Genomic DNA, 107,589 nt, shown 5'->3' on the forward strand with positions numbered 1-107,589 from the left:
TAGTAATCTGTATATCAGAAAGTTTAGATATTCACACATGCAATTAAATTTTCTGTTCCAGATTTATCCTTTTTCTTCCTTGTGTCTTCATTTGTTTTGCTCCTTTGGAGCAACATAGGTACAGTGCTTTTCCTGAATGGATAGTATCTTTATGTTTTTGTATATGGAGGACAAAAGGGAGCAGGATAAGGGTTTCAAATTACACAGTTATTTGCAAATTGTGACAATAGGAATTGTTTGTTTGTTTGTTTTTCCAGAATTGTTGATCTGTTCCTATGGTTTAGAAATTACTCCCTCACAGGACAATACTATTACCTGCTTAATCATAAGGTACTTTACTACTAATATTCTTACAGCTCTAATGTTCAAATCTTAATAATAAGCTTATAAAAAGCTGAGTTCTGTTCTTCCCATGGGAATCTACTTCTGTCATGAGTTACATAGCTGAAGCCAGCCTAAGTTGTGCAATTACATTCTCAAGTGCTTGTAAATTGTTTGCCAAAATTTTTAAATTGTTGACATAATTTCAAGGAATTATGTTGCTGGTATTTTACAGATTTTCTTCAACGTTCACATTCTCAGTATTGTAAATGCTTCTGAATGGCTGTGTCAAATGCACATCTTATTTGTGTTGTTTTGTGGACCTCAGCAACAAAGTTGAACTAATTTCTGAGCACTGTGCCTCAAGAACTGAAAATAGGAAATGCAACACTGGAGCACATTCATTATCCAGCTGCTTGGCTTTTCATCCAAAATGGTTACAGCCAGATGTTTCTGACAGAAGAGCGAAGACTCTCATGTTGCCTAATAAAGAGCAATTTTGTTCAGTACTAAAGAATAGAATAAAAATTTTTATGTAATTTATCCGTGTTTGACTTTCTGAATACTATATTATTGTTCCCTGTGTCACTACCTATGACAGTGAATGCCACAGTTTAATTTGTGGGGGAAGATATTTTGGTTTATGGCTTGGGGTTTGATAGTGTCAAGTGCCATCTTATTCCACACCTTCAATGAATTTTTCCACATCTCTCTGAGTCCTTAATTACCCTGCAGAGTTTTTTGAGATGGCTACATTAGTACTGCATGCAGTACTCAAATAAGGCAACAGCAGTGATTTGCCCTGACATACAGTGTTGTATTCTCCCTATTATCCTGCACATGTGGTAGCATTGTTTGTTCTTTCCTGTTGCTGCATGTTGAGATGAGTATCTTTCTGAGTTGTTCACAACGATGTCAAGTTGACTTTCTTTACTGCTAATGTTAAACTTTGTGAGCATTTCTTTCTTATGTATAGTATTTTGCATTTCTGGACCCTCAACTTCACTAGTCAGCCTGTCCCACTTGCTTAGTTACCTAATTTCTTCTGAAATTTTACACTTCCATTTTCATTTATAATTTCAGGTAATTGTGGATCTTTCTGGTCTGAAATCCCACTGGTTATTCCATTAACTTTTTAGAAAAATAGATACAATATTTGTTACTTCTAGTTCTTTTGCACATAAATGGTTTCTAATGAAGGACTATGTATTGTTAGCAGATCAGCCTGTTTATTCTGAACCTCTTTCAGCATTTTTGGATGCTCACCATCTGGGCAGGTTGACAACTTGTTAACATACTGCTGTCACTATCCAGGCCTTCGAACAGGAAGTGAGAATGGGTCAGAAAGTCCTTTTTCAATTGAAATAATTCAGTAGGAAGAATAAAGTAAGGCTGAGTTGAAAACAACTTTTGAGAATCCAGACATTGATTTGATGAATGGGAGATTTGGAACAGTAACATAATTATTGCCATCATCCACTTCAGTTTATTTGGAGTATAAATAAACAATTCTATGAATATAAATATGCATATTTAGGGTCAAATTGCTTTCTGCTGTAACAAATTTGAAGACAGAAGTATTACACTACCATAACTAATTGGAGCGATTCAAAGTCTCAAAGCACAAATACAACACCACTTCTGTATTGCACACTGGAGGTCTTTGTAGTTGCAGTTCACTTCAGGAAAATTCCTGAATAGAAATAGGGTTAGGTTTGCCTCTGAGCACTTTGTTTAAGTGAACTATAAACAGAGACATGCCTGTAACACCAGCCATTAGAATTCAGAGTCATCAGTAAGGAAGAAAAGTTGCCATTAGCAGTAAGTCAGGCAGTGTACCGCAGATCGGTCTGGAGGAATTGAACTCCCCAAGACCTCGACATTTATCGGTGAGTTCCCAGCCACAAAAACACATTCAGCCTTCTAATCAATAGGAGTCTAAATCACAGCTTTAATACAACGCTTAGGTCTCAGATCAGCAAGAATGAGAGGCTTGCAGGCGTATGAAAGGTGGTGGGAACCGTTGGCAATATGTATAACAAATCAGAGAGCAAACCTGCTAGGCAGTGGGGGAGGCATTAACAGCTGAGTGAATTGAGTGCTTGGGTTTGCATTTTCCATCTGCTGAACCTGGCTTAACTCCTGTCTGGCCTTGGCAGGGCCCTGGCCCTTTTGGTGGGCAGCAGCATGCTCACCACTCCCTTTTTTGCCACCACAGCTGAGACTCATGTAGCAGAGAGGTGTCAAAAGGAAAAAAATCCACATATTAGGATCATGAATATAGTGCGTTAAGTTTGTAAGCCTTTTACTGCATTTTGCAAGAACTAGGTGATTGTCTGGATTTTCAGGGGTCCCCACTGAGGAGAAACACATTATGTGTTTCACGGAAAGGAAAATACTTCCTTGAAAGAGAAAACTTCCACTCCCTTGAAACTTGCTGTGGGCTTGTATTCTGTTCCTAGTTGTAACATTTTGGTTATGCTGACTTCTCTGTTTTCTCTTGGTGCTACTGTCAGTCTGAGGACTTTTTGTTACTTCTATAGTTTAAATATTCTTTATTATCCATTGAATGCTAACACAATATATTTTAGTGCTTATATACATAAATACAGCTGTTAGTGAGCTTCTCACTAGAACATATCAAAGCATATCACACGTTATTAACTATGCTAATAATTGTTTCCCATCCTCAAGTGTACTTTGAGTGGCTGTTACAACCCATTCAAATAAAGTTAAAAAAATTAAAATCATTAGGAGAAGTTATAATTAAAATGAAATTCAAACCAATAATACATTTCTGTTTGTTTTGTTACCTTACACAACAAAATATTTCCTTACTGAATTTCTTTCTTCCTAGGAAGAGTGCTTTTTGGAATATTTTTTCAATGGAAAATAAGTAGAAACAAAACACCTGCAAGTTCTGGGCATTGCAATAGACAAAATAAAAAAAGTAACACATGGTATAGTATCAGGTATTCTGAATGTGTTTTATATATCTCTTCCCAAGTAGAGAGGTGCATATGCTTTTATATTTGTGCTCTATTAAAAATATAATCAAGTAGTTGTAGGAATACAATACTATTCCATTAGTGCTCTTTTTATCTTAGACATTAACATGACTAAGCAGCATCAAGGATCAGCAGTACCCATTAAAAACCTTCAATACTGTCTTTTATAATACATTTAATACCTTACATATTCTGTCAGTCATAAACAAAACAATTAGGGAGTTCAGAAAATCCATTATAACTACAGAAGACAACCAGTCAGCCACAAGTAACATAGACTTTGTTGAAAGGAATAGGTTTTTTAAAACATAATTTTAAAAAAGTATCAATGTATATATGACAAAAGGTTCTATTCTAGTTTTTTTCTGATTCTTCCACTGATATCAAGAGTACTGAGCAGAGACCCAGGATGGAATATGGCCTTAGCTTTATGCTCAGATGAGCTGTTAAAATGCCCAGTCTGAAATCAGGAAGAAACAGCACAGGGAGCCATCTAATGAGCCTTTACACTCTTCTATGTTCAGGATTATGAGTTCTGTTCTAAAAATACCCCAGTTCCTTATGTGGTACAAAGAAATTCTATACTCCCACAATAAGGAACTGGCTGTTGTCCCTGTGAGTCTCCACCTGACATAAACAGACCAGAAAAAGGGATTTTCAAAAGAGAGCAGGTTTTGATTCAGCATTTTGTAGTAATTAGTTGAATGACATGGGCATTAAGAACTTCCCTAATCACTTGACACAGGAAAAAATTTTCTGAAGGAACAACCAAACTGATACTGCAGTTGCATTCTCCAGCACATTGATCCCTTGCTACCCTCCACTGTACCATGGCTAGTTTTATATGTCTGGTGAACGTAAAATTCTAGTGACTCACACCCTTGCAGGCATTTAAATTCCTCCTTTAAACCCAGGAGTAACAGTGAATTCCCATAAGTCTGTCACATTATTTCAGAATTAGGTAACTCAGGAGAACAATCATAGCACTACGATAGCATATGCCTTACCCAGCATAGCTGGCTGGCTCTGAAATACATTTCCATGAAATGTAACTTTTTCAAGGTACACTGTGAGACAATATGCTTGTAAATAAATGTTGGTAGCAGATTAGCAAGTTTCTCCAACTCCACTTAAATTTGGCCACATGTTTATAATATGCTTATAACAAGAAGGATGCACAGCCATTATCTTTATAATTTGATAGAGAGTGCATGTAGGCAAGTATAATGGGAAAAACAGATCAAAACCAGTGGACATAATTCAATAGGACCTTAAGTAAAAGACTACAACAGAAGACAAGAAGAAATAGAAAACACTTAATGGTTTGCTGGTAGATTGGAGATGGGTTCATGACTTTGTCATGCAAAGGGCACTGAAGAAGAAATGGACAAACTGAGATGGCAATCACAGATATGCAGCCAACATTGAGAAATAATAAAAAATACTATTTGGATTCATCTGGGGTTTAAAATCATGCTCATTTAGCATCTAAAACTATATAAAAGAAATATGGTTTGACATAAAAAGGAAACTGCCAAATGAGATTATTTATTAAGATGATTTTTGGAAATGTATTTATTAAGAAAAAAATTGGGATGTTTCAGCTGTGAGACATAGTTTAAAATCTTTCTACTCACATTGTAAATACTTATGGAGTAGGTAGTTATTAAGCCAAATGCTTAGCAGAGCATATGCAGCTATGGATAAAAAGGCATCAGAAAGATTAACTTATTAGAGTAGTATTGTTCAGGTGAGATATTTTTCTTTTCAAAAAACATTAAATATTAAAAAAAAAATCTCCATTATTTATTACAGAAGCATATTGTTTAGGGCTGGCTTCCATAATATACATTAATCAGTTCATGTGATTAGCTGACATGCACTGTATGATTAGTTTTATTCACTCATCAACATCTGTGAAAGGTAGAAATGTCTAGAAATGAACACAGTATTCATGTCTATATTTTAAAGATGGCAGTGAAGCATAATGCTTGATGACTTAAAGTGAATATAAAGGTGCCTAAAATAAACTTGAGCTTTTTTCCTGAGCTGCACCAAATCATCTTCAGCATCAGTGTAGGTTTCTCTCACACGGTGCACTAGATGTATGTAAACAAAAGACTATTTTAACTTTGAGCTTGTAATAGATTTTTATGCCACATTCAGATTTGGCACAGATATAGTTAGCTTCCCTGGAGTTGCATACACTACACAAACTGACTTTATCCTGCCACATTCAAAGTTCCCTGAATTTCAGAAGTACCTGGTAGATTCATTGCAGGGTAGCGGAAAAAAGTTACTTCCCATGCGCTAGCTTCATTCAGAATAAGGAATAAATTCATTGAAGACTAAATAATTGCAATTATAGGGGAAAGACTTGACAAGGACACAATTCATGCAAGTGATGTGTGACAGTTCAGCTATAGAAATAACACTAGCTGAAAAATAAGCTTTGCTTCTAGCTTTTAGCACAGTAACAGCCCCAGTGCTGTACAAGAGATTTGTTTTATGCTCTTTCAGCATCAGGTGAAGAAACACAGACCTTTACCTTGTCTTTCATTCTGCCAAGTTCTTTGTGAATTTTTAGAAAATCACATCCAGCTATACACAGTACAAAGGCCTATCCCACAATTAGATGTGTAAAACTGAACCCTTCATCCTACAAGCACATCTAGATAACTAAATTCTTTTTTCTGGTTAGAGTTCTGCTTAAGTCAGTGAAGCTTTACATAAGTGCAAGGATTGTCCAGGTGATAACTTATAGGCTTGTGTTTTAATGCAGTATTGTTATCAAGAACTCCTTGTTATTAGTAAAATCCACCTGATCTTCAACATTGTGCATCTTCTATGCAGTACAACACTGCAGTGGGCAATATGCCTTCTTGGCTTTATTTTATATGTGTATAATATATACACAAATGAAAAGTATCACCTGCAAATAATATTTGGAATGTGAAAGACACAAAATGTAAACATTTTATTTGGCAGTTGTTTCAAACAGGTGAATAAATAAATGGAAAAGTACATCTTAATATTCTTTATAGCAACAGATGCAGTTGCACATGTATTTACATATTGTGGATGCAAAGAACAGTTAATTTAATTTCTTTTTGTTAAAAAATGCAACTTCCAACACCACTAGACTTGACAATTAAAGATGAAGATACTAGTAATACTTTGTTCTAGCAATCTCAACTTTTAAAGGCATTCATTTGGAAGTAAGATAAGAGAGTCATCATGCATTTAGTTCATTTTGTCCACTTACGGTAGAAAGTCTGATGTAATCTCAGAATTATGAGTGTCATGCGCTTAAGTCAACTATGACATGTTTATAAATCAATGTAGTTCCCTTAAAACTTGAAGCAAAGAGAAAATCTCGTTTATCGATGGAGACATGTATGAAAGATCTTGGTGCCTGTACGTTTAATTCTTGAAACTTCACAAATTTTGCCTTTTCCGCATCCCAATAATAGACTTGAGTGAAAGAATAATCACTTCCAAGAATGGCATATTGATAATTATTTATCTGAAGTGGTTGGAATACCATTGACCCTCGGGATGGCATCCTTTGTAAATCCAGAAATGCTGAACCACCCCATTTCATTACTTTAGAGTCCCCAATAAATCTTGTTAAGCAAATGTATACATCCTCTTTCACTTTGAAATGCTTCACTGCATATGCATCTTCCATATCTTGAATATCAAACCGCTTAACAAATTCATTCGTTCCTTTGTTCCATTGATATATTACAGGTCTTTGCGAACTACTTGACAAAATTAAATGTGGTTTGCCAGATATTTCAAGATACTCCACATCAGTATCTCTGTACCAGGCGTGCAGAGACTGATGGGAATAAAATCCATTCCCATTCCACTTGTAAACCGTGGTGAAACCGGCCTTTGAACTGTCTGCAACAACAAAATACCAGTCTTCAGCAATCCTGAAAGTTTCAATGTCATTGGGTTTTCGGATTTTAAGGATTTCAATATCTTGAATTTTTATAAACTTATTAGCAAAAATATCTCTTTTATATATGTGGGAGCCTCCAAACAGCTGTGCGACAATGACATACAGCTGACTTTCAATAACTATAGGTTTACACACAACAGTTGAAGTACCTATAAAAAGAAAAGTAAAAGACAGGGTTAGTACCACTTTTTGGATAATTTGTTGTAATGATATTTGTCAAGCAGCATTCATACCTGTAATGTTGTCGTAATTCCTGAACATCACTTCCACATGGTCCCATTCAAGAAAGATGCATTTTCCAGTAAAAGGCTGAGCAATAACCACGTGTTCATCATTCATGTATGAGAAAGTATCTACTGACAGAGACTGGTATGGCAGGGACTGATAAACTTCAAATTCTGCAAAAGTGCACACAACAGATGATAATCACAGAGATACTTTCCATCATGTACTGAAAAAAACGTATGATTATCAGATACCAATTTATTACAAATTACTAGTGATTTCATCACTAGTTCAATTTTTCTGTTGATAAAGGAGCACTGCAATTTGTTTTGCAATCTTTCTCAATAAAAAGAGGTACTGTTATATGTCCCAGTTTTCCAAATCATTATGTAACATATTAAAGTTTGAGTAGATACTGAAATATAGGACCCTGCTCCCAAAAGAATCCCATGTCAGACTTAAACCAGTGGAGTTCATACTGATTTTAGTAGAATTTCCATCCAGAATGTAGCATTCATGCAAAAATGGGCTCTAGAATGAAAAACTATAGCTTTGACTTTAAAAAGATTAAATAATTTGGGGCACATTACCTGTAATAATGCAATCAAACTCTTTTGGAGAGAGGCTATTGATTTTGCGCTTCTTATATTCTGGTGGGCTTTCACAGTAAATATCTTCAACGGTTGCATTGGTGCTGCCCAGCCACTCCACTAACCACTTCAGTTTGCAGTCACAGTTAAATGCATTGCCTCTAAGATCTCTACAACAAATAAATCATGCATTGAAAATAAGTAGTCAGTTAAATTTATTTCTCCTTGAGAACAACAAACCAGGCTTTTGTTAAATATGTACCCTCTTGCTTATTCTCAGTTGAGGCCTTCCTGGATTATTAGTCCTGACCCATAGTTAAATCTGCATACCAGAACCCACACAGATTTAATTATATTAAGGTAATCAAGGAGACCTTAACTTGGTGAATAGTCAGAAATTTTCATTGATTTCCCCATAAGGGAAAATAAATTTTTACAGGTATGCAAAAGCCTCCCAAACTAATGACCCCTGTTTCCTTTGGATTACCCTTTCTCAGTAAGAGCATTCTAGATAACAAAATAAGAATTAATGTAACCTGATGGTCAGCCAGTCAGTATTCACTATTTCCTTTAGATACACTCACTTAGGGCTTCAGGAGACACAAGCAAAGGAGTTTTGTTCAAGACTTTTACAGCTGTCTTCAGTCAGATTTCCGATGGTATGTACAGGAACAGGCAAGCGCCAGGACCAGGCTGTGTAACCACCTGGCCACGATCAGTCGTGCCAAGTAATGCTCCAGATACACTGGCCATGGCCACATCTCACTGCTGCAGCTCTGCTCAAGGGATTCAGCCTACCTTGTTCATACTGGGAGCAGGCAAAGGATTTTCTGAGCTTATTATCCCAGATCAGATGGAACAGGATTTGGTATATTGTAAACAGGATCTATTTCTCTAAAAAAATTTTAAGATTTATCTGTTTATCTATATTTTGTATTTTTACTGGTATTTTATATATACACACACATATATATATATATATGTATACACAGACATCTATTTAAACAAGCTGATGTTTTGATCTGGTTACAATTAGATTTAGTATGGGATACTTACTTATACACATGCTCTATTGATAAAAGATAGCTTTCCCAGGATTTGCTTGCACATTAAAATGTTACTTCATTAAATATCTTCCACCTTCCCTGCATGCCTTGCTCTCTCATGCATCCCTAAGCATCCTCCCTTCTTATTCACGAAATATTAACATGCAGCTTTATTACATAACTACTAACAATATTACTTATCTTCATAACTGGTGGAATATTCAAAAATATCACAAATTCTCAACAACAACAGACAAAAAAAACCAAGCCTACCCATACTGTGTAGTCTCTACCCAGTAATAAGATCCATAACTGGCTACTAGTTTGAATGGTTACTCAGAATGTCCTCTAAAGTAATCTCTTTATACTTGTGGTATAATTAAAATATTAATTAATTGCTTTCTTACACATTTGTTAAAGAATCCAAGCCTTTAAATATGTCTTTTGGAAGTGACTGGAGATTATTATTTGCGAGACTCCTGTAAAAGAAAACACTTCAGTATTAGTGCTAGTTGTTCATGAAACTACACATTTTTGCAAGTTGTGATATACTGTGTGGGGATTTTTACTTACAGAAAACAACACTGGTATTCTCCAGTACTTACTCTAAAAGATTGCTATTAAGAATAGCTTATTTACTTTGTGACTTTTCCTTCCACTAAAATGCCATGCCTCCTGCTTTCTCCCTCTTCAGCAGCCCAGTAGCATTTACAATACTTCACTTAGCAGAGTAAAAAGTGCTATCACCTTTGGTGTTTTGCCAATACCATTTAACATTTGAAAACAATTAGTCATGATTGGATCTACTGATGTTTTCCCTATGAGATCCCAATATATGGTGCTCACATCACTGCAATTTCCCCACTTTCTTGTACCTCTTCTGGAAGGAAAATCTTACTAATATGGGCTGATGGACTTAGGTTTAGCTCATAGTTTAGTTTCTGAAAACATGCAGTAATAGGCAACAAATTGTTGATCGGTGTGAATTGCTTTCCTGGCCTGTGCATGTGTGTGTGAGTGTATTAGACCACTAAAAAAATGTTATTAATTCCCAGTTTTCAATGTTGGGAAAACTTGTTTAAATTCAGTGAGTATTCCAGCTAGTAAAAGTGACAAGGAAATGTGAGCAGGCGTTGAAAAAACAGTATATTACATTTCAGTCAGACTGTCTCTGTGAGTCTGCCAAAGACCTCAGATGTCACGGAGGGCATGACAGAAAAAGAATAATGTATAGTCTATGCCTCTTCCAATTAACAGAATTATTTATTACTTATGAGAAGAAACAAAAAATGGAGAGAAATAATTTTAGATTAAGATCCCAGTTAGAATCTGTAGCTAGTAAGACTTAGAACCTCTTCTGTTGTAACTCGTAAACATAAATGTTATTTATTAACCATGACTTCTCTAGCCAAGCAAAGACATTTAGGCACACACTTAACTACAAGAACAAGCCCAGATGTCCTAGGTCTGCTGCCTCATTTAAAAATAAGTGTCTGATCAGTAATAGTAAATACGGGATGCTTCCATTAGTCCATTCTGACCACACTACTTTCAAGGTACATCTGATTGTAACACTATATGTGAATGTATCATGTGCTTCACCTATGTGCAATTTTATGCTCCAGAGCAATTCTTTAAAAGTCAGGTAACTCACATGGAGAAAGCTGTGTGGACTTGCAAGCTGAGACAATTTTAATGCCCTATTTTGCTTTTATATGTTATCATATAGCAAACTAAAAGGGAGAGTGTACTTGGAAGTAGGAGTGGTTCACTGCTGCCATGGGTACATGACTGACAGAAAAATTTAAGCAAGGTTTATGCATTTGCCAATTTTTGAATGAAAATTATGGATTTTATAGTCCACTGTTAAAAAGCATACAAATGAGAAAACACTGTCTTGTTTAGATCGTGCTGTATGTGGTATTTGGACTATAAGATGAGAGTAAATGTTGACTCAAACATGCAATGGTGACAGTTCTGAGAGATATGCAATCAAAATTAAAAATATTGTGCATAGAAATTACTGTCCAATGCTAACTGTAAGATTTTGACATTAAATTAGTAAATTAGTAACAAAAGGCAATATTTTTAAAATGTTTCTGTTCTTAAATGTACTCTGACTAGAAAATAAATCCTGTTGCACAATAATAAATTCTAGATGGCTCTCTTTTAAATAAGAACAAACTGTAATTATTGAAGTTAATTGCATTATAAAAGTAAAAATGTTAGCTTGTTGCATTCCAAAATTTATGTTGGAAAAAGGAAGTAAATAGAATAAATAGAACAAAGTTCATCTTCTCTAACCTCATAGGACTTATTTGCATGCTCATATACTATGATTCTTTTTAATATATTTTATGTACACAAGTACTGTCTTGTTTCTTAAATGAAAAGTGCCTCAGGCCACCAAATGATCATTCTTAAAGTGTATGTGCAATTTTCCCCAAAAGATGAGGAGTGGTTCTTCAAGCAGATTAAACTAGTGGTGCCTCTGTACCACTACAGAAAATCACATTTGTGATTTTCCACAAATTTCTCATTGTCTTTGTGAATAGTACTCCATGGACAATAGCAGCATGATGCACAAATCTATGTCCCAAAAATGTGCATGCAGATGGAAGTTTCTCCTCAAATGTAGTTCTGTCTTTTGCATGTGTTTTCTCTTGTGAAAGTCCTGGAGCATACCCAGAAATCAATGTAACAGACAAGAAAGATGTTAGCCTTGGACTATATGCTCTGTGGCGAAGAAACTGTGCCTTCCTCTGTTTTAGAAAAGCAATTTGTTCACTGGCAGCAGTAGCTACTAAATAAGTAAATGAATACGATAAATAATGTACTGGGCCCATTTGTGAATATAAAGCTATTCATGTGCGTAAATATTTTGAAGATAGGGTCCCAGTTACCAGCCTTATCCAGTTATCATTTTTCTAACAACAGTATAATTCTGCCTGTACCTCTAATATGGATTGCTATGGGATGCGCACAGCCTTTTTATGTACCTCTTTCCCTCTCCTCTCTCTTTCCTCTTCCTCAGACCTAGAGCTATTCCATATTTAACTTTATCTACACAAGTAGTCACAGTAGGCTTGCTTTCATCCAGCTGTAAATCTTGCCCTGACCAAAAGGGAAAGCATAAAATGTTTTACGGTACATTTACTAGGTGGTGAAGATGTGGTGAATTGCAATTCTACTATTATATTTATGCATTAACTGCTTAAAATGGAACTTCGCTTTCTCTGCTCTGTCAAAATACATGAAAGAAAAAGTTAAACGACCCTGTTTCAAAACCTTCTTGGAGGTTATCATGTTAAGGCCAAAAGGTCAAAATCTACTCCCTTGTCTATGATATACATGACATGCTTCAGAATGCAGATGCTCAGAACTGGGTATAAACCCATGTCAGGAAGACTACAGATGTTTTAGCCTCATTTTTTAATTTTTCTCCTTTTTTAATTTTTTTCTGTTTTCTTATAGTGTGTGTTTTGCTTTTAAAAATTTTATTCCTCATTAAATTAAATTATTGCTATCTTTAAAAAGATAAACTTGTTGTAAGATAAGAGACAAAAGCCTGTATAAAAATGTCTCCCTAGCTCAGAGAAAAGGAAGCTACTCATGTTTGCAGTGAAATGTTGCAGCTATTTGTTGCCAATGTGTGTCTCACCTGCTGAGCACAGTGTGAGAAATGCTCCTACTGGTGAGGGCATGGGGAGCGTTGCTCCTACAGCATATTGGCATCCAGAGTGCCTTGGACTAATTTCCCCTCCTAGCTAATGCAAGGGGCTGCAGCAGGTCAGAGGGCAACAGCTGGCTGTATTTCCAAGATAGCCAAAGGGCTGAGCAGCACACAAGGAATGGTAAGCAGATCCCAGTGTCAATGTGTGGCAGATCCTGACTGTGGGAAGCTCCTGCTCACATGCAGGAGAGGACAGGGTGCAGAGTAGGGTAGGTGCAGAATGGAAGAAGTAGATCAGTAAGCCATAACAAATACATCTTGTTGCAAGTCTTCTATTTTAAATTGCTCTGTGTGGAAATTTCAAGTTTGACTTAGTAAAATTCTTCTGTATACTATTATTGTCTTAAGTGGACATGGGCACAGACAGTGATAGCCTGTCCCAAGAATGGCTGTAATATTCTCCTGGATCCATCCCATCAGACTGGGGTACCTGGGAAGAGGTGTGGGTTCATCCCTCAGCCTCTCACATTCCTGACACAGCTCCCACCTCCCTCCCTCCATTCTAAGTCCCAAACTGGGACTCATTTCATCAATGCCAAGATTCCCAATTCATACTCCTCCCTGCTCCTACATGCTCAGCTGGAAATCGTCTGTGCTCCAAGCAGAGAAAGTCAGGGAACCACTGCCAGTCATGTACTGCTTGGAAGCTGTTTGTGTCTTTGCCTTCTACACATACCACAGTTCGGAAGTCTTTGGTGGAAACACAAAGATTAACATTCTAAATAAATTACAATTAATAACACTTAGATTACTAGGAACAATTATATATGAAAATGAGAAATTAAACAACACAGTGGTTCGGTTACTAAATTAAATATACCAACTAATATATTCAATCACTTTACTTACAGGTGAATTAAAGATTTCAGTCCTCTGAAAGTATTTCTTGAAATTGACTTAATGTTGTTGTTCTCTATGAACCTGTAATGGGTCGTAAAGTGATTCTGGTCAAAGCAATGCCTGGAACTTGGAAGCCCACCCACTCTCTTCAATAATGCCAGGAAATATACTTTTTTTCCACTCACAAATATTCTAGATGAGGAAGGCCCATGAAAGCATCATCGCTAATAACATCAAAAGTGTTGGACGTAAACAACCTGCATAAAGAGATGCAAAACAAAAGACCATTAGGTTATCAGCAGCTCTAGAAAATGGTTCATCAAGCCATGATAGGCCAAATTTCCACTGCCTGGTTTCATGTTTTTACTGTGCAAGCACTTTAGGACTGTAAGGCTCATGTATTGCACCATAATGGGGTGCAAAGGAAGGATCCAACAATCGTCTACTGGGGCCATCTGATAAAATTCCTTTGACTTCTGTGGGATGTAAACGTGGGTTTATCATGCCAGTAAAACAATGGGATTATACAAGTGCCTCTGGAGATACACTAGGACAATAATGAAATCTTCAAGTACTACCGAGATTTAAATTGTCTTAGTTTCAATTGCTGGTTAGCCAGACATCAGGTTGAATTCGCAATACTGACAGGAACGAAAATCCTTTAACTTTTAAGTTAAATTTCTGAGTGTATTTAACCCAATGGTACTGAAGGTTACTGGGAAAAAAAAAAAAAAAAAAAAGAAAAATCTCTTCAATTCAGACAGTGCTTGAGTCAGAATTATTTTTAAGACCTCATTATACCTCTTGGAGATACTCTTAGGTTATGCATCTAACAGTAAAAATACCAGCAACATATTTAATTTGATGTAATTTTGTAAGCATTAAAAGTAGACTAGCATTGATTTTTCCAGCTTTATTTATGCTTATCAGCCATGTTTGCATTTGTCCATTATAATCTAGACCTGGTCTGCTGCACTTTTAATGTGGTGAGACATCATAAAGTACAATGAACTTTACCCCAGTGGAATACTACGTGCACATCTATATTTTAATCAATTGACCTGACGGATAAATAGATTCGTACTATGGCATTCTTAGACATTCAGGAATGCAGGATTTCCAAGTATTAATTAATCCACTTAATGAACTAATCTCTTTTTCTGACATTTACATTCAGAATAAATTACAGGTAATGTATTTTTCAGTTGGCTGTTGCAGACTGTGCTTTTTCCACTTCCAGTATGTTCCTATATGAAGTGTATGAAAAAAATACAAGCAGGAGATTCTTCCTTTTTGTCAAAATAAAAAATACTTCAATTTTAGAGAAAACAAGTATTTTTATAGAATTATAGAACCAGAAGACAAATTTAATAAATCCTGCAACTAATTTTACTTTTCTGATGTGATTTTATTGGATATTTTCCTTTTCTGCACTCTATAATTTAGAGAGCAGAGTGGTATCTCTTTAAATAGTATTGCTATTTTAGAGATTGCCAGGCTTACAGCATAGGTCTTGCAGTTGGTGAGTTCATTTGCCTTCCAACTCATACAATGGCTATATCAGATGCATGTGATGCACAAAGAGTTTTTTTATTCCCCAATTTGTCCTTGAACTCCATAGTTTCTGCTTCTGGGGGTAGAGGCTGAAGGTACAGCGCTGTAGCTAGGGACTGTATTACCTGACAGGAACAGAACAGTGCAGGTACAAATCCTGATGCCGTGATTACCTCCCTTCTTTCTGCAGGCTTTCATATCATCAGTTTATAAGGGCACTCTCAGCACGTTGCTGATACACAGAGATAAAAGTGCTGAAGATGAGAGCTGGGAGATTTTCTCTACATTTAGGGAACACTCTTGCTGGAACTTCACCGTAGCTGTGTAGGTTCCTTGTATTTTTGTTGTCACATGAAGAGCACGGAGCATACCATCCATACTACACAAGAAGAAAAGCTCTTCTGGACTGAGAGTTCCGAGTAGTGTTTAGCTCAAGACTGCGATTTTTCCAGAGACCATTGGTGCTACTACATTAAAAATAGTAGTAAATAATAATAGCGACAGAATTATACCATATTTAGAAATCTGTGACTGGTGTGTTGGAGATATCAAATTAGATTTGAACTTCAAAAACATAATGCTGGAGACTATTTCTATATGTATTTCTATTATTATAGAAATACATATAAGCGGCTAAATGTTGCTGTTGGCTAAATTAAACCTTCCAATACAGCTATAATTGTGCAAAGCTAAAATTTCCTGTAATGTTTAATTAATGTAAGTTTTCCATATTCTTATTTCCCTTACTATCTTCAGCCAAAGATGAAAATTTTTCTTTCCCACGTACAAATTGGAGTGTTGTCCCCACAGATACAATCCTGCTCCTATGGCCTGTGTTTAAGGAGTCATTTGCCTTAGATCAGCAGCCTGACATTCCAAGGATGGCAAGCAGTTCAACTATCATGTTAAAAATATATTTGGAAAACAGATCACTCATCAAAGCCCACAGTGGAACAAACTCTGCTTTTCTGAGGTCATAGTTTTTGCTGCAACATTTATGAACAGCAGTGTAGAATGTGCATTTCATTATACAGTAGAAATGGAAATTATTATAATTACCAAAATGCCGTAAGACGTTGCCCAAGCCCACTGTGCCAAGCACTATAATAACTCAAAATAAGATGACTGTGCCTGTCCTACTCTACCATGCCCAATTCTGCCTGCTTTGCAGTGGGATTACTGAGTGTAGGTGGTGTATCGTAGCCAAGAGAGATGATGTCCTACTCACTCTCTTCAGATACAAGCCCCACCAGTGCTGCTGCTTATTTTTTTTCCTCTCTTTTGAAATGCCCATTGCAGAAATTATGTGAAATGTGTCCCTTTTGTGATCTATGACCACCTGAAAAAAGCTTCTCTGGAATAAAGCACCATGGAAAAGCATTTAGGTTTCCATAGTAACTGCATTTACCTATTTACCCTGTATCCAAAATTGTACAGTATGTCTGCACCTCCTTATCAGCTCCACTTGAGGTAGCAGAGTACAGCCAGGGTCAGGGCTTCAGCTATTGGTACATCACTGGTTTAATTTAACAGCCAGAGAGCTCCAGTACATCAACATTACACCTCTGACCACATCCAGAGTGCACGGGAAGTCGGGTTGGGACAGACATCCGATTCTGGTTTTGATCACACTGGGGAGTCTGCCTTGCCGGATTTCTGAGACAAATCTGGGTGTGTGTCAGGCTGGCAGCACATCCACTATAAACAGTTCAGGTTACACCCCCTCTACCTCTGTATAGCTCACAATTATATAATCGTATGCCCACATTTCTAGGAAAGCCTGCAAGCCTGTAAAAATCCTATGTTGAAATGCAGCTAATAGTTAAATATCCCAAAATATTCTCTTTCCATGTATACCTCATCACAGTATTTCACTTTGAAATAACTACTTCAGTTTTTAATTGGAAGAAAATCGTCAGTACTTTTAAGACTGTGAAATAACAAACAGGGTCAAATCCAGGTACTATGAAGGCAAAACTCCCACTGAAGTGACTAAACTTCCACAGAAGTCAATGGCAATTTTACACGGAAAAGGACTTCAGGACCTGTCCCACTGCAATGATGGGCCTGATCTGAGGGTCTGTGAGCTCACAGTCAATGGGAGTTGCAAATGGACAGCTTTATACTGGGATCAGGTCCCAGGAATGCAGAAAATAAACAAGAATAGTTGTTGCAATACTTAAGTCCTTACTGTAATGTTAATTAAAGTATAATGAAGATAGCATGCATTCTGTCACCAAAAGCTTCAGCATGTAAGCATCCAAAGTAGTACTGACAACAGACAGCCTTGCAAAATCCTAAGTAAAAATAAAACATGCACTATCTTTCAAATTGCTAAAAAGTCTTGTATTTTATGATCTAATAAATCATCTGCTGCTGTTTCTTATAAAATTAATACTAAGACCCTTTCTGAAATATTTATGAATACATATACATTTCATAACATAATCGTATCATATAAAAATTTCTCACAGAAGCTGCAGAGATGGTGTGAGCAAAAAACTCCCTTCTGGGATTTTAGTAAAAGCAGATCTCACAAAGGATCTGTAAAGAAGAAAAAAACAACCATACATTAATGTAGCTGCATATATCCATGGTTATAATACTGATCTGGTCATCACAGAGAAATTTATTTATATAAGTAAAAAAAATATATCTTCCCCCTCCCCAAAATAATGTGACAGGTTTCATGTACTATACAAGAAGGTATAAAATGTGTACACATACACAGACAGACAGACAGATGAAAAAGATATAAAAATCAGGATTCAAGGATGCAGCACAATTTTAACACATTAGCTGATGATTCTGAATGCTGGAGGTACTCCCTGCAGCAAGCATCCTTCTGTATGCACTGAAAACACCACACATCCTAGTTAATTTTAAATCATAAATTAAATAACCAAATGCTTACAGCCCTTACAGTGAGATAACATCAGGCGGAACGCTGCGAGGAATAGATCTGGCATTTTCACATAAAGCATTATCTTTGGTACAAGTACACCAGGCAGGACATTTTGGCTTCACTGGTTTCTTCCCTTCAGTCAGCAAAAGCACAGATAAAAGGCATAAGAAATAAGCAATTCTTCTAAAGGGTCTGCTGGCATTTCCCATTCTTTTGATCCGCTCTCGTTCCAGCCAGTTGAAAGAATATCCCAAAACATGAACAGGGTTCTTTATTCAGCCATTGGATGTCTTTCTCTAAGTCCAGGTCAATATTTGTCTCTGCTTTCCCAACCCTTTTCTTTCTCTTTCACTCTGTTTTTGTAGATAGAAACCTGCAGCTGATCTGTATGTTTCCACTCACTCAGGCAACGTACTGCTCAGAGAAGAGACCTGCGAGGTGCTGTAAGATGGGGAAAATCCAACCGGCTGAAGGAAAAAAAAAAAAAAAAAAAAAAGGAAAGAAAAAAAAAGAGACTTGCATCACCACAAAAACACTGAGCACAACACAGCATTAGATTGCAAAGTGATGTAACTGAGAAATACACTGCTTTCTGTTTTCACAGGGAGGCCCTTTCCCTGTTTCCAAAAATAGTACAGCATTATGTTTTGCTGGTGGGTGGGTGAGTGGGTGTGGGGTGGAGTGTATGTGTGTGGGGGGAGAAATCAGTCATCTCTTACTGGATCCTACAACCTCATGAACCTTTCAGAATTATGCTTCACATATTGCAAGCAGCAGAACTAATGGCAGTATCCACAGGAAAATGAAATCGAATGAAACCATCAAAAGCATTGCTGCAAAAACTGTTAGATTAATTTTTATCCTCGGCCTTTATTGCACATATTTGTACCACTGAAAAACAAGCTGCCACACATGGAAAATATTACAATGTATGAGAGAATGCCTTTGACTGTAATTCCCAAACAAAATATTTTCTCATGCAAAATAAGACCCCAAATACAGCTTTTTTTTTTTTTCCTTTTTTTTTTTTTCCTTTTTCTCCACAGAAAAAAGAATGGTTCTTATTTGTTGCATGTTTTCTGAGCTGGAGAAATAAAGGCATAGGTGGACTAAGCACAGTTCTATATGGACAACATCAATTTAAAGTTCAAGTTTAAAAATGTATTTTCTTGGAACTGGTTTGATCATTTAGATGGAAAAAAATAAAATTGTCATTTAAATACCAGTTGTGTTAAACCCATAGTTAAGAATGGACCTTCTTTGAGGAGTGACAGGATAAGGACAGATCTTGGTGATAATAATGAACCTTTACAAAACTGCCTGGAGGCTGCAATCGAAATGAGTGCTAGGTGTGGTATGAGTGCTCTGTCAGATACAGTCCTCAGCCTGAAGACTTTACAATAAACTACATTAAACACTTTAATGGAAACTTAAGCAGCACCTAAGTATTACTTTATTAAGAATGGTAAGACAAAACTAACAAATTCCAAATGCCTGGGAAGCCATACAGGATGATTTTTTGTTTAATATATCATTGCTATTAGATGAGTGTTGCAAACTTTACCAGGTCTTAACACTTCCCTGTTGGACTGTTTACATTAGAGAGCTCACAAACACAGCTAGGTCAACCCAGTGGTACAGACATTTAATACAGTCAGGATTACTATTAGCTCCTTCACATGGGTGCTGTCTCCTCACCAGGAGACACCTGATCTCCTGATGAGGAGATCTCTTTTGACTTCTGGTTCCCCCTCCTTTGATTTCACATTGCTACCTGGCTCTGGCCCACTGCTCCTGCTCTACAAGCCACAAAAATCACAAGATCAACATCAGGCCATGTCTATCTTTCTCAGGAACAATCCCAGCAAGGCCTTAGTGCATATCCAGGCGCCCAAAAGGATACAAATCCCCAGAGGGATTTGATAGGCTATGGGCAGAATAACAGCCTGAAAAACTGCAAGAAATTCAGAGTATGGATACAAGGCAGGACTCCAGCACTGCTGAATCCTTGACTGGGTGGTGGCTAAGGTCCATCACCCTGGGATGAGGGGAGACACCCAGAGCTCACACCAGGTGGTGGGACTGCATCCTCTGAGGGACTAGGTGCAGCCAGAAATGCCCAGAAGGCTTTCAGAGGCAGATGGCCACCTTCAAAAGCCCTGCTGGGAGAGGACAGCACTGCCTGTGCATGGGCACACTTGCCACCAGGCATCTGAGCCCATGGAAGAAAGGGCAGCTCATGCTTTCTTAGCTCCCTTGCCCTCTCCATTGTGTTTTTGTAAAGGTGTTTATTAACTTAAGTGTGGGCCCATGTTTTTGCTCTTAAGAAAACTTTCCCTGTCAGCAGTCTCTCCCTGAAGCAGCACCAACTAAGAGTGACAGAAACCCGGGCTGTTCCTAAGCCCATCCACCTTCTGTAAGAAAACTGAACAGAATTATAGTAGCCAAGGCACTGAAATAATTATTAAGCAAATGCTGATGCCTTCCCAGTCCCCAGTATAAAGGCTATATCAAGGCTTCTTGATGTGGAAATGATCTAATTGTACCTACTGAGAAGGAAGCTGGATTTGTAGGATTTGCATAAGTAGACTACACCATCTTCTCCTCTCCAAGATGTCCAATGGCACAGACATGGTGAGGTGAGAACAGAAAATTCTCCTTTTTTTTTTTTTTTTTTTTTCTGAAAGAGGCCTGTTGTTGTTTGTTTGTTTATTCCTGGCAAAGCTACCCATTGCCATGGCAATATTTTCCCATTGATGGTGAAACCCCGTGTTTCATTTCCTTTGGCTCATTCACTGAAATCCACCATCAATTACCTAGGCATTTCTCTTTAATTAATACTCCAACCACATTGTGAACCTCCTGAAAACTTTGCAGTGTAGTGTTTTCTTCGGTTACAAAAGCACATTCTGCAGCAGAGCAGTAACCTGACTCCAGTTTCGTCCATGCAGAGAACCGCCTGGAAGTTAGTTTTCTATTCCAAACCACATGCCAAAACAACCGCTTTTTCCAAAATTGAAATATTATGAATATTTATAACAGCCCCATCAAAAGTGAGGCACGATGACAGAAAGGACAAGAGTCCATTTTTGCCAAGCTCAGCATCTTATTTCCTGCCATGTAGCAGTTTAAAAACAAAGTGGTTCATGGATTTTCAGTGGCATAGCTTCTCTCCAGCCCAGCGACACTTGGCTCACCCTTTGCCGATGCCATCGCTGTTTGTTTGCAGGCCAGCGGAGCAGGCAGCGGCCTGCTGCGCCCACGGACCAGCGCCCGCCTCTCGGTCCCTGCTTGTTTTCCCGGGTGTTTCAGGTACTGAGTAGGCACAATGGCATTCAAAATTAATTTATTTTTCTTTCTGCAAGGTTCCAGCAGGGGGGATGAGGGAGTTGTGGATACGTTCCTCGGTCTGCTTCCCATCACTTGACGTTCTAGCCGAAAACCCTGCACCTTGCCGTGCCGCGGAAGGGGCCGGCGTTCAGGCGCGTTCCGGGCCGGCCAGGGGGACACTACCGCAGAGGGGGACCCTGCAGGGGGACACTCGCCGAGGGGCAGTGACTGAGGGGCAGTGACTGAAGGACACCGTTCGGGGCCGCCGCGCACCCCGCGCCACCACCTCGCCGCGGCTCCGTATCCCGGCAACGCGGCTGCCCCGGGCGGCGCCCGCCCTCAGCGGCCTCGGTGGGGCGGGGGCGAGGCCGGGCGGGAGAGATCACCGGGGCCGCCCCTCGCCTTCCATCGGCCCGCGGCCCCTGCCGTGCCGGCCCTCGCTGTGGCGGCGGGAGGGAGCCTGGCGGGCCCACGGCGAGCGGCTGCGGTGTTGCCTGCCCGAGTCATAGCTCACCGCTCCGGGCTGACCAGAGCCACCTACGCCTCAGGGACCGACGGTTTCCCACGCAGTAGCTCTGCGTGGTAAGAAACAAATTGCTGTTGCTTCCAATTTATCCAAATTGTTTGGTAACAACAATTTTTGATGATAATAAACCATCTAGTAAAAATCTTGGTGCAAGTATGTGACAGTCAAAATTAAAGCTACTTTTGCCTGCTGCCACTAGAGGTATTCACCACGCAACGCTGCTCGTGTTCTTTGGTCACTTAGCACAACTTCCATGACTTTGTTTCTAGAGCAAACATATGTATTATTATTATTATTATTATTATTATTATCATCATCATCATCATCATCATCATCATCATAATCATCATCATCGACATCAACATCATCATCACATACATTTTTAGCACATATTCTCCAATATCTGGTTAAACTATTAATACTTCTACAAGTAAACCTGTATGTGAAAATATTTGAGGACAGCAAACACAAATGGTCAGAACATAGAACAAAAATTATTTTAAGAAATACTTAATATTTTTCAAGGTATTAACTCCACACCAATGACTATATTTGCATATTTGCATTAGACTAGAATATTTTCATTACCAACATATGACAAAATATTAATAAGTTTCCTGTGATTTCATGCTCAGTACATTTCCCTTTGCAGATCCATATCCTGTTACAGTTACCCATAATTTCATCCTGCTTTTAGAAAACCGTGTTGCCTTTTCCCTGTTCAGGGTGAGCTGCCTGCACGTATGTAGCCTAATCCAAAATCCACTGACGGTGATGAGACTTTACTGTGCTTGGTGTTAAGCCCATAATATTACACCACACAGATGGCAATAGCCCGAGACACACCCAGTGTTCACGTGTCTCCTAAAGAAAAAAACATTGTCATTGCTATGTTACCACTGTGTTTGGAACAGAAGGGTTTTGAGATCAAAGACTTCTACAACTATTTAATGAGTCCGAGTTTTTGCTCTCTTGGCTCCACCCTTTTAAGAAATTCTGCAGCAAATGGCAAATTTAAAGCAGCTGAGAATGAGGCTGTACTTTCAATAAACAAAACTAAGTCTTGTGAATTCTAAACAGTTCTGAAAAGACTATGCTTCCTGGTGGATCTGGCACCAAGAGTCATTGCCAGGAAGAGGCCTTCTGCAGGTTAGGCATAATAAAACTTGAGATGCCTTTACAACAGCTCATAGCATAGACAAGCTTGGGAACAATCACAAGACTGCCAAAAACCTTTTATTTGGAAAGTTCTGCTGACTTTGCCCTATCCTGTCTATACAGGTTTGTATTATGGGTATTCTTCTTTATTATACCAGTTTCATCAAAAGCAGAACAACCAGGCCAGTCCCTGTGTCAAAAAGCCGAGGAAATGGCTGCTTAGCTGCTGCCAGCTTGGAGGAAAGAAAGACTTGGAGGGTGGTCTCCTTTCCCTTACGTAAAGTAGCCAGTTCACAGTTCACTATAGACTTAGAAGTGATCACCTCTGAAGTGAACTCTCATGGCCAAAATTTCATAGTGATTGATGTACTACACCCGCTCCATGGAGCATATCCGGTGAATGTGCAGGTGTCTCTGGAACTGCTTGCTGCTTTAGGTACACCTGAATTTGACCAGTGACAAAAAATCTCTCAGGAGAGATGTATTGGTACCCGAATGATCTCTCTTTAAGAAAAACAGATGCACGGTGTATTTCTTTCAAAGGGAAGCCAGGCAAAATTAATCTATTTCTAGGTTTTATTTTGTTGCAGCTAAGAACTTTCAATATCATTATGATTCTTGATGCTTCATTTGCTTCTAAGCTCTGTTATAAACCAGTGTGTTTTGCAGCGCCCAACCCAGCAGCACAACGTTTACTGCTCTCTTGATAACCAGCCACTTTTCTCCAGACCTACACAAATAGTTCTTGCTTTGCTTCTATTGTCTGTGTTTGCCTTGAAAATGCTAACAATGGATATTTAAACTTGGGGGGGGGGGGGGGGGGAAATGAAAGAGCAAACATACGAGCTCAAGAGCAAACCAGAGCCCAATTCAAAGATGCAAGAAGCTGTGTTACTTCATGGTTCACAGCAGGAACTGATACCACACCTAAGATAGGGGAAAGTGTAAGAAAGGAAACAACATAAAAGAACATGAGGTATTCACCTGCTGCAGAAATATGGATTTTTTTCACTATTTCAAGACAACTCTCAAGAAAATTTGCCTGTAGGTTACTCAGGTAAGATCAACTTCTCCCATGTTGGAAACGGGGACACTTTTGAGACAGTCAGCATGCCCATCCATTTCAGTGGAACTGACATCACACTCCTCATCTAGCATACTGTAAGATTAAGTGTCCTCTATATGAACCTCTCAGCAAGAAGTCCTGTTCAAACATGCAAGTTACTTTTTGCCTTTTTTTCCCCTACATAGCCCTAACAGACATAAGAACCATGATACTAGTGAGAGAATCTATGGTTAATTTGTAATTGCCAGCTTCTTCAGAACTGGCATGGTGATTTTAAGACAATATTTCTGTGCAAGGTTTTCCTTAATAGGATGGTTTCTCTCTTCGCAACTCTTGCAAGTGCTATTGATTCTGCTCTCTTCCACAGATCACTTTCTGTGAACACACGGCTGGTGTTTCTGTTCTAATACTATTCTCTAAACTAGATTAAATAAATTAGCTGGTAAAAGAACCAGAAAACAAATAAAATCCTAAACAAGCCCAAATCTTTCAAACCCCTCCCAAAAATTGCCAGAGACGAAACAATCAGCAGAGGACAGGAGTGGGCAGACAGCATTGGTTTCACAGTTAGAGAAAATGCATAGGGAGCTGCACACTTGAGGGGCAGTTTCATGTTACAAATGCTCATATTTAAATGAACCATAGGACAGAATTGGTGACAAAGTACCTCAGTCTCTACCAAACAGGACAAAATATGAACCTCATAAAACACCCCACTATGTAGCTACCATTGTTTAAAAACTATCATCTAACTGGAGGACAGGCTTTCAACAGATGTATACAAACTGACACTTCATAATTATCACTTCCACTCTGCCAGCTCCTTGCACTCTTAATTTGGGATTTATTCATAGAAGGTATCCTTCATGCCTACATTCAAAATAGGAGGGGTAGAAAATCCAGTCCAGTAAGAACCCTGTATACAAAACAAAATGTCCCAGATTTTCTAGCATGAGCAAGTGCTTTCTACAGACCCAAAACAACATACTACTGTCAGTGTAGTTAAATGCCATTTAATTGGCAACTAGAAAAGTCTATAATACATTTCTTCATGGAAAAATATCTGAGCTCTTCTAGTGTGCCAAGATGCTAATTAAAAACAGACAGCATGTTACAAAATCCTTTCCTTGACCTGTGCTATCTCACATGCCCTTCTGTACTTTTTCATGGCATTGGCTCCCTGAAGAATTATTCTTATCTTCATAAACTTGTCTTTAATCTTCCTTGTCATTTTGAAGGCAGAAAAGAAGTAACAAAATATTATTTATTTAAATGTACATAGGAAATTTATTTGTTACACGGCAGAGACAACAGGCTTTTGAGGAGAAAGTCTTTACTTGTTAAAAACAGGTTTCTATGTCCTGAATAATTTACAGTGAAAGAAATCTTAGTGCCACTGAAGTCACTGAAATACTTCAAGTAGAAGCCTTGCTGGAGTGCTATGGACATAATGAACTGCACAGTAGGAAGGATGTGCCTCATCAAACACATGTTATTGTTTCATCATTGCTAATCAACCTGCTTTACAAAGCAGAGATTTGGATCAGTACTGAAACATTTTAAGGGGTTGTTGGTGAAAGCTCCACAAGTGTATTTTACTGATGTTTTTATTGTTCTCAACAACTCAAGAAATTTGGAAAAATACCTTATTTCAGTAAGAGTTAATCCTTTTTACTTTAAGCAAAAACCAAATGTGCCTGACATCCCACCCTACATTATGGCAGGCATGCTGCCACTGCACAAGCCTAGCACAGATTCTGCATCAAGTAAAGTACTGCACCCAGCTGAACTCCAAGGTCCCTTTTTCTTACAAACCACATTCGCCCTGCAGAGACTTTGGAGGGCTGAAAATTTCATTACATCTGTTTGCTCATATGTCAATATGCTACATATTTAGTACAGCTTAAAGAAAAGATTTGCTCTTTTGGCTGCTGGCCCTTTCCCTCTGCAGTGGGAGAACAAAACCAACACAACATCTTTATCTAAGAACTGACTGTAGTTTTAAATATAATTTTCATAGCAACAGAGAAATACACATTTTAGTGTATTTTAGTGTATTTTCTGAGCATTTCACTGCTCAGAAGTGAAAGGTTTTTCCCTACCTTGAACATGGTGACATTCACATTTTAAGTTCAAAATTATCAATTTTCTAAGACAATAATCCAAATACTATACAGCTGACTTCCTTTTTGACACCATTCACTTGTAGGCATCTGTAAGTTTCCACTGTTCCTGCCCTTGTGATTTAGGCAGAGTCATTAAAACTGGAGAGCCTAATTCCCAGCCTCAATATAACACATCAGTAAGAAGTAATAAGCTCCTTCATGAAGCAGTATAGCTCCCTGGCTAAATAAATGGCACGCAGTACTCATTAAACAAAGGCACATGTGGCCTTTTTTCCCAACATTTTTTTTAAAAAGAAAATGGATGAATATATAAGAGAAAAAGACAAGGATGAAAAAAACAGGTTTGGGAACTCAAGAGAACAGTTAACATCACAGAAACTGAGATGTTTGCTTCTAGACATGGAAAGGGGGACCTGAGAAAGTCACCAGAGAATTTCTTGGAGCAAGTAATGGCTGAAAAGATCTTGGAACTGCAAATAGTCTCCTGCTGTTAAATTTTCTCTTCACTCAGGGAAATGAAGGCTATACATTTATTGTAAATAAAGACTGGATCAAAGATACACAATTCCATTAACAATTTCTTAACCAGAACAATTGGAAACAATGACTTTTTAGATAACTGCCCAGGTCACAAATAGTAATAATGCTCTACTCTATGTTTCTGACACCCCTGCTTCCCCCTCAGGGAGGCAGTTATCCTTTCGTATGCACATTATATATATATACACATATATATTAAGATCTCTCTCAAGAGCTATATATAGCTTCTATTCACAGGCGAGCACCACAACCACTTATTCATTCTTTTCATGCTTTACCTGCTGTTTTCAAGGCTGCCCTGATGCTAAAAATAGCTTCGCATATTACAGGAGGGTTGCTATAGATTCAGAATGGGTGATGTTCCAAAGACAGCTAAATCCCTCCTTGCCGAGGATCCGTGTGGATGCATGTGATGGGCATATGTGACCAGGGCTGTGATGCTCTTTCATAGAGACTCTTAGGCTCCAGGGGTGGGGTATTTGTGTTGTTCTTAAAGCTGCAATGAACTGCAAATCAATACAAATCATGGATGTCATCATAAGTTTAAGGCGCTTTTTTTTTTCATACTGTAGTTTTAGATCACAATACAACAGTACCTTCATATATTAATGAAGCTAATATTCACATATTAGCTTCTTTTTAACTGGGAGAACAATTTAGTATTCTGTTCTATGGGAAAATTTTTCTGTGGGTATTGATGTCTTCAAGTAAAAAAAATATCAAAATGTTCCACTGGTCTTCTTACTTTTTCTAGTTCTTAACATTTGTGACTGGATTAGGACCATATCCAAGATAAGTGAGGTAGTGAAAATAGTATTTTCCTTTTGTTAACAGACTCATATTATAGAAACCTGCCAAATACTGACTCTGATAAGGCTGAGGTTCAATTAAAAGTTGTACAGGGAAAGAGTGACATGGATTTACTAAACCAAGATGGATAAAAAATATTAAAACAGATCCTAATATAAATCTAAATAACACAATCCATCTTTTATGAGCAGTATATTTAAGGCCAGTATAATGCAAACTTGAGAGAATATTTTATGAAATGCTAAAGGAAATGTTTTTTCACTCAAATCTCACTTCACATCCTGACCTTTATCTTCCATGTGGTTATGTTTTGATTCCATTCAAGAAAGGCAGTCATCTAGATATATAACTGTTAACATTTTGACTTACCACTTGCAAATTGAATGTGGTTTCAGCAAGTAGCAGGATCTCCCCCAGGGTACAAGCTGCAATATTTCTTTATACTTGTAGTAGATAACTTTCCTCGGTGTTTTTTTGAGTCTGCCATTTTTACTTCTAGAGCTGTGGGTATTACACAGCTCAGTGTTGCGGGCTATAAATATCATAACCTGATATTTGTAACTAAGTTAGACTAATGGTTGCCATTTAGGATAGTTATCTTTCCCATTCCACTTAGGTGGCATGGAATGAATAGTGTCCTGGCAATACTTTCAATAGAAAGGTTGATAGTATTTCAGTACTTCATGTCTTAATGATATTGGTGATTAAATAACATAAAATTGTATTTAATTTGAAATATAATCCCTATTATTTCCAAACCCTGGTGACCAGCAGTATACTTTTACTAATAAAAGGTCAGTTCTAGCAGAATGGCTCATGACATTATTAATTAAATGAGATCTCACAGCAGTAGTCTATAAGCATGTTCATTAAAATTTGTGAAATAGGATTTTTCCACTGATTCATCCTACTTCAGTGCTCAAAACAGCTCTTTAAAATCCCTGTATCCTTCAGTTTTCACTGAAGGATCAGTTATTGATCACCTCAACCTGGATACTAACAGCCTCTACATGCAGCTACTGTACTACTTTACTACGTAATCCCACTTGAAGCAGTAAGATAAAGTGAGAGTCGATTCTGTCATCATTACTTTATATTATGCTCTTATACCTTAGTTTTTTTAAATCTGAGTGTGAGATTCCAAACTGACTGCAGCACTGTATACTGCCAATAATCTCTGATTTATTTTCATTGCTTAAGGACAACCAGTGGAAAAAACTGTGATGAACTCATCTTACCAGCTCCACAGTACCGTTTTCACAACTGGCCTTCTGGATTCCTGCGTTAAGAGCTCAACTTCTAAGTTAAGATGAAACACATCTCTAAAAACCAGGTGTTTTCTGGAACATGTTAGCATGAATGAGACCATACATCTCTATTAACATTACACCTTAGATTCAAAACTTTGAAGCACCTTTTTTTCTAGGTTACATAGAATGCTGGGTACACAAATAGTGCTTAACTGCTTGTGTAATTCAGATGACAGGGAATTGTCTGTCACCTTTTCATACAGAAGACTTCAGATTCCAAACATTCCCTGACAATGATTTGTACCTTTCCTCAATTCTCATAAGTGAATATTATGAATATATATACATGATAGACATTATGCACAAAAATGCACATCAGGTAAAGAGGGAATGTATATCTTTTCCACTATGGTTTAAAAATGCAATCAACTGTCACTTTGCTCATGTATTTTTTTTTCCTCCCTCCAAAAAATCCAGTGGGAAACTATACAATTTAAAGAAAATAAGTACACTGCTTGTCAGTTGTTTTATTTATTTCCACATTACTCATTTTTCCTTCTCTTGCTTATTATTTTCTATTCTTTTTTCATCTTTTATAATACCTCTGATATCAAACTGGAAAAACAAATTTGCCTCTCTCTTGTATTTATGTAATTGGATGCCATCAGTCACTTTCCACCAAAGCAGATCTAGCCATAAAAGTAAGATTAGGCATTCTCTGCTCTCTTAGGAAATAGTTCATACTTCAGGGAATTTAAGCATAATGAACTTCTAAAATCTCCTCAAATGAAAACTGGAATATGGTGGAGGAGTTAAGTTTCTGTATTCCGCTTACTTAAATGCATGTTGATAAAACTAAGAAGTAGTATTTTGTACATACTGGTAATTACTTTTAAATTAAATTCCTGATAGGCTGAAGTCACTACTCAAGTTTATGCATGCCTACATGCATGTGTAATCTTGTAGTGAGCTTTGTTCTGAGCAGAGTTGCCAGACTAAGCTCTGGACCCCAAAATCACCTGCCACAAAACAAATGTGGAACTAGAAGTGACAATTATAGGACACTTTATTTATTTATGTAGACAGGAGTCTACATAATATATCTCTAGGGGATTTATTTAGTAAAATTCTGTACATTTTCAAAAAAAACCCCAAACTTTAGAGATCATACAGGGAGTTGATTCTAAGAATTATTTTTTTTATCTGATTTATTATCTCCATAACTGAATCAGTTAGTCTTTACAGGATCATCCTGCTTTTATTTACACTATACATCTCAACAAGGACTTGCAGAAAACTTTATTTTAATGAAATTTTTTGAAGTACACAGAAATTTTTGGATCAAGGCTGGTGCTTTGAGAGTTCCTTTAATTACAACAACATGAATGAATGAAGCAATCTGGTTTTCAAGATATTATTATAAGATTCTTACATAACTCTGTAGTCATAGGCAAGAAAACTAAAATAGATGTTAGGAATTAAAACAGTTATAGTCCTTCTATAGTGTATCTGTGATTCTTTAGCATGTTAAGAGTGGAAGTAATGGTATGATCAAATAAAATGTGGAGCAGGATTTCAACAACTTCAGTCCATCTTAATCAAGACTAAGGCTGCTCTTCTGTCAATAGTAATAAAAAAGTCTTGTGCATTGTGTATGAAGTTGAGAGGCCTTATATGCATCACAGGAGGTGGAGCTAAAGGAATAAATCAGGTTATTTAGGCTGTATTTTCTAACATTGTGACCTAAACTGGGATTCTGTTTACCAAATTGATCAGCCGAGAAAAAGGGTGCAATTTCCACATCTTTGACGTCTTGTTTTCAGATCAACAGGAAGTTTCATCTTTATTTTTAATAAGAGCCTTTGATACTTGTTTTTATCCTAAGGTGGAACAAATTTAATCTGAATTCAAGACATGCATTGTTGTCTTCAGCTTTCCATGACTGTTTATTAAACCAATTTCCAAACTTTGGTCTCAAAATAAATGGTCTGTACACAGACAATAGAACCAGCACCTTCAGTGCACTTGGCAATAAGTCATTGTGGAGACTGGCAGTGATTTGTTCACACAAAAGGTAGAAGAGCCAGGAATAACAAAGGTCCATGGGTCAAATTCTACCTCACATGTCCTTCTAAAATGTCATGATCTGTCAGATCTGCCTTTAGATATACTCATTTTCAAAAGAACTGTTTTCCAAATTGCCTATCATATTGGAAGTCTTTGTGTTCTAGAAATTCTGTCTCCATACAATGTATCTGACATTGCTATCCAATGGTCTTAAACAGGAATAATAAAGAGGAAAATGTCCACAGATAACTGGAATTTAGGAAATTCAATACTTTTATAATAGGATTAAATATTATATTATTAGCTCTATTTTGTCTTATTAACAAGTGAAATGCAATAAAAAGATTGTGGCTACTTATACAAAGGCTGGGGTTTTAGAACAAGGAAGGAAACTGATGATCAATCAGATGCTATTTTTTCAAAGGCACTTTTCTAACAATGATTATGCACTGAAATGGTAATTGCAACTTCAAAATATAAAAAAAAAATGCATAGCTGCTCTTGAAATAACAGATGCAGCATGGGCTTGTCTATGATTATTTTTTGTCACTGACTCTATACTAGAAATATCTTTAAATACAGAAGAACTTTTCTTGAGGAAATTATCAGCCAAACAAATAAAACTGCATTTGCCTCTTAGCACAGCAACATTGACATCTAGTGGCTAGTTAAGATTAATGTTTAATATTTCCTGTAAGACAAAACAATGTGGAACACACCATTTATTGAATTTGACAAAGCATATATGCTCTGCCTGCTATCTCCACATAGCCTCTAGATGATTACAGAATATCATTAGTCTTTGATGACCAGTTTGGAGCAACCAGTACCTGTGATGGGAACTGGTGAGCGTGAGCCAATGCCCCTCATGTACAGCCCCACTGGTTTTCCCTGACTGTCAGGAAGTCTTAGGCTTGGTAATCAGCTGCTTGATTGTAGTGTATACTTTCCTCAGGGCTTGTTGGGAGGCACAGTGCATCCCTGAAATTGTACATGAGTAGAGCTAAATGAAAAAGAGCTACAGTTACTGAATGTGATGTTACTGTCATTTGTGAACGTCCATTTTTAGCTTTAATTGCTTTTCTACAAATTACTAGGGGGCTTCAAATAGGAGGAAATAAAAATCAGAACATGACAGATGCCAAAGTACTGTTTGTACAATGAAGACACAAAAATAAATGATTTGGCAACTTACTTCATAGACATGTAGAAGATAGGAAGGTGCCAATATCAAATAGCATTGGAAAGTAATTTCCTCATTTGTCAACAAAAGAACTGACTTAATGGAGAAAGAGGAAAGATTAAACAGGAAAAATCTCAGTTTTACTAGCATTCTTGATCATTCCACATTACTGTCTCATAATCAAACTCAAACGTAGTCTCCAGCAGAAGCTCACAATAGATGTAGTTGTCAGCAACTGCCCTGCCCTTGCTCTCCATACCAGTGGTAGCTGCATCTTTGGCCTGCAGGCAAAGCCTTCTGATTTCCTTCATTAAAAATTGGAACAATTTTTTAATTGGCTAACCAAACTAATTTTGATTCAACAGATCAGAGGCTGTTGAGTTTAAAGAATTTTACCAGAAGATCTTAGGAAGCAATCATCTTCTGCAGGAAGGCTGATTCCTGGCAAAATACTGTTAAGGAGTAAACACCTACGCTTCATGTTTCTTAAAAATACATAGAGAAACCTGAGTCTGAAAAAGAGCAATCAAATATAATAGTTCTCCAATATGTAACCTATATAGAAAGTTGAAGTACTTTCTCAGGCTGCAAAAAGGGAAAACTGAGGGAATATATGTCTTCAAGTATTTAAATTTAAATTATTCATATGATCATCACTTCTTGCTTTCTGTACGAGCTAGTGCAGGGCATTAAGAAATTAACTCAAGTAGCAAGAAGATTTTTCTTAGATAGTAGAAAAAACCCCTTTATACCTAAGAGGTTAATAGATATTAAGCTCTGAAATCTCCTACACTAGAACGTTTTACAAGCAGCTCAATAAGTATGGCAGGTATAGACGTTGAATTCTGTATCTCTGATGTATGTACCATGTCTGACTTAAGCTTTTTGGATACACCAGGTCTCATACTTTAGCCCATTCTAGATTTAGTGCAGAACTAAAGTTAAAGCTCCAGTGATGTTTTCTCCTTTGTGGACCACGAAGTTCAGTGCTACTGTAATTTAAGACTATTGTTTCACATTACTGCTAGCCTGATCTAAAGGAGAGCTGCTGCTGAAAAGGGCAGCCCCTTTCAGCACTTTCACTTCCAGCCCCTTTCACTTCCCACTTCCCGCCTGTCCTATCCCTCCATCCCTAACATTTTTTTGCCACACCAAGGTTACTCATCCAGACACCACATCAGGACAGTCACAGAAGCTAGGGTGGAAGAAGATTAACTCCTACAGTTCACCAGGAATGGTCAGATGAGCACTAGGGCTAGTTCAAGAAGAATGTTCTCTTCAGTGGCAGCTTGACTTACTTGTAAAGATTGGCATAGATTGACTTGTGAAGGAAAGCTGTGCTCCTAAGGTTTGGCTGTACAGTCATTGAAATTGAATTTAAAATATAGCACCTCCTGCCCATCTTGTCTTTTCTTTTTCCCATACTTTCCAGTCCTGTGGGACTCATATGAGAAAAGAACCTTTTTGGTGTCAAAATACTGTTGCTAGAATTAAAATATGGAGATACTCCCACTGGAGCAAAGTATAATGCATATACCAAGGGCATGTTCAGTTTCACCTTCCAGTTTATTTAGGAGGCCATTTCTGAACCCATACTCCAGCTGTAGCTTACTGTAGCCCACATATAAAATGCAGTCAGATGATGTTCTAAAGCAACACAGTTAGACATAAGAAAAGCATAGCATAGCAAGAGGAAATTATCTAGCTGCTATTCTCAGAAAAGCTGTTTAGAACATAACTTCAGCATCTATAGCAGCTGTTATAGTCGGACTCACTGCAGAATTTTCCTGTCCTAGAAACTGTATTTTTTCTATATGCAGGGTTTTGTGGCCACAACACAATGCCAAGAGATTCAAGAATTGTAAATCTTTCCTCTACCTTTCCCACTCTTCTTCAAAGTGCATAATCAATGATATGTTGGCCCAGTTTCCAGAATCATGTCAGGATTCATTCACACTAAAGCAGTCTGTCATTTCCATAAGACAGGAACAACAAAAAGATGCCTGCTATTACAGCTTTGAGGGTATACATTATTTATTTTGATATATTTAAATTATTAATTAGGATAATTCCATTTTTGCAACAGAGTCTCTGTCCTTTAGAGGAAACAGGCTGCATTCAGTTGGACTTCAGCAGAATACTGCATGCACTGAAATATGCACAGTGCCACTCAGTTCCTTTCCATGGGACACTTTAGCATCATCTTTGCATCCCTTCACAACAATAATGACAAAACAAGTAACATAAACACTAGGTCAGGAGAAAAAAAATAAATCTGAAAACAGAGATTTAGTAGCCAAGGTAAGGAGATACAGTGTCAACCATGGTCTGTGATTGCCTTACTGGAGAAAAGCAACTATCTACAACTTGTATTTTACAAATAGCACCTTACAAGGGCAGCAGTAGTATTTAAATTTTTAATATTTCCCTGTATTAAGTGTATCTGTGGTTTAACTATCCAGAAATCAATAACACAACTGGAAACTCTAACACAGTCCAGAAGAAAATACCTGTGATGGATTACAGCATTTCAGAGCTCAGCAGTTCAGGTTGCGTTTGATGGGAAACTACCAATTCATTGACAGCTAGTTGCTGTATCTTCGACTTAATGCCGAAGATTGGTACTTCCCAGCTACTTTATCAGCAAATATTTTTGGCTTATAAAGCTTCTTTTTTATGATGCAACCCACAGATTCCCAAACTCTTATCGCCCAGGTGCCGTCGGTCCTCACAGGGGAACTGAGTCACATACTGCCTTTCGTTCTTCTAACTGCGAGATGCGACCGAAGAGAAGAGAAGCCGCTGGCACAGGCAGCAATCAGTGTCACAGATCGCCGTGCCGCGGCCGCGATCTCCATCTGTGCCGCGCCGGGAGCAGCGCGCACCTCCCGGGCACGCCTGGCAGCTGCTGCCCACCGCAGAGCGCCTCCGGGGCCTCCCTCCCTGAGGGGTCCCCTTCTCCGCGAGAGGTCCCCTCCCGAACAACGACCCCCGCCTCCCCGATCCATCCCGAGGGACCATTTCCGCGGAGCCCCGACTCCCGCAGCGGGGTCTAAGCCGTGCCCCCACAACAGGGACTGCGCTGCCCGAAAGCGCCAGGGATGGTGCGGGGGCGACCCGGGCCGGGGAGAGGGGCGTACTCGGGCCTTTCTGAGCCCCTGCGGCAGTCCTACCTTCCCAGAGGCGGAGACCGCGGCAGCCGGGGCCGCTGACCGGGTTCCCGGGCAGGGAGACTCCCCTCGCCCCTAAACATGATGAGCGGCTTTCCCCTCCCCTCCCCTCCCGTGCCGTGCCGGCTCGCCCTCCCCCGCGCCCCGCTGGCCCGCGCCGCCCGCCCGCGGCGGAGGGAGGGAGGGACGGAGGGAGGAAGGGAGCCCTCGGTGCGGCCCTGCTCCGCCTCTGCCCCGCTTTCCGGGAGCGGCCCGCACAGCAGCGCCGGGGCCGGGCGGCGGAGGCGGCCCTCGCCGCGCCGCGGCCATGGAGCCCAACCAGCTGCGCCTTTCCGCGGCCGTGAGTGGGGCCGGGAGGGAGGGATGGAGGGGGCCCGGCAGAGGCGGGCGGGGACAGGCCCGGCGGAGGCCGCGGCCTCCATGGCGGCGGGGCCGGGGCGGGCGGTGGGGCCCGGCCGTGCCCGTGGGGGGAAGGGCCGAGCCGTCCTCCCCTGGGCGGCGGGCGGGCAGCCGGGGTCCGTCGTGCCCGTGCCCCACTCCGGCGACCGAAGAAGGGTCAGGCGGGCCAGGACGGTGCTGGGCCACCTGCGGGAAAGCAGGCGAGAAAAAACCGCTTCGGAAGCTGCGTCCGACCCACACGGGCTGGTGTTCAGTTTCTCCATGGAGCTCCACAAAGCTCTGATCCTCGATGTCGTGGTCTTCTGTTACCTACCTTTTACTCCTACTTTTTCTTTCATAGCTATAATAAAGGGGCAGTATCTTGCGAGTGCCTTTTCTCTTTGTTAGGGCCGTCCACTGTATAGTATATGCAGGCACTCCTTGTGATAGGTTTTACGAGGGAGAATAGGTTTGAAGCTAGTCTTACTTATTCTCAGTTTTTTTTCCCCAAGTGGGGTGGCAAAGCTTCATAGACCACATCAAGGCGGGAAGAGCACATTGCAGTGAAGCAATCTGACCTTCCACACAGCATCCTTTATCCATCAAGGACTGCTCCTCAAGTCCTCTTACAGATCCTGTGCTTCATTCAGACCCTCCCCAAACAGTTTATACTAAAAGCACTCGGAGCTGTTCTGGGCCACATCTGGGCTGTGAGCCGACACGGCCACAGACTTGCGTGCTGGGCAGATAAGAGGGAAGGATGGGAGCCGGGCTTAGGAGTGCAGTGGCAAGACTGGGCCCGAGGTCAGGAGCCACCAGCTGGGAATATTTTATAGGATTGTTTTGACTTTTTTTCTTCTTTTTGACTGTTGTTTCGTGTTCAGCCACATGTTGTGGTCAGGAGTCAACACAAACTGCGATGTGCACATTTCACCAATGTGTGTTTACCCCATTGGACAGGCTTAAAGGAGGTGCCTTCTCTGGATGCAAATACCTGCTGTAAATGCATTGCTGGGCAGTTTGTAGTGTCCTATATTGGCATCAAGAGTTAGTATCTCGGTCTGACATCTGTTGTGTACAACGTTCATGCATTTACTATGTTTTGTGTGGGTTGTCAGAGCCAAGAGTTTAGTGGACTCTGTTCTGTCTCCAGTTGTTTCATTATTAAATAATCCAAGATGTTTGGATTATTTAAATGTGAGCTAAACGTACCCTGAAGCATATTTGTGCTTGTTTTAATTTTGTGGTTTCAGTTTGTTTTGTTGTTTGGGAATAAAAAACTCAAAGTTGGTGCAACAGCAAAATACACAGAACAATTTAAGTTACATAGCTTTCAGGTTTGTGTTTTGATAAAACACTTGGTTTTTGTATTAATAATTTACTAGAGACATTCTGAGTCTGACAAATTCCATCAAAGCAAAGTTTATATTTAAGGGTTTATTAAATCATGAAAGTAGTTATTTTAAATTTTGTTGATGATTATGCATGTCCATGTCAATATCTGCTAGGCTTGGCACAAAGCTTTGGTATCTGCTCCTCTATTTCTACAATTAAATATTAAGTATATATATTTATTATATTTTATTTTTTTTTGTGCAGAAAGGGAGAAATCTGTCATGAAACTTTACAGTATTAAGTAGGTGTCTGTTTACATCATCCTTCCAAAATGGCAAGATTCATTTATGGATGAGATTCCTTGATGGAGTTCATGAAATGAACTAAGTATATTTTACAGAATGTCAGGTCATCTTGGAATCATCCTAAGGTGTCAGGCTAGAAATCATTCAGTCTCAGTCTCTATGAGTGTGGTCCAGCACTGCTGGAGCTGCTGCTGTCAAATCCAGCACCAATGCAGTACCTGTCTGTCCTGCTGTTGCCTTCAACAGAGGAGTGATGCAGTGTCAGAACATCAGTCATGGGTTGTGTTCTTCTTCATTCTGAATTTATCTGTGAGGTACTGTAGTGATTCAGAGGAATGTCTTTCAGAGAAGAGCTTTCCTGTTGGAAGAGCAGCCTAGTCCTTAGCCATACCTGTCCTTATATTCCCAGTCGGCTTTACAAAAGGCAGTCATCAGCTTCTGAGAGCCCTACAGTATGACTCTGCTGGAGCAGCTTTTCTTGCGTCTTTTTTTTCTTTTATTTGAGTCATTCCTGGAATCACTTGAGAGCTGAATAGTGGGGATGTCTAATTCTTTCCTGGGGTACCTCATCCAAGGTCAACTGCTTTGTGAAAATATACTTTCATTTGAGCTTTCCTTTTCTGGACTGTTTCAGTACTTCATCTGTCTAGGACTTTCATGCTCATGGTGTTGGCTGAGACTTCCCTTTTGAGTATGAAGGAAGCTCTCGATGTTCATTTGGGAAGCATTACTAATGCCACTTAAAACCTTCCCAGATTAGCATGATATTTTTTAAATTTTGAGGCCAATAAATATATTTGCTGCATACTCAGCGTGTTCAGACTTTTCTGAAGACTGTATAAGCTTCATTAACAAAAGTAGTGACAGGCTGGCTACTAGAACCACCTAGCTATGGGACTACATTGTTGCCACTTTTTTGCCAGTGCAGGAGGATGGTTTACAGCAGACATCTGCTGCACTTGTTTATTGGTTTATTTATACTCTTTTTTTGTTTGGGGGGGAGCTGGTTTTTTTATTATTATTTGTTTCTGGTTTGTTTGGTAATGGACAATTTTTATGTCTTGTGGGAAAGAGAAAATAGTTCAGAAAAAGTTCTGATTTGCTTTTGTTGAAATACATATGTGTAGGAGAATTACAGGTTCTTCAGAAGCATCCAGAAGAGTGGGAGGAACATTACACTATTTGTTTATTACTATTATAAATAATAATAATAATAGTACAGGATTTTAAAAAATCTTAAAAAGAGTCCTTCACTGTTAGTTTGAGAAGATAGTGTTTTACATATTGTCCACAATACTAACCAGTTGTTGGTGTCAGTAGAGGATACAGCTGACTCTTCAGCATGGCATTTCTGCGAGGCATTTGCATCAAGAGAAGGCACCTCATCAAAATCATCCTGAGGAGTTGTGTCTTTTTTCAGATTTTGTTTCCTTCTCAGCTTTTTGGCTGAGAAGGAATATAACTGTAGGTAATATAAGAATTAGCTGAATCAAACACACTTGTTTTCTAACCCATTGTCTTTTTTTATCCACAGTCTCACTTACCAGGATACTTTGATAGTGTGGGTGGGACCTTTCCATATGCGGCTGTATTAATAACTATCCCTCTTACTTTTACCTCAGTTGTGTAAAACTTTGTTTGGAGTCGGGGCTGGTTTATGTGGTGGCTAGCTCTGGCTTTTCTCTCCCTGTGTTGTCCCTTCAGCTGGCTGCTGTAGGTTGTGGGCGCTCAGGGAGGGCTAAGGAAACTTACATGGGTTAAAATAATATTTTTTTGCATAGGTTCCTTTGTAACTTGGGTGAGTTGTTTAATCTGGCTCATGTGTACTTTCACAATTGTAAATGAGCACCAGGAAGGAAGGTACCAGAGTAGGAGTGAGGGAGAGGAGATGGGATCTACTTTAGCCATCGCATCTCCTGAAGGAATTGAGCATAGAGCTGTGCCTTGAAAAATGGAGGCAACAGATCTGGGCATCAGTCAGTGCTTGGTCGTTTGAAAGGATTACGGTGTGGATATTTTGGTTTTCTTATATGCATTAATTTGACATTGTAGTCCCAAAGTGTGTGAAAAAGAAGATTTCATTTTAATTATTGTTTCAATCAGATTTCCTGCTACTGGTGTAAGATCTGATGATCTAAAAGGCTGCATCACAGCCCAAGAAACTTTTATTCCCATTATCCTTCATTTATAATGTGGGCATATCACTTGCTGTCCTCCAGCCCCCTGAAAGACTAGCTCCTGGGGAAGACATTCACCTTTGTCTTAGATAAATAATGTTGTTTAGAAAATAAACACCCAAGGTATTTATTGTACTTTCAGTTTGCTGCATCCATGTGAGGATTAAATATGAGGACATATGCATATAAATTATTTATAAAGTAATCTATTTTACAAAGTGATTTTTCTTTGTCCTGTATTATCTGAAATATACTCTGCATTGTCTGTGGAATTTTATTTGGCTTAGACATGTGAGAATTTGCACTAGTTCATTTGCTCTCTTTCTGTCTTTTATTTATGCATGATGGACAGTACTGATTTGTAATTATGCCATATCCATATTACATTAGCAGATATATTGACTGGTCTATTATTTTCAGGCACGTGGCCATGGAGGCTATGATTCTGATTTTAGTGATGAGGAGAGTGGAGAGACATCTCTGCAAAAGACTAAAAGGTAATGTAGTTCAGAATTAACACTTTGCATGATGTATTTTGTACAAATGGCCTCTTAGTGTGCATAGAAGATGAAACTTTTACATGTAAGGTCTGGTGTTGAAATGGTTTTTGAAAAAATCAATCTCTTTGATTTCTGCATCTCCTCATCTCAAGCTTGCCAAAGCTTGTCATCTCCTAGGGGCAGCTGATTAAGATCTGTTCTGCCATCTCCATCTGGTGTATATTTGCCCCTCAATGCTTGGAGCAGAGGGTTTTGTTTTTCCAAGCATTAGTATCCACTGCTGGGTTTTGGCAGCGCTGTTCACACCACTGTGATCCATCAGGACAAATGGAACTGCCAGAAGAGCAAGGCAAAAAAGGCCAAGTGGTAGCAGGCTTTGTAGATATAAAACACAGAGATATAAAGTGAAGAACTTATTTATTATTAATTTGTGAAGAGACCTGGGAATTGGTAAATTGTGTTGTGATCAATCCTTGAAATGTACCTGTTTGAGATGACCTTGGCCAATACTTTCAGTGGTTTGCACAGTTAGTGACCTGGAATTTTGTAGTCTGATTTGACTGTATTGTAAAGATTTTTATTTATTTATGTATTTATTTTGCTTTTGTACTGTAGTTCCTTGACACTTTCTGCACCATACTGAACATTTGGCCTACATTTTGTATTTACTTTTCTTACTTTTTCCTGTCTCTCCCCTGCTCTTTTATTGGACTTTATTTAAAAAGACTTTCTGGAAACTTTCCTAGGACTCTTGCATATTTTTCCTTTATAGAAGAATTGAAAGAATGGATTTTGTAGTGTCTGATTACATTCTGGGGGAAAAAAAATCATGTTTTAATCTGTGGAATAATAGCATGCATTGTGCCATTTAATTTATTTTATAAATATAGCTGTTCTCCATTAAAATACTGACTGGTTTTGTTCAGATTTCATTTTCTTTAGATGCCATTGCACATTCTACCATTCCACTTTCTAGGTGGAATATTAACTAACCATCAGGAACCTTTCAAAAATCCCACCATTATCCTTGTCCTGGCACACCACTGCTGATTCCCAGTAGGGCTCTTATATGGGTTCCTTTTCTTGCTCTATCATGGTATTTATTTTCACTTTAAGGAAAATAGTAGTCTTAAATTTTCTCCAAATTGCTGTTTTATAGACCCTTCTTATGGAATTTTGTGATTCTTACAGATCCTTTTGAGTAAATGATACCTTAAGTTTCTAGAGTCCTAAATTCCATAGCTAGAAACAAATTCCCTGGCTTGTCTTTCTGATTTCTGGTTTCTGATTTCCATGCTTTCTGCCCACTGATAATTATGGGAAAAAATCTTTTCTTCACCTCAGTTCATGAATGAAATTAACTAAATATACCTTTTACTAGCTAAAATGTATATCTTTAACTTTTTATTACTTTGTTGAACTCTAAAAGTAATTTTAGCTGCCTACTGACAAGTGCTATTCAATACATGGTAACTGACTTTTAAATTTGTGATTCTGGTGGTTGCACTACAAGAGGCAGAGCTGTTTAATGAGGTGTTGAGACATCGGCCTGAAAGGGTGGAATAGGGTTACTGACAGTCACTCTCTTTCAGTGAGTGCCCTGTCCTTCCTGTTCCTACTTTGCTGTGTAGCTGAGATTTGTAAAGGACTTTAAATGTCAGAGTGAAACTGAAGAATCTTCCAGGTTTTATCATTGTTGTGTAGTGATAATATTAATAATAACAAATATTACAAATTGGTGTTTTAAGCAATTGCCTTTAAATTTCAGATGGAAGCAAATGCTATTCTGATTTTGTTCTGCAGATTAGGCAAAGTCTGATCTGATGTTGGTTCTGAAGTTTCATTCTATTCTTGTAGAAAAGAGCAATATAACAATTTTCATTATTCAAGATAGTGCAAGGTTTAGCATATGAAAATTTTATTCCTTATGAAAAGTTTTTGACTAACTTTTCTTCCTTTTTCTTACCTTTAGAACACAGGAAGATGCCCTTCTGATAAAGCCATTCCAAAAAGCAAAACAAGGCAGTGTGGTTCACAGACAATTTGCAGCTGAAGAATGTGATAGGTATCTGTTATATATTGCTTTTTTGAGACATTTTACTCTTAATGGAAAGATAGTTTTCACTGGAATGTGTTTGTTATTAACAGGGAAGAAGCAAGAAAAAGAAGATTTCACTTGATATCGATGGATGCTGTATCCTTCTGTTTAATTTTTCAGGTTTGAAGATGGGGCACAGGTTATCCATTATGGTAAAATACTGGGATTTCTCAGTTACCACATTAGGTGACAGGGCAGCACCAGATACTGAGTCATTCTTCAGAGGAGCTTCTTTTTGCTATTGAGATAAAACTTAATTGAAAATCTTTTTTAAGAAGCCATATATAAAGTTTTTATTTGTGAAGACACTTACTTCCTGAATAAGTAATTACATATTTTGTTCAAATTATGGTACAAAATGTGTTTCAAATTATGTTTCTGTTTTGGCCTTACACTGAGGCCAAAGTGTTCTGAGAAGGATTACATGTTTTTCCATGATTTTCATTTCCAAACTAAAGCATACAAATTTTGTTTGTATGTTTGTGGTAAAAATGTAACAAATTATTCCATTTTAGTAGCCAGACTGTTTTTACAATAGAAAAGTACAAACCTGTTTTAAACAAAAACTGCACTACAAAGAAGCTGTTGTCTAAATCACAGCTGAAAAAATGAATCAAGTTTCTGTGTATATGTGTACAGAGTATCTTTGATAAAGGAAGACAGTTTTATAAATGATGAATGAGGTTTTAAAGATGAAATTGCCTTGAATTCCTGTATTTGGAAATTAGCTTCTATGAGAGGTTATTAAGTAAAACTTCCTAATTAATTCCATCCTATTTTTATTTTGGAAATTACTGAACTGTTTCTGAGAAGAAAAGTCCTTGTCTTAAATATATAAAAATATTTTGGTTGGGTTTTTTGTTTTGTTTTGTTTTCAACTGTGGTAAAAGGAAATAAATTCTGAAACAATCCTTAATTACTTTATTCAGTATGAAAGACATAAAAAGTTTGTGCACGACTACATTTTATACTATGGTGGCAAAATAGAGGATTTCCGAAGATCTGGGTGAGAACCTTTAGCAACCTTTCCCCTCCTGATCTCAAAGCTCCTGTGTTATGTAAAGCTGTTAAATATATATTATAGCTTTGGGGCCAGTAATGGCTGGAGCTGTGTATCAAATTACTAATTATTTTGGTCATAAATGGTAAATACAGTAACTGGAAATACCCAAACACACAACTGCCTTGTTTCATTTTGTTTTCATATTTTTAGATAAGAGCTGAATTATTCTTCTTTTATTATGTAAAAAGAAGTATGACAGGTGATCATTAATGGAGGGTACATTGAGAAATATGTCAGTATCTTCAAAATAAGTCTGAAATACTTCTGAATGTGCAGAATTGCTATCCATTGTCCAGAATAATAACTTCTGTAGAGCTACATAACTGCCTTTTAAAATCACTGTCTCCAATAAAGAGTATAAAAAGTGTTTTCAGACAGGATCAAGTCATCCACAATTTCAGTGGCTGTTTTCCACCATGAGTTTTTTTATTTGGGAACAGGTACGCCAGGGAATTAATTTTTGATGCTTTTATTTCATAGAAATGTACTCCTTTATGCTGTGAGGTAGTGACCAGAACTGTAAAATATTGATGCTTACCAAATTATTATTTGATGGATTTTCATTTTAATGTTACCCTGTACTAAAAATAGGTGTGTCCTTTTATAGAGCAAATGACAAGACGGATCTTGATGTTATTAGAGAAAACCATAGGTTCCTGTGGAATGAAGAAGATGAAGCAGACATGAATTGGTACCTGAAACTATTATTGGATATATTGTTTTTAGATGACTTGTACTAAATTTGTAGTTTCCTTTACTAATTAAGAATTACTGTGCATACTTGGTGATCATTCTTTAAAGATGATTCGAAAATGAAAGACCCTTAGAAGGTCTTTCATATTGTAATATTGCTCAAATGCCTATATGAATTCATGACAGAAAGAACTAATAAATAATAGTGATTCTCTAAGATCCAAATGACTGTTCAAAAACTCTGAAGAAAGCAGAGTTTGAAAAACATACAGTTTAGTATGTACAGTGGATTTATTTTATATTTATTTTTCCAGTTTTATGGAAATTACTCCTTAGTTTAATAACTAATCTGTTGCATTTCTAAGTCTACAACTTGTGTTCTTTTGATGAAACAACATGTTGTCTTGCTAATGTCATTACAATGTAAAGTGAATTATGTTGTCTTTTATATTTCATAAAAAATAATACTTTTTGTTATAGGGAGAAGAGGCTTGCAAAGAAGTATTATGACAAATTGTTCAAAGAATACTGTATAGCAGATCTCAGCAGATACAAAGAGAATAAGGTATCTTTCCTTAGTGTAAATCATCTTGGGTTTTGAAGTATAGCCTTTTCAAAAATGGCCTTATGATTGTGGATATGTTGTAAAACCAGAACGTTAGTACCCCTTCCATAGAAAGGGAGTTGTGGGAATTTATCAAGTTACTTAATAAGCAGCAGTTTGAATCCAAGCATTGTCACTGCCTCAAAAATGTGCTTCTGTGGGAATAGGAACATTTCTGTCAGATGATGTTTTATGAAGAGGTACATTGTGTGTGAAAGGCAGAAACTGCAAAGGGGTTAAAGAAGGCTGAAGAGGTTGCTTGGAGAGGAGCAGTAGATGAAGCCTAAAAACCAATGGAATGTTACTGTTAAAAAAAAAGTCTAACAAGAGTTTTGTACTTGAATGCTGACAGAAACAATTTTGGAAAAGTCTATTCTAAAGCAGCATCTTTTGCTGGTTGTTCTTTTCTGTTTGTGGAAACAGGATTTGTATGTGCCTTGTAAATAAATAGAATTTCTTAAGAGAAATGGCCCAATTCCAGCACCAGGTTTTCTTCTTAACTGGAGCAGTCTTTCTTTTTTCCAAGTTTCTGGCTGACTGATTTCTTAGTGAAAGAGTATACATGAATTTTCTATTGTGATTTTCCAGAGACTGGTGCTGAACTCAGATGTGTCCTGGTGTTTCTAGCACACAGTAACCCAGCCTATATAGTTCTTTTTGACTATTTCTAGTACTGAAAATTACATTCACTGGTAAATATTTGCAAGGACTGGGCTTAGCTCTGTTGGGAAGATGGCAGTCATCTAAAGACAATTGCAACAAAAAAATGCAAAAATTTAATTAAAATCAACAAAAAGTAAAATGCTGAAGATGCCTTCCCTCCTTTTTGAGTAAATTTAATTTTATTTTCCTGTACCTATTTCATATCCCTTAATGTCCACTCCATCCCCCCATCCCCCCAGCTGATTTCACTTGAGCATGCTTACAGATTTTGTTTCTCTTGCTAATGTGCCAAGTTTCCATATGTTTGCTGTCTTTTGTGGGAAACTGTTTTGCCCCAGATTTTTTTGTGTGTGTGTGTGTTTTGTTGTGTTGTGTGAACAGTATTTCCTTGTCAGACTTCAAGCGTGTCTATCCTAACTTTGAGGTCACTGTCTGTTCCCATTTATGCTCCTAAGTCATTACCCATATTTTTGGAATTTCCATGTCAGCATAACTGCTGTGTCACGCAGCTTGTGATATATGCTTTCTTTTCTCAAACATTATAGGATGTTCTGGTCATATGAAAGTCCTTTCTCAGAAATTCTTAGAAAAATAGAAAAAAATATGAGATTTTTCTCAATGATTGAATTATCCGTGCCTATGTTTGGTACAGAAGGATTTCAAAGCACTTTTTTTCTTGGAAGTCTTAAATAAGCTGCTCATCCCATTTCCCACTGATGGAATACAGTCTGTGCTTTCAGATTTTTTCTGCTTTAATTTTTTTTCTGCATTTCCAGAAACTGAAAGCTGGATATCTTTAGCCCCCTGTGCCTTCTGTTTTGCAGTGCTGGTGCTATGAAAGGTGCAGGGTTGATAATAGCTTCTCAGCTAGTCAGCCTTTTGCATGCTAACTGTCGATGCATGCTTTTGCATGCTAACGTTGATGCTTCATCTTGATGTAAGAAAGAAATTATTTTCTAGTGAGAACATTCAGGTGCTGGAACAACTTCCCCAGTGGCACAGTGGAATCCCCATCCCTGGAGGTTTTTCAGATGCAATTGCCCAGGGGGATAGATAATCTCATCTGGGCTCCCTTCCCCATGGAAGGTTGAACCTGGTGGTCTGTTGAGGTGCCTTCCAACCTGAGCTGTTCTTTGATTTTGTGATTCTGTATCGTGCTACTTGGTGTCAAAGCAGAAGTTGGAGGTCAATTTTCTGTGATATTTTAAATACATATATTGCACAGATTGAGACTTGCACATATGTGCTCATCTGTCTTTTCACAGCTGTAATTATTCTGCTCCTGGCCAAAATGTTCTAGTCAGATAATGTTTCTAAAGATCTCTGCATAGAGATTGTAGCTCAGATCTCTTTAGGAACTTTTCTTTTGAAGTAAACCACCGTTTTACAAAGGACTGGATAATGGTAAGCACTAGTTTCATGGGAGCATCTCCTTTAAGAATTTGAAAAATAAGCAGAACCACCTTCTGACCAAAGCTCAGAAGAAAACAGCAAGAAGCCCCAAGACATATGAGCCTGTGAGGCCACAGGCACATTCCAGCTGCAGGTCCAGACTGTTTTACTCACACTCACATGCACACACATGGCTGGGACTCCCCTGTTTTCACTCCTAGAGATTCACAGGTGTTCTCAAAGCCAGAGATGGAGACCACTCACCCTTCTTGCTCCCAGGCCATTTCACCTGCTGATGACAAGTCTGGCTTGGCCTTCACTTGGTGTTTCCTTTTAATCAGAAATGCCAATGTGAACCTCTGGGGCGTGAGGCAACACAGAGAGAGTGGAAGAGTGTTCTTGACAGCTCTTGCTTGTGCTGGGTCTGTTATTCCTGACATTTTCCCTAGATAAGAATTTTTTAGGTCAAGGTTGTCTTTGAACCTTCAGTGCATCTTGTCTGCAAACTTTGAGGCTGATAAATGACCGTCTGTATTGTCAAATAGTTCAGTTCTATTGTCAGCTTTGCAGTGCAGCACAGGAGGGTGTTCTGCATTTAAGTTTTACTTTGATATGCACTGGACTGGAAATGTTCCCTTTGTTGTCTTATTTTCCTAGAGAATTTCTTATTTGCTGTCTCTGTACTTTGTTTTGTAGCTTAACAGATTGGAAGTGTCTCCTATTTCCTAAGAAATGAAATCTGTTTGACACCTGGTTATTAAATAAAATACATTTTATTATTTTGTTTTTATTTCCAGATTTCTAGGCCAACTTGTCTTCTACTTGGAAATGTTAATATGTTTGTTTCATAATTGTTTTTCAGTATGGAGGACTTCCTGTAAAAATAAAAATATTTTAAGTATTTCTATTATAAAAAATACCATTCTGGCAAGCAGAAGCAGAGAGATATTTTTAATTAAAAGAGAAAAAATTAAATTCTACTGACCAGAATTAAATGGATAAGCCACATGCAGGATGTCAATCAACTGAAATCAGTCCTTTCAATGTTTAATGCTTACTATTCACAACTCAATTTTGGTTCTTTTCTTAACAGTTTGGATTTAGATGGCGACATGAGAAAGAAGTAATTTCAGGAAAAGGTAGAGTTGTCTTTCATTTTATGTTACATTTCTTCTTGATGCTCCTCTTGCTGCTTTTTGACATGATTTTGTTATAAAATACTTGATGGTACTGGTAAGTATATCAGATAATAATGAACAATAAATTGACTTGTCCTCCAGCTTTGCTGTTTTATGCCACATAGATTTAGACTGCACACTGATCTGCACATATTACAATTAAAAGAACCTTTAGTTTATTTTCACAAGGTCAATTTTGTAATGAACACCACTATAACATGTTTGATAATGTAGAATTTCATGGGTTGGCTTTTTAGCTGCTTTTCTCCAGTAGTTCTTCTACCTCTTTAGTTAGCATTTGATAACTGTAATTGAAGTTTCAGTGATTTTCCTCAGGAATTTCTTGAGTAACAGTTTCTCCACTGCTTTTTGCAAAATGTAAATTTTTTAGTTGAAGTTTCTTGTGTGATACTTATTTTAGGCTAAATTGGTTTTGAAAGCTTCAGTGGCAATGAGTATCAGGTCTCCCAATGCTGTCTCTAAATCAGTGCCTTAATTCTGGGTATGAAGTCTTACCAGTATGTTACTGGGACTTTGCACAGTGGTCCTTGTTCCATGGCTGAGGTGCTTGGGCTTTTTCAACTTGCTGAACAAGCAAGAAAATGAGGTGAATGAGGTGTTGGTGTTACTGGGGTAGATTCTCATACACGTGTGGTTTTCAGAAGTCATGGATGCACGTGCCAGAAAATTATATGGAGTTGTACTGCTGATCAGTTTCACTCAGTTACAGTTCTTTAAACAGATGTATTCTGTAAACACCTGAATTGCAATGTATTTCAAAAAGTTAGAAATGCATTTATGATTAAAAAAAATAAATTCAGAATGGAAAGCGAGAACAGTATTGATGGGGATTTTTAAGTTGTAAATATTAAAGCCTGTAAAGGTAGTTGTGGTCATATGTTGCATTCAGCACTACATGTTATGTTAAAATTACGTGCTTTATTGAATACTTTAACAGGATAATTAAAATTAAATGAGAAGTAAATTATTTTTATGTCTTTGTGGGATAAAAATTATAGATTTTTACATTTAATATGTGGTACTCCATGTTTTAAAATGTGGGATAAAGTGCAGAATTACATATTTCAAGCTTTTTTTAATGGAAAGCTAATGAAAAGCAAGCAATTGGAATGTAAGGGTGGATAAATCCTCTCTTTCACCACGGGGGGGCGCGAGAACCCAACCCTCTCGCAGGTGTCAGATGCTCTCTCCAAGTGCGGTTCCAAACAATCCTTTAAAAAAAGCCGTGGGTCTTTTAAGCTATTTTAAAATATAAATCAACCATATAAATTGCTTTAATTAAATATAATAACACATCGATACCTACCTGTCTGGTAATTAGCATTAGCATTGTATGTACTTAGTGTACATAGTGATGTAGCTGTGTCAGTTGAGTGGTGATGAGAACCACTGTCGGTGCGTTCTTACTAAGGTTTGGGGGTGGGAACAAGGGAAGGCAGAAATTCACACTTGGTTGCTTTGCATTTGATGGCTGTCTTTGCATGATCACAAAGAAGAAGGGCTAGGGGAAGTCAAAGAAGAGGTGGCATTTGTTTTACTAACTGTAAATGCCAAATTATTTCTTCTGCTTCTTTTCTTTCTAATCTTTGCCATAAGTGTTTTGAAAGGAGGTGATATTGGAGATTGCTATGACACAGGTGGCCATACTTTAGATTGGGTTAAACATACTTAATATATATTAATTTGAAACTTGCTTTTTTAATGAGAGTTCTGGGGTTTTTTTTACTTCAAATGTTTGCATTGAAAGTGGTATTTCATTACAGAACTGAGGTATCTGGGGACACTGCCAATCCATTAGTTAGCTGCTTAAGCAGAATTTTCTGAGGTTAATCGTTCACCAACAGTCCTGCGTGTGAGCCTATTAATACACATCCTTTCTGCTGCTCTGCATACAAATCAGTCTTCTGCAAAAGGAATGCATGGATCTTCATTACTGCAATATTGGGACTTCAGTGGTGAAAACAAAATTGATTATGTGCAGATCTGTTTTAAAATCAGTGTTGCTTTCACATAAAGATCCAAAGGAAGCTTTTAAAGCTGATGTAGCATTTCTCACAAAGTTGGATTTCCTTTTCTTGAAAGAAAAGTGTTTATGGATAGTCACTAGAAAACAAATTGCATGTCCAGTGTATCAGATACACTAGTTATGTAAAAAGCATATGGGCATCTTCATATTGTACAAATGTGATACTTGAAATAGTTTGTGTCATTAAAGATGCATGTCTCAATCACAACTTCTGATCCATCATCCTCTGCTAAGTAAGTAATCATTTAGGGTATAGGATCTATCCTAGTGACATTAATTTTTCAGCGTTCATATTAGGCTTATTATTTCATAATGTACACTTTCATCCACATATTTCAAAACACAGTTATGATTTTTCCTCTGCAAATAGGCAATATTGGACAAGTATGATTGATTGTGTTGTTGTTCCCTGTTAATAATTCCTTAATCTAGATGTTATTTTTAGATTTGTGGGGTTTTTTTTTATTTGAAGGAAATGGAAAACAAAAAGCAAAAACTGAGCAGAACTGGAAATAACAGCCCCATATCTATTCATGATAATCATTGAACCATGGTTTGCTGGTTTTGACTCTTTTCAGGTCAGTTTTCCTGTGGAAATAAACACTGTGATGAGAATGAAGGCCTGAAGAGCTGGGAGGTGAATTTTGGTTACGTTGAACATGGCGAAAAGAGGAATGCACTTGTGAAATTGAGTAAGTCAACCCTTCTAGGATATTTACACTTAAAAAAAGACAAGTGTCTTGTACTTTGAATGGTATTGAGTGAGATCCAATGTAATGAGTTCATGACAAATGCAGAATAGAAGATAATTTTGTTGAATTAATCACAGGTGGTAGCATGGTGCTCTTGATTTAGAGAATAGCTGTTATCATTATATACGACAAAGTTGTTACAGATTAAGAACTTTATTCTGTATAATTAGCATGTCATAAAATCAGAATAATTTGCTATAAACTGTTTTGTATAGAAGCATTTCTAGTTTTAATGGACAGTACTGCATTGCAAGGAGAATTTCAGCATTGTCATTGCTCATTCAGTTACCTGGCTTAGAAGTCTTTAGGGCTTTGGACCAGACAACTTCTTGCACATATTCAGCTTTACTGATTTTATTCCAAATATTTGTGTTTTCTTAGAAAACGTCTATCTTTAAACAGTTTTCCATTCTTAATCTCAACTGTGGTTTTCTAATTCAGTATTGTCTATATGATAATATATTTATCAGATAATTACATTTAGTACAGTTTATATTGTTTGTTACTGTTACTTTTAGTTACTTCATGTAAAATGAGTGAGTAGTGGGATTTTTTTCCTTTTGTGCATAAGACACTCCATGTGGAAGCATTTGGTCTCTTGACAAAGCTCTAAGAGACTTACATGTCTTCAGTATAATTGCAGAAGAATTTATCTGTCCACAAGGATCCATAAATGGGATGTCTGTACATAAGAAGCACTGATATTTCTTTAATGAAGAGCTAGTTTAGCCAGTGCTAAATCTGTGATTGTTCTTTACATTTAAAAAATCTGGGTTTGTACTGGAGACTTTCATAATGTATTTTTTTCAATCCTGACTGCAATTACATTGTAACTAGTGTTTTGAAGAAAAAGCCAATGATTTTGAAAGATCTAGCTCTAACTAGTTTTGTAGTTTTGTTAATTATGCTTATCAAATTCTTGGCTGCAATATTCTCATTTTCTCTTTTTCAGGACTATGTCCAGAATGTTCCCACAAACTAAACTTCCATCACCGGTAATGAAATGTTTTGAAAATAATGGGGACTGAATTACTGATAAGTTACAATTATGATGAACAGCACACAGGGACAAAACTTCAGTTAGATGATTAGGAACTTCATTTATCCTGAAACAGCATAAATATTCTGGAGCTTTTATAAAGGCACTGACTTGTCACTGTTGAGGGTTGGAATGCTGTGCTAATGACAGCACAGAACCCCTCAGACTGGAAGAATTCCATCCCTACCACCACAGAAATTTCATTTGCTCAATTTCAGCTCAGTGATTATTTTTCTTCTGCTTCTAATAGCACTTTTCAACTGAATGTGTTTTTTTCAGTTTAACTACTGATAGATGTCTGAAAAAATGACACGTTTGACTGAATTAAATACTTCAGATTTACTGTTGCATAAGAAGTACATATAATAGAGGAGGTGTACATTCATTTTTTTTAAAGGAGGAAAGAAGTCAAAACATGCAAGAAAAAAGGCACAGCTGCACAGAACTCTAAAGAGCCAAAAAATAAGAAGAGAAAATTATCTCGTTCAGCAAAAAAGAAGTCCAAAAAAAAGACCCATAAAGGTAAATTTAAACTTTAAAACTTCAGTTGTTAAAGTACTCAGATTAGTTGAACATTAGTTTTGCTACAGCTATGTAGATAGAGACATATAATTATGTATAAATACATTTAGATATATGGACAGATATGTAACTTTCTTGACTGCAACACAGGTAGTCAAAAAGGTAAATTTCTTAGGTAAAATTTCCTAGATGCAGAAAAAAGATAAGTTTCTTATATTTAACAGAGGGACAACCTTTTGAAAAGTATGCATTGCAAGGGAAATTTGTGCAATCATTGGATGTTGCATACTGGAAAGGGTTATGAAGTATTTCATTCCATGAAGCTTTGTGGTTGAAAGCCTTTTGAAAATGTTAAATAACCTTTTTACACCAGAGGTCTTGGGTTGACATAACTGGGCTCAAACTGATGACCTTTGAACTCATGCAAAAAAAATCCTTTTATTATAGTGTTGACTTGCTTTCTTTGAATGTGGTGTGTGTGCATGCATGTGCACATGTTTAGTGTAATAAATTGTGATAGAAATATCTTTGTAAACAATTTAAAATAACAGATAAAACCAAGAGAAGCTCACCAGTTTTTTTCTATTTTGGTGTTTCTTTACAGATCACGTATCTTTAGATGATTCAGATAGTTCTGATAAAGGTAAAGGTTTTTTAATATCTTATGTTTTTGTAATAAGTTGTATAACATCATAGACAGTTGTCATTGATCTTAGTTTTATTAGGTGTTTTAATATTTTATATGATAAGAATGCTGTCTGAAACAAAGAGAAATACAAAGATTTGAATGAATGACTTACATGTCTTGGAGAAAAAGTGTAGGGAATTTTAAGGAGGAAATTGTTTAATCTAAAAATAGAAGTGTGGCCAGATTACAGAAGGGAAATAACCAGAAAAATGAGAGGTCAGGCTGTTCCAAAAAAGAGTAGAGGGTGCAAAAATAGGTACGTTGTTAATAATTTCATGCTGTGTAGTCTGTACTGTGTAAAGATAGTACTTTTCTGATACAATAACTGCTACATTTTCCTTCAGGGAGTTATACTGATACTCTGCTCAAAAAAAAAAAAAAGGATTTTAAATAAATCCTAGACTTTAATTAATGTCTTTTCCAACTACTTGTTGCAGGTAGATGCATTCAGTGACACCTTAACCTTAGTCACTACTTGTATCTCAGTGATTCCAGTCTCCACTTTATTTTTTTTGTGAAACAGGCCCCATCTCCTGTTCATGCCAATTCTTGTTGCAGACTGTCTAGAAGTAATTGACTGATTTCATGATTTCTCTGCTCTGCTATACATTTTTAGGAATGTCATCACCCCCTAGGCTTTCCCAGTTAGATACAAAAAGACCTGAAGTAGTTTTCTTATGATTTGGACCATGCCCAAAGTACTTGTTTTGTCAGAAGAGTTATTGGAAGATTCAGGAGAAGGGAGGGAGGAGCTTCTGAGATGAGATTCCTGTGTACTAATATGAAATAGTTATACAATAATCCATGTTTTCTTACAATTTTACTGATAAGTCACAATTTGTAAGAACTATAATTTAATTAAGGTAATTGATTAATATAATAAATTGAAACTGTATTGTAATTCTGGGTTTGTAATTATTTAGTTTTAGAAAAAAAATGGTATGTTGCTGTTGTGTCAAGATCGTTGTTTCAACATGATTGTTGCTATATTTGACCAAAACAATGGTTTGTGTTACCTAAGAAACTTTCTGATGTTATTCTAATTAATATTGCAAAACATATTCATTTTCACTTCATGCAAAGCAAAGTGTTTTGTTTATTCTCATGGTTGCAATTAAACATTGCTTCTAGCAATATATAATCTAATTTAAAAAAAGGTAAATTATTTTAAAATTTTCATGTTTTTTTAAATTTTCATTTAATGAAAACATTTTCAATTTTTCAACAGACTCAGATAATAGCAGTGCAGAAGATGGTCCTTCAAAAGCTGACACTAGGAAAGGTCCTCTACGAGAAGCAGATAAAAAATCACGGTTAGTTTGATGTAATGAACTTGCAGCTACTGATACATACGGGGTCCATTCAGAATTGCAAAGGCAGAGTTGTCCTGAATATTTCAATGAGTATTTATACATAAAAGGTTATGTCAAATCTCTTTCCATGCAGTGAACCTAAAAATGTGCTTTCAAAGAGGAGACATAGACAGCTCTTGAGGAAAACCTTTGCTAAGCCACTACCACACCACTGCTGCCTTACCCTCTACTATACTATTAATTACCTTAGTGGTGGGTCCTTGGAGTCAGCTCACACAGGGAAATATGAAGGGTATTAGAATGTAGTAAGTCAAAATTATCTCTTCCTTCTGCAGGTTTAATCAGAAGTTTGCTAAAACTTTTTCACACAAAGATTATCTCCTGGGTACAAATCCAAAGCAGAACTTTCTGACTTTTATTTTTTGTCATTTTTACAGGGAAGAGGAATTTGATGAGTATTTTCAAGACTTATTTCTCTAAAACTTGCGATTGGTGTAGGCTGATTTTCTTCATGAGTTGTCAAGATGGAAGTCTGGAAATCCAGTCATTATTTTCCAGAGACCTCGATCTGCCAGCATACATTTTCTACAGTCACTCATATGGACCATTTGGGTGGATTGTCATTGTAGAAGGTTTCAAATCTAAAAACTTTCAATTTCTTGTAGTATACTCTGCATACTCTTGAAACAAGAGAAATTTTTTTTTCAGCTCAGGGCAGAATATGTATGGCACTCAAATTTAAAAAACCAAGAATATAGTTTATTGATATTACAACAAGGAATTTCACTGCTTTTATTTTATCCCAAACTTCAGTTATTCCCAGATTTTTGTAAAGGAGCATTTTGTAAGATTCTGTGAGTAGCTTAAAGCCATGTACTTTAATTTATTTATATTTTTAATTTATTAAACAAGAATTAATAGCTTTAAATTTATTGGTTACTTAGACTTCAATATTTGGGTATTAGTCTCTGTAAATATTTTCAAATGCTATTGGAGAAGTTCAAATTTTGTCAAATATGTGTTCTACTTGAATTAAGTAAACTGTATCTGAAATCTTTCCTACTCCTTTAAAAAGTTCAGTTTATTGTGACTTTTTTCTAAATTTTAGTTGTAAAGTGCTATGTCTTACAATTCCACCTATAAAAATTTGTTTGGTTGGTGAAATTTTTGGTGTAAAAAATAACGTGTGGCTTTCTGCTGGAGATGTACGTGACTTTTATGTTATCTGTGCCTTCTGATCTCCTTTCCATTGACTGAACGTTAATCCTTCTTTCACGTGTAATCCTAAATATACAAATAAAGCATGTGTATTGCTTCAGAAACTTACTGGATTCATCTTCTTTGAGTTGCAGCACATCTTTAAATATTCATTCGGTCATGTTTCCAAAGAAACAGTCTGCACATGAATAGGTACCATGCCTATATTTTTTTCTGTTTGGTGAAAATTACTTTGGATACAAAGGTCAGACTTTTTAAAATTAAGTTTTCATGTTAATCTGAGAAAGTTAATGTTTATATTTTTGATGAGTACTTCTCACTGTAGGTATAGAAAGTATTTATTTCTAGTAAGTATTTGATGTGGACAATATAACAGCAGAGATAGTTGTAGTGTATTTATGAACATTTCACACATATTCATATGAATAAGTTGAGAACTCTATTTACAAGTATTACTTAACATAATTACATTTTAAACATTTTTTACTTACATAATAGATGACATTACAAGGACATATTTAGGGCGTCCTTGAGTAAGAAATAAACGTATCCTTGCATGAAGGCTTCTTTAGGTAAGAAGGTGGATTTAAAGGTTAATTCTCTGTCATCTTGCGTCTTGCGAGCTTGGCTGAGAGTCAAATCCAATCTGCAGCAATCTGCTTAAACGTGTGCAACTTGCCCAAAGGGGCTTTTGTCGACTGCGTTGCTATATTTGTTGCTTCAAGTATTGCATATTAAGTATGTGTTCTGAATAACTAGCTTCTCCTTGGGTTTTTAAAATACAGTTATAAAAAAGTTACACTATACATATTAAGTACATAATTTAATACAGTTTGAATAAAATTACATTATCAAACAATCTTGAAATGGTTTTATTTAGTACAGAAAATAACATGATACCTGGTTTTATGTCATAACTGCATAAAATATTTATAAGTCAGAATGTTTTAAGTGTTTGGAGATTTTTGTGGATTCCTTTGAGTGATAAATGTACACAGTATCTCTGTTCATAGAGCATTCTTAGAAATATTTATATGAGCAAATTGCTCATTCTCCCTTCCATGTGGATGTGGAAGGTCCTTCAGAGGAAAAAAAAAAGGTGTGGGTCTGCTTTATTTAAGAGAGCAGGAAAAGTGGCAGGGTTGAGTCTGAATGTTGAAGGTCTCTGTTGCAGGAGTTGCATTTGACATCCATCTCCTTAGATTTGAAACTGGTTCCAGTGAATACTCAGGTCTGTGCCTAACATAGTAGCCATTTGCCTTCCTCCATCCACAGGAGGAGCTTGTTTCTGGAGTGGAAAGTGTGGAGTGGACTTGTTCCAAAGGTGTGGGAAGGAAGGTCAGTGTTCACAAAGAGCTAATTTGTGTGCAGTCTGTCTACTTGGTTGTAGAAAGACAGGTCATGGGAATATGGTGTGTGTTACTTCTGCTTTGCTCTCCCTCAGAAGATTAAATTCGTGCCAATTAATTTGTTTTCAAATACTTTAATTTATTGCATTTTGAAAGAGATGCACTGGGAGTACAAGAGCCTTTTAAAATGCCCTTGAATGCAAATCCTGCTTGTAGATATGCTGGTGTATCTTAGTAAGCCTTTACTTGTGTGTAAAGTATGATGTTTGTAGTCTGCTATTATAGATTCTTACAATAAAAGCTGGTCAGTTTAGGAACTGTGGGAGAGCCATTTGCATATGATCAAAAGGCTACAATGGCTATAATTTACAGATTTATCATTGGTAATTATGCAAAAATACAATGTACCATGGGCCTGCTTTTTATAGATAAGAGCTAGGGAATTGTGTTGTGCATTCCTAAAGTGAAAGAAATGTTTTACTCTGGGACTTTATATAGTATTGAGAATGAAGGAAAATGACAGAATTACAGATGAAGGAAATACACATAATATAAAAAATCTAAATATACAAGTTACAAATATTGCAATTCTTGGTTTGAAGTTTACATCTTAGATGTCATTCAGTAATTTAATATAACATTTGTCAAAATTATTTATATTTTTTATGGAGAGTGTATTTAGAAGTTACATATTTTAATAAAAGTACTGTATGTAAATTGAGTGATATGAAAAAATACCTAGAGCACACAGTTAACTCATTTTGCACCATTATTTTTTCCAGTTTTTAATAGTAACCGTTTTTTTTTTAATCCATTAAAAATTATTTCCAACAAATGGCAAGTGTTTAAGAGGATTAAGAAATTGATCTATGCTATTCTATGCAAAGCAGGAATCCACAGGGGCTCATTGAAGTTCTTTCTAGATGCCTTTTCTTGTAGCAGGAACAGTGTCTGAGACAAAGAATTACAAAACTACACATGTTTTGGATTTTCCTTCTTCACCACCTCCACCACCTGCAGCAGCACTTTCTGTTAAAAAACAAGGAAGGAAAGTAAAATGAATATTTTCTGTTAATTTTAGCTGCTCTAATTCCTTATTAAGGAGTGCTGCTTTTATTTTATGCATATTATGTATGTTTGGCTGTCTGAAATTTCACTGCTTGTCTGGGATATTGGAATAAGAAACAATGACATGTTATATAAACAATGACATGTTATATATACATATGTGTATATAGTGTAGGAGTTGATACCATCATTTCTCAAGGGACCAAACACACACTGAACCACTCTTACTGGAAAGTTTCAGTATTTAAATATATGACTCTGTCCCACACATACAAAACTGAGGTATGCAAGCCATGCAAAAGAAAGAAACTCTTGAATCAATATAATCTGTGAATCTATTTTTGAAGAAAATGATACAAAAACTTTAATTTGACCTAATTGCATAAACCTTTTTCCAACCCTGCATGAATCCCTTTGGAATTACTAATTAATAGAGAGAGATAGCTACTGATTCTGTTACTCTCTCTCAAATGATGCCACAGATGTTCATTGGTCATAGTTAAGATTCTTTCAATGTAATAAATTGCATTTCCAGATTCACTTAAGGTAAGATACCAATATTAGAATTAAAACTTACATTTGAAAGCTGTGGATCACCATGTTACTAGGTCATTTTCGACCCTTTCCACCTGCATTGAAACATGTCACATAATCAGTGTCCTACCCTCTGTAATTTGTGGATATATTCAACACTATTTTACTAACTATGTATTTGATTTTCTCAGTTTAATACTGTATTTTGCTTTACTTCAGTTCTGAACTTTCCACTGTAGTGGTTCAGCAAACATGTTTATTTTGTGTCTACTGAATGGCTAAGAATAGCCAGGTCAGTGTGTTCTACAGAAACCACCATGGTTCAGCATGTATCAAATTTTTGTTTGTATGAACTGACTCAACAAACCCATATATTTACATGGCCCTGATTTGACAGTGTCAGATCTGTTCTTCACAAATGTCCATGGCCTCATTCCAGTGTGTGTTTTTAAAGGATGCAGAATTATTCCCTTTTGTTTTGCATTGCCAATTACGATATGCAAAGGCCAGATCCTTAGCTTCTGCAAATCAGTCTCTCCATGCTTGCCTGTGTAAACATGTGTAAGGTTTCCTATTTTCCTATAAGGAAAATACTTATTAATTCAATAACTTAAGTGATTCCAAAATACCAATTATGTAGGATGGTCTTAACTTCCAAATGAGTGTAGAAATACCTGACTCTTCCTAAATTGATTATTTAGTTTCTATTTAAGAAGTTTAGGAGCATTGGATCTGACTTGGGTAACTTTTTTTGGTAATATTCTTTGCTGAGAAAGCAAATGTATAAGGAGGTTTGAAGTTGTGTAAGGAGGTCCCAGGTTTTGTTTTGTTTTGCTGGTATTTCTGTAAAGTTCAGATGTTTTTGTTCCCGTGTAAGGAAAAAGTACTTTTTTTCATACTGACAACCAGCTAGTTCTCAGCAATAAATTAATCTTAAATAAAATTATATGATTTCAAAAAAATGAAAGTGTCATTGAAAATAAATTTGGGAGCAAGTAGGAGGTTGGAATTTCTGTGAAAATATGTGTAATTAGTATCACATTGTGAGCAGGCCAAAATACTTGACTCATTCTATTAAACTCTTTAAAAAATCTGCTTTGATTAAATCATGTAACTTACAGTACTTCTTAAACAACTTTGCAACAACTTTTTGGTTTCTTTTACATTTATTTTTATTGTAACCTAATATCAGTTTTGTAGGAGCCAATAACTGATGGTAACTTGATGCAGTGGCCTTGGATAGCTTCTTATATGTGTAATGTGAAGAATACTCACCTATTTCCCACAGATACTGATTAACAAATAAATTATTCAATACTGTTTTATATTTTAAAGACATGTGAAAAAGTAAACTAACTTTTCTTCTTCAAACTAGCTGACCATTTATTGCTGTTTTAATCACTCATGGTTTTTTTTAACCTTTGAACCTTTTCAGTCATCTCAATCGATTGGCAGAGCTGTAGACCTGCTGCACCACATGCAATACAAAGAAGAAACTGACTCATTTCACACTTAAACTCAAGTGACAGGTTTCAAGTTTCTATAAAATCCAATTATCTTCTAGGTTATGCTATGCAGAACCATGCTTCCAATTTTAGGAATTGGTCTGTCTTTGGAAGACTAATGTTGAATTTGTTATATGAGAGAGTATATTTCAGCCAAGAAACTGGTGGTAGGAAACTAGAGCCAAAAGCTTTATCTTAAACTTGGCGAGAAATGGGAATTTGTGCTGGTTTTTTTTATGTTCCAAATGCATACTCTCTGTTCCCTTATTTTTTTCATTTTCAGCTGAAAACAAAGCACCTGAATACATTTGGGGCTGATGACACAGAATTTTGATGCATCTTTTATATTTCAGATAAGCAAGTGTTTAATTAGATTCAGTTTTAAGTCTTTAGATAGAAGAAATGTTACGTTCTCTTACTTTTGTGGTGGTCATATAATTCTGCAGTTCAGAAATTAGGTCAATGTACTGGATTTTTGTAACCTTTAAAGTTTACTTCTCTTTCAAGTAAAGATAAAGCTAATTTGGCTAATTCAGAACTTGCATACCATTAGTATAAAGTCTAATATTGCACAACTGCACTGCATGTGTGAATTTGAGAGAGAGAATATGTTGACTGCCATAAAAATATATGTAAATGAAAACTTAAGAAGTTACTTAACCTTTTTGGGCAGCTGCTTCTTCTTCCTTTTTCTTTTGTTCCTCAATAGCTTTCATCTTCTCTTCATATTCATCAGCTCGTGTTTTCCATTCAACTCTGTTGTTTTGAAGACCATCAAACATAGGTGTAATTTCCTTGTGAAACCTCGAGAATTCCTGTACAAGCAATGGAAATTAGTAAATTAGAAATTTTTAAGCACTGATGAATTGTTAAGTCTGAAATTGTAGAAATACTGCTGAGAAAACATTTCATTTTTCTATTGCATCTAATTCCAAGGCATATTGTTGGAAATACTGTGTTGGGATAACAATGCCCTATTGTGCCCATAGTCTGTTAGGAAAATATTGGAATTATATGCTGTAGATTTTAATATCCTCCCTCATCCCACGTATGATAGACTGGCTCATATAATACAACTATGATACGGGGTACTTTATCATATGGTTATCAGTATCAGGATACAATTAAGAAGTCTGTTATCCTGTAATATGTTCCAATAAAAAGACAGTATTTTGTAAGCTGTTAAAAATCACATCACATTGTTGCCTGACATTTTTGGGTAATATTAAAAACTAGACAGAGATTAGGAATGTGGACATTTCAGTGCCTTACAGAAGAGACAGCATATCTACATGCCCCAAATATTGCATATTCCTATTCCCTTTGCTGTGCTATTTACTGCTTTCTGTGACCATCCACATTGCTTGCTTATATTAAATGGGTCTGGGAAGAATCAAGCTGGACTTTGTAACTTTCTCAAGGCAGTAACAAAACCTCAGCACCCTGAAGTTTTATGGGGATCTTGCTTTTTCATGGATTTGCTTCACGTCTGTTGAATTTACTCTATGGGAACAATTTTTTGATGTAACAAAATACTGAAAAATTATGTTGGTTGTGATAGTTGTTCACCCTGAGACCAAGAATACTGCTGCTGTCTAGAAGTTTTTACTGCAACATCTTGTCACTAATTGTGCCATCAGAAGTACTAGAACAGGAAAACAAAACCAATTATTCTTACCTTGTACACGAATGTACACACGAAGTCTATGAAACCAACTTGGAGCTTAGGTAGTTCATCTCCTTTGTTTCTGTCCATCATGGGCTAGAACAGAAGAGCAGTAATTTAGAATACGTAGATATCGTGCTTTTTGGTATAGTCATAAGCATCATGGCTCATTATTTATTCAGTGTTTTAGTAACAGTTAATATTGCTTAACACAGTTAAATTATTTAGTACTTACAATAGGCTGTTGCTGTAGCACAGTTCTTTCCAGGTCACCTTGCTCCCAGAATTCATTTGCAACCATGAGGGCAACCTGAATAGGTACAATTCAGTGGAATTGTCAGCAGAAAGTAGTACATTTAAATAAATAATACAAGGCTTTCCAGAGAAGTGAAAAAACCTACAGACACTGTCTGCTGTACTTAAGGCTTTTCCCAGCATATTATCAGTAGCAATATTTTGATGCATGTTGAGTAAATAACACATTATTGCTGACAAAAACAAGGCAAGATTCGCAACATAAGATTCTTGTAATAGCTGTAATGTGTATAACTTAGAAGAACAAGCATTTGCAGTTGTGTTTTGATTATGCTTTGTTAAAACATATTCCTGTAAGGCTAAGTGATGAGCTTCATCAGGATGGTCAATAAATACTGGAGTACTTGAAGTACTTACGTACCACTCTGTATTACAGAATTTTAGTGTGTTTAAGCTGCTTTGTAATGGCACCAGGATCTACAGAATAAACACAATTCAAACCATACTGTTAAATCTTAAAAATAGCTGGAAAGTAGTAGAAGTTGTCCAGCAGAGAAATAATTGAGTGGTATTTAAGGGTAGCTATAACAGCTGCCAGAATTAGCGGTGCCAGTTTTAGTCAAGGACAAGTAGAAAAGGGTTGGCAACTGTAGAGACATCATTGACCTCCTACACTCACAGTGACAAAAAGGTAGAGGTTCTTTTCTGGAAGCAACAGGCACTTAAATATGTGTCAAGTAATAAAAGGTTAATTTTTTTAATTGATCATGCACCAAATGGGCAATAAAACAGAGAATAAATGCACTATTGTCTACTTCAAAAGTGCCTACCTTACTCTGCACTTCCCAGGGCTTGGTTATTGCAGACAGATCACATCCAGTCATCATCATAGCCCTTCGAAAACAAAAACCAAAACATGAGTATAGTTTTTGGTGTCAGGAGAATGGTACCAGACTCTTTCCAGTGCTGCTCAGCAACAGGGGGAGGAGAAATGACAGTAAACTAAAGCACAAGAGGTCCCACCTCCACATGAGGAAGAACAATTATCCATTAAGGGTAGAAGAGCACTGGAACAGGCTACCCAGAGATATTGTGGAGTTTTTCTGGAGACATTCAAAACCTGCCTGGACCAGTTCCTGTGTGACCTGTTCTTGGTCACCCTGCCTTGGCAGAGGGGTTGGACAGGATGAACTTCAGAGGTCCCTAACTATCCAATGCTAGAGAGATTATAAAAAAAGAAAAGGTCTAGATTTAAGGAATTTAAGATACTAAATGAATTAATATTTTGGACATTTTAAGAAGATTACAGACATCAGTTTCTAAATTTAAATCATGATTATGCTCATCATTGGACAACAACACTAAGTCTAAATTTGCACATCCAGGTTCCCAAATTATTTTAAAATCAAGTCCTAGATAATTGATTGAATAAGGAGTACAATATTAACCACCTACATGATGACTTCTTTTTTCGTTGGGTCAATAGATATATACTTAATTGCCTGCTCTTCTGTTTCCATTTTTTCAATTGCATCCACAATCTTTTGAAACATAGTTCTTTTCCTGTTAAAACAAACCAATAAAGCATATATTACTGAATGTGAGTTCCTGCATTAAAAATTAAATATAAAATCATATTTATGATATTTGTTCTTTTCCCAAGTACCATCCTAGTCATAATATTATCAAGGTAATACTTTCCTGCTGTTGAATGCAAACATTTTAGGTAACCTAGACACTTTAATTTTGCTACATAGCACTGACACGTGCAGTAATATGTCAGAGTTCCTGACAAAGAAACAAGTAACCAATTTCCTGCCTCTTCAGACTAAACTCTTTGGGGTGACATTCTCAATTTTTAGCATTACATGTTTGTTACTTCCTGCAACATACCAAATTGGGAAAAGTGAAGCAGATATTAATAGATGCTCTGCTACTCCCTCCCATCAAAAATTCTAAGAATTACTAAGACTTGACTGAAAAGAACTTTGAAAATCATAAGCCTGTCTTGCTATTGCTTCATTCATCTTCTAGTTTGTGCTTAGAATGAATGAAATAATGGAATTACTATTATCTAAATCCTAATAACTGCTATTAAACAATTTCCTGAATTTTTACCTGTCTTCTGACTTTAAATATCCCAGTCATAAAACAAAAGTCTCCACCTATCTTTAAGGAAGATACCCATTATTAAAGCACGTTAATTCACTAACTTGCAAACAGAATTGACAGTTTGATATTTGGAGTCTTTGACATATTTAGCACTGGGATCAGTGGATGTCTGCTGGTTTTTTCTAATCTTCAGCATGCTCCTGTTTACTCTGAGTATCTGTTGTATGGTATGTTAAATATCACACATGCACACAACCTTATGATTTGGCTACTGAATACACACTTCTGGAATATAGTGCTTGCTGTAACTAAAAGTATATTAGAATTACCTACTCAATGTATTACCTACTAAGTGTTATATACATTCATGCATTCTAATTTGAAAGCTTATAATCAAACTAAGAATGTCTTGTTTTTTGCAAGAATTAGACTCAATGGCAATATTAAATAGAGCCCTGTTCTCTGCATATAAACATCTTTTATGCTGCATATAAAAAACAAAGAACTACAGTTATACATTCAATATCATTGGGTTTTTTTCAGTAGGAAGTTATACAGAATTTAGTACTTACTTGAAATACAAAGCCAAGTCAGTTGCTATTATTGCAACTTCAAATAAGTGTAGAACGGTTTCATACTGGCGCTTATTTAGGTTCTGGAAGATGTTTAAACTCTGCAAGGTGGAAAGTTTAGGATTTCAATTCCTTTTATAACACTGTCTTTGGTTTGTACTATACAGATTGTCTCACAGAATAGGGTAACAACTGGATTGGCCAACTACAATTCTTAAAATAATTATAAAAATTAAAAATTTACATTCCATTACCCTAATTTTCCTGACTTTTTAGTTACCCAGTTCCCCTTTCTTCCTGTTAAACTGGGTCGGCAGTGCCTGCAGCAGTGTATGGGTCCTACCATGGTACGTGCAAAGTCCTTTTCTTCAGGCAGAGGGAATGAGACCATCATACAGCATTTTTCTAAGTGTCTCGGTTTTATTTCTTTCTTTAACAGAGGTACAAGGCCTGCATGAGCCAGGGCACAGCGGTGCTGCAGGTGAGAGCCTCCAGAGCTCCTGCCAGCTGCTCTGCCCGAGAGCTCCTGCTCTCAGTCCCTGACAGCTCCCATTTGAAAAGGTACATTGCCATCAATAAAGGGAAAAGTCTTTGTTTTTATATCAGAAACCTATTAGGATTTTTATTAAGACAGTGCTGCTGCTTAGCGCAAGGATTTATTTCGTGGCCTCGTGACGTCAGGCAGCAGCAGCAGCACCACCCCAGGGACTGGAAGTGGAAAATGAGGGTGAAGTGGGTGCCTGTCCTGCTACAAACAAGGAGTGCATGTGTGCATGCCCTGCTGTGAAATCACCCTGCAAAATACATGGTAGAGTGTCGCCTTCAATATCAATAGAGAGCGTAAGTAGTGGCCTTTGCTGTAGCCGGGCCAGAGTCTGACGCCGCTGAGGGCAGGGTGGCCGGGGCCCAGTGGAGAAGCAGGACCCTGAGGGGCAGCTGAGCCTGAGGATGCGGTGGGAGCGTCACCCGCGCTGCTGGGAAGGGCAGCTGGGACAGGGTAGCTGGGACAGGGTAGCTGGGACACGGCAGCTGGGACAGGGTAGCTGGGACAGGGTAGCTGGGACACGGCAGCTGGGACAGGGTAGCTGGGACAGGACAGCTGGGGCGGTGTCCAGAGCAGGAACATGGGCGGTGGAGCTGCCACACTCCAGCCTTGTACCCAGGGAGGGTGCGCGGCGGGCCTGGCCTGAGGGCAGGGGGGCCCTCCTTGAACATGTCCTTTTGTTCATCGGCTGTCAGAGCCTGCAGCTGAATTCAGAACTCGTAAACCAGGCACAGCCGCTTAATGATAAGATTCTGTATATATATTGTATTTTTTGCTTTGATTGCAACATCAGCTGTTTTGTGCAAACAGAAAAAACCCGAATGTGAGTGAGGCCCAGAAAAGAAGCTTTTCTATCTGAGGCTAATCTGTTCCAGACAGAATCATTAATGTTTCTCTAAAAGTGGAAAATGCATTAGAATTTGGCTTAAACTTCTGAATTTTAGCATTTCTGATGTGGACCTAGAGAAATGCATGAGACCCAGTGAAATTTGGAACATTGAACTTGATTGGATCTAACTAATCAGTGTTGATTGGCGTGAGCAGAAGGTCCATGACATACCTCATCTTGCAGCAGGGTTTTACTGTACTCTAGGTGATGCCTTTCTAAAATGGAAGAGCCATGAAGTTTTGCCAGGGGAGCAGCTGACCTGTGGAAAAATAAGCAATTCCTTAGAGTATAACATATATATACAATATGAAGGCAATAGTTTTTAATCAGGTTTTATATTATTGGTATGATAGTGTAATCTGTATACATTAGCTATTGGTATGATGCAGAGAAAAATACCCAACTTGCTTCCCTTCATTTTTGTGACTGTGTAATGATGGAACTTGGAGGGCACTGGGTGTTCAGTGCCCACAAAAATCGAAGTCATTATATACCTCAAAACTCAGAAACTTTGGTATTTAAAATATGCCTTTATTTTATCCTACATGTTCAGTTTTGCTGTCCTTTTATGCACCTTAAAAGTAGTCTTTATCCATCTTTTAGTGTTTATTTTGTGGTAAGGCTTTTGAACTCTTGTATGTCTGTAATGACTGGGCCGTGAGCCCTGGGATTCTAGTTAACTGTAACTTAAGTCTAAAGTAACAGTATAATGGAGTTTAATTCCTCTAATGCTCTTAGGCTACTTCAGTCCAAAATTGCCATTTTATGAACAGCAAAACCCTGATAGCTCAGGTTTGTTCAGTTTTACCACAGGTCTTAAAGTGTTCCTGAGATTGGACTAAGCTTCAGGAAGAGGAAATTCTTTATCAGAGTATGGTTGTGAGATGAAGGGAGAAGCATCCTACCTACATGGGCTCCAAGTAATTCTACATGTTTGGAAGTGCATTTTCCTCCTTTTTGCCTTGGTTTATAGCTCTGTTTCCCAGATAACCCAAGGTGGATTACTACATGGCACTTGTATATTCTGATGTGATTAGGACTGTCGTGGTAAATCCTGATGAGTTCTATAAATAGGTTTACTGCGTATGACCGCATATAGAGGGTTTTCATCTAGGGAAGACCACAGTGGAAAGATTTAAACCCAACCCACAACACCCCCCCCTAAACTTGTTTGGATGAGAGGCAGTCCACTGAATAAGAATCAGCATCTGTCATTCTCTTTCCTACGTCACCTGGAGAATCCCTGGGAATAATCAGAAAATCCCTTTGCGTCACTGCTCTAGCACAGTCTGAAAAGGCTGAAATGTGAGGAGTGGATTCAGGGTCAGGGGGGAAGGATCAATCACTCTGGAGATACAGCTAGTGTAAACTAGCCAGAAAATTATAATCTTCTGGTATACATGATATTCTGAGAAGCATGTGTTCTCTAGCTAGCACATGGAAACAAGCCCTACAGATCACATAAAAGACTAAATGATAGGATGTTCACTTCTCAGGAGAATGGGTCTCACCATGATACATAATGTTTTAATACAAAGGGAAATATAAATGGATTCATATTTCTTCATAACAAACAAGGTAAAAATCAAAGAAATCCTTTAGCGTATTTTCTCAGAACATATTACAGCATGAATTGCAAAGCTTTAACCTCATGAGGTATAACTTCTGGGCCTGTGGACCCAGCAGTAGAACTCAAGCTTGTTGACTCAGACTTTTGTATAATGTGAAGAGATTACACGTCAGGAGAGGACCTATATCAGGAAACTGAGTGTGGGGAAGAACAACTGAACTAGTCAAATTAGACAGTGGGAAACAGAAAAAATTCTGTCTCCCTCTAAACTGGCCATTGTCTATGTCACATCTTGAATCCCTCTCCAGAAAAGTGCTTATGCCCTGTCTTGAAAAAGTAATCCATTTATGGATTTTAATTTACTTTACTAATTTCTTTGTGTCCTCATGCTCATGAGGCTCTGTCTGCTACAATCCAAGCATTGCTAGAGTTGTAAAAATCTACAGTCTTAAAAATGGATTGCAGCTTTGGGTGATACTTCTAAGATTCTGCCTTGGCATTTTGTCTTTGTGTTTCAACTGCCTGAAGTGCTCTAGGCAAGAAATCTTCTGTAGCATAATTATTCATGCCAGATGAGTATGGAATATAAACCTTATTTTTTTGGAAGTTTTGACATTTTTTGTTTGTTTGCCACTAAAAGTAGTACATTTCCATATATTTAATCACTTATACTTACTTCATTTGATACAAGTTATTGGTCCCTCTGTGATCAATGTCATGGCAGAAAGCAGCAGCAACCATGGCAAAGGCTTCTAAATCTGTATAGTATTTCTTTATTTTGCCTGTCTGTAAGAGAAAACAGGTAACTCTGAGCATGTGTCTTCCTGAATTTTCCATCTGGAATTGAACAAATACTAATTAATGAATTTGAGGTTAATATTAGCAACATTACCATCAGCAGAGTAAACATTGTTTGTCCCACATTGAATCCATGTCTCCAGTTATGGTAAGTGATATCCCGATAACCCTTCCTGACTGTGTACATCCATCTTGTAAGGACCTATTGGGAACAAAAGGGAGTCAGATAGCTGTTAATTGAAACAGAACAAAGAATTCACATTAAATAACTAGAATATACTATTCAATTACTTAACTGCACAAGTTCATTGAAAACAAATGTTTTCCATTGAATTAAACATGGAAACAGCAAATTTTTTTTTAATAGATGCATGTGGATTTAATTCCTTACCTAGATACACAATTCAGGATTAATTTTATGTTTTTATGACAAATATGTAAATGTTTCATGGAGAAGGAAAGATTGTTAACCATACCATTAATATTTTAGTATTGCCTACTTCTAGATTAAAGTATGTAAACCAGCTATTTTTCTTCTACTTAGAAGTAAATATAAACAAGAAAAATAAACCAGACCTCAGCTGGGACTTTGAATTTTTCAACAACATTTATCTCAAAGAACAGTCGTATTCCACAAGTTATCAGGCCATGCTCTGTAACAGGGAAGTCACTGAAGCGGAATTCATACAGTTCCAAATCTTTTGGATCGGGTAGTTCTTCTTTCTGTTAGGAAATATCAAAAACAAGGTTTTCTGTCAGGAACAAAGTTGGAAAAGCTTTTTTAATTTTCTTCAGTAAAAACAATGCTCAAGGACAGTATGCTTACTATGTCTTCAAAGTCCTCAGGTGTCAGTCTGAACTAATCTGTATTAAATTATGAAGTACAATCAGAATACTGCTGGCTTTCTTCTCAAAATTAATAAATAAAAGCCCCAGGAAATTCCTACCCTGAATTCCAACACAATGGGTTGTGACCATCTCAACATTTCCTTAGTTTAGAAATCTTGGTCCTTGGAAATTCTCTTCCCTGATATAAAATCCCATGATTCTCCCACTTTTAGCATAGTCTCAAGGTTAAAACATTCATCCTGTTCTCAAGAAAATTTATTTTCCTATTTTGTATATAAGATATAGATTCACATTGAATAGCCTAACTGGTAATAGTGCAATTAGTGAACTCTTCACTAACACTCTTGATCTCTCCCAAAGCCTAGGGAGAGCAGCATCATATTTTAAAGAATGTGCTCCAACCCAAACAAGAATTCTTCAAGTCTGATGCAACACAAAAAATAGCTTATATTATCACAATGACTCTCTTCCTCCTCAGTAGTCTATAAATGATCTTCATTTTATGGAGAAAGAAAAAAGATCACTGAATGTATGCATATATTTCAACAAATAAGGGTGATCATCCCTTTCCTTCTCCCTGGGTTTTTCCTTTATATCTATCCACATCTGAGACCAAGGACAAAGAAACCTAGACCAGTGTTGTTTTAAGACCCATTACTTGGTGATTCATCAGATCTACAAACACCTGTTTTATCCTATTAGTTTTCTGGGATTCCAGGTCTTATAATAGGATAAAGCACTTGCATGTGGCCTTGGCATAGCAGGAGATATTAGACCTTTGACTTTGTGACTCCACAATGTTGAAAGAACAAATTGCTTTTTGTAGATTTAAAAATTCATACCAGTGTTAAGTTTTTTAATTTGGAGCCTGTATCAGAATAATCAGATTTTGCTCTACCCATGGAGAAATTTTATAATGTCTATTATTTTTTGAAGATTTTCATGCTGCTAAATTAAATTTCCTTTAAAAGGCATGTGAAGCTACACACTGTCTGTTGGTGTTTTTTTGTTTCACCACTTGCAAGCTGTGTGAGCATCTGTTGTGTGGAAGCCAGTAAAACATTCACACCAATGAGTTCCACCATACACATATACATAACTAAAAAGAATTTCATGAGATCTTTTCCCTATGGCTATGTGTACATTAGCAAATGTGGTGTAGTAGTAGGAAATACATGAAGTGGTTGGTACTGGAAGTCAACAGATTTGTGTATTTTGATTTGTGTATTTGTATTATATTTGTATATTGTTTTGTGTCTATTGACCTTTTTTCTTCAACCTAGCTCTGTTTTGATCCATTAACAGTGGAAGTTCATTCAGTGTTTTCATTCAGAGCACAGCTTTTCTCTGAATTTGAGGTTTTTTAAAATAAAGTAGGCCAATTCATATGCTTCAGGACTGCTGAAGTGCACTAAATGGGCAAAAATAGGAGCTTTCTTCCAAAGACACTGCTTTTCTAGATTGAAATACTAAGGCAGCCAGAGGACTGCACTACAAACTCATTTTTGATTTAGTAATAGAAGAGTAGTAGAGCACAGAACACATTAGGTCAAATCTGGTTTGTCACTGTGGAGTCATGGGTCACTGTCTTTAGACTTGTGTGCTTACAGAAATGCAGGAAAAATAATCTGAAGGTTTGTTCCACTGGACACTCCTACCTAAATTCTCTTACTGAGAATGAAAGTGGCCTCACCACAGTATTCCTTCTTTAAATTCAGAATTAAATAAATTAAATTCAGTTATAGATACAGCATTTTCCCTATGAATATATTAAGAAATTTAACACTTTAATTTTAAATTAACATAAAAATGTCTATGTAACTCTGACTGCCCAGGTGTCTTGATGTACATTTGGGACAGAATGTTTCCCCATAGGTAGCAGTGCGGTCCGTAGCATAGCAGGAGAGCAGATGTTGAGGATGTGTTACTAAATCAACTCCATCTAGTCTGTGGAACTGATTGCTAACATTGATTGTATTAATCAGGATTTCACCATATACAGCCTTTTCTATATGAGGATACATTACTGTCTGATATATATACACCACCAGAATTTTCAGTTTGATCACTTACCAAAATCCTGATGAGATCCTTTTGATCACATTCATCTAAACTTTTTGCATTTAATTTCTCCTTGTATTTCTAAAACCAAAAAAGAATAAGAAAACTCAGGTTTTGTGTTGTAAGTTTCCCATTTTAATTTTGTGGCTGTGGACAGAAACTTACCAGGATAGATTCAACTTCAGCAGGGGTGGCCTTTGTCTGGTACATAAGCATTTCCTGAGCAATGTCTTTCCTGTTTTCAAGTTTGTTCATTTTGTCATAAGTGTCAGTATTTAAAACAGACCAACCCAGGAACTGTGTGAGAGTCTGCAACAAAGTCAAGTAAAGCAGAGATGATGCCATGACAACAGAACCTGACAATTTGAACTTAGTTTTCTTAAAGTCCCATTTCTGGTAGTACCATTTGAAAAGCAAGGTGCTACTCTACTTGTTAGAGGCCTTTATCTTCCTTCAGCCAGTTCTGTTAGCACTCACAGCTTCTAATGATGTTTGCCTCAGCCTAGTAATTAAGTCATTAATATTCCCATTTTATATACAGGACTTTGAGGCTTATGAAGCTTAAGTCAGGTGGGTGGACTTGGGTACACTGTGCAGCATCTTATCTTCTGTGAGTGTATGTGATTATGAATGCTCTCCAAATCTCCCATGATCACAGACTTGGCATCCATGGGCAAGCAGCACACTACACCTGCTACTTAGGAGATGCTGACCATCATTAAAAAGTCAAAGTATTAAAAGTCAAATTATAAGCAACTTTTGTTCATCACTGGAATGTAAATGATTACTCAAAAATTTTCAGTTTTATAAAGGGAAATAAAATCTCAGATTCTTAAGAAACTGCATTGTAAAGACTTGGTTAGATGTTAATATGGCCTATTTGAAAAATTTTTGACATATAAAAATTACTTTTTACTGCAGTATTTTTTTTAACATTACATAGCTCCTCAAACCCTCTAATCCTATTAAGCTTACTTCAGTGATCTGTTCATCATACTCATCAAAAGGTTTTCCATCTTTCCTGTTGTAAAATGTTGCAACTCCCACGATTTCTTCTTTTTTGTTGACAATAGGCAATGACAAGACATTTTTGATAACCCATCCAGAGTCATCCACTGGTCCTTTCTGTAGGAATACCAAAATATAGGAAATGTGTATTTCTTTGAAAGTAATAATACAGCTATGAACATAAGCAATGTAACAAAAATATTTTGTTTGTGCATCACAATCAAATGAGAAATTATTTATACAATCTACTGTATAACCAATTAGTGGTGAGCACTAGAACATTTTTCTACAATATTTCTAATTATTAACATTACCGAATTTACCTGAAATGTGAAGTATTCATCTGCTGGTGCATTCATCATATTACAAATCTGCAGCATAAAGAAAATTACACATTGTTTAAATGGAATATAATGTGCATCAAAACTTGGTCTAATATTTTTAAAAGGAATATTTATTTTCTAAGCTAATAATAGTAAGCATCCTAGCTAAGTACAGAAACTAAAACCATTACACTTAAATTAGATGTGGCTATTCTAGAAGACATAGTTTTGGAATGTTTGTAGCAATGTCTCACAGTGCAAAGGCATAATGGTTAAGAAAATCACTTCCAGTTTAAAATGGCATGGGGGTTTCTAGAAAGAAATAATTAAGTCCTAAGGGCTCTATTAAAAATGCCAGATGGTTACTCATAGCTGTCATACATCCTGACTTTGAATTATGTATGTCTATGCAAGAGGATATAAGAAATTAAGAAAAAATTAAAACCTTTCATGTGATGATTTTCTTACTCTGACATTTTTAGCACACCTAGAAAGTGACATCGGACACACACATTATTCCTCTGATATCACCACAATCTTAGAGAAATTATCCTGCTGTTTTCACCATTTGTGCTGTGGCCTTGTCTCCATCCAAAATACTGACTCAAATTATTTCACTGGGAACCAAAGGCACTGGAAGAAGTATCATGGTATTTTTGTGGAGGATTTTGGTCATGGGGAGGTTTTTGGGATTTTTTGTTCAATCAGAACAACTACATGATTTAAAATGCTAGTTTTTAGTTTTGCTATGAACTTACAAGACCATTTTCAGCAACATATGTTGGCAATCCACTGACAAGACACCAGTGATCAGCTGGAGGTGACCTTTTGAGAGACAATGAAATGAATTTATTTCTACAATGTAGACATGCTATTCTATCCCAGCAATATTTAATTACCACAGATTCACAAGCTGCCAATGAATACTCACGGAATGACTTTGATTTCTTCTTGTCCATGTAACAGATAGTCAATAATCTTATAAAAGTTGACTTCCTAAATAAAAATATAAAAACATCTAGGTGACTTGTACAACTTCAATCTCAAATTTAAGATTCACAGAAAGAAAAATTAATATACTCACTCGTCCATCAGGTGTCTTGGGGCCTTTGTAAGGCTCTGCCTCCCCCAGCCGGATTGGCCACTCGTCATAAAACTCCTGAGAAAAGGATGTACAGGGAAAAAGGAAAAAAAACAAATGAGTTCTGTATTCATAGATAACATCACATTGTGTATTCAAATTGATTTTTATTTCTACATAGTTTACTATGGTCATATTTCAGATAATTTTAAGAAAACATTGGTGATTATATTCCAGACAAGAGATGTTTGCCAGCAAATTGCAGGCTAATCTTAAACCCTAAAGATTAGCACAGCTTAGTTGTTTTAGCAGGTAGATATTTCTAAAGCAATAATCAGACCTGTACCTCTGCCCTTTCTCACATGGAATTATGCATATGAAAAAGTTTTTCAGAATTGCCTTTATTTTTATTTTGGTTGTATCCTTTGCCATACTTAGATTTTGCATGTAATCTTTGTAACATTGTTAGATTTTATATAAATTATCAAAAATAATTAGAAAGCGTGGTAACTTTGTGTCTTGGGGACTTCATGTTAGGAGTTTCTAGCTAGTAGGAAAAATAGTTGTTACCTTCTCTTTAGTCATGTCCAGCAGACCAACAGAGTATCTTTCACAATTCAAATACATTCGAATAGTATACAGTGCTTTATGAAACTGTCGTTCTATATCTGTTAGTTCTTCAAATACTTTGTTGGCAGACCACAAAAGCATCTATTTACAATAAAAGAGAAAAAGGATAGTGTTCAGAACAGTAAGAAAACATAAAAATATGAATCCTAGGCATTCCAGAGTGAAATTATAAAGTGCATCACTGTTTACAAATTAAAAAAGAATAAATAGATTGTATTCTTGCATCAATAAAATTGCAAGAATATAAAATAGTGGGAATGATAATTGTTTCAGAGAAAAATGAAATGTTTTTATTAAAAAATGCTGCTATACCTGGCTTTTTCGTGATTCAATATTGTAGAGATACGACGTGTGATTATTTCTTACCATCAAAGATACAAAGTTGAGGTATTTTTTAAATACCTAAAAATGACAAAGATCAAAAATAAGACAAAAGTATTAAATTAAGATATAGAGTCACTCAAACTACTTGTTGAACTAAAAGCTGTATTACTGTGTGACATTTTACCTCTTCATCCTCTTTTGAGAACTCAGGGGCATTTAATTTGTTGAGTGCCATCACAACAGCAAGCACCTCTTTACCCTGTGTAATTGGAGTTGCCAACATATTGACTGTTTTATAACCAGTTTTTTTGTCCATAAAGTCAGAAAAATGGTTGTTCTGAAAGAAAAGGGAAAAAATCACAAGTTAAATGCACAACAATTACCATGCCAACAGAAAATTATCATTTCATTTGATAACTAATGTTTGCAATTCTGTGAGCACCGTTTCACAGTTTTGAAAAAACCTCACTATCCTTACTTAACTCAGTCTAGCAGAGCTATATGTACAAGCCTAACTGAGGCATTGGTTATGAAGATAGCTTCTGAAACCAAGTTCTGTGCAGGTTGTTATTATAATGCTGAGAGAATTAAAAATATGGGAAATACAGAATAAATGAAATATAATAATATGACCTTGCGACTACCTATTAATCTAATATATATGACTTGCATTTTAGAGAATTACTTCATAGCTATGTTAATATTTATTATTATTTGATTATTTTTGTAAATAAAATTCGTTATGTGTTTCCCTCATACAATATTTAGAAATACCTCCTGTCCTGTATGCAAATACTTATGGCAGAGAAGCATCCCCAGCAAGTATTCATCTGGCTGACCTGTTTCTTATTCCTTCCTGTCTGACACACTTCCATCCCTGTTGCTCCCAGCTCTACAAGCCCTTTTGGTTAAAGGAAAGGATATAAGTATAGGATATAGGATATAGGACATAGGACATAGGACATAGAATCAGAGCTGCTTTTGTTGAGTGTGTGATCCTGTGGGAATAAAGCCATGTGACTAATGAATAAACCACAACTCACTCCTCCATATTTACATTTTCATCCTTAAAACCAAATGCTGAGGAGGGTGTAGCAAAAGCTATTCTTCTAATTTTTTAATGTAAAAATATTGGGAAGCTAGTTCATGCTTCATGGAGAACATATCCAAATTCTTGGTGTTTTCTTCAAAGGCTTTAGTGTTCTTTTTAATTTAATAAAAAGGGTTTAAACCTCTTCAGAGAAACCTGTTTGTCAAGATTGTTATATTCTGTTATGTTATTAAGAAAATGCATCTGAGTGAGGTAAGTTATAAGTTGGAGGTTTGGAATCTGTTGATATGTGCATATTGAAAAATGCCGTTCTACTAAGCAGCTAAAAGAGCCAGACTGTGTCTTCATGGAGCCTTTTCCATCCCCTCACATTTCACTGCTAACCTGCCAGTACTCAAACTTCTGCAGAGATGAGCATTCAACCCACTTACACTGCATGTCTATTCCCAGAGCTGGCAAATATTGCTACTATTCATTACTACATGAGCTTAGGCAGCTGAGATCTTGGTGGTGCATCCCAAGGTGTCTTCCTTGTTGATAGGCTGGAGAATGTTGCAGGATGCCACAAAATGGAACTTCAGCTTTCATAGATTATACATAAAGCTACTTGAACAAAACCCCAAACAAATAAGCTTTTTCTAGGTTATAAAATCAAGCCTGACAATGCTTGGAAATGCCAGAACTAAAATCGTTTGTTTCTAAAGTTTAGATTTTTCCTCTTAATTTCCTTTTGCCCCTCTTTGTTGTATTGCAACACCTCTTCTGTCTAGCAATTGTTTCTAGTATATGTTGAATTTATAGCATATACAACTCTAAAAAGAAACAATTTTATTATGTCATCAAAATATTAGGATTTGGGCTTTTCCCTTGTTTTTCATAGTCTTTAGGCAGTCCATCTTTTATGTTTGCATTTTATGTTTCCTTCTAGGGCTGCATTTCAGTGAAATAAATTAAATGTCTGGAAGTAACTCTTAGATATTGTATTTATACCCTGGGCTCTCTTTACAGAGAATTGATTCCCTTAAGGACAGCAATTGATTCCCTTAAGTGTGTATGTGTCATCCCTACAAATGTCATTCGATGTAGCAGGCTCTGTTTAGATCTCTGGAAAGTGTAGCCACTTTTGAATATATTTTCCAAGTGAAAAGAGGGTGCTTTGTCTGTTTCCAACAAACTCCCTGAGTTGTTATTTTTTGGTTTTCTCAGACAAAGGTATAGGAGTATATAATTTAAAAGACATCCAGAGAAAATGCCAGGTAATCTGTCTCTACTCTGTAAGAATCAAATCCTGACCCGCAGCCTGCTAAACAATTATGTTATTACATGGAAATATTCGTTTTTCTGTAGGATGTATTATCTACTGACACAACCATTCTGGACTTGGGTGTGGTTTTGAGCTTCAGGTTTTGTATTTCTGACTGTTTTAGCCATTGAAAACCCAGTAAATTAGACTGGTAACTTGACCCTGTCTTGTAGTCCCTTTGTGTCACTAAAAGCATCTAGCGTTCCTGGCAAGGCCCAGATTCCTGGGTTTAGGGTACTGTACTCTGCTCTGAAGGAATAAATAAACATTTCAGATGCTCCTGGATTTCTGAACACTTAAAAGGGATCTGTAGACACCAAATGAGCAGCTGCTATGTCTTACTTTGTTTAATAACTCCAGAATAAAGTTACAAGCAGTGGTGATCAGAAGTGTTCAGAAGAAGCATTTTTGTCGTGCATTTTTTGCAAAGGATAGAAATATTTTAATACAAGTCTCTGTTAATAAACAGAAAGTTCAGTAACCACAAGCCATCCTGTGCCTAGGTAGTGTGAAGCAGAAAGATAAAAATACCTTCTAATGCATTGGCAGCATTCCCACAAGACATACAAACACTCCTGTCTCACATTCTTTGCATATATAAGCAAAACATTGTGCTTAGATTTTGCCTTTTCATTATTAAATATTATATACATAATTTCTAGGCGTTTTGAAGCCTTTATTTCCAACAGAGTTTTAAAAATATTTTATCTTGGTAACATAAGCTCTTTCGTTTTTCTGAAGAAAATCACTTTTAACAATATCTAAGAAATCATATTCATAGACAAATAAGCAAGAAATGTGGTCTGCAGTACCAGAGCCACAAGAACATCTTGTTGCCGCCATGTCTACATCAATGTGGACTTAGTCTACTTGAGCCTGATCTTATAAATCAAACTATCTTTTAGAGCAATGTTTTGAACATTCAGCTCTCAGTTAAATCACAAAATAGGCTTTGAAAGAGAAATTATGGAAAGGAAATCTGCTGCTAACTCCTTAACTGTAGTATATTTGTAGCCATTTCCTACTAGCTCCACTTAATGCTGAGATACCAAGCCATTTACTATACAATGATCAGTTCTTTAAATAGATCCTGAGATATGTAACATATCCTGGATTTGCAGGAAGCCAGCTCCAGCACCAAGCTAGCATGACCAGCTAGCACAACCCTTTTGATGGAGGAATATTTCCTAATATCCAATCTGAACCTCTCCTGGCACAACTTGAAGCCATTTCCTGTTATCCTATTATTTGTCAGCTGGGAGAAGAGGCTGACTCCCACCTTTCAGGGGTTTATAGACACTCTGAGCCTGCTTTTCTCCAGGCTCAACACCCCCAGCTACTTTAGCCATTCCTCACAGGACTTGTGTTCCAAATCCTCCTTCAGCTTTGTCACCCTGCTCTGGAATGCTCCAGCACCTCAATATGTTTCTTGTAGTGAGGGGACACAGGATTCGATGTGTAGCCTCACCCGTGCTTGATATAGGGCAGCAATCTCTGCCCTGGTCCTGCTGGCCACACTGTTTCTGATCCAAGCCAGGATGCCCTTGGCCTTCTTGCCCATCTGGGCACTGCTGGCTCATGTTCAGCTACTGTTGATCAGCACCCTCAGGTCTTTTTCTGCCAGGCAGCTTTCCAGCCACTCCTCCCTGCAATGCTGCCTGTGGCTGGAGTGACCCAACACAACAAGGGATAAGACTTAATCCTGCAGGTGAGGTGACAGGGCCAAGACAGCAGATGCCTGTTTTTGTCCACCTCTTTGCCCTTGTAAAGCAGAGGAAGAAGGGGTTACTGTGACCCCTTGCAGTTGTGACTATTTTGCTCCTATTGGGTGTGAGGTTCTGTGTTGGATAGATGAGCTCAGACTGCACATATTTCTTTGCATTATCTCCACATTTCTTTCTGGTTGCACTCCAGTATTTTCTTCTCTTCCTGATATTTTGTTTTTCCACTGATTGTCTTCCATTGTCTCAGAAATTTTAACCATTTGATAGATGGTATTAATGTGCTATGATGCTTCATCACTTGTACTTAGCCTAATTTCAAGTCACAAATGGTTTTGTTTCATAATGATGTAATTGAGTATGAATAGAAAATAAAAAGCACCATCTATCTGGCCCTTTCTTAGCCCACACTACAAAAATTACATATTGTAAGGGATCTAAATTTCAAGATGTAGCTTACTAGCATTGCAGAACAAATTGACTTTTTTATTAACTAGAGTTCTGAAACTGAATCAAGGAGAAATTAATATATATTTAACAGCACTTGGGGGTTGAACTTTTCAATTATGTCACTGACATGCCTGCTTGTTATTTGCCATAGTAGTGACTATTTTGCAACTTTTAGAAACTGGAACTGTGTTATATTGGTTTTTTACATGAAACAAGAAAATTAGATAAAAGGGAGCTTTTAATTTTAATTTTTAATGTATGTTTTTTCTTCAGTTTTGGAAACTTTCCTCTTAGAATAGTAACTAAAGGAAATAATTGGTTGAGGTTTTCTTCTGGAAGGCACAATTAATAGAAATTTGTTCCTGTGATAAAATATTTTCTAGTAAATCAACTAAATCTTTGCCATTATAGAAGATTGGAACATTTTCATTTTTCCAGTAAATATTTGTTGAGTGTGATTTCTGATGATCTGGTGTTTATTATCAAGATGAGATAAAATGGAGGAGCAGACATTAACAGTTGCCGTGCATATTCTTGCATGCAAAAAGCTACCTCAGGCAGCCTGGAGTCTGGGGACAAGAACATCCACATTAATCTGAAACTGCTGTCAGTTTAGACAGGCCTGGAATTAAAGTCTCTCCCACTCTTGGGTTAAAGTGTAGAGCTGCTGTTCTGAAGCTGGATCAGCTTACGAATGGATGATACCAATGCTTGCAACTTGAAGATGTGTTTAAGTTGATTTGTACCATAGGTTTCCAGTGGTTAAATTAGGTGCCACAACAATCACTCTTCTGGCTGCTTAATCTGAGTTGGACTCTCCGATGGTCTCTTGATTCTTCATTTCACTGGGGGTTGTGAGTTCCATTGCAAGACCTCTAGAAATGAGGACTGATAATTCAGTATCCAAATATTTCAGCACCTCTATAGATCTAAGCCAAAAGCCTTCACTTCTTTTGAAGCATTTTTTCAACATTTTTATAATTTTATACTCAACTAAAACAAAGAATATTATTTCTTGAGTTTCCTGTCCTTAATTAAATCCTTGTCTTCAAATGCCTCTGGATTGAAAGGAACAGTGCAATAATTTAAATAGGTTGTGGATTAAAGCAAATTTAAAAAGTCTTTATTATTGGTTCTTACAAGCTGAGAATGGGAGATTTTGATTCTCCAAAAAAGACATACTCCTTGTAGAACTATTTTTTAGTTCTTAGCTTTTTTTTTGGAAATAATGCCTTGGAGAAAAATGTAAGGTAATTGTGTTCTCCTTTATAATGTTGTCTGTGTTATCAGTAACTGTTAAAAGCTTATTAATGGACATAGCAAATTTTTTGCAGCCTATTATTTTACTTTGTAATATTTGACGCACATACTCTGCTAGACCCTGTGAATAATGTAAGACAAATTATTAGGCTAATGGTCCTGCCTGGCCTTCTGTTTCTCACAACTATTAAATCCTGGATTAAATACTATTAGCTCTCACAGTCAACAGGTCCATAATCTTGTGGGGAGGAGACTGCCTACTAAGTTAATTATCGAAGGTCTGTATCTTTTCCTCCCCTTTTATTTTCTGGAGCATTAGTCAGGATGAGGAGCTTCCTCACGTTTATTGGTACCTTTCCAGTTAGAAGAGGGAGATAATCCCTAAAGAACTGGTTACCAGGAACTAAAAGTAGAGTCAAATTTTTTTCAATGATTTATTGCTGTTGTGATCTTTTATTGCATTTACTTTTGTTATAAAGCGGTAATGATTGAAGCATGAAAATGTCACACCATGCTTTTGTCAATGTTGTCATGTACTTTAGAGTTAAAAAACACTATGCTATTTGGATATGGCCTGTGTCAACAGTAAAAAGTGTCTAGATGTAACTTCTTTAAGTACTGTAGCCAATGAGAAATAATCATTGTGCATTTTTTATTCTGACGAGGCCCTAGGGGAAAAATTCTTCTCTGGCTTAGCTCTTCCTGTTATTTTTTGTTCAGAATTTGGGTAGCAGACAATCTTGTTTGACTGAAGTGTGTATGTAGTGAACTGTAAAATAATTATCATTTCTGAAATGTGATAAAGACTTCAGTGGCTGTGTATTTCTGCTGCCAGGAACTAATTATACACATTAAACATTACTGACTCAAACTACAGTTCTGGGTTTGCTATGGAGATAAAGATTTTGGTGACATAATTGGGAGCTCTGCTTGTGTGAGAAGTGTGAACTTGAACACTGACTTTTTGTATGCAAAGAATGACAGTGCTGACATTTTGAGATCTTTAGGGTTGTTTTTAAATATCAGACTTTGGTCCCAGAGAAGTCTCTTGGAGTTTTGTAATGATCTAATAAACTGTCAATATTCTGATGATATTTAGTTACCAGACTTAGATTAATGGGACCATAGTTGAATTGCATTTTTAAATGTGTGCCTAATGGCATAAACCGCAGTAATCCTAAGAGAGTAAATGGGTGCCTAAGTAAAGATTACCTTAGAATGATTTAATAATAACAGATACTCAGCTGACATTATTTTATGAGTGCAAAACACCTAGCAGGATCAGATGGACAGAAAAGTTCTCTTACTTAAGCATACATAAATAACATTTGTCACAAAATTTTGAACAAATCCTGTTGCAAACACAGAAATATTTGGTTAGCTCTGCTCTGGGCGCCTCTCACTTAATGATATTAAGCATCAGTGCAGTGTCTGATAGGAGGCACATCTTTCTTGATCCTCCTGATCTTTTCGCATGTAATCAGTCTTATGAACTTGGATTATCCTCCAATCTCCCCACGTGGTGGTAAGAGGCAGTAAATCAGACACTTCTTGTCACAACAGCAGCCATTGAAGAAAGGATATTAGTGGGCAGTTGAAAATGAACTGATTGTTTTCTCAAATCAGTCAGTCTTCTGTTTGCCCCTGCAATTTCTACTTACATTGGAGGCAGTTTACTGTATACTGGAATGTTATTTTCATATATATAAATATTCATTTGATTCTGAGCTTTAAAAGTAGTCCTTTATAACTTTTAGCATGATAAAATATATTATTTATGGTTTACCTCTTGCAAAACATAGTTAATTGCCCTGTATAAATACTTTGATTATTTGCATGGAGCTCAGGACTAGTGGTTTCTATCTCTAAAATATTCTGGAATTTTAAATTGACTGTATAGGAGATACTGAGAATCCAGACTGTCATCTTGATAATTATCTTATCACCACTTGATTATGTTCAGATTTTTGGCATAGGACTAAAAAGAAATGAAGATGCCAGCATTTGATGATGCGAGGTTAGTTATTTTTAAAGATATCTTAAAATTCAAAGCATGTTTATGTTTCCCCATGTATTTCAGAACAGTTTCTAAAGCAAACCTCATACATGCATGTTTCACTTTTGTTAGGTCACTCATCATTTTAATTAACATTTGGAATAAATAATAATAATAAAGATTTAAATAAAATTAATAAATAATAAATAAACTCTTATCAGCACCTTAAAGAATAAAGGTGATTCAGTGCAGATTCAACAGGAACTTCAAAAATGTCAGAATAGCTCTGACTCAATAATTTTCTTCTATAGACAGTTTTGAACAAAAGCCCTGGATACAGACATACTCAAAATCAAACCCATTTTCAATCAAACACTGACATGAAGCTGAATATGTATGTTGACATCCTCTTTCCTCATTCACTTACTAATAAGGATACATCTTCATTACAAAAGCTGCAAATTAAATGACTCAGAGATGCATGCATGGCAGCATGGAATGATAACAGAGAACACTTGCAAACCCATACTGGAAAGCAGAATACAAGCCTGCCTTGTTCAGCAGAAACTCGGGTATTTAATGGTCTCTATTAATCTGATATTCTCCTCCATTATTATAGTCGTTGACATTAGAATTACTACAAGGACACTGAAAACACCTAGCTAGGCTATCTGATGTGGTTCTGTTGAATTTTAAGCCAGCTCTGCTGATGTATTTCTCATGTTACTGGTCTCTGAGATTTTTCTGAAGAACAACTTTTTACCTGAAGCCCTGGGCAGGAGGCTGAGTAAGCAAATGAACAGAACCCCACACCCCAAGAGAAGTCACTTACCTTTGTCACATCAGGTATATTAAAAAACTTCTTGGTATGAGCAACCCATCCCACTATCCCGATGTCCAGAGGAAAAACAGTCTCATTTTCTGGTTTCACCAAATTCTGCTCATAGTTGGAAGTTGGAGTGATATCAAGAATCCTGGAGGCTACCTCTGGAATACCATTTCGGGAACGACAAATGAACATACTACACCGATCAGCTGCCAGCAGCTGTGCCAGCCTCTGTAGGGCCTTGTGCACCATCTTTTCCATAACACATGCCTCATCCTGAATTTCTGTTACCAACTCAAAAATTATGTTACTCTCCTCCAGACGGGACATGTCTTTGAAGCTGACTCCTTCCTTCACATCTCCAGGGTTCACGTTAAAGATACTTCCCACCACTTCTGGTCTCATTTTTCGGTCGAAATACTCCTTGGCAAACTGGGGGTTGTTCTCCAAGTATTTTTCAACGGCATCTTTATTTACCTCACCCATTTTTGCTGGATTTTTCTTAGGATTTCTTTTAGAACTGCATCACCATCAAAGCAGGAATGGTAGCAAGAAGTCCTAACCTGTTACTAGTAAGAAAAATGTACTTTGTACATATTGTATAGCTCACAGACATAATAGATTCATCTTCCTCTGTGGCTTCCAAGCCTTCTGATGCTCTTGAGATATGACAGAAGGCACTGGCTTAGCATCTTCTTAGTGTGAGATCTTGGAGACCGCTAATTAAAGAGATGTCAGGACACTAAACCCCTGAGCATTCTTAGCTCATAAATCCTCAGGGAATCATTTTAGCATTTTAAACTAATCAATTAATTCTTATAAAATTGTCTGATGTGTAGATATGTATACCTGTATGTTATCTCCTTTATTCACAGTATATATACTGTACTGTGCACACAGAAGTTCCTATTAGAACTTCATATGAGAAATTCCACCCAGATACTTAGCCCACATTATACACGTGCACAGATGTACACACGTGTATTTGTGAGAGGCACTTAAGGGCAGGAAAACAGAATGTTACAGCGAAATCTTTTAAATGGTAGAACTTAGATTTCCTTGAAATAGTCAGGAGATGATGGAAATTGGATTACTAAAAGTAAATAATTATAAAGCTATATGAATAAAATGTGTGAAATCCTCAAGCACTCCAGTGATTTATCTAGGTGACAATGGAATAAAAGAATTAGAATTTGACTTAGCACAGCCAGATATGGCTTGGGTTTTTTTTGTTTTTTTTTCCCTTGAAAAGAAGAGAGCCAAAAGAAAGAATAAAATCAGAAAACTGATTGAATTCAAACTGAGTTGAGGAAACAGTAAAGTTTTTATTTGATAAGCATAAATATCCAGTCAGGGTCTACACTTTCTTCAGAAAAAGTTGGAGATGTCTGTTCTATTAAATAACACTAAAAGGAAACTAACTGACAAATACTAGGCAAAGAGAGAATCTTGAGTTTGGTCATAGATATACCATAGATAACCATGTATCTGTATAGATACAGATATATGGTTATACATGTTTGAAGTTTCCTGTCATTAGAAGTTTTATGTTACACACATGAATGGAAAAGGAATGGTGGAAAATATGTTGAATCTGAGGAGCAAACATTCCAAATCTACATGTGTGAAAAGGCCTAATTTAAGTGTCAACTATGACAGTAAATGATCTGTTTTCATTGAAACAGATCTGAATTCCAGCACAGTAGGAGGACTGCAATTAATCTTTCTTCTGTTTATAGCATCCAAATCAGAAGCAATGAGAGATTCTTGGTGTAAGAAAATAAAACATTCACCCTTTGGCCATTCTAAATTTGAAAAGAGTATTGCCAAAGTACAACATCATCTGTCTGCCAGAAGCCACAGTGTGTCGACATTTGTTTTTATCAACAGATCTCAAAGAATCAACATGGACAACTGACACAGATACTGTCGAGCACAAAGAACAGGTCACTGATAGATGCTCAATGACACCTAACGTTACTTTTCCCTCTGACCATGATATGAAATACTGTGTATGGCACTAATTTTTGCCAGACTACAGATGCGCTACAGATTTTAAAAGGTACATGAGAATCAGCACATTACAAACACATTTTGGCCTGGCTCATTTTCTCTGTGTTGCTGCCCCCAGCAGCCTCGGGAACAGGTCCCTCCCTGGTGGGTGTGTGAGTTTGCAGCAACTTCTTGATAGGTGACCCAGTGATAGGAACTTGTGGCAGCACAGCAGAGTATTCTCACCATTATATACACACAGAGTTTGCAAGAAAACAGCAGAAGAAAGGCACATTTATTCTTACTCAATTTCAATATTAATAGTTTCAATATTTGATCAATACATATAAAAGCAGTAGAGACTTGAAAAGAATTTTGTATATAACTACATAGAGCTAAATTATTTCTTGTCCTCTTCCTAATTTCTAGCTCATTACTTTTCATTCTGTGTTTTAAAAGAAGAAGATGTTGAAGAGCCTCAATGAAATCATGTGAAGGAATAGTAACATTTTTTGCATTATGCGTTCAGTCATATTTTTTACTGACTTTAGAACATTCCCCATAGTAATTTCTTTGAAGTAGATGGCGCCTATAAAGGATCTGTCTCATACCCAGCTAAAAAATTCTAAAAAATTAACTTCTATATAAGACTTACACATTTATCTTTATTACACAAGATAAATCAGTTTAAACATCAATTATTTATATTGTCATCACATTAATTCAGTGAAATAGAGTGGCATGTCACTCTCTGGAGAGAGAATAACTGAATACAGGCAACCTGACCAGGTGATACCATTTTCTTTTGGGGCAGGAAGGTTGGAGGTTTACATTTTTGTAAACTAACAAAATAATTTTATTATCACTTTTTTCTATCTGCAAGATCACCTAAAATGCTTATCATGCTTCCACAAAATCTCCCTCATGCTGATCTGTTTTTACAAAGGATAAACTACAGTATTTTTACCTTGACATAACAAATAAAGAGAATTTTTTAATTAAGTACTATGTAAGGTGATACATTTTCTTTGTAATAAAATATTTTAGATGTAGCTGGGCTGTCCCATAATCATTCTTGTATCATAAAGCAGTTGTTATTGTATTTTCCTTAATTTAGATTCACTCTTAAAATTGCACTCTTGCACTGTCAAATGTGAAATGACATGGAAAGAAATATCAGAAACCAATAGAAGTTAGTTTTGAAATGTTGTAATGAATTTTTAAGTTTCTCTGCTGGAATATGACATTTACTTTCTGTTCTGTCTCCTTTACTATCCTTTTTTTTTCCACAGTATTGAACATTTTATCTTTATTAAAGCTAATTCACATTTGTATTTAAACTTAATTTAATTTCAGAGACTCTCAAAAGTATGTTTGCTTTGTGATTTTAATACATGTGATGTCGTTTGCCTTTGACGTTTGTAGTACCTACAGAAATCAAACTATTTATGGAGTAGTTCTTAGTAGTAGACCGTTCCTGAGCCCTTGTGATACATGGAAACTCCTAAGAAGGATAACTGACAGACATGGTTATTTAAATAGATTCAGGCAGCACGTAAATGTCAAAGGTATTTATAAGGTTTCCCAGTTCAGCTCAATGTTTGTATCTGAATGTCTCTGCCCATCCTGGTAACAGTTACTGTGGTTTATTCAGTTAAGATTTTCTGAAAAAACGCAGATCAAACATGCTTATTTCAATTGCATGACTTTTGATTGGGTTAATATCGTGGTCACTGTCTGGACATTGGAAAGTCAAGAAATTAATGTTTAGGGTTATTTGGGGTTTTTTTCCTAAATGGATAGGTTGTGAGAACAGATTCTGTAGGTTTTTTACAACAGGTACTCTGTGACCCTAACATAGCCAGGTTTTAACACTGAAATGTTTTGGTGTCACTGACTCGGTATTTTCTGGGAACCCTTATAAACATCCTTAATTTCATGTTTCTTTTACAATAATTCTCTATCCCTTTCCTTACAGAAACAATCTTAAAAACATAAATGCTGAAGATAGTAAGTTCACTGCTTTTTCCATAGAGCTGCAAATGTTTATGTTCTCATAAAACTAACAATTATTAGCTCTAGGGGATCATGAAATTAATAATCAACAGAGATTATAGACTCTGGGGGAGAGTCTAGTGTAAAGGGGTTAACCTGGGTTTCCAGATGCACTGCAGCTTTGACCAAAAGCATGGATTTCTTCATAGCTTGGCATGAATTATAGTACACAGACTAAGGCAAAAGGCAGAAGTGTTTTCATCTCAGCCATTCTCACACTTACTCCCTGGTGATTTTAGGTTATTTGACAAGTTTTTACTATTGAGAATGTTTATTCAGCACTGCCAGGGAGGGTCTGACTCTCTTCTTCATGTCCTCCTGTCAGTATGCATGTTGTTGAGATCCCCTCAAACCTTTTTGGGCTAAAGAGTTCCAGCTCTCTCAGCCTCTATTTTTGTCAGATTCTCCTATTGCTTTGTGATCTTTGTGGTTCATTGCTAGACTCACTTCATCATGTCTGTGTCTTCCATCATTTATGATTTAGATGATTTAGATTCTCACCTGGGTGGCCACCCTGTTGGAGAGCTTCAGGTCTTTGTTTCAAATTGTTTCCATTTTAGTAATATGCCCAGAAAAAAAAATTCAATTCATAATTGCAACCCTCAGAAAGACTTGCTAAAGAAAATAGAGGTGCCATTTTGATCTGGTTTTGTTAGTAAATAGTGTTTGTAAAGAGTTCAGTGTAAATTTACTCCCTAAACAAAATGCCACGTCATTAAATTACAAAAACAGGCAGTACACAGGCTGGCATGGAGCAAAGGGCAATCCTTTCTATTCCGTTCTGTCCTTGACCTCTGTACTCAGACTGCCACCAAGAGGAGCAGTTGTGATGGTGACAGTGTACACTGTTGTCCCTTACAAAGTACCCGGAGCTCCTTGGCTCAGCTCATGCCATTTGTTTTGATATGAGTCTGGATTCAGAGGACAGTGGCTACACTTGCATCCCCGGCTCTGTGCACAGAGTGGTCATTCATTTGCCTGCAAATCTACCTCTGAGAGTTTAATGGATACCCATGTTTGTGAATGGCATTCTATAAATAAACAATCAAGAGAAGACAGCAAAAAAATCTTTCAATCTATGTTAGTCTAGCTGGAAATGGATGATCCATTTCCTACCAGTAGTTTTTGAGTCAACTTTCTCCTAAGAGTTTGACTTAGTCTTGTGAACAAAAAAATAAAATTTTAGTCCTTTTAATATGTAAAGATTGAAAGTTGCAGCATTAAAAATATTTTAAATAGTAATTTGAATAATTTCTTCCTTTTTTAAAAAAATCATAAATAACAATAAAATAATTCCTACAATGAAACTTCTTTTCCAGCCATTTCCTTCCATATTTTTTCCTTGCTATACCTAACAGAGAATATTGCAAAATTTTACATGCTATTAATGTAGAAAATAATTCAGTGACAGAATTACTGCCAGAAGTTACTGTCCTCTTGGCAAAATTCAAAGGTAGAAGACCTTCTTTCCCTTTCATTAAATGTAGTTCAAAAAAATACATTGTGACTTTAAAAAAAATTCTGTAATATTCATAATATGCTGCTACCCTCAGGTATCAGAAATCATGTATGAAACTTATCAATATTTAAATCGGTAATCAATATTTTAATAATTCTCTTGAATATAATTGTCTGAGCTTTCCCAGAACCTAGAAATCTTTGGATATCATTAACTTGATCTCACGTATTCCTCTCAGATTCTATTGAAATACTGGCCCAAGTCCTTTCCATTTGCATACGAAGTATAAATTTACAAGGTGAATATCTAGGTCTGGATGAGGACCACTCACTGACATCATTTCTCAAGCAAACCCAGAGCCCAATCAATCCAAATGGTATTTAACTGAAGCAAAGTTTACACTGTTTATGAGTTTACACAGTTCTGCTGGCACCACTGTATCTCTTAGGACTGAGGAAGAATTCACCCTTGAATTGCCATAGCGATGCTCGACTACCAGAAACCTTCCATTCCTCCCCCAACCCTGATCTAGATGTAACCAACAAAAGAGCAGCCTTTTTGCCTAAGAACCTTGTCCCACTGAACCAAGGAAGTGCTTCATCTGTAGCTCTGAACGGACTTCATCAATGTGAAGAAGAGACCTGTGTCTCTGGTAGGCAGTATAAGAGGTATGGCTAAAGCAGAGGAGGCAGAGAGCCCAACTTCTTGTGTGACCTTCATGTCATTCTGACTTGCCCAGCTTCTCTTCTGCTCTTGTCAAAATCTGACTGGAAATCCTGGTGTAATTTCACTGTAGCTGCACTACCCCAAATTCCCAATGATAACACATCAAATGAAGAGTTTCCTTGGGCATTGTATAGAGTTTGTAGACATCCCAGACTTGAAGACCTAAATGAGTGGATATTTTAATTACTGAACCTGTCAGGAACCTCCACCAGATATGAGTTGCCAAATATTGCAGAGAGCAGTAGAGGTACACAATTAAAGAAATGCTGTGCCATGGCTTATACAAATTTACACTTTTTTGATTTAGATTTATTACATCAGATTAATTTAGGAGACTGTAATAACTCTTGCATGCATTTAGAACTGATTTTATTAAAACTTATTAACAGAAGTAAATTTTTGTTTCATTGACACCTGGTTTCATTTCCCATCTGTAAATCTTCTGACAACAGCAGTATATGTAACAGGAATACTAACCTGGATTTTCAGAGGTGATCAAATCTCAGCAGGTTTTGATTTATGTGGATGAGTGACTAGACTTCTCTGAAAACTTCAGAGACAATTATGCTATTGAAAAAACTTTATAGGAAAATTTTGATCCTGCAAGAACCTCTCTAATAATATAAAGCAGTATGCAGATTTTTGAACAGGACAAACAGGAGAAAGGATAATATTTCACAAAATGGCAGAGAATAAATAAATAGTTGTTTTCTTTGGTATTAAATAAAGTAATAGATTCAAAGATTATGAATTAAGCTATAATCCATCTTATTGTTATCAGTCATGTGAGACACTGAACAAAAATCCTTGTTGATTCAGTCAAATTCATATGATGAATTCATATATTAAGACCAGTGAGTGTTTTGCAAAGGTTTTATAAAAATGTGTATGTATCACTGGTATCATCATTGCCAGACTAAAGCAAGATTCTGAAAATCACCGGAAGAATAGAGTTTAATTTTTTCTCTCCAGTCTTCATAGGAATTAGCAAATTTAAAAATCTCAGCTTAAAAATGGAAATGTTGACTTATTGCGAAGCTACCACTGAAAGTTTCAGGACAATTAATATACATATACCCTTCTAGTTCCCTGTGTTAAATATGTTCTTTAGTATGAATAGAAACTTAATACTAAATGTAGTGGAATTTTTAGTGTCTGATGTTATCCAGGAAATCAAAGGCAGACATGGAACAGCCCTGAGCAATAGATGTTTGAGAAGGTGAACAAAACATACTCACTGTGCAAAAAGCCTCCAACATAAAGCAGAAAAGGAAGATAAATCAATGAGATTGTTTGCATTGTATATGAGAAGAGATTGTAAAGGACAGCAACAGTAACAGTAAGAAGTCTAATATTTTTATGAATGTATGAAAGGAATATTAAGTAAACTTCTGGGAAAGACCATGCTGAATAAATTGGTTAAAGCTGTACATTGGCTACTAATGAGGAATTTTTTTGTACTACATTGGTATCTCCATATTTAAATTATATTTTTACTGGATTTTTAAAGTAATGAATATCGGCCTTTCAAATAACAGGCTTCTGTCTTTATTCTTTAAAAAAATGGGAGGTGAAAAAAGCTGGTGAAGTAGTTCTCTTGGTAGCAATCATTCCTATCCTGCTCTGGTTACATGCCTAGAAAATAATTAACAGATTTTCTCTAATGCTTCCTAAAGATGTTGAAACTAGAGAACAAATATTGACTAAGAGGCTGCAAAACTTGCCTGGACAGGAGAAAATAATGGTTTATATAACTGAAAACAGTTTGCCAAAAACAGAATAAAAACTATGGAACATCTGATTTAAAATTCATCAGATGTCAGAATGGCCCGGTGTGGTATGTACATGCACTTGGGTATTTGCAGGCCACAATTAAGTCTTGCTACCACATAAAAGGGCTCTTTCAGCATCCTAAGGATCTGCAGGACCCCCCTTCCTGTTGCTGGGAGCTGTATGGGAGATGATTTAGCACCCAAGAGAGCCTTTTGGAAGCAAGAAGGAACCAGTCATGAAGACCTGAAGAGGTTCTGGAATCACCAGGCTTTCAGAAACATGAGCAGAAACTTGTAAGTATTACGTTTTCCACTGTTTATCAGGGTAAAAGAGGAAAGGACTTTGGGGAGGAGATGGAGGAAACAAGTCTGCACCTTGTAACTGAGTTGAGCATATTGGGTAAGATGGATTTTGGACTGCAGTGTGTAAAATCGCAGAGGAGGTGGAGGCAGTTCACTCTCCCCCATGCAAAGGTGGGATGCCTCTCATTCCATTTGTTCTCCCCACAGCTGTGCACACCCCTTCCCCCAGGTGTGAGCTCTGCTTTTGGGTTGGGAAAAGCAAAGAGAGGCATTTGTTCCTAGAGCCTGCTTGGCTGCAGATCAGGGTCAAAGACCACCTGAGCCCATGGGTGTTACGCAAGAAGCTGTTATGAAGGGGCCCCAGCCTGCAGCGTCCATCAACCCACCTCCCTGCTGCCTTCTCCAATGTGGGCTCCGTGGCTCAGCAGGTTGCGAAAGCCCCAGGAGTACATAAAGCCGTCCTTGTCTGGGCAGTGCCACCACCATCAACATTTGGGCTCTCAAGAAGCTCCAGGAACCAGCACTGTCTGTAAGGGACCCTGCTGTTGTGGGCTGGGGACAGCCAGGTTTCTTGCCTGCACATGCATCAGGGAAAGCTGCATGACACCCTGGCGACTTATCAGAGCAGCCTTCCTCCCTTCACTTGTGTAACAGAGCCTGTTTCTGATGCTATTCTCTGTTTGCTGCAGGGACAGGATGGCTCACACAGAGAGAGCTCTACCCTGGCTGCTGCTGCTGTCACTGTCCTTGCTGGGCAGCAGCACTGCGGAGCGGGACTGCCGAGTAAGCAGCTTCAAAGTCAAGGAGAACTTCGACAAGACCAGGGTAAATCTTCTTTACTCTCCTGGATTTGTGATGTTTTGCATAACTATTTCCAGGCTACAAAATTTGGCATTCAGTAGCACCAGTGTGGTCATTTTTCAAAGTCACAGACTGTAATACTGAGAAACAGCTTAAGTGTGTGATGTCCACACCTCTACAGATGCTGGATCCTGATGCACCTGATAAAGGAATACTGCAGAAACTGATTTTTAGCAGAATGGTCTCAAACTGTAGGGTATAAGCAGAAGGAGTGTATTGACTTGGTTGTTTCTATGAAAAATTAATAGTCCAGTGTTTTCAGACACCATTGCAAGGAAAAAAAATATACATAGATCTGTCAAGATCTGCCAAGATCTGCCAGTTGTTATTCCTTTTTCCACTCAATTTTGTGTTCCTTATACGGGACAGCTGCAGATACAAATAAGATTATCAAAAAGAAGTCTGTATTTCCACAAATTATGACTGCAGTAGGATGTATTTGAGGGGTTTATGCTGTTGAAACAGCTGGATTTGTTTCTTGGGTACACCTTTGAGGTATGGTGTCAAAGATCTGCGTGCTCTATCCTCTGTCACCTCCCCTATTCTGTACTGTCTGGTTGTAATGTTTCCATTGTTCTGTGTCTAACTGAAGCCTTTCTTATTTCCTTGCAGTACAGTGGCACCTGGTATGCTATGGCAAAAAAAGATCCTGAGGGGCTGTTTCTGCAGGACAATGTGGTAGCCCAGTTCACCGTAGATGAGAATGGACAAATGACTGCCACTGCAAAGGGCAGAGTCAGACTCTTCAAGTAAGTTGTTTGCCATTCTCCTCTTGTTCCATTTCACTAAGCTACTGCTCCAATCTTACCTGCTGTCCCTGTACTAGTCACACTGAACCTGTGCTCTTAGATTGGAAAGTGATTTTTATTATTGTCTCCGGCTACAGTAACTGGGATGTCTGTGCTGACATGATCGGCTCTTTCACTGACACAGAGGATCCTGCCAAGTTCAAGATGAAGTACTGGGGTGTCGCCTCTTTTCTTCAGAAAGGAAGTGAGTACTTAATTATAGAAGATACAGAACTTCTTGGAAGACTAGTTATGTTGCATGTCCATGCTGGGGAAGGAAAAAGTACTGTTGAATTTCTTAAACACATTTAAAACATAATAACTATCATACTGCAAGGCTTAATGTGAGCAAGGTAATCACTACTTTTTATATGGGACAGCTGGTTGGCTTTCTTTAAACAAGTGAAGACCTGGCCTTTGTATATCTTGTATTTCTTTTGTTTGTTACCCAACAATGTAATTGAAGGCCACTGTTTGGAAAGAAATGAAAGGCAGATGAAGTATTTTAAGACTTGTTTCAGTTCAGAACTCAGTTACCGGATGCTTCTGTTTTCTCTGAAGCCTGATGTCAGAGCTGGCCAAGAAGGAAAGAGGATTTAGAAAATGTTATTTTGTTTGGTCTTGTGTCTGCAAATGTAGGGATTTATCTGTTTTAAGAGACAAATATAATCATATGTATATATTGATATATTCATACTTTTATGTCATCTCTCACACCCTATGCAAAATTAGTTCCTTGAGCCAAGTAGAGATTCGGACACTTTGTAGCTCAAGACATTTCCTTGGATTGTTTCCAAGAAAAGCAGGTAGAATTTGGAACTGACAGGAGCTCCATTCCATCCAAGATACAGTTACAAAGCATGTTTTGGATGCCAATTTGTCTTAAATAGTTCCCAGGTCTCCTCACAATATGCTGCTGCATCATAGGTTCTTTAGATTGCTGGCTGACCCCAAACTCTACCCTTCTAAAATGTCTGGTGACCCCCACAGGAGAGAAGGGGAAGACAACAGTGTGTTGCCTTCAGTGCAGATGTACTGCAAGGGAGAACGTTTTGCTCCGGGAGAGGAAGGTGCAGATATGTCAGGTTTTACTGGAAACACTGAAGCAGCCTTGCTTCTTTTGGAACAGAGGGCCTGTGTGACCAGGTTTAGGTCAGGTTGCAAAGCTGAATAGTTAAGAATTCTCTGAAGTTGTAACTGTGTTTTTAGAAGAGGGTTTATAGCAGAACTTCTTGCAAATACACTTCTAATACACATGCAAACTGCATGATACTCTTTTTCCTTACAAATGCTGTCTAAGTAACATCCCTGGTAGGAAAATATTTATGGGTTTGAGTCATCTTGAGCAGGCCTAGCATGTCTGTCTTTATTTTCTTTTAAAAAATAAACATGGAATTAAATACTGAATGAAGGAATAAATGAAAAGTTAATCTGTTATAATTTGTACCAGTCTTCATCTTAGTATTTCCTTTACAGAGTTATGTCAGCAATACTTTCTGATTTACTAGATTTCACTGGTATCTCTAACACTTTTCCTTCTTTGTTATGGTTTCTTCCAGACGATGATCACTGGGTAGTGGACACAGATTATGATACATACGCTCTTCACTACTCCTGCCGCCAACTAAATTCAGATGGCACTTGTGCTGACAGCTACTCCTTTGTGTTCTCCCGGGACCCCAAGGGATTGCCTCCAGATGCACTGAAAATTGTCAGACAAAGGCAGATAGACCTCTGTTTGGACAGAAAATACAGAGTTATTGCTCACAATGGTGAGAAACTTTTTTTCTGAAGAATTTTATTTCAGGGTTTTAGTGACTAAAGCACTGAGATTCTCTTGCTCACTACACATCAAATGCATAAAGTCTTACTTAGTGGCTGTAACATTGTCTTTCGAAAACTGGAGCTGGTTTTAAATTATTTCCAACTTCCCTTATCTGAAGGAGAGTTGAGATGCTCAGATTTTCATGCAGTATATCAGATCAGCTGAAACAGTAATTAGAGGAAGTTGTAAAACAATTAAATCAATGTAGAGTGAGTAAACATGGGAAGGATAAACTTCATAGCTGTGGTAAAAATAATTGGGTAGCTTTCATCAGATGTCTTTGCCTTTGTTCAAATACTTCTTTAGGAAATTCCTCAGAAAGGCTTTTAAGGAAAATAGAAGTCTTGGAAAGGATACCTTTTAGAAGACCCTTTCTCACAAGTCCTCATGCCAGCTGTTTCATAAAGAGCTGTGGAAGAGGGACATAGCCCTCATTGGAAGCATGGCACTATCTTGAGTCACATAGTCAGGCTGAGTTTACAACACAGGGAATTAGCTCACTTGTGCTCAGGTATATTACGAAAGGCCAAATGGTAATAATCTAGAAGGAACCATAATACTTACTGATAAGAATTACATCCAAAGTGGGGAATTGTAAAGAGTGAATGAGAAAAATCAAAATATTTAGAACAAATAAAATAGTAGTACCTCTCCCTACTCCCTCCCCACCCCTCACATCCTGGAAGACATGTTATCTATGAAAGACTTGGCTGTTGAATCAGCTGAATGGGAACTCCCAATGAATGTAATGATGTGAGCAAAAGAGTTAATACGATTCTTGGAAGCATAAACCAAGACCAAACAATGAGATTGTTTTGCTTGGCATAGGCCTAATTGCTATGTCACATTTGGTGACAAGCATAACTGGAAAAAGTACTGAGGATAAATTAGAAGTTTCAAAGAAGAGCAGAGAAAATGATTGAAAATTTGTAAAATGTGTCCTCTAGTGAGTGCTTCAAAGATCTTAATCTTTCTCATTAGAAAGAGTTTAAGGGGTGACCTGAACAATGTCTGTGCTTGTCCACACAAGCAGTAAGGAATTGGATAGAAGAAGACTTGCAAACACAGAAATAATAAATTTAAAGGGATGGAACTTTAAACTGGACACATTCAGAGCAGAAATAAACAGCCATTTGTTTAACTCCAAAGGTCATTAACCTTTGGAACAGTTTACCAAGAGCTGTTGTATGTTCTTCATCACTGAAATCTGTAAATCAAGATTAAAGGCTTTTCTCAATGACATGATAGAACAAACTGGGATTGACTGAAGGAACTTTTGTGTCATATAAAGAAAGTCATAACAGATGAGCAAAGTCAGCTGTCATGTCTCTATTATCTGTTCATCTGAGCCACAAACACAGAGTAATATATTGCTGTGTTGTAAAGTAGTGTGCTGATAACAGGGTGCCTTGAAGAACAGGGTGCCACCTACTCTGCTAAAGTAGGTAGTGTTTACAGTAATGATCAGTGACCCAGGAAAAGTTCCTGATAGCAATGAAAACAAAAATTTGTCTTGAATGAGAATTTGGAGACAACGTACATCAATTAAGACTTAGAACAGTCAAGAATAAGAGACATCAAAAATGCAAATTGAATCAACTTCTATGAATGATTTGTATGACTGCATAAATGTTAGGATAGAAAAGAAACAATGTCATTATATAAATTGATTATACTTTTCTGTTTTGCATCCTGCATTCCCTGCTTTTCAAGTCCAGCAAGAATAAAAATTTCTGAAAATAAGAAAGCCAAATAATCAGATGTTAAGGGATATTCTATTAAATCTAAGATAATTTAAAAGTTGATCATGCTGCTTCCTATAGTTTGTTATAGATATCAAATATCTAATCTACCAAGTCACACTCTTCTTTGTTTGCTATCCTAATTTATACTCAGATGTTAGGTGTTGAGTGCAGTGTCTGATATGACTGTGTGAGTTCTGTGGTTTACAAATGAAAAATAGGAGCCTGGGTATGTTTTTATTAAGGATTATGCCAGAGTTTATAAGCCCAGCATCAAAGCTTAAAGCCAGCAATTTGCATTTCCCTTTATTGATCAGGACCCTATTATTAGTCGATTCTGAATTCTCCAGTATCATTAAGCTAAACTTCCTGCAAAGCAAGCACATTTGGGACTGAGGGAATGATTGTAAGCTAAACTGAAAAAAAAAAAAAATCTTGGAAGCTTCATATCATAAACTCTAACAAAATTTGCTTAATTCCTTATGTGTGGATTGGAAGCCCTACTACTTTAATTTTAAATCTGCTATTAAGAGCTACAGAATTACTACCAAAACAAAGCAATTTCAATTGTCTGCACTGACCTGCATGCCATTGTTACTGTGATAAAATTCTGACTGATATTAGTAAATGCTGCAAGAATAGGCTGGTATCTGTTGCTAATTGTGCACACCCTGCCAATGTCTTGAAGTTAATTAAGAGAGTGTGTGCATGCGTGCACATATGTGTGTGCCCCCTCAACTAATAGATGTACAAAACTTACCTTGATTTTAAAAAAAATTAAAATATTAATTTTAATATTTTGTACTGGCTGTTCAAGGCAAAAGAGAAGCCTAGGAAATTAAAGTTTTTTGTTCTAACTTGTGCTGCATGATAGTAGTTGCTTCTCAAATATAGCTCAAGCTATTTTTAATTTATTATAAATATATATAATTTATTTATATATTTATATTTATATTTATTGATATTTTAAATATTAAAATAATATTTATTTTAAGTACTCGTTTATATATAAATATAGAAATATATATAATATATATAAATATGCATGTATGTATACATTTTTTATATATGCATATATATATATACACATTTTTTCTCTCAGAGTAATAGCTCAAGTAACTTGAAGCTGTGTTATGTCAGTGTCAATATGAAGTCAGAGTACTTGTAAATAGTGTCATGTCAGTAGAACTGAAAGCTGCATCTGCTGTTAGTATTTGGTAGAAGGAAAAATTGTAAAATAAAGAGTGGCATATTCCTTCTGCTAATTTACTATTGCCATTAGAAGTTTTGTGAGTCAGGACATTCTTACTTTGTGGAAAGACATTCTTAAATTGATTCTTTTTAAGCAAATAACTAGAAGTTTATTAAAGTATAGACTCTTATCTCTGCAAGATACTCTTTTATCACTGATCTGCCCAGTACCTTGTCTGCAAAAGTATTAAAATGCTCAGGAGAGGGGTGACAGATTGGATGAATTCCTGTTTTGTTCTGAGTTGAAAATTCCTTGGAATTATAAGCTTCAGAAAAAGGTAATGGCATTATTATTACAATTAACAGACTACTAGACTCAAGAGCATTTTAAAGAAATTAGATATGTATGCATTTTAAATTTGGTGAAAGTTCATGTAATTAAATTTTGTCTAGATTGACAAACACAACTGTGATTTTTGTGTTTCAGGATTTTGCTCTTAAGGAGGTCCAACCCTGTGGCAAGAAACCACGTAACAGCACCATGGATGTAAAGCTAACACGTTGATCATGTGTTCTCTGGAAAATGCTTTAAATGGCTTCATTTAGATTTTCAATATATTTATCTGAGCTGTGTAGCTCACCTTGTTAATAAACCAATGAAACATTTTAATAAACTTGGATTACAGGTGATGCAAATTGTATGTAAATCTGTATGTAGGTAGACACTACCTAATGGTTTCATTAGTAGCCTGTTATCTTAGTGCACTGTTTTGAGCTGGTGACACATGGTGATAATCAAGAATTTAATCTTGCTTTTTTTAGTGGTTTCAATTTCTGACTAAAAGAGTATTTATCATGAACTTCCAAGCATATGTATTTTCTTTCCAAATAGAACACTATACTTTCTCTATAAAATACTGGAAATCATTTAGAAAAGAGAAAGGAATTTCAGTGACCCTATATATCACTAATGAACTTTATTATATGACTAGTGAACATTAAAAATATGCATATTTTAAAAAGAACTATTTTACACATGACAACCATTTATTTATTTATTCTTCACTTGTAAATTCACATGCATTAAGTCCTTATTTTTAATTTGAGATGGAACCAAACTGGTCATTTACTTGGTGATAACATGTTGATTACCTTGTTTCAGTTAGTTTGCTCAAACATGTGTTCAGGCAGTCAACTATTGAAGTGTTTAATCAAGTTCCCTCTAAAAACTGGATTTAAAAAAAAAGCAGATACCTTCTGAGGATGAACATTTTCACTAGAAAATTAAAAGTACTTAATTAAACTATTTTACATTCACCAGCTTCACTGCCATATTTCTATTTATTTCAGCATAAGAGAAGAATCCAATCCATTGGATTAAATTGTCCAAACCTTACTAAGGAAAAGCAAATGAAGTCAAGAGAATTTTACTTGCAGGAATTAAAAATATGCATTTAGCTTTTTTTCCTCCTCTGCTGGCATGTAATACTATAACATAATGACCTATGTGACCTGGGATAGCATAGACAAAATCCAAAGTGTGGTGCAGCTCAGACTTTAAATAATTATCTGGTAATGAAAGACAAATGTGGCTGTTCACGGTTACTTCTTCTTGCAGTGGTTTCTGTACCTGCTCCATGCCTTTCAGGGTTCCTTGTACAACAGAGAAGAATTTCCTGACATTTACGTCTGAAATGGGAAACATTATACAGAATTGGATTGACAGCAGAGTTGGCAAAAGTGAATAATGCTATCCAGAAGAAAACTGATGGCAAAATATTTAAATCCTTTTTGAAGTTCTGAACTAAAATTAAAAAAATAATTACTATTATTGGGCTCCACATAATGAAAAAAGAGATCATCAACAGAAAAAGGGCTCGGAATAGTTTGTAGTCTTGCTGGGAAACACGAATCTGATGATGTTCTGAGTAGGCTAAACCAGCATTTAAACTTCTTCTTGAAGCTTTTGTAATCTGCAGTAAAAGAGAAGAAAGTAACTTTCACTGAAACACATTTCTACAAGTGAAAAAATAAATCTTGGCATATGATATTTTCTTTTGAAAAGCGACTACAAAAAAATGCATTGCAGAATTCATTTGTACTTTTTGTCAATGGTTCCATTTCAAATGTTTCCAGTTCACTAGCAATTCTTTTTCCTCTCAGCTGTGAACTCATCTCAAGTTCTGGCAAAGCGTTGTTCTTTCCATGGCTCTCTACCAGTCACAAATACTTTTCAGCATAAAACAGTTCTAATTACTCATGAAATCCCATTAAATTCAAATTATGACCTCATTTGTTCTATCTAAAGAAACCCATTGATTTTCTTCACAAATGCAAACTGGAACATAGTTAACAAACCTGTTGATGCTCAAGAGGGAGTGTGATCCAATTCTCTTACAGCCATGCTGATATTATAAGGTAGGTATTAGAAGGAGCATGAATTTATTACAATAAATAATTTTAAATGTGAATGAGACTGCATTGTTTTGTGACACACTTAGCTTTTCAGACAGTAATCACAATTGCTTTCTATGAATGAACATGAAATCTTACAGACCCTTACAGTCACTATAAAAATCTGTGTCTTGTAAAAGTACTCTCTGATGTAATAAACTAGACTATGGGTAGCTTGGAAACCTAGTATTCATGGGTGTGCATCATCTGTCATTAGGCAGAATATTGAACCCAGTAGCTTGCAGAAAACTAAATCCCCTGCTCTATATCTCTGTCTTCCCTGAAGTTGGCATGGCAAAATAAAGTTTGTTACATTCATACATCTGATGCAAATAAAATAAAATTTAAATATCTAGCAAAGAAAGATTTGTGCTAAATAACTGAGATGCCACTTTATCCCCTGCATGCATAAAGAAGGGATGTTTTCAAACATTTTCAAAAGCCTTGATCAATTAGCTGTCTACACAGGAAAGTCAAAATGTAAGACTTCTGCTGCTTTTCCCTTTAGTGGAAACTACAGGAAGAATAACTCTAGTACTAGCAACACCTTTTAACTTCCTGGTACAGATAAGGATAAAACGTTTAGATAGAGAAACAGTAATTCGTCATTCTGTTTGCAGTTTTCTGAATTTGTCAGAGATAAATACCCAGTTAGAATCTAGACATCTTCTCGGTATTTCAATAGAATGTTGGTGTATAAATCAAAACTCGTAAATCAAAAATGGGTTTCTTAGCAGCATCTGAGACTGAGAAGGGGACAGTATCACTGCTTCCCTGATTTAAAAGGACCAGAGAATCCTGATGTCCTGAGCATATAAAACTATTCCAGCTTGATGATCTTCTGCTGTACCATCCGGAATCCAGAAACTGGGTTAACTCCTCCTAACAGTCCAAACAGAGCTGTTCTCAGAGACATTCTAACCTATCTTAGTAAGAATGAAGGTTTCACAAAATGCAAAGCACTAATATCCACTTCTAACATAAAAGTAGGAAAACTGGGTTGTGTGCACTTTTCAAACCTGCTACTGAATGTCCTCATCAGATAAATTTTTATCTGTCCTGTGAAGGTATTTAACCTTCTGTCTTTCCTGCAGGAGCTGCACAGCCTAGAACTAAGAATCACCAGGACTGTGGTAAATATGAGACAACTGCATCTTAAGAAAGTGTTCAAGAGAAATGGGGTGGCAGTGGTACATTGTAGATTCCTTTCTGGTCTGCCCAGTATAGATACCTATCCTGAGCATCTGGACCACACTTAGACAAACAGGAACTTGGAAGTCAGATACAGATAGAAAAGCATGTCACTTTCAGAACACAGAGATCTTCCCTAGCTCTAGCCTCTGACAAAGTCTTGCCTGAGAGGCAGAACAATTGAAAACTAAATAAATTACAGATCATTGTAATCTATAATTTTGCCAGGGTTCTGGGAAGTGTTATGTAAAAATAATACTCAGTTTCAGACTAAATTGTGAAATACATTTGTAGTAGTGTATATTGTTAAAAAATTTCAGGTCTTGTATCTGTAGTCAGTCATTATCATCCTCATCATCCTCATCATCATCAATGTTTTAAGATGAATACGTGAATGCTTGTCACTGCTTCCAGCAATACTGAGAATCATGCTATGTGTGCACTGGCATAATGGAGCATTCTCACAAAGTTAGAGTGAGTTTGCTCTTGGGTATGACTCAGGGATGGATATATTCTCCAGTTCAGTTCTGGTTGCTTCCTGGAGAGAGAGAAGGTTCAATTATATCCTGCTATGGGCCTCAAGCCTTCTTAATTTCAGGGGAAATGGTAATGTAGTTTTGCATCTCTGTTAACAAGTTAGAAAATAAAATGGAGCAGGGCAGCACAGGGATGTCTTGTAATCCAGTATTCCAAACACTGCTTTTGGTTTCTAGCTCCCTATGTGCCATTTTGTTTTATAAATTTTCCTGTAATCTGGAGTCTGCAAGGACATGACAAACAGCATTCCTGTCCTGGCCTCTGACCAAGAACTGTGGCTTTCCTTGGCCTGTAGTATTTTGCAGTTCTTTCAAAGGACTCATACTCTCCACTAAGTTGCTCTACACTCTGTCTATAGCAATATGTGGTTGCAAGTGCTTTACTTCGCTAGAAGAGGTTCACCTAATGCATTTGCCTCAAGGTTATAGTGAGCTGATAGACAGTACAGAAGCTACAGGCTGATGACTTTTACTACAAGTTTAAGTTTGATCAATAGGCAAGGATGTGTGGAGACCAGATTCTAGGTCCCAGGTTCGTTTTATACCTACATCCAGCTCTGGCATGTGCATCCACAGCCCCTTGGTGCTCAGCATTTCATCAATTAGCTCCTTGCTCAATAATCCATGTATGCTGAGGTTCCTTTCCAAAACCTATAATATCCTAATACATACTATGAGAAGTTTAATTGTCCAATAAAGGAATCAAGGATCTTGTGGGAGATTGATAAAAACTAGGCATTGCAGTGACTAGTTTGAAGTGCTTGATTTGAAGGTTTCTAGATTTTTTTCACTCTGGTTTTGGATAGTTTAAAAGGAATTTAGATGCTAATATAATGCTTGCTCGACTATAGATTAAAACTCTATGGTGCTGGGTAGCTTGTTTTATATTTCATATATGTTAAACATCATCCACTTAGAAAGAAAGTGGAAGCAGAGTGTTTAATGTACAGGTTTTATTTACAATATTTGAAGTTGTGGAGGATTAACTATAATTTAATGAGATCTGTGTACTAAAGACACATGCAGAAAGCAAACAGATCAAAAAGTAGATTTTTATTTTTTTTTCTAATCCTGCCTTTTTTTGCTTTCTTACAAATCCCTTATGACTAGAGTTTAGGTTCAAGAAAAGCAAAACCTAGTTTTAGTTATTTCAAATGCTTGACTCTTTCAGCATTTAGGAGACTGACAGTCTTTAAATATGAACAGTACATAAATGAAGAAGTGTATTTAATACTATCTATAAGAAGACAAACCATGTGTTGAGTCTGTGGTAATGTGCTGTTGAAGCATGTTCTTAATTGAAATGTATAGGCTGTTATGTGCAGATTGAAATGCTTCATTTTATATCACATATTATAATGAACAAGTGATGTTTGTTCCCTTTACATGTATTTGTATTCAGTGACAATATGCTGATGACTAGTGAGTTTACTGTTTACTTCCCTTTGTTTTACAACAAAATTTAAAGGAAAAATATACCTGTAAGATTTTTGAGTAACTGATGACAATGATGAATCCTGGTATCAGAAAGAAAACAATGGCAAAGGTCATATCCCAGACTGTTTCTCCTGCAGTGCTGGGCCAATCCAGGGTGCAAATTTGAATGTCCTATTTGCAAAAAATGAAGAAGAAAAGTAATATTGTACCATTATTTTCAGTACAGCATTGTCCTTATCTCCCTCTATGCTTATGGAAAAAAAATGGCTAAACCAAGACTGTGAAAACTTTCTACTTAGCCAAAGCAGTCCAGTAATATATTACTTGATGGTTTTAATAGCCCATACAATTACAAATAGGTATGTCCACAACTGGAATACACCCATTAATTTAATATCAAATGGTAATGACAGCTTTAAAATTGAAACTTACAGACCCCAAACTTAATTATTTTTTCAAGTGTCACTTCGGGTGCACTTTTGAAAGCATTTCAAAACATTGGGCAGAAAAATCTACATACAGTCACAGAGGGGGCTGCGGGTGCAGGGCAGCTCTCCCAGGATGCTGATCCCTCGGTAAGGGGAAGTGAGCTGGAAAGGGGATCTCTGACCCGCACTGAGGAACACAAAGAGGATGCCAGCCGGTGCGGGTTTCCCATCTGACGGGACTGTGTGCCGGGAGAGCGGGCCGGGGGCTCCTGAGGCACAGCCTGGCACCTGCCCGGCAGACAGAGCGCTGCCCGCCCTGCCAGCGATCTCCTGTGCCGGGAGAGCGGGCCGGGGGCTCCTGAGGCACAGCCTGGCCCTGCCCCGCAGACAGAGCGCTGCCCGCCCTGCCAGCGATCTCCTGTGCCGGGAGAGCGGGCCGGGGGCTCCTGAGGCACAGCCTGGCACCTGCCCGGCACACAGAGCGCTGCCCGCCCTGCCAGCGATCTCCTCGCTGCCCGCTGTGCCCCCGCCGCGGCAGAGCCGGACGAGCCTTACCTGGCCGGCGGGGGCGGGCAGCTGCACCACGGTGAAGAAGCAGCAGAGCGGGAGGGTGGCGAGGGCGGCGAAGCCCCAGATGAGGAGCAAGGCGGCGGCCAGCACCTTGCGGCGGCGGAAGGCGGCGTGGCGCAGCCGGGCGATGCTGACGACGCGCTCCAGACTGACGGCCGTCAGGGAGAGGATGATGACGGTGCCGCTCAGGCTCACCACATAGAAGAGCAGGTGGCAGACGACGTTGCCCAGCAGCCAGGACTCGGTCCAGCGCACGACGGCGATGATGGGCATGGCGGTGATGAAGAGCAGGTCGGCGCAGAAGAGGTTGAGGACGAGGCAGTTGGCGGCGCAGAGCCGGCGGTGCCGCCTCACCAGCAGGCAGATGCCCCAGATGTTTCCCGCCAACGACAGCAGGAAGATGAAGGCCAGGGCAGATGACTCGCCGATGCGCAGGGCCGTCACATTGTGGCCCCTGAAGTCCGAGAAGAAGGGGAAATAGGTCCTGTTCTCTCCTGGTGTGCCCCTGGACACCGGCATGAGGGTGGCCAGTGGGCATGAGAGACCCACCGTGGATGGTGGCACCAGCCCTAGAGGAAGGGCTGCGCTCCCAACCACCACGGCGGCACGTGGGGTACCCTCCCAGCACAGAGCCAGGGGATGACCGCCATCCCCCTCCCTCCTCTTCCTCCTGCCCCTGCTACCAAGGGCTCAGCCGTGGCAGCCGGGCGGTTTATGGCCCTCACACTGGACTGGAACAAGGAAGTGGGAGAGTAAACACGGCGGAGCTCACACAAAGGCGAGGCCGCAGTGCGTGGGGCGGCAGTGAGGGGCTGCCCGACACCTCCCTGGGCAGGGTGTGGTCAGCACGCTGGCATCTCCATGCCCAGGCCCAGCCACCTCAGCGAGCGCCAGCCCTGGTCTGCTCGGCTCTCCAGGCAGGCCCCTGGGGTGCCAGTGACCCTGGGAGGCACCCAGTTCTGCTCCCATTCAGTGGGGAGTGCATGGCTTAGAAACATGGGTGCCTGCCACACCACTCTGAGAGCTCTCCTCAGGAGCCTGGGACGACCACAGTAATCTAGGGTAAAAAAATAATAATAATAAAGAGGAATTTACCTATCCTGTACTGACAGTGGCACTTGAAAACAGCAGACCTGTGCATTGCTTGTCCTAACGGTGGAAAAGTGTCACAACATAATTTCGGGGATCTGTTTACAAAATTGATCTAAAACCTTGCCTATATTATGAGTGCTTGCTGGAGAAGCCTGTTAAAGTAAGACAAACCTAGAAATACCTTATTTTCTCTGAACTTCAATTACTAGAAGCAGTTGCTCACATTGTAAATGAAAGTAGGGCTTTCCACTTAGGCTCTTCACTCCAGATGATTTAGAAATGGGCTGGGAGTGAAACACATAAATTGCCACAGACAGGCAGATAACGTCTCATAAAAGAAGATAAAATGTTTTCATAAAATATGTAAACAGTTGTATAACTTTAGACAGCTCTGGGTGAATTTGTTTGGCTGAGTGCCAGTGCAGACGCTCAAGGGTGCACTTACAGGCTCAGAGTGTGGACCTACACCTTTTGATTAGGTGAGAGTTATTCCAAACTGATGTGCCACGGGGAGCAGGTGACAGGCAGTGATTCTGCAGTACCCTGGGTGTGACCCTGCCACCAACCATTTACGCAACAGCATTAGCGGGGATTCCAGATTAGCGGGGATTCCAGAAACTCAGTCCTTTGAAGGGGCAATCACCTAATGAGAGATGACAAGAGTGATATCTTTCCTGGACTGCTTCCCACATCTTTGCCTGTGCAAAATTTTGCATGTTTTCTCCTGAACTACAAATGATTCTAACTATTTATGCTGTCTCATCAAACAAGGAGTTTGCAGGGCAGCCTAAACAGGTGGATGAAATGCTCCTGCTCACTCCTGCTGACTGATGACTGTATGAAATGTGGGTACAATTGCTGTTTAGTGGGATGAGCTATGAACTCAAGTGAAGACAACAAGAAAACTTGAAAGACTGGGGCTTTTTTCAGCAAGCGACATAAGTGACTAGCAAGTGTCTTGATATAGATACTTCATTCTGCATCATTTGATGAAAGAAAAAAATCTGCATACATATTACAAAAGTTTCAGTAAATTTAATAGACCTACTGATTTTTTACTAGCATTTAAGATCAATGTTTGGCACATCTAGCCACAATTTATGTTGGCTGTGCTATGAACTGATTCTTTAAAGTGATTAGGGTATCTTGAAACATAGCAACATCTTCCTGTTGCCACAACCTCACCAGTCTGGGACTTTTACAAGCTGAAAGACTAGCTCCAAAATTCTGGGCAGCTGGCAGTAGCAGTGGTGTGGTCAGCTCTAAATAATGGCAGGGGTTTGGGAAAGAGCTATTGTCTGGTTGTACCTGCGTGAAAACATGTGGAAGGCATTAAGAGGACAGGGGGAGTGGAGGTGGGACAGCTGGAAATGGTAGAACAGATAAATGCAAATTTTGTAATGAATAAAATCTTTACCCCTTTCACATTAGTGGAAAGTTAAATTAGAAACTGGCCCTGTCAATTAAAGGTAAAAGTAAACGTATTTGAAACAGAATAGGGGAAAAGAAACAGGGAGTAAAACATCCAAAGCTGTATTATTGAAGAAATTAAGTTACTTTTAGTCAGGGAGGAAAGGAATGCTAGAGGAGAAGAAGGTTTGAAAATGAGATGATGTGTGGAAGTGTCTGGGTAGATCTTTGATCTTATTTAGAAAGGATCACCTTTAGCTTTGGTCATTAGGTGTGAGTGAGAACCTTACTTGGCATAAGCCTGTTGTTTGCTCAGGAGAACTGAAGTAAAATGCTGTTAATGAGTGAACTTCACACTGACCTCTGTACAAAATCTTGTGCCTGGGGACAGCAGAGGTGTGAAGAAGCACGCTTGTTTCCATCAGGTTTGATCAAACAAGTGGGGGCTCCTTGCAGGAGCAAAAATAGTCTGATTACTCATGGGCCAAATGAATCCATTATCTAAAAGAGTAACTTTCTTTTCCCTCCCATGAAGTACAAAAGTTGTATTTACTATTGGGTACATTTAATCATAGCAACCATTACAACATGAAATCTGAGGAAAAGCAGAGTTGTAACCTCCACAGAGC

General features: G+C 37.3%; 5 protein-coding genes across 6 annotated transcripts; 2 read left to right on the forward strand and 3 right to left on the reverse strand.

Moving 5' to 3' along the window:
- Nucleotides 1-3,284: 3,284 nt before the first annotated feature.
- On the reverse strand, nucleotides 3,285-35,525 carry LGI1 (leucine rich glioma inactivated 1). Of its 2 annotated transcripts, XM_015633235.3 has the most exons (9): nucleotides 35,422-35,525; nucleotides 18,211-18,659; nucleotides 17,760-17,831; nucleotides 13,919-13,990; nucleotides 13,743-13,814; nucleotides 9,568-9,639; nucleotides 8,115-8,284; nucleotides 7,533-7,697; nucleotides 3,285-7,448 (listed from the first exon to the last, which is right to left on the reverse strand). In XM_015633235.3, exons 2-9 carry the CDS (start codon nucleotides 18,399-18,401, stop codon nucleotides 6,631-6,633), a joined length of 1,632 nt encoding a protein of 543 aa, XP_015488721.1. In that variant the 5' UTR covers nucleotides 18,402-18,659; nucleotides 35,422-35,525; the 3' UTR covers nucleotides 3,285-6,630. The 2 variants fall into 2 exon arrangements, with proteins under 2 accessions (XP_015488721.1, XP_015488722.1); XM_015633236.2 differs by lacking the exon at nucleotides 35,422-35,525 and having other exon boundaries at nucleotides 18,202-18,294.
- A 100-nt stretch (nucleotides 35,526-35,625) lies between these two features.
- LOC107206865 (protein FRA10AC1) lies at nucleotides 35,626-55,491 on the forward strand. The gene is made up of 14 exons (XM_015633237.3): nucleotides 35,626-35,758; nucleotides 40,034-40,110; nucleotides 42,086-42,178; nucleotides 42,262-42,307; nucleotides 43,141-43,217; nucleotides 43,882-43,965; nucleotides 44,448-44,532; nucleotides 47,720-47,765; nucleotides 50,430-50,543; nucleotides 51,556-51,598; nucleotides 52,040-52,164; nucleotides 52,769-52,807; nucleotides 54,081-54,165; nucleotides 54,603-55,491. The coding sequence occupies exons 1-14, from the start codon at nucleotides 35,726-35,728 to the stop codon at nucleotides 54,643-54,645; spliced, it is 990 nt and encodes a 329-aa protein (XP_015488723.1). The 5' UTR covers nucleotides 35,626-35,725; the 3' UTR covers nucleotides 54,646-55,491.
- Nucleotides 55,492-57,488: 1,997 nt separating this feature from the next.
- Nucleotides 57,489-91,262, reverse strand: PDE6C (phosphodiesterase 6C). Its single transcript, XM_015633580.2, has 23 exons — nucleotides 83,135-91,262; nucleotides 74,706-74,858; nucleotides 74,510-74,599; nucleotides 74,138-74,278; nucleotides 73,571-73,645; nucleotides 73,418-73,482; nucleotides 73,245-73,311; nucleotides 72,487-72,534; nucleotides 72,131-72,280; nucleotides 71,321-71,464; nucleotides 71,168-71,236; nucleotides 68,822-68,968; nucleotides 68,340-68,447; nucleotides 68,124-68,233; nucleotides 66,049-66,136; nucleotides 64,445-64,545; nucleotides 63,216-63,323; nucleotides 62,591-62,654; nucleotides 61,741-61,815; nucleotides 61,518-61,601; nucleotides 60,501-60,654; nucleotides 59,800-59,802; nucleotides 57,489-57,761 (listed from the first exon to the last, which is right to left on the reverse strand). The coding sequence occupies exons 1-23, from the start codon at nucleotides 83,612-83,614 to the stop codon at nucleotides 57,697-57,699; spliced, it is 2,589 nt and encodes an 862-aa protein (XP_015489066.1). The 5' UTR covers nucleotides 83,615-91,262; the 3' UTR covers nucleotides 57,489-57,696.
- Nucleotides 91,263-91,298: 36 nt separating this feature from the next.
- Nucleotides 91,299-99,892, forward strand: RBP4 (retinol binding protein 4). Its single transcript, XM_033515836.1, has 6 exons — nucleotides 91,299-91,426; nucleotides 92,125-92,260; nucleotides 92,909-93,045; nucleotides 93,183-93,289; nucleotides 94,644-94,856; nucleotides 98,330-99,892. The coding sequence occupies exons 1-6, from the start codon at nucleotides 91,314-91,316 to the stop codon at nucleotides 98,341-98,343; spliced, it is 720 nt and encodes a 239-aa protein (XP_033371727.1). The 5' UTR covers nucleotides 91,299-91,313; the 3' UTR covers nucleotides 98,344-99,892.
- A 3,164-nt stretch (nucleotides 99,893-103,056) lies between these two features.
- FFAR4 (free fatty acid receptor 4) lies at nucleotides 103,057-105,235 on the reverse strand. The gene is made up of 2 exons (XM_033515837.1): nucleotides 104,444-105,235; nucleotides 103,057-103,631 (listed from the first exon to the last, which is right to left on the reverse strand). Exons 1-2 carry the CDS (start codon nucleotides 104,975-104,977, stop codon nucleotides 103,452-103,454), a joined length of 714 nt encoding a protein of 237 aa, XP_033371728.1. The 5' UTR covers nucleotides 104,978-105,235; the 3' UTR covers nucleotides 103,057-103,451.
- Between the last annotated feature and the right edge of the window lie 2,354 nt (nucleotides 105,236-107,589).

Source organism: Parus major, chromosome 6, assembly GCF_001522545.3.
Source record: "Parus major isolate Abel chromosome 6, Parus_major1.1, whole genome shotgun sequence".
In the NCBI taxonomy this organism is placed as follows: domain Eukaryota; kingdom Metazoa; phylum Chordata; class Aves; order Passeriformes; family Paridae; genus Parus; species Parus major.

What these genes read in the sequence shown, in the direction of transcription:
- LGI1 (XM_015633235.3), bottom strand. Translation starts at nt 18,401, where the DNA reads ATGGGAAATGCCAGCAGACCCTTTAGAAGAATTGCTTATTTCTTATGC. An exon ending in ACACCATCTCTGCAGCTTCT is followed by an intron (nt 13,991 to 17,759) that starts GTGAGAAATTTT and finishes CTCTTTATGCAG; the next exon opens with GTTGTTTACGTCCAACACTT. An exon ending in TTGGATTCTTTAACAAATGT is followed by an intron (nt 8,285 to 9,567) that starts GTAAGAAAGCAA and finishes TATTTGTTGTAG; the next exon opens with AGATCTTAGAGGCAATGCAT.
- LOC107206865 (XM_015633237.3), top strand. Translation starts at nt 35,726, where the DNA reads ATGGAGCCCAACCAGCTGCGCCTTTCCGCGGCC. An exon ending in GCAGCTGAAGAATGTGATAG is followed by an intron (nt 42,179 to 42,261) that starts GTATCTGTTATA and finishes TGTTATTAACAG; the next exon opens with GGAAGAAGCAAGAAAAAGAA. An exon ending in GAGGATTTCCGAAGATCTGG is followed by an intron (nt 43,218 to 43,881) that starts GTGAGAACCTTT and finishes GTCCTTTTATAG; the next exon opens with AGCAAATGACAAGACGGATC.
- PDE6C (XM_015633580.2), bottom strand. Translation starts at nt 83,614, where the DNA reads ATGGGTGAGGTAAATAAAGATGCCGTTGAAAAATACTTGGAGAACAAC. An exon ending in ATGAATACTTCACATTTCAG is followed by an intron (nt 72,281 to 72,486) that starts GTAAATTCGGTA and finishes GTATTCCTACAG; the next exon opens with AAAGGACCAGTGGATGACTC. An exon ending in ACGAAAAAAGAAGTCATCAT is followed by an intron (nt 62,655 to 63,215) that starts GTAGGTGGTTAA and finishes TTGTTTTCGAAG; the next exon opens with GGCTATGATGATGACTGGAT.
- RBP4 (XM_033515836.1), top strand. Translation starts at nt 91,314, where the DNA reads ATGGGAGATGATTTAGCACCCAAGAGAGCCTTTTGGAAGCAAGAAGGA. An exon ending in AGAAACATGAGCAGAAACTT is followed by an intron (nt 91,427 to 92,124) that starts GTAAGTATTACG and finishes TGTTTGCTGCAG; the next exon opens with GGACAGGATGGCTCACACAG. An exon ending in GGCAGAGTCAGACTCTTCAA is followed by an intron (nt 93,046 to 93,182) that starts GTAAGTTGTTTG and finishes CTCCGGCTACAG; the next exon opens with TAACTGGGATGTCTGTGCTG.
- FFAR4 (XM_033515837.1), bottom strand. Translation starts at nt 104,977, where the DNA reads ATGCCGGTGTCCAGGGGCACACCAGGAGAGAACAGGACCTATTTCCCC. An exon ending in TGCCCGCCCCCGCCGGCCAG is followed by an intron (nt 103,632 to 104,443) that starts GTAAGGCTCGTC and finishes TTTTGCAAATAG; the next exon opens with GACATTCAAATTTGCACCCT.